At 43.0% G+C, this 143,697-nt stretch overlaps 7 protein-coding genes and 2 long non-coding RNA genes across 11 annotated transcripts in view; 7 read left to right on the forward strand and 2 right to left on the reverse strand.

Annotated features, from left to right (window-relative positions):
* Positions 1–4,524: 4,524 nt before the first annotated feature.
* Positions 4,525–15,480, reverse strand: tdg.1 (thymine DNA glycosylase, tandem duplicate 1). Its single transcript, XM_064930412.1, has 10 exons — positions 15,350–15,480; positions 9,281–9,450; positions 8,748–9,052; positions 8,505–8,574; positions 8,105–8,240; positions 7,866–7,948; positions 7,685–7,779; positions 7,228–7,399; positions 6,829–6,973; positions 4,525–4,612 (listed from the first exon to the last, which is right to left on the reverse strand). Exons 2-9 carry the CDS (start codon positions 9,342–9,344, stop codon positions 6,852–6,854), a joined length of 1,047 nt encoding a protein of 348 aa, XP_064786484.1. The 5' UTR covers positions 9,345–9,450; positions 15,350–15,480; the 3' UTR covers positions 4,525–4,612; positions 6,829–6,851.
* A 10,257-nt stretch (positions 15,481–25,737) lies between these two features.
* On the forward strand, positions 25,738–37,120 carry LOC135509618 (uncharacterized). The gene is made up of 3 exons (XR_010450952.1): positions 25,738–25,929; positions 26,156–26,218; positions 37,046–37,120. It is a non-coding gene; the product is annotated as an uncharacterized LOC135509618 (long non-coding RNA).
* On the reverse strand, positions 27,625–38,516 carry LOC135509617 (G/T mismatch-specific thymine DNA glycosylase-like). Of its 2 annotated transcripts, XM_064930414.1 has the most exons (11): positions 38,388–38,516; positions 38,035–38,105; positions 37,028–37,251; positions 36,437–36,636; positions 36,116–36,185; positions 35,687–35,822; positions 35,418–35,500; positions 35,212–35,306; positions 34,792–34,966; positions 28,319–28,444; positions 27,625–28,090 (listed from the first exon to the last, which is right to left on the reverse strand). In XM_064930414.1, exons 2-11 carry the CDS (start codon positions 38,088–38,090, stop codon positions 27,945–27,947), a joined length of 1,311 nt encoding a protein of 436 aa, XP_064786486.1. In that variant the 5' UTR covers positions 38,091–38,105; positions 38,388–38,516; the 3' UTR covers positions 27,625–27,944. The 2 variants fall into 2 exon arrangements, with proteins under 2 accessions (XP_064786486.1, XP_064786487.1); XM_064930415.1 differs by lacking the exon at positions 38,035–38,105.
* A 239-nt stretch (positions 38,517–38,755) lies between these two features.
* LOC135509619 (ubiquinol-cytochrome-c reductase complex assembly factor 6) lies at positions 38,756–40,396 on the forward strand. The gene is made up of 3 exons (XM_064930416.1): positions 38,756–38,907; positions 39,341–39,480; positions 39,671–40,396. The coding sequence occupies exons 2-3, from the start codon at positions 39,373–39,375 to the stop codon at positions 39,767–39,769; spliced, it is 207 nt and encodes a 68-aa protein (XP_064786488.1). The 5' UTR covers positions 38,756–38,907; positions 39,341–39,372; the 3' UTR covers positions 39,770–40,396.
* A 148-nt stretch (positions 40,397–40,544) lies between these two features.
* si:dkey-42p14.3 (EF-hand calcium-binding domain-containing protein 10) lies at positions 40,545–42,018 on the forward strand. Its single transcript, XM_064928978.1, has 4 exons — positions 40,545–40,675; positions 41,325–41,489; positions 41,755–41,845; positions 41,953–42,018. Exons 1-4 carry the CDS (start codon positions 40,573–40,575, stop codon positions 41,993–41,995), a joined length of 402 nt encoding a protein of 133 aa, XP_064785050.1. The 5' UTR covers positions 40,545–40,572; the 3' UTR covers positions 41,996–42,018.
* A 397-nt stretch (positions 42,019–42,415) lies between these two features.
* LOC135509621 (sorting and assembly machinery component 50 homolog A-like) lies at positions 42,416–55,369 on the forward strand. The gene is made up of 15 exons (XM_064930418.1): positions 42,416–42,570; positions 45,221–45,331; positions 45,494–45,595; positions 45,699–45,786; positions 45,925–46,031; positions 46,294–46,424; positions 46,563–46,650; positions 46,905–47,033; positions 47,556–47,627; positions 47,738–47,824; positions 48,047–48,117; positions 51,060–51,127; positions 51,210–51,356; positions 54,611–54,752; positions 55,006–55,369. The coding sequence occupies exons 1-15, from the start codon at positions 42,487–42,489 to the stop codon at positions 55,049–55,051; spliced, it is 1,473 nt and encodes a 490-aa protein (XP_064786490.1). The 5' UTR covers positions 42,416–42,486; the 3' UTR covers positions 55,052–55,369.
* Positions 55,370–55,760: 391 nt separating this feature from the next.
* LOC135509620 (apoptosis inhibitor 5-like) lies at positions 55,761–70,324 on the forward strand. The gene is given in 15 exon segments (XM_064930417.1): positions 55,761–56,086; positions 56,951–57,112; positions 57,324–57,417; positions 58,082–58,147; positions 58,544–58,695; positions 59,121–59,327; positions 59,858–59,962; positions 60,073–60,162; positions 60,573–60,757; positions 62,883–62,976; positions 63,156–63,212; positions 63,312–63,391; positions 63,825–63,928; positions 63,931–63,969; positions 69,752–70,324. Coding segments are annotated over 15 exon segments (1,590 nt in total). The 5' UTR covers positions 55,761–56,011; the 3' UTR covers positions 69,832–70,324.
* Positions 70,325–90,642: 20,318 nt separating this feature from the next.
* LOC135509622 (uncharacterized) lies at positions 90,643–121,374 on the forward strand. Of its 2 annotated transcripts, XR_010450954.1 has the most exons (6): positions 90,643–91,127; positions 92,679–92,753; positions 94,885–94,902; positions 103,207–103,390; positions 109,583–109,682; positions 120,691–121,374. It is a non-coding gene; the product is annotated as an uncharacterized LOC135509622 (long non-coding RNA). The 2 variants fall into 2 exon arrangements; XR_010450953.1 differs by lacking the exon at positions 90,643–91,127 and having other exon boundaries at positions 92,513–92,753.
* A 1,823-nt stretch (positions 121,375–123,197) lies between these two features.
* Positions 123,198–143,697, forward strand: part of LOC135509623 (very-long-chain 3-oxoacyl-CoA reductase-A-like) — a 23,743-nt gene continuing 3,243 nt past the window's right edge. Inside the window, exons 1-8 of the mRNA XM_064930419.1 lie at positions 123,198–123,509; positions 135,211–135,257; positions 135,867–135,942; positions 137,671–137,778; positions 139,033–139,097; positions 139,415–139,459; positions 140,112–140,146; positions 140,954–141,035. Coding sequence (XP_064786491.1) covers positions 123,332–123,509; positions 135,211–135,257; positions 135,867–135,942; positions 137,671–137,778; positions 139,033–139,097; positions 139,415–139,459; positions 140,112–140,146; positions 140,954–141,035 — 636 coding nt within the window. The 5' untranslated portion in view covers positions 123,198–123,331. The remainder of the gene's footprint in view (positions 123,510–135,210; positions 135,258–135,866; positions 135,943–137,670; positions 137,779–139,032; positions 139,098–139,414; positions 139,460–140,111; positions 140,147–140,953; positions 141,036–143,697) is intronic.

Consider the following 143,697-nt stretch of genomic DNA (forward strand, 5'->3'; position numbering starts at 1 on the left):
CTTCCTCACCATTTTAGATAAGCATGCTCCGTTCAAAAAATGCAGAACTAAGAACAGATACAGCCCTTGGTTCACTCCAGACCTGACTGCCCTCGACCAGCACAAAAACATCCTGTGGCGGACTGCAATAGCATCGAACAGTCCCCGCGATATGCAACTGTTCAGGGAAGTCAGGAACCAATACACGCAGTCAGTCAGGAAAGCTAAGGCCAGCTTCTTCAGGCAGAAGTTTGCATCCTGTAGCTCCAACTCCAAAAGTTCTGGGACACTGTGAAGTCCATGGAGAACAAGAGCACCTCCTCCCAGCTGCCCACTGCACTGAGGCTAGGGAACACGGTCACCACCGACAAATCCATGATTATTGAAAACTTCAACAAGCATTTCTCAACGGCTGGCCATGCCTTCCGCCTGGCTACTCCAACCTCGGCCAACAGCTCCGGCCCCCCCCGCAGCTCCTCGCCCAAGCCTCTCCAGGTTCTCCTTTACCCAAATCCAGATAGCAGATGTTCTGAAAGAGCTGCAAAACCTGGACCCGTATAAATCAGCTGGGCTTGACAATCTGGACCCTCTATTTTTGAAACTATCCGCCGCCATTGTCGCAACCCCTATTACCAGCCTGTTCAACCTCTCTTTCATATCGTCTGAGATCCCCAAGGATTGGAAAGCTGCCGCAGTCATCCCCCTCTTCAAAGGGGGAGACACCCTGGACCCAAACTGTTACAGACCTATATCCATTCTGCCTTGCCTATCTAAGGTCTTCGAAAGCCAAGTCAACAAACAGGTCACTGACCATCTCGAATCCCACCGTACCTTCTCCGCTATGCAATCTGGTTTCCGAGCCGGTCACGGGTGCACCTCAGCTACACTCAAGGTACTAAACGACATCATAACCGCCATCGATAAAAGACAGTACTGTGCAGCCGTCTTCATCGACCTTGCCAAGGCTTTCGACTCTGTCAATCACCATATTCTTATCGGCAGACTCAGTAGCCTCGGTTTTTCGGATGACTGCCTTGCCTGGTTCACCAATTACTTTGCAGACAGAGTTCAGTGTGTCAAATCGGAGGGCATGCTGTCCGGTCCTCTGGCAGTCTCTATGGGGGTGCCACAGGGTTCAATTCTCGGGCCGACTCTTTTCTCTGTATATATCAATGATGTTGCTCTTGCTGCGGGCGATTCCCTGATCCACCTCTACGCAGACGACACCATTCTATATACTTTCGGCCCGTCATTGGACACTGTGCTATCTAACCTCCAAACGAGCTTCAATGCCATACAACACTCCTTCCGTGGCCTCCAACTGCTCTTAAACGCTAGTAAAACCAAATGCATGCTTTTCAACAGATCGCTGCCTGCACCCGCATGCCCGACTAGCACCACCACACTGGATGGTTCCGACCTTGAATATGTGGACACCTATAAGTACCTAGGTGTCTGGCTAGACTGCAAACTCTCCTTCCAGACCCATATCAAACATCTCCAATCGAAAATCAAATCAAGAGTCGGCTTTCTATTCCGTAACAAAGCCTCCTTCACTCACGCTGCCAAGCTTACCCTAGTAAAACTGACTATCCTACCGATCCTCGACTTCGGCGATGTCATCTACAAAATTGCTTCCAACACTCTTCTCAGCAAACTGGATGCAGTTTATCACAGTGCCATCCGTTTTGTCACTAAAGCACCTTATACCACTATGACTTGTATGCTCTAGTCGGCTGGCCCTCGCTACATATTCGTCGCAAGACCCACTGGCTCCAGGTCAACTACAAGGCCATGTTAGGTAAAGCTACGCCTTATCTCAGTTCACTGGTCACGATGGCAACACCCATCCGTAGCACGCGCTCCAGCAGGTGTATCTCACTGATCATCCCTAAAGCCAACACCTCATTCGGCCGCCTTTCGTTCCAGTACTCTGCTGCCTGTGACTGGAACGAATTGCAAAAATCGCTGAAGTTGGAGACCTTTATCTCCCTCACCAACTTCAAACATCAGCTATCTGAGCAGCTAACCGATCGCTGCAGCTGTACATAATCTATTGGTAAATAGCCCACCCATTTTCACCTACCTCATCCCCAGTTTTTATTTATTTACTTTTCTGCTCTTTTGCACACCAATATCTCTACCTGTACATGATCATCTGATCATTTATCACTCCAGTGTTAATCTGCAATATTGTAATTATTCGCCTACCTCCTCATGCCTTTTGTATATAGACTCCCCTTTTTTTTTACTGTGTTATTGACTTGTTAATTGTTTACTCCATGTGTAACTCTGTGTTGTCTGTTCACACTGCTATGCTTTATCTTGGCCAGGTCGCAGTTGTAAATGAGAACTTGTTCTCAACTAGCCTACCTGGTAAATAAAGGTGAAATAAAAAAATAAAAAAATAATCTTTCCTCGATGCTGACTAGTCTCCCAGTCCATTCCGATGAAAAGCATCCCCACAGCATGATGCTGCTACCATCATGCTTCACCATAGGGATGGTGCCAGGTTTCCTCCAGACATGACAACGCTTGGCATTCAGGCCAAAGAGTTCAATCTTGGTTTCATCAGACCAGAGTATCTTGTTTCTCATGGTCAGAGTCTTTAGGTGCCTTTTGGCAAACTCCACGTGGGCTGTCATGTGCCTTTTACTGAGGAGTGGCTTCTGTCTGGCCCCTCTAACATAAAGGCCTGATTGGTGGAGTGCTGCAGAGATGGTTGTCCTTCTGGAAGGTTCTCCCATCTCCACAGAGAAACCCTTGGGTTCATGGTCACCTCCCTGACGAAGGCCCTTCTCCCCTGATTTCCCAGTTTGGCTGGGCGGCCAGCTCTAGGAAGAGTCTTGGTGGTTTCAAACTTCTTCCATTTAAGAATTATGGAGGCCACTGTGTTCTTGGGGACCTTCAATGTTGCAGAAATGTTTTGGTACCCATCCCCAGATCTGTGTCTTGACACAATCCCGTCTCGGAGATATACGGACAATTCCTTCGACCTCATGGCTTGTTTTTTGCCCTGACATTCACTGTCAACTGTGGGACCTTATATTAGACAGGTGTGTGCCTTTTCAATCAATTGAATTTACAAAAGGTGGACTCCAATCAATAGTCTGAATACTTAAGTAAATAAGGTAATTCTGTTTATAAAAAACATTTTTTTCTTCACCATTATGGGGTGTTGTGTGTAGATTGATGAGGAAAAACATGTATTTAATCAATTTTAGAATAAGGCTGTAACGTAACAAAATGTGGGAAAAGTGAAGGGGTCCGAATACTTTCCGAATGAACTGTACACATAAAAAAGGTACTATGACAACACTTCTCAGCGTGCATCCATACATTTGCCCAGAGGGATCATGAGTAGTATCTCAGAAGTAAGAACGTGTGCAAAGAGTATATTGTAATGTACAGCATGAAACGATTTTAAGAAAGAACAGGGTCGTGTTCATTAGGCACCAAATGGGAAAAAACTGGTTGAAACCCGGAAGGGATATTCTGTCTGAAACTCAGTTTTTGTATCCGTTTCAAATAATTGAAAAACGTTTATTTTTATGAACACGTCCCAGAAGACAATTTCTTGGTATGCTAACAGAACGAAGACTAGAGGCAAGGTTTTCAACAAACACACCTTCAGAACTCTTATAAAAACAATATTACAAACACAGCTACCTGATGTTTCTTTTAAGGCTGCAAAGTAAAAAAAAAAAAAAACAAAATGCCAAGTAAAATAGAAAATCCCCATAATTTTATAAACAACATTTTCAGAAACATACTAAACATAAGAAAGTAAAAGAAAAAATATATAGCACCCATCTTGAGTATTGCAACTCCATGATAAAAGGCTTGTAAAGACATTACTAAAACATCCCTCAGTGGAATTACTTTTTGACCTTGTGTCTAGTTCATTCTCCTCAAGGTATAGAACTTATATAAAAGTAGAGTACTAGCTCATCTTAAACTTCACCATCTATTACTTACAGTGTCATCTTACTGTATGTGTTTTGTCACATGTTTATTTGGGACTCTCTGACACGTGTGAAAAGCATGATTTAGAACCATGTGTACTGTCAGAGCAGTAACCAATACAGTATTCATGCTTTGCTTACACCTACTGTGGCCGCCTGTGGCAAAGTACGGTATTAAAACAAAGTGTCAAGTCCCTGATTTCACATATTTAAAAAGGACTGCCTTGTGGGCAATCAAACACACACACAGTATGACAAATACCAGATTTTTAAAAAAAAGCTCATATTCCACAAATCCTTTAAAAATGATAAATTTAGACAATTCCATCTATCAACTAGTCATGTGTATATTCCAAAATGGCAAAAAAATAAAAATACAAAACACTAAAAACTATCATTTCTGTCTTCAAACAGAGGTGCAGCTTCTTGTTGAAGGGAGAGTAAAGGATGTGCGGCTTTGAGGTCTGTGCACGAATAGATAGGGCTCGTTAGGAGCCATTTACCCTTTCTTATACGTTTGCCACCCATGCCTGTGGTTCTTTAGAGCCACCCATGTCTAATCTGATCAGTGAACGATTGCCTCATCCACTGTCTGTCTGGGAGTTGTCCTTCTGTGGTGGTGGTGGCAGCTGTAGGAGGTTGGTAAGTGTTTGCCTTCTCAGCAGCGTCTGAAATTAGAACAAAAGGCCTTTAAAGCTCTGAGGTGAGGAAATTTGGGCACGCTACCTCGAGCCCATTGTTAGGTGGGGCAGGTAGCCTCGTGGTTAGAGCGTTCGACTTGTAACCGGAAGGTTGCTAGATCGAATCCCCCAAGCTGACAAGGTACAAATCTGTTGTTCTGCCCCTGAGCAAGGCAGTTTACCCACTGTTCCTAGGCCGTCATTGTAAATAAGAATTTGTTCTTAAATGACATGCCTAGATAAATAAAGGATAAATAAGAAAAATTGGAACAGGTGTGTTTTAGGCATGGAGGTCAAAAGATCGGGCTTCTTTGTATCCGTGCTATTATGGCTTCTGTGACAGCATGGGCAGCACCAATTTAGGGCTTTCCATTTCTTCTTCTTCTTCTACTTCTGAGTCTAAACAAACTGAATAGGTGCATACTGCCACCTGGAGTGTGTTGTCTGAACATGTGTAAAGCCAAAGTTGGTGATTTACTCACTACCACCTGCGGTTATGGAATGTTTGCTCATTGGCTGATTTCTCCTGATGACCTGGATGGAATTATGTGATCCTTCCTTAACCCATAGGAAAAATTGTAAAAGTCCTCAATGGCGCTGCCCATGCTAAAACAGGATTTGGGGCACAATTCTTTTAAATATATTTAACCTTTATTTATCTAGGCAAGTCGGTTAAGAACAAATTCTTATTTACAAAACCATAAACGTGCACTCCTTGGGGTCCCCAGGACAGAGTTTGGCAAACGCTGAACTACAGCCAGAGGATGGGTACATGACGGACACATTGTTGTTTTGCAGTTCTCATATATTGTTCATATGGTAAGTACGTATTTGTTGCATGAGAAATAGAAGGAAAACTATTACTGCCACCAGTTGAGGCATTGTCAAAAACACAAGGCTCGACATCAATGAGTTGCGTCGTAGACTATCCTTTGGCCACTTCCGCTGTTCACAAGTGATTTCCCATTTCATAGGGTTATTTCTCTCCCTACCACTGGTTGCTCTGTTTTGAAGGACACTCGAGGGGGAGGGCTAAGTGGTGGTTATTGGGATTGAGCTTATGGGTTTAGGCCATAGCTAGACAGTACACATCCCATCCATAGGGGACAGCAGCAACCGGGCCTGGTACTGACTGTGCCAGCAAGGCATGATAAGTTAGTGATCAGCAGGTGAGAGGTGTACGGAGTAGGACTTTAGTTTTGGCATGCCTTCTTGATTCTTTTTCTGTATATTAGAATTATTTTTGTCACAATTGAACAACTATGACCTGCTTGGGCTGACTGACTACAGAGTCCAGACAGAGCTCACCCTGGAAAGTACGTGTGTCCTAATTACAACACCGGTCAGCTTAAAAATCGCTTACTTTCATGCTTAATGCACACATTAATTTCAGGTTATGGCCCAGTTAGTTAGCTAGGACCCCTAAACATAGCTTTGGTAAAAATATTCTATAGTCTAGGTAATTGGTTTCAAAACCCCATTCAGTCTCCTACATTTTTGGCTATGCCATCAGCAATAGAGTACCACAGTATGAGTCATAATACCCATAAAACCTAGTGGTCAAACTGGGATATGGTTCCAATCATTTACCCACCATTCATTTTTCCCATAGGGGTTTTTAGAAACACAAATAATGGCTGTTTCGTGTAGGCTTACCCTGGTGTGATGTTTTGATAACCGTGTAAATCTCTATGAGAACTGCAAAACAACAATGTGTCCGTCATGTACCCATCCTCTGGCTGTAGTTCGGCATTTCCCAAACTCTGTCCTGGGGAACCCAAGGGGTGCATTTTCCCCCCTCAAAAATCCCCTATGGGGAAAATGAATGGTGGAATAACGATTGGAACCATTTCCCTGTTTGACCGCTAGGTTATATGACACACCCTGCATTCCAAACCGACCCCTAGCCACTCCCGTAGATCTGGAGGGATTGGTTAGGAATACGCAAAATATGCCTTTTGATAGGCTGGATGTAATTTACGCCATATTATTCCCACCTATCCAGACCCTTTAAATCTGTAGCAGTGTCAGGAGACGAGGAATTCGAGGCCATACAAATCCAGTGCTTGGATCACGATACCTCGTGGCGCCTAGACTCACTACAAGGTGAGGATGCGGAAGTACTTTTGTAATTTGGGTTAACTACCACTTTTTAAGACCACAGTTGATATAGTTACTGCTCATTCTATTTGTATGGTGCTGACCTGTGTTTCCAGCCAACGAGAAGTTAGTGACCGTTGCTCTGGCCCTCCACAGGCCCGGGCCCGTCCTCTCCATACGCTCCGCCGAAGGCGGCCTCGTAGCCTGGGTCGTACGCCTCTTCCTTGATCGCCATCCTCTTAGCGTCCTCTGCAACGGGGAGAAAAACACACAATTCAATTCATGACTTTTTTTTTGTCGTTTTGAAATCAGCTCCTTCAGGTGACTATGACTACCTTGAGACCATGAGATGGGACAGGACCGTGATGGGTTTTCATTTCATTCTTCAAAATGAAATGTCATATTGTACCTTATCATAATAAATGTACATTTTATATTAATTAGGTCAATGATGTTCCTGTTTGAATAGTCATTATAGCGCTGCCTGCAGCACGTTCTCTTACCTTTGGCCAGTCCCAGGTCAAAGCTGTACTCCAACTCCTGAATCTCCTCAGATCGGGCCACGCCCCTGAGCTGGTCCCTCAATTCCCTCAGCTTGATGTAGAAGTGCACTTTGTCCTGGGCACGGGGAAACTGGGCGCAGCGGGCACTCGACGAGGGCATCAGATATAATGCCTGTGTGGGCGAGGGCAGGGTTACATGTAATTTCAAAGGGGAAATGGCACGGTACTGCCACCGTATGCTCAATGATCATAGTTAAATGTGAACTATTTCAAAGACTGTTTTGTTCGATTTGAATCTTTAGTCAAAACGGTGACATTTGGATCAGTTATTGTGAGAAAGCGGTTGGTCTAGGAAGTACATCTTCTTTCAACTCTTCCATTTCTTTATCCTCCATTCATCATGAAATACAGTATCTGGAGCACAACAACATACACTACCAGGTAGCAGAGCCCTTACCACTTCACAGTCCGGTATCTTGTGTGGCTGCAGACCAAAGTCAAGCTTCTTGGGCTTTTTACCAAACATCTCTCTGCAGAACATTTCATAGATACCTGAAAATAAACAGAATGTCAATGGTTAATATCGAATTTCAATGGAAAGTTCTGGCCACTGGAATTTCTCCTATGTAGCTACTTACATTTTCCATTGAAAACAGCTATGAGGGGCTTGTACTTTTTCAGCTTCTCAACAAGAATTAAGGCGCCCTCGCGTAGCTCTTTGCTGTGGAGAAACAGAAGATTTGAGTCAAACATTGTATTCCATCTATGTTAATTCAGCTTGCTATGTGGCCACTGTTCGAGACAAATGGCTCTGCAACCTCCCACAGCACATTGCAGACTGACTTTAGGTATTTTATCATGTTCTTCCTAAGCTTACGTTGACAGGTCCTTGCTTCCAGGCGTTGTCCTTGCCACCATGTTGGTGAAGCCGATCTTATATTTCTCTGGCAGGCTGGTGTCGCTCATGTGGTTAAGCTGCTCATCAGTGAATCCGGACAAGAACAGGCACTTCCCTGAAGAGGATAACTACTCATTAAATTCATTGTACCATTATTTTTCTGAAATTGGGGTGAAAATCTGAATTCTCTGCGCACTAAGCGTACAACTGCATCATCCTGTTTGGCATGAGTAACATAACATTGACTTAAATGTAAAGTTTAGCCATTTATTTGATTCATAAATGGTGTTAGGGTAATGAAGAGCAGACAAAACAAATACTGAGAAGGAAGATTATGTTTTCAAAGTAAGAGACTGAATAAATACGCAAAGCAACTTACAGAAATGGTTTCCATGGCCAGGGAACCATCGTCCAACATAGGCTGCCACGAGACCTGGGTTGATTCCAATCTAGAACAAAAAAGTTGCATATTATACTACTGTTTTTTTCTCTCATTAGAGCACGCAAGACAGAACATTTTGCAGCTGAAAACGAAAATAAGCATTTCTCAAATTGGACAAATCAAGTATCTCCATTGTCTGGCACACATCAAAAAATGTCTGCCACAAAGCGACAAACTCACGATAACATAGTCCAGGTTGTAGTCAAGGATGTCGGTCAGAGTTCTACTCATGACCTCATCCTCAGTCATGCCTTTGAAGCGGTCCCTTTTCTTCTTGACTTTCTTGAAGGTCTTGTCTATTTTCTCCTGCGTGCCGTCTGCCTCTTGACCCTCCTTGCCTTTCTTGGGCTTGGGTCCCGGTTTGGCCTTGGGTCCTGGTTTGGCCTTGGGTCCTGGTTTGGCCTTGGGTCCTGGTTTGGCCTTGGGCATTTTGGGTGGCTTGGGTTCCTTTGGTTGTGCCGTTCTCCCACGCTTTTTTGCTGGAGCTGCAAGAGGGAGAGATCTTCCAATCACCTTGCTGTGAACCTTCACACTAGCCTCGACTGTCACAGGAACACTGATTTGTTCGATGAAGCATTTGTTTTAAAATCTGTGGGGAAATGCATCAAAGAACACTTCGCCCACAAATTAATCAACTTTAAATCCATCAGAAATACATTAAGGCTCATGTCCGTTATTGAATACAGCTCGGCGGGAATAAAGAACCAGGGTACCTTTCGCTATGTTGGCGGGCTCTTGCAGTGCCATGGGCTCATGACTGACAACCATATGAGCCATGACCCTCTGTCTTGGTCCCTCTGTGTAGTGAGGGTGAGGACTGTGATGGTGGCTGATGCCCAGCTACTGCCCCTGCAGAGCTTGAAGCTGTTGAGTAGACTGAATCCTGAAAAAAGGAAGACAAAAAAAAAGACCCACATTGTTAATTATATAACTGAAATACACTGACTATGCCAAACATTAGGAACACCTTCCTAGTATTGCGTTGAAACCCCCCCACCTCTCTCTCAGAACTGCCTCAATAAGTCGGCATGGACTCTACAAGGTGTTGAAAGTGTTCCACAGGAATTATGGCCCATGTTGACTCCAATGCTTCCCACAGTTGTGTCAAGTTCGCTGGATGTCCTTTGGGTGGTGGACCATTCTTGATACACGCGGGAAACTGTTGAGCGTGGAAAAACCCAGCAGTGTTGCAGTTCTTGACACAAACCAGTGCGCCTGGCACCTACTACCATACCCCGTTCAAAAGGCACTTAATTCACCCTCTGAATGGTACACACAACCAATGTCTCAACTGTCTCAAGACTTAAAAATCCTCCCCTTCATCTACACTGGGTTGAAGTGGATTTAACAAGTGACATCAATAAGGGATCATAGCTTTCACTTGGATTCACCTGATTGGTCTGTAATGTTTTGTATACTCAAGTGTATATTCTAGTACAGGATTTCCTGTAGTCGGTCCTCGGGACCCACGTTTTGGTTTTTGCCCAAGTACTACACAGCTGATTCAAATAGGCAACTAATCATTAACCTTTGATCATTTGAATCAACCGTGAATTGTTAGGGCAAAACACTAAACGTACAACCCTTGGTGAAAAAATATATTAGTATATATTTGTACTTTAGATTTTTTGTTTTAAGTAGCCACCCTTTGCCTTGATGACTGAGTTTGGGGAAAGCTGTAGTGACACCTGTAAAACAAGTACATCATACCCTCCAGGACAGATTCAGAAACTTCAAAAGGTACCAGAATGTCCATTGCTCGTGTTTCTTGGCCCAAGCAAGTCTCTTGTTCTTATCCTTTAGTAGTGGTTTCCTTGCAGCAATTTGACCATGAAGTCCCGATTCACGCAGTCTCCTCTGAACAGTTGATGTTGAGGTGTGTCTGTTACTTGAACTCTGTGAAGCATTTATTTGGGCTGCAATTTCTGAGGCAGGTAACTCTAATGAACTTATCCTCTGCAGCAGAGGTAACTCTGGGTCTTCCTTTCCTGTGGCGGTCCTCATGAGAGCCAGTTTCATCATAGCACTTGATGGTTGAAAACTTCTTCAGGATTGGTGGGTCCCCTGCCCTGACAGTTGAGCTAACGTAGGCTAATGCGATTAGCATGAGGTTGTAAGTAACAAGAACGTTTCTGAGGACATAGACATATCTGATATTGGCAGAAAGCTTAAATTCTTGTTAATCTAACGGCACTGTCCAATTTACAGTAGATATTACAGTGAAAGAATACCATGCTATAGTTTGAGGAGAGTGCACAATTTTGAACATAAAAAGTTATTAATAAACAAATTAGGCACATTTGGGCAGTCTTGATACACATTTTTGAACAGAAATGCAATGGTGCAAGATGGGACAAAAACATCCCTGACGGCCAAACCCTCCTCTAACCCGGACGATGCTGGGCCAATTGTGCGCCACCCAATGGGTCTCCCTGTCGCGGCCGGCTGCGACAGAGCCTGGACTCGAACCAGGGTCTCTAGTGGCACAGCTAGCAATGCAATGCAATGCCTTAGACCACTAGGCCACTCGGGAGGCAACAGAGAGATCCTTGATGAAAACCTGCTCCAGAGCGCACAGGACCTCAGACTGGGGCGAAGGTTCACCTTCCAACAGAACAACGACCCTAAGCACACAGCCAAGACAACGCAGAAGTGGCTTCGGGACAAGTCTCTGAATGTCCTTGAGCGGCCCAGCCAGGGCATTGACTTTAACCTGGTCCAACATCTCAAGAGACCTGAAAATAGCTGTGCAGCGACACTTCCCATCCAACCTGAAAGAGCTTGAGAGGATCTGCAAATGGGGAAAAACTCCCTGAATACAGGTGTGCCAAGTTTGTAACGTCATACCCAAGAAAACGCGAGGCTATAATGGCTGCCAATGGTGCTTCAACAAAGTACTGAGTAAAGGGCCTGAATACAGTTGACATGTTTTATTATCTAAAATCCTGTTTTTGCGTCTGTCATTATGGGGTATTGTGTGTAGATTGAGTAAAAAAATCTAGAATAAAGCTGTATCATAGCAAAATGTGGAAAAGTCAAGGGGTCTGAATACTTTCCAAATGCATTGTGTGTACACAGACACACACACGACCAAAAGTATGTGGACACCTGCTCATCAAACATCTCATTCTGGGAAGGCTTTCCACCGGATGTTGGAATATTGCTGCGGGGACTATTGAGATCAGGCACTGATGTTGGGTGATTGGGCCTGCCTCGTGGTCGGGATTCCAATTCATCCCAAAGGTGTTCGATGGAGTTGTCCACCATTCTATATACTTTCGGCCCGTCATTGGACACTGTGCAATCTAACCTCCAAACGAGCTTCAATGCCATACTACACTCCTTCCGTGGCCTCCAACTGCTCTTAAACGCTAGTAAAACCAAATGCATGCTTTTCAACCGATCGCTGCCTGCACCCGCATGCCCGACTAGCATCACCACACTGGATGGTTCCGACCTTGAATATGTGGACACCTATAAGTACCTAGGTGTCTGGCTAGACTGCAAACTCTCCTTCCAGACCCATATCAAACATCTCCAATCGAAAATCAAATCAAGAGTCGGCTTTCTATTCCGCAACAAAGCCTCCTTCACTCACGCTGCCAAGCTTACCCTAGTAAAACTGACTATCCTACCGATCCTCGACTTCGGCGATGTCATCTACAAAATTGCTTCCAACACTCTACTCAGCAAACTGGATGCAGTTTATCACAGTGCCATCCGTTTTGTCACTAAAGCACCTTATACCACCCACCACTGCGTCTTGTATGCTCTAGTCGGCTGGCCCTCGCTACATATTCGTCGCCAGACCCACTGGCTCCAGGTCATCTACAAGGCCATGCTAGGTAAAGCTCCGCCTTATCTCAGTTCACTGGTCACGATGGCAACACCCATCCGTAGCACGCGCTCCAGCAGGTGTATCTCACTGATCATCCCTAAAGCCAACACCTCATTCGGCCGCCTTTCGTTCCAGTACTCTGCTGCCTGTGACTGGAACGAATTGCAAAAATCGCTGAAGTTGGAGACTTTTATCTCCCTCACCAACTTCAAACATCAGCTATCTGAGCAGCTAACCGATCGATTGGTAAATAGCCCACCCATTTTCACCTACCTCATCCCCACAGTTTTTATTTATTTACTTTTTCTGCTCTTTTGCACACCAATATCTCTACCTGTACATGATAATCTGATCATTTATCACTCCAGTGTTAATCTGCAATATTGTAATTATTTGCCAAATGAGAACTTGTTCTCAACTAGCCTACCTGGTTAAATAAAGGTGAAATAAAATAAAAAAAGGTCAGGGCTCTGAACAGGCCAGTCAATTTCTTCACACAGGCCGTCAAACCATCTGTATGTACCAGCTTAACCGTATGTGCACAGGGGCATTGTCATGCTGAAACAGGAAAGGGCATTCCCCAAACTGCTGCCACAAAGTTGGAATCACAAAATAGTCAAGAATGTCATTGTATGCAGCAGCGTTAAGATTCCCTTCCCTGGAACTAAGGGGCCTAACCCGAAACATGAAAAACTGCCCCAGACCATTATTCCTCCTCCACCAAAATGTCCAGTTGGCACTGTGCATTCGGGCAGGTAGAGTTCTCCTGGCATTCACCAAACCCAGATTTGTCCATCGGACTGCCAGATGGTGAAACGGGATTAATCACTCCAGAGAACACGTTACCACTGCTCCAGAGTCCAATGGAGGCGAGCATTACACCACTCCAGTCAACGTGCATGGTGATCTTAGGCTTGTGTGCGGCTGCTTGGCCATGGAAACCCATTTCAAGAAGTTCCCGATGAACAGTTCTTGTGCTGACGTTGCTTACAGAGGCAGTTTGGAACTCAGCAGTGAGTGTTGCAACCGAGTACAGACGCTTCAGCATTCAGTTGTCCCATTCTGTGAGCTTGAATGGCCTACCACTTCGTGTCCGAGCTGATGTTGCTCCCTGATGTTTCCCCTTCACAATAACAGCACTTACAGTTGACCGGAGCAGCTCTAGCAGGGCAGAAGTTTGACGAACTGAATTGTTGGAAAGATGGCATCCTATGACGGTGCAACGTAAAAAAAAGGCCATTCTACTGCCAATGGAGATTGCATGGCTGTGTGCTCAATTGTATACACCTGTCAGCAATGGGTGTGGCTGCAATAGCCAAAATCCACTAATTTGAAGGGGTGTCCACATACTTGTGTGTATGTATTTGCATGTATGTATGTCCAGTTGAAGTCGGAAGTTTACACACACCTTAGCCAAATACATTTAAACTCAGGTTTTACAATTTCTGACATTTAATCCTAGTAGAAATTCCCTGTCTTAGGTCAGTTTATTTTAAGAATGTAAAATGTCAGAATAATAGTAAAGAATGATTTATTTTAGCTTTTATTTATTTCATCACATTCCCAGTGGGTCAGAAGTTTACATGCACTCAATTAGTATTTGGTAGCATTGCCTTTAAATTGTTTAACTTGGGTCAAATGTTTCTGGTAGCCTTCCACGAGCTTCCCACAATAAGTTGGGTGAAATTTGGCCCATTCCTCCTGACAGAGCTGGTGTATCTGAGTCAGGTTTGTAGGCCTCCTTGCTTGCACATGCCTTTTCAGTTCTGCCCACAAATGTTCTATAGGTTTGAGGTCAGGGCTTTGTGATGGCCACTCCAATACCTTGACTTTCTTGTCCTTAAGCCATTTTGACACAACTTTGGAAGTATGCTTGGGGTGATTGTCCATTTGGAAGACCCATTTGCAACCAAGCTATAACTTCCTGACTGATGTCTTGAGATGTTGCTTCAATATATCCACATAATTTTCCATCCTCATGATGCCATCTATTTTGTGAAGTGCACCAGTCTCTCCTGCAGCAAAGCACCCCCACAACATGATGCTGCCACCCCTGTGCTTCACGGTTGGGATGATGTTCTTCAGCTTGCAAGCCTCCCCTTTTTCCTCTAAACATAATGATGGTCATTGTGGCCAAACAGTTCTATTTCATGTCCTCTGGTCTGATTTCTCCAAAAAGTACAATCTTTGTCCCAATGTGCAGTTTCAAACCATAGCCTGGCTTTTTTATGGCGGTTTTTGAGCAGTGGCTTCTTCCTTGCTGAGCGGCCTTTCAGGTTATGTCGATATAGGACTCGTTTTACTGTGGATATAAATATTTTGCACCTGTTTCCTCCAGCACATTCACAAAGTCCTTTGCTGTTGTTCTGGGATTGATTTGCACTTTTCGCACCAAAGTATGTTCATCTCTAGAAAACAGAACGCATCTCCTTCCTGAGCGGTATGAGAACTCAACACTGTTGAAAATATTTTGAGGGGACAAGCAGTCATCAACACAGCTTTTATTTTCTTTATGGTGTATTTACTTTGTTAGTCTGATCAATATTCATATTGACATTATTATTATTCTGATTTGGATATAGCACATTTCCTGGTCATTGTCAATGTCTGGCATTGTAGGATGAATACGTCAGCTAGCAAGTGTCAGGGAGAAAAGTCAAAAGGATAAATGTTGTGCTAGACTAGTGTCGCTTTAGTAACTTGTTTGTCAACAAATTAAACAATCACACATTCTACCCCTACTTCGTCTATAGTGTACTTTCAATCAAAATCTAAGCCATTATGGATACCGAACGTAAGCTGGCGAATATAGCTATGCTAACTAGCTTGGTTAGCTTTTCCGCAAAATAGCATGGATGAATGACTTGCTAACTAGCAATGAGCCGGTTCGCTGTCCATTGAATACAAATCGTATGTAACGTTAATTGACCAAATGCATACATACCTCTTACAGATATGGTTGAATGTGTTTATTATTTTTCTTGAAAACGATTGTACTCTATCAATTTCCTTTTGGACTTGCTAGCAAGCAACAAAGAAAGAGATGCACGTCAACTTTGACATGGGACTATACCAACATTATTAATAGGGAAACAAAGTAAAAACGTTCTTCTCCTGAAATAATACGTCAACTTTTAGTGCATGTATAACGAACATTTATATTGACATCAGGGATTCATGCTAATTATAATAAGAACTGAAAAAAATATACATAACCCAAGCCACATATCCCCCCCTTATCAGCGTTGGTTTGCTCTACGGACTTTTAAACTCGCGAGGTGGTTTTCCATTGGCTTCCAACCCTCTGACCACATGCAAGCAGGCAAGGTCGCGGTTTAATATGAATTAGCGCCATGAGAATATGCTTTTAGATTTTCTTGTATTGCTGTTTCGTGAGCGAATTCAAGCAGATGGTGGTAACAAATTTATAAGCCTTTCTGGTGGGCCTATTTTGTCCTGCTTTTAGTGGCACGCGCCTTTGAGTGTTGGCCACATGAGAAAATAAATGACCGAGGTATTTTTGGCGTTACTTATAGGCCTACTATGCTACAGTAGGCATATATGCTATTCGGTTCTGTTTAATATGAATTAATCATTGTGATATTGCAAGACATTGATTTGATTGAGATTTGATCTAACTTTACTAAATGAACACCATTGTGAGAAGTTATAATCTTCCTATTTGTAAAAATAATAACAATAAGTGATGAAAAGGCATTAGGCGTAGGCAACAGATGGGTTATTTTAAGTGATTTGAGCGCCATTCAAATCGTGGTGCTGAAAGGACGGCACCATGGTCACATACTGTATAAGAGTTATATGAACATCAAGGCATACACGTGGTGAATTTGGATCCTAGATCTCTTTGGTGTGATAAGGTTCATGTGATGGATCAGTTTATCTGCATATGCAATAGTGGTACGTTTCCATAAGCTAAGCACTCGGAACAGTAGGGTGAGTTCAAGTGCATCTTACACGAGCCCCAAATCCATAAGAAACTGTTTTGAGGACAGCAGTTTTAGCAACCCCTGGAGTTCTGTCTAGCAGTTCTTATGTCAGATTTGGCCCGCTCAAAGTGGTGAATCATCCAACCTGCATTGGGGAGAAGATAGGGAAGAAACCACCATTTACCTACATATAGGCTGCTATTGCCAGCATATTTATTTACTTAGTCATTCTATAATTTTCATGCAATTTATGTGGGAATTAAATAGAATTTGAGAATTTATAATTATTGTTATCAAATTGAAATTTGTGAGGTAGCGCCCCTCACCTGCACTATGGCAAGACGACATCCCTGCTGATATGTGCAATAAATTTGGGAATGTAAAACTCTGGTTACTATCTCTCTAGTTGCTGACCATTCAAATGAACGTTGCATGTTATTTATTCACAAAACTAACACACCGAGTCATAGTATTCAACCTAACAATTTTAGCCTATATTTAAGCAATAAGCAATGAGGGTATGGTATAGGCTGTTCTTAGTGCCTGGATACAGCCCTTAGCCGTGATCAATTGGCCATATACCACAAACCCGGAGGTGCCTTATTGCTATTATAAACTGGTTACTAACGTAATTAGAACAGTAAATAGTACTTTCTTTGTCATACCCATGGTATGTGGTCTGATATAAAACGACTTTCAGCCATTCAGAGTACTAAGCACAGTTTATAATATTAAATTAATAGGCTCTTTCGGCGCATTATGACACTGTACTTAAGCATTCTACAAAGCCAGCCGGTCAATTGCCCTTGCTATGTCAACGACATCAACATCAAGCTGTTTGCCAAAACCTGTTTGGCACTTTACAACTGCTGCCTGCAAGATCTCCTTCAAATGACAGTGAATGATGTTAATCAAATTAAGTAATTTTCTGTTACCTTTATGTGGAATAAACATTACTGTTTTAAAAATGTGTGTCGAACCACATTGACAATGTTAAGGTGGGTAGCTAGCTAACGTACCTAGCATGCTACCTTGCATTGCAAACAGGATAATTTCATATACAACTTTGTAATATTTAAGCTTCTGTGCCCGGTGCTGGTCGAAGGCTCAATCAAGTCCTCAGCCAAGAAAGGACAGCTGCAGACCCTGATGAACTTGTCATGTCGAAGATTTACAATCAATCTCTTCCGTTCTCTTCTAATATGGGGAACGTGTGGGAAGCTCAACACAAAGTTGAAATTCGTCATTGCCTCACATTGTGTCACACGGCAATGTTCCAATGAGGTGTGTTACCTTTGTGTCGCTGAAATCTTAAAGATTTTATTTGACTGAAATCATGCAGATTTTGGATTCGAATACCAGCCTTGATCTTCCTCTCATCTCCCACCTCTTGGACCAAATTAAAGGGATAATTCACCCAAATTACAAAATAACACGTTTGTTACCTTACCCAGTAAGCAGTTTATGGCCAAAGTATGACAATCCATGTGTTGGTTTTATTTCCCTGGCACTGTTTCCAAATGCTAACATATTTCAATTTGTGGCACAAATCCCATTCCCATTCAAATCCCATAATTTTTCTCGCATATCATTGTCCAAATCACCTGAAAGTATCTAAAATTCATTGTGAAGCACAACAAATTCACTTCTACAGTGCCTTCAGAAAATATTCATACCCCTTGACTTTTTGTTGTTAGTCTGAATTCAAAATAGATTAAATATTTCTCATCCATCTACACACAATATCCCATAATGACAAAGTAAAAACATTTGTTGAAAATGAAATACAGAAATATCTCTTTTACTCTTTTACTGGGTCCTGTGTGGCTCAGTCGGTAGAGCATGGCGCTTGCAACGCCAAGCGTCGTGGGTTCGATTCCCGCTGGGGCCACCCATATGTAAAAGTAGTGGCCCCAGCCGACTTGTAAGTCGCTTTGGACAAAAGCGTCTGCTAAATGGGATATATTATTATTATATTATTTATTATTATACTCACCCCTGAGTCAATATTTTGTGGATGCACCTTTGGCAGCGATGTAAAGCTGTGAGTATTTCTGGTTAAATCTCTTAAGAGCTTTCATTTGCCCATTTATTCTTCAAGCTCTGTCAAATTAGTTGTTGATCATTGCTAGACAAACATTTTCAGCTCTTGCTATAGATTTGAATGTAGACTTAAGTCAAAACTGTAACTCGGCCACTAAGGAACATTCACTGACTTCTTGGTAAGCAACTCCACTGTAGATTTGGCCTTGTATTTTAGGATTATTGTCCTGATGAAAGGTGAATTCATCTCCCAGTGTCTGGTGGAAAGCAGACTGGCTGTCAAACGTTGGGTATTAAATTTTTGCATCTGAGCTCCAAGAGTGTGCGGCTCTCTTTTATTTTTATTTTCAAGTTTCTTCTCCGCTAGCCAGCACCTCGTCTTTATAGGTGTGCGTTTCTCTTTCTTTTTCTTCTAGAAAGCAGACCGAACCAGGTTTTCCTCTCGGATTTTGCCTGTGCTTAGCTCCATTCCATTGTTTTTTTTACACAAAAAAGCTACCCAGTCCTTAACGATTAAAAGCATACCGATAGCATAATGCAGCCACCACTATGCTTGAAAATATTGAGAGTGCTACTCACTAATGTGTTGTATTGGATATGCACATAACACTTTGTATTCAGGACAAAAGGTGTTTGTTTTTTTACTTTAGGCCTTGTTGCAAACTGAATGCATGTTTTATGATTATTATTGTCCTGTACAGGCTTCCTTCTTTTCACTCTGTCATTTAGGTTATTATTGTGGAGTAACGACAATGTTGTTAATCCATCCTCAGGTATCTCCTATAACAGCCAGTTACAGCCTGTAACTGTTTTAAAGTCACCATTGGATTCATGGTGAAATCCCTGAGCGGTTTCCTTCCTCTCCTGCAGCTGAGTTAGGAAGGACACTTGTATCTTTGTAGTGACTGGGTGTATTGATACACCACCCAAAGTGTAATTATAACTTCACCATGCTCAAAGGGATATTCATTGTCTGCTTTTTTTTACCCATCTACCAATAGGTGCCCCTCTTTGCGAGGCATTGGAAAACCTCCCTGGTCTTTGTGGTTGAATCTGTGTTTGAAATTCACTGCTCGGCTGAGGGACCTTACAGATAATTATATGTGTCGGCTACAGAGAGGAGTTAGTCATGTTTTTTTAATGTTAAACACTATTATTGCATACAGTGTATACATGCAACTTATTATGTGACATAAGTAGATTTTTACTCCAGAATTTATTTAGGCTTGCCATATCAAAGGGGTTGAATACTTATTGACATTTCAGCTTTTCATTTTTAATTCATTTGTCAAACTTTCTAATACTAGAATTCCACTTTGACTTTATGGGGTGTGTAGGCCAGTGACCAAAAAAAATCTAAAGTAAGTCCCTTTTAAATTAAGGCTGTAACACAACATGTGGTAAGTCAAGGGGTATGAATACTTTCTGAAGGCACTGTAGATGATTTGAAAAATACTCATATCGATCTTGAATGGGATTTGTAACACAGATGCATTTGGAAACTTTGCAAGGGAAACTAAACTGAAGCATGGATTGCTGGCATACCTTGTCCATAGACTGCTTACAAGGTAAGGAAACAAATGTGTGATTTGGGTGAAATAGGCCCTTTAAGGCAGGACCAACAATTTAGAAATGACAGCAACGTTCTTCCACGACACAAGGATTCCTCCGAAGTTTCGAACAGATTGAAACAACCCTGTGTAAGGAGCACAGGGATGGCCTTCAATACAGGATCCCACAGAAAACATACGGATGGCGAGGAGGTAGGAAATAAATTAACAAATTAAGGTATATTGTGTGCACTCGCAATGTAAGCAGTACAACATCCGCACCGGAGTTGGACAATAAAGGACACTTGCCAGTTCTGCAGGCTGACCCTCAGGCAATTGACGTCACCCACTCCACAGCCGCGATGGAGGTCTTCAACCTTTATTTTACTGGATTTTATTTTCCAGTTAAATGTAAACACAAAAACAAAGCTGTCAGACATATACACTGTAAAGTGGAATATTGCTTAAGGCATACAACGATAATAGGACAACAATGTAATCATGAAAACAACACAAGTAGTCAGGTAGGCGTCTACAATCCGTTTACAATTAGTTTACAATCAGGCTTTATCCAGAAGATCAAGAAATGGACCCCAAATCTTTAGTAATCTTTTGTAGGTTGTAGTTGGTGCTGTATCAGTGTACCCCCCCCCCCCCCCCCCCCATGGTTATGGTGTTGATCATTTCGGCTAACCATCCCTGGAGACGAGGGGAAGTGGGTGATTTCCATTCTGTGAGGATTTTTCTTTTTTTTTCCAGCAGCAACCATCCTGAACATCAAAGCTTGTTGCTCTTCAGAAAATTATTTAAAATGAGATTCTGAACAACTGAGAGTAAGTTCTGGATCAGGTTCAATGGCCCTCACATACATTTACATTTACATTTAAGTCATTTAGCAGACGCTCTTATCCAGAGCGACTTACAAATTGGTGAATTCACCTTCTGACATCCAGTGGAAACATACACATTTGAATACTATTCAAAAATAATATGAATTCAACCAGAAGTCATTTAGAAGTGGGCTTAGCCAAAAAAAGATGAGTCAATTATAATTATAATATAATTATATATGGACATACTATAAAGTATTAAAATGTTTATTAATTTGCATTTATTTTATCATACCATCATATTTGTATATGTATTATTATACTTTTATTGTGTACTAGATCATATAGGTTGGAAAGTGTTTTGTTGTTGCTGTCATAAATAAACAATTCTTGGTGAAAGCCAAAGGTCCTAGGTTTCTGGTGGGGGTGAGCTCTGTCAGCTCATTAAGCTACACTAAAGCTACCTTTTTAAAAGAATATAGTTTACCTAACTAAAGTTACTTTGAAAAGGTAGTTCACTACAAAACTACTTTGTGATACATTATATCTAAATCTAAAATGTCATAGACTACCAATTGTCATAGACTGCATAGACTGGTAGCAGAATGTGTCATTCAGCCTATTTAAAACAAAAAGTGTTTCAAGTGAGAATTAGGCAGGACTGATGCTGAAAAAACATATTGCCTACTTCACACATTTTCTTTTCTTTTTTGCAAAAAAAGTACTGTGTCTAGTTCCAGTAGTTAATTACACTGCTACATGGTAACAAAGTGCATTGAGTTCAACTACCACCAAGCTGATGCAACATGTAGTTCAATTACTGGTTGAACTACATGTAGTTCACTACTCCCCAACAGTCTAGTATAGGTCTTCAATTGTGGCCAGCCCTTTCTTCCATTCAACAAACACCTTATGATCCTGAGATGGAACCAAATAATGATTAAAGCATATCGGGGTGTATACAGAGATATCAGGCACATTATAAACATGCTTAATCTGGTTTAGAATTCTTAAAGAATATTTTCAAAACAAAGTTGTTGCCTGTTAATTTGTTTGGGCACTCTGCTTTGGAGAAAAACATGGCCTTAAGTAAAGTGAAATAAAGGTTAAATATATATATATATTTTTTTAATAAGATAGGTATTTATTGTGGTATAGACTTCCATACTTAGCCACAGGATGGCATCAGCGTTTAACACATCAAGGAAACCCAAATCGCCAGTGAGTTAACGCCTTGGCATTCGCAGCCCAGTAAGGGCTTTTGCAGGTGAGCTTTACAAAAACTATGGCCTTCGTAAATCCCAGATAAATGGCATGATTGTTGAGTAGAGGCTTCTAACTACTACATAAGTATCATTACAGATTCAGTGTTGGCAATACAGTTCTGCATGATGAATACAACAGAACAGATTACCTGGAATGACATTCACTCTGGGCCGTGGCTAAAAAGAACAAATTGAAAGCCACGCCCCAAATAAACCACACCTCATCTTCTGATCGCCTGCCACCTCTACACACGGTATACTGTATTATTGACTGTAGTGTTTTTGCGGACTGTGCTATGGTATACTGTAGTATTTACTGTAGTGTTTTTGTGGACAGTAATATTCACTAAAGTGTTTTTGTTTTATTATCTTTTCCATAACCTTTAGATAAGTAGGACTAGGTTCTGAGTGGAGAGTTCAGAGCTTCTGCTCTTTTCTATAACCTGTAGAGACGGCTGTGAGGTGGCTGGGGCGAGATGCAGGATCCAACAGGCTGCCACGAGCTTCGCTTTTGCACGCCACACTTCTGCCGCATGGCATCGACGGTGGACCCGAACAACTCCTTGGGCTTCACTGGGGCATCCAGGAGGTACACTTGTTCTTTGTCTGTTAGGCTTGATAAGCTTAGCCCTTTCTCCCACCACCGCTAGGCTCATGATACGACCACAGCCTTGGATGGCACTACGGGAGTGTTGGCAGTTGATGTTATTCTTTAATAACACAGACCCCAAAGCAAATCAGGGGGAGGAAAATTGGTTTATTCAAAGAGGATGAATCATAGATGTTATGCTGAGCGGTAGATGGTCGTTCCTTCCCTGTCCTCAGTGATTCTCCACAGTGAAGAAAGGGACAGGATGTAGTTATAATTCCTTGCAATAAAACTGGGCCAATGGCCAAATAACCTCCCAAGCATCTGGGTCTAGGGTGTCTTGAATCCAGTTGCTAAGCCTGACATGCTAACAATAAAAAGGTCTCATTAGAAGCTCTTGCTTGGGCTGAGGGCTTGTAAGTCCTCTGAAAAAACGGAGGCAGTAAAGTGTTCCGCCTTCCCAGGGAGTGAGGCGCTGGTGTCGATAGTAACATGTCGTGAGAGGCTGAGGTGGTGAGCCAGTGAGAGGGTTGCCAAACCCGGATTCCTCCTTATTGCGCATTTCCAGGCTGGGGTCATCCCCATTACCTGCGCTATCTCAAGGATATCCATAACATTAATTCCATTGTCATCCTCATCTTCCTTTTTATTTAACCTTTATTTAACTAGGCAAGTCGGTTCTTACGTCGTCAGACAGTGAGGAGGGGGGAGTTCAGGTTATCCATGACCTCGGCCCAACTGGGCTCTGATGCGGAGAGCTGAGCCTCAGCTATCGCTGTTGGCTCGGAGATAGAAGCCCATTTAAGCCTCCTTTTCAGACCTGCTCTCTTGACTCCGCGTCCTTGAGCACCTCTTGGGCGTGTTCCTAATCCAAGGAATTGATGCATAGAGGGTGGGAATCTTTCCCGCAATCATGGAACTGCAAGCACTTGAACGTGGGGGGTTTGAGTAATGGGCTAGGTTCGTCCTGGGACGGGATAGCACTGGCCATTGTGAGGAACACAATGGTTAGTACCAAACCTCTCGACATAATCCTAAGACCTACGCCCTGCAGCGATATTTTTCATGGTGCACTTGTGAGCCGTTAAGCCAGAAACCAGGGATCCAATATGAGCGCTAGAGTAGAGATGCTCTTCGCGAGGAAGAGAAGCGAGAATAAACAGGGGCTCATTAGCATACTTGGGCGCATGTTCTAAAATATGTTATACTTTTGGTCACCTACTCGTCGAACATCTCATTCCAAAATCATGGGCATTAATATGGAGTTGGTCCCCCTTTGCTGCTATAACAGCTTCTGGGAAGGCTTTCCACCAGATGTTGGAACATTGCTGTGGGGACTTGCTTCTATTCAGCCATGAGCATTAGTGAGGTCGTGCTCTGATGTTGGGCAATTAGGCCTGGCTCGCAGTCGGTGTTCCAATTCATCCCAAAGGTGTTCGATAGGGTTGAGGTCGGGGCTCTGTGCGGGCCAGTCAATATTTCCCTTCACTGGAACTAAGGGGCCAAGCCCGAACCATGAAAAACAGCCCCAGACCATTATTCCTCCACCAAAATGTACAGTTGGCACTATGCATTGCTGCAGGTAGCGTTCTCCTGGCATCTGCCAAACCCAGATTTGTCCGTTGGACTGCCAGACGGTGAAGCGTGATTCATTACTCCAGAGAACGTGTTTCCACTGCTTCAGAGTTCAATGGCGGTCAGCATTACACCCCTCCAGCCAATGCTTGGCATTGCACATGGTGATCTTAGGCTTGTGTACGACTGCTCGGCCATGGAAACCCATTTCATGATGCTCCCGACGAACAGTTCTTGTGCTGACGTTGCTTCCTGAAGCAGTTTGGAACTCGGTATTGAGTGTTGAAAATGAGGACAGACGATTTTTACACGCTGCGTGTTTCAGCACTTGGCGGTCCCATTCTGTGAGCTTGTGTGGCCTACCACTTCGCGGCTGAGCCGTTGTTAGACTCCTTTTCCATGTCACAATAACAGCACTTACAGTTGACGGGGCAGCTCTAGCAGGGCAGAAATGTGACGAACTGACTTGTTGGAAAGGTGGCATCCTATGACTGTACCAATTTGAAAGTCACTGAGCTCTTCAGTAAGGCCATTTTACTGCCAATGTTTGTCTATGGAGTTTGCATGGCTGTATGCTAGATTTTATACACCTGTCAGCAACAGGTGTGGCTGAATTAGCCAAATCCACTAATTCGAAGGGGTGTCCAAACACTTGTGTATATATAGTGTATTTGTGGCAACCGTTAGTGGTAGTGTGTACCAGTTTAAGTGGTTTTATTGTTATGATGATGAAGGTTGAGCACCTCCTTCGTCCACTCCCAGTTCTACAAGCATTGTAAGAGCCTGTGACAATCAAGAGCTACACTTTAAAGAGGTTACTGTGCATTTTCTGATAACTTAATGGGAGTTGGTCACCAAGAAGTTCATGTTTATTTTTCAATAAATTACTGTCAGCTTGCTGCAAGTAGTTATTGTAAAATTCACAGTAACTTACTGTGGCTGATCCCTGTCATGCTCACTGACTTGTTGATGTGACAGGAAGGTCAGTTGGCTCTCAACTAAAATGTTGAGGTCTGGTGAGGGAGGCTGAGTCTCAAGTGTACTCACCACAAAGAATGATTAGTAGTTGTCAGCTAATGTTAAGCTATCTTGTAATCAGCAAAGTTCAGTGAAAGTACAGTAAGTTAATGGCAGCTAGTTGCAGATAAGTTACTAGCAGTTACTGGTTATTAAGTTACTGTGAATTTGGATAGCTTTTTGACACTGATAGCTAGGGCTGGGCGATAAATCAATAATTGTAAACCATAAACCATTTAAGCACCCTACCTGAAAAATGGTTACACATCACCCTCAAAGAACCCCTCAACATTTGTGTGTGTGTAGTAACAACATTGCATTCACATTTTTCTTTACTACTTGTTTTGCCATGTTTTGCATTGGGTTGAAAGATTTGTTACACAATAGAGCCCCACAATGGTGTCATAAAACCCCCAAAATCCTAGTGGTCAAACAGGGAAATGGTTCCAATCGTTTTTTCCACCATTCATTTTTCCCATAGGGAATTTTAGCACTTCAAATAAGGGCTGTGTTTCGTGTAGCCTTCCTCTGGCGTGACGTTTTGAAAACCAATGTAAATTTCTCTCGGACAAGGTGATTTTTATCAATATGTTCATCTCTATTTAATTTGATTCAAAAATGCTAATTAGCATCAAAGTAGACATCATGCAAGACTACAAATCCCCAAAGCTCCTGCATGTCATCTCCAGCTGACACCTTTGCTAACAGGTATTGTGTTAATTTAAAACTTGCACAAGACATTTCACAGAATTGTCCATTCCAAGAAATTTAGCCAATTTATGAATTACTCAATTTAGCTAACATTACATCGTAATCCAGAAATTCTTACCTTTGCCTCAATTCGGCAGTCTCATCTCAATCATGGCATTTGTAGTTCTTTATGATAGCCACATTAACAGCTAATTAGCGTTTCATTTTTTGGGGGTAAATACAGGCGTCTATTGATGTCACCTGGTGGTCCAAGAGAGATTTCCACTTATCAAAATGTCACACCAGGGTAAGCCTACACAAAACACATCCCTTATTTTAAGTGTTTCTAAAATCCGCCATTGGGAAAAATGAATAGTGGAAAAACGATTAGAACCCTTTCCTTGTTTGACCGCTAGGTTTTATGGGTATTATGAATATGGACAATCCCTATTCCACTTGTGGCTGTGAAATAAAAACTATGCAATTACAACAGTACGACAATATCGTATTAGTGTCAGAACAACTGAACTTACCCATGTCTACCATTTCTGTTTGTTATTGAAGATTTTAAACCCAACGTCATCATCACCACCAGATAAGTCCAGCACTCATTCAGGCCAGGCTTTTAGGTTTGAATGGGATAATCTATATTTTCTTTAGGGTCAATATAAATCCTCAATTACACAACAAAGTGTAGCCTCAAAACAAGACTGAGTTACAGGGAGCAAGATTTCTTCCTCAAAAAGATACAACCCAGTAAGTAAATTGAAACACACTCATAATCCATGAGTAGAATTCAGCCACTCGCATACACTTTATAGACTGATTGACATGATGTAGCCAGAATGTTTTTCACAGGTGTGTCAGGAAAGCTTGACTCAGCTTCAGGTAGCCTTGCGGTTAGAGCGTTGGGCCAGTAACCAAAAGGTTGCTGGATCAAATCCCCGAGCTGACAAGGTAAAAATCTGTAGTTCTGTACTCTGAACAAGGCAGTTAACCCACTGTTCCCCAGTAGGCCATCATTGTAAATGAGAATTTGTTCTTAACTGACTTGCCTAGTCACATACAAAAATAAAGCTTACTACAATCCATGTAAATTATAAACACCTCCACCTAACCATTTTGGTTACGGTTTGACATGCTTATTTCTGATTAATGAAAGGCGTGATGCAATTCTGGGTGCATTAACACTTTCGCATGTGAAATTGTAAGTCGCCGGTCTCATTTATTTGGCAATTACTTTGCAGCTCTGCTGAAGTGAAATATATGGGTCAGTATTAAAATGAGTGATACAAAACGCCATAAACATCCGTCACAAGGAGGAAACTGGGGCTGCCTTCACCTGATCTTGAGCAACTGAAACTGTGTGCAAAAAGGCCTTGAGAGACCTGCTGGAACTGCTGACAAGGTGGCCGTGAATCCAGAAGATGGAAATTAGGATCATGGTCATTTGGGCACACGTTACGGTTAAAAATAAAATAAATAAAAAACGCTTAACATTTCAGTTCACCTCCGTTCTGTTTTCTTCAAACCTTTTCAGCAGTCGAAGTCACTGAACAGAAAACGGAAGCAAACGGGGAGGTAACTATCTGAATATTTCAACAAAAGAAACGCTTGTTTTCGTGTCCCGTTGCCATAGGTTTTGATACGGTGTGCCCTAATGAGTCATGAACAATGTACATCAATAAGTTCTGTGATCACACAAAATTACTGTCAGTTTTACAACTGATTTAATATCTCGGTAATAACAAACTTGAAAATTCCAGAGCACAATTACACTTCCACAAGTGAGATATACGACAAAATTCCCATTCTTTAAAAATATAAAAATAAGACACTAGACACATGCTGTATGAAATGCAATAAATAGTTACAAAATTAAAAAAAAAAAAATGGCCTGTGTTTTAAAGAGGATTTGAAAATGGGAGTCCAGTCAAGATGGGCCATTTCCCCTCCGTCTTCCTTCTAGTGTGACGCATGCATTATGATGCCTCAAACGGTATGACCCAATGACTCTTCTTGTGGGACCTTCTTCAAAAGGTTTCTGCTCCCAACTGAGGTTGAGGTACATTGCTACTGTTACAGCTAATGTCTGGTATCTGGTCCGCAAACGACTGTGTCATCCACTGGTCGTATGGCATGTGGCTCATTGCTGTAGCTTGGTCCTTACTGGGCATTCCTGAAAGAAGCAAAAAAAAAAACAAAAAAAAGAGAATATATTCATTACATATGTCATTTTAGATTAACAAACTTAAAACCTGTATGACTAGTGATGCTAACTTGTCTCATCTTTCGGGTCTACTTTTCGATCAGCCTCAAATGGCCCAGGTTAACTAACGAAAGCTTTTTAAAAATTTAAAAACACAAGCACTCTGGTCTTAAGAAACCGACAGAAACCTACTCTCACCAGTCTCTTTGGTGGAGGAAATGTTGCAGTAGCTGGTGCTTTGCTTTGCATCCTGGGACGCCCCACCGCAGTTCTCGTACTCCGGATCCACCTGCTCTTCCTTGATGGCCATCCTCTTAGCATCTTCTGTAGCGCAGCGATACAGGAAATACAAGGTTACTCATCTTCAACACTCTGAACTGCCTTGACAAACAGATGACATTTGTTTCTCCTTTGCGTGTACACCAAACGACTGAATATAATTTGCCTAACATGAAGGGTATGATTATCATCATATCAGTCATATTCATTATGCAAGGGTGTCCACCCACTGTGCCCAGAGTGGGTGAAAACGCACATTGGTGATGAAATTTCACTTCCTTATGTTATTAAAAATACATTTTAGCAAGACAAATGATTATTCATGTTCTGAATAGTTCAGTGGGATCTTTCTCTAACATAATAATGTTTATTATATCTAAAAAAGTTGGACTTCGTAAGATAATAGATCCAATAATAAATACAGAGCTCTGACATAGCCATGCAGGTTTTAAAGAACTTTTGAGGATTTTACAAATTTGTGGTCGTTGTCTTAAGTAGTTTCCGTGGGTCGCAGAAAGTAAAATTAGCATGACATGAGCTGAATTAATGTAAAAGGCTTTTGAAAATGAGCTTGGTATTCGCTCAATGCTCCATTGACATTTCGCAAAGATACGCTTGTTTCTGTGAGAACTCCTTGAAAAAGAACAGGAATTTCTAATTAAATATGAAATGTATACTAAAATACTACATGTCATGACTCAAAATCCTATCTCTATATTGTTTTATGTCCTGCGGATTCAAGAAGAAACATGAGTTCAATGGGAAAGTGAGCCTGTCTCGTAGCCAGTCGCCTTAATTCTTGCACAGAATTCAGCGTAGCTGACGCGATGCAACTTTCCAGATTTGATTTTTAACCACTTTTCCCACTGCCATGGATTTTGTCACCCTAATTCTGACCATATTACAAGGGTAAACACTCCAACAACTTTTAAACCGTTTATGATAGAGACCTGATGTTTGGACCATTTGTTTTTCTTTGAGGGTTATCTACAAAATTAACATATGTTACCCATTGTTCAAAATATGTGTTTTTGATTGGACACCCTACTTATCAATGACATTATATTCAGTGTATATAGGGCCTTCAGAAAGTATTCACACCCCTTGACTTTCCCCACATTTTGTTGTGTTACAGCCTGAATTTAACATGGATTGAATTGAGATTGTGTCACTGGCCTACACACAATGCCCCCTAATGTCAGTGGAATTATGTTTTTAGAATTCTAATTTTTTTTTTTTTAAATGAATAGATTATGTCTTGAGTCCATAAGTATTCAACCCCTTTTATGGCAAGCCTAAATACATTCAGGAGTAAAAATTGGCTTAACAAGTCACATAGGTTGCATGGACTCACTGTGTGCAATAATAGTGTTTAACATTACTTTTAATTGACTACCTCATCTTCATTGTAAATAAGAATTTGTCCTTAACTGACTTGATGACAAGATGGCGCTGACAGATATGGCAGCTCTGCTTCTAGCTCCTAAGCAACTTTACAGAATTTCGTTTTTTTGTGTGTTATTTCTTACATTATTTGCCCAAGAAGTTTGTATTGTTACATACAGCCGGAAATAACTTTTGGATATCAGAGCGACGGTAACTCCCCAGCATTACAAGGAATATGACTTTCCCGAATTGGATCCTTAGTTTGTACCCCCCCCAGGGCAATTTAACTTATCCCAGAGGCTGCTCCAAGACAACGCCGGCAGAGAAGAGGTATTTGGAGTGGACTTCTAATCAGACTCTGGAGACATGCACACCATCCACCGCTTCCGAGTATATTACTCGCTAATCTTCAGTCTCTGGACAATAAAGTAGACGAGAATCAGGGCGAGAATCTCCTTCCAGAGAGACATCAGGGACTGTAACATACTCTGTTTCACAGAATCATGGCTCTCTCCGGATATACTGTCCCCATCCATACAGACAGCTGGATTCTCAGTACATTGCGCAGACAGTAATAAATAACTCTCCGGAGTTGAGTCTATTTTGCTCCTCCCTTCCTATAGGCAGAAACTCAAACAGGACGTGCCCATGCTAAGGTATATTCAACGCTGGTCTGACCAATCGGAATCCATGCTTCAAGATTGTTTTGATAACGTGGACTGGGATATGTTCAGAGAAGAACATCGATGCATACACTGACACGTGAATAGCAGATGTTGTTCTCACTGTGACTATTAAAACCTACCCAAACCAGAAACCGTGGATAGTTGGCAGCATTCACGCAAAACTGAAAGTGCAAACCACTGCATTTAACCATGGCAAGGTGACTGGGAATTTATTTTATCTTTATTTAACTAGGCAAGTCAATAAAGCTGAATAAAAAGTGTAGTTATTCCCTCCGTAAAACAATTAAACAGGCAAAACGTCAGTACAGAGACAAAGTGGAGTCGCAATTCAACAGCTCTGACACGAAACGTATGTGGCAGGGTCTACAGCCAATCACGGACGACAGAGGGAACATCAGCCACGTCGCGGACACAGACGTCTTGCTCCCGGACAAGCTAAACACCTCCTTCGACCCGCTTTGACGATAACACAGTGTCCCCGACGCGGACCGCTCCCAAGGACTGCGGGCTCTCGTTCTCCGAGGCCAACGTGAGTAAGACATTTAAACATGTTAACCCTCGCAAGGTTGCCAGCCCAGACGGCATCCCGAGCAGCGTCCTCAGAGACAGCGCAGACCAGCTGGCTGGAGTGTTTACGGACATATTCAATCTCACCCTATCCCAGTCTGCTGTCCCCACGTGCTTCAATATGGCCACCATTGTTCCAGTACCCAAGAAAGTTAAGGTAACTGAACTAAATGAATATCACCCCGTAGCACTCACTTTTGTCATCACGAAGTAATTTGAAAGGCTAGTTAAAGATCATGTCACCTCTACCTTACACTATAGACCAACTTATATTTGCATACAACCCCAATAGATCCACAAACTATGCAATTGCCATTGCACTGCATACCTCCCTATCCCATGTGGATAAGAGTAATACCTATGTAAGAATACTGTTCATTGACTATTGCTCATCATTCAGCACCATACTACCCTCCAAGCTCTTTAAGCTCAGGGCCCTGGGTCTGAACCCCACCCTGTGCAACTGGGTCCTGGACTTCCTGACGGGCCGCCCCCAGGTGATGAAGCTAGGAAACAACACCTTCACTTTGCTGATCCTCAACACACGGGCCCCACAAGGGTGAATGCGCAGCCCCCTCCTGTACTCCCTGTTCACCCATGACTGCGTGGCCACGCATGCCTCCAACTCAATCATCAAGTTTGCAGACGACACTGCAGTGGTAGGCTTGATTACCATCAATGACGAGAAAGCCTACAGGGAGGAGGTGAGGGCCCTGGCGGAGTGGTGCCAGGAAAATAACCTCTCTCTCAACACAAAGGAGATGATCATGGACTTTAGGAAACAGCAGAGGGAGCACGCCCTTATCCACATCGACGGGACCTCAGTGGAGAAGGTGAAAAGCTTCAAGTTCCTTTGCGTACACATCATTGACAATCTGAAATGGTCCACCCACACAGACAGTGTGGTGAAGAAGGCGCAACGGCGTCTCTTCAACCTCAGGAGGCTAAAGAAATTTGGCTTGGCCACTAAGACCCTCACAAACTTTTACAGATGAACAATTGAGAGCCTGTTGGGCTATATCACCGCCTGGTACGGCAACTGCGCCGACCTCAACCGCAGGGCTCTCCAGAGGGTGGTGCAGTCTGCCAAATGCATCACCGAGGGCACACTGCCTGCCCTCCAAGACAACTACAGCGCCCAATGTCACAGGAAGGCCAAAAAAGATCATCAAGGACATCAACCACACGATCCACGGCCTGTTCACCCCACTACCATACAGAAGGCGAGGTCAGTACAGCTACATCAAAGCTGGGATCGAGAGTCTGAAAAACAGCTTCTATCTCAAAGCCATCAGACTGTTAAATAGCCGTCTACCACCCGGCACCTTAGTCTGCTAGGGTATATACATAGAATCACTGGTCAAATGTTTACATAACGCTTTACTCATTTCATATGTACATGCTGTATTCTAATCTACTGTATTTTAGTTAATGCCACTGACTTTGCTCGTCCTAATATTTATGTATTTCTTAACTCCATTCTTTTACTTTAGATGTGCGTATTGTTGTGAATTGTTAGACATTGCTAAACTGTTAAACTGTTGGGGCATATACAACACATCACTGAGTACCACTCTTCATATTTTCAAGCATGGTGGTGGGTGCATCATGCTATGGGTATGCTTGTAATCGTTAAGGACTGGGGAGTTTTTCAGGATTAAAAAAAAAAGAGACAGAATGGAGCAAAGCACAGGCAAAATCCTAGAGGAAAACCTGGTTCAGTCGGATTTCCAACAGACACCGGGAAACATATTCACGTTTCAGCAGGACAATAACCTAAAACACAAGATCAAATATTCACTGGAGTTGCTTACCAAGACCGCATTGAATGTTCCTGAGTGGCTTAGTTGCAGTTTTGACTTAAATCTGCTTGAAAATCTATGGTAAGACTTGAAAATGGCTGTCTAGCAATGGTCAACAACCAACTTGACAGAGCTTGAGAAATGTTTAAAAGAATGTGCAAATAATTGTACAATCCAGATGTGCAAAGCTCTTAAGAGACTTACTCAGAAAGACTGGCCAAAGTTAATTCTAACATGTATTGACTCAGGGGTGTAAATATTTACGGAAATCAAATTCTGCATTTAATTTTCAATAAAAATGTCTAAACATGTTTTCACTTTGTCATTAGGGGTATTGTGTGAAGATAATGTATATATACACACACAGCACCAATTAAAATGTTGTACTCATTCCAGGGTTTTACTTTATTTTTACATTGTAGAATAATAGTGAAGACATCGAAACTATGAAATAACACATACGGAATCATGTAGTAACCAATCAACATATTTTATATTTGAGATTCTTCAATGTAGCCACCCTCTGCCTTGATGACAGCTTTGCACACTAGGCATTCTCTCAACCAGCTTCATGAGGTAGTCACCTGGAATGCATTTCAATTAACAGGTGTGCCTTGTTAAAAGTACATTTGTGGAATTTATTTCCTTCTTAATGCATTTGAACCAATCAGGGGTGTTGTGACAAGGTAGGGGTGGTATACAGAAGATAGACCTATTTGGTAAAAGACCAAGTCCATATTAGAGCAAGAACAGCTCAAATAAGCAAAGAGAAATGACAGTCCATCATTACTTTAAGACATGAAGGTCAGTCAATCCACAAAATGTCAAGAACTTTGAAAGTTTCTTCAAGGGAACCAGAGTTTATTAGAGTTAACTGCACTTCAGATTGTAGCCCAAATAAATGCTTCTGAGTTCAAAGAACAGACACCATCTCAACATCAATTGTTCAGAGGAGACTGCGTAAATCAGGCCTTCATGGTCGAATTGCTTCAAAGAAACCACTACTAAACTTGCTTGGGCCAAGAAACACGATCAATGGACATTAGACCGGAGGAAATCTGTCCTTTGGTCTGATGAGTCCAAATTTGAGATTTTGGGTTCCAACCGCTGTCTTTGAGATGCAGAGTAGATTAACGGATGATGTCTGCATATGTGGTTCCCACTGTTAAGCATGGAGGGGGAGGTGTGATGGTGTTTTGCTGGTGACACTGTTGGTGATTCATTTAGCATTCAAGGTACACTTAACCAGCATGGCTACCACAGCATTCTGCAGCGATACGCCATTCCATCTGGTTTGCACTTAGTGGGACAATCATTTGTTTTTCAACAGGACAATGACGCAACTCAACTCCAGACTGTGTAAGGGCTATTTGACCAAGGAGAGTGATGGTGTGCTGCATCAAATGACCTGGCCTCCACAATTACCCGACCTTAACCCAATTGAGATTGAAGTCCAACTCATCCCAAACAAAGTGAAGGAAAAGCAGCCAACAAGTGCTCAGCATATGTGGGAACTTCTTCAAGACTGTTGGAAAAGCATTCCAGGTGAAGCTGGTTTTGAGAATGCCAAGAGTGTGCAAAGCTGTCATCAAGGCAAAGGGTGGCTATATTTTGATTTGTCTTAACACTTTTTTGGTTACTACATTCAAACATCCATGTGTTTTTTCATAGTTTTGATGTCTTCACTATTATTGTACATCGTAGAAAATAGTAAAAATTAAGAAAAACCCTGGAATGAGGTGGTGTGTCCAAACTTTTGACTGGTACTGTATACATATAAATCCATTGTGATTTCTGCCTGTAACAACAAAAATGTGGAATAACTCAAGGGGTTTGAATACTTTCTGATGCACTGTATAAGAGATTCAGTATCCGGCTTTCACACGTTCGTTCTGAAATAGCCAAATGAACGAGACTTTGAAGTGTGGCAAAGGGAGACTAATTCAGTTACCTTTGGCAAGTCCCAAGTCGAAGTGGTACTCTGTCTCTTGCACCTCACGGGCGACTGGGGCCACACCCTTGATCTTGTCCCGTAGCTCCTTCAGCTTGATGTAGAAGTGAACCTTGTCCTGAGCGCGGGGGAACTGGGCACAGCGGGGGCTTGACGAGGGCATCAAGTAGCACACCTGGGTTGTATTTAATGAGTGAAAACGTTCGCAACATTGCAGGTAGGAATGTAATGTGTAGAGCCGACATGACTCACAAACACTAAACTTGATCGACACACAATATATTTCTGAATATTCTATAACGCTGCACCCTCTTGAACAGACCCCAAAAGAACAGTAGGAAGAGCCAATTAGAGGAACAGCCAATGAGAGAATGGCTACAAACATTTGCGACTTCTTTCTATTTTGGTAAAACTACTTACCGTTTCGGTGTCTGGGATTGTGTACGGCTGTAAGCCGAACTCGAGTTTCTTTGCCTTCACTCCAAAGATCTCTTTGCTGAAAATTTCGTAAATACCTGCCAAAGAAGAGCAATGCAATGAATATCATTTTTAATAGTAAGTTAAGTGTAAAAGACAGCATTAAAAAAAATACAATTCTAATTACTGATATCCTCAAATGTTCTCACATTTTCCATTGAAAGCTGCAATTAGTGGCTTGTATTTCTTCAGCTTCTCTACCAATTGATGGCCTCCTTCACGAAACTCTTTGCTGTAGAAATAGCAACAGTTAGCCAAGACAATGAACAGCCAATTTACCATGATGGCAATTCTAAACTGAAGAGAAAACACATCATGCAAGGTAGTTTTATTACTATAAATATTACTGTGATGGCACGTTAAATAACATACATTTGACAATAAATATACATTTGGGAAAAAAAGGGGGGTTTGACACCTTGAGAGGTCTTTGCTTCCTGGCGTTGTCCTCTCCACCATGTTGGTAAAGCCAATGCCATACTTCTCCGGTAAGTTTTGATCGTGCATGTGGTTGAGTTGCTCATCAGTAAGACCAGAGAGGAACAGGCATTTCCCTAAGTTCCGAAACAAGAACAAACTCAATCACTTTCATCGTAATGCTACTAATAACGTGGGTCGTGCTCAGTTAGGTACAAAATGGAAGAAAGCTGTCTCAAATGAGTTAAGCAGGGAGGTACTATCTGAACTTGTCCAACAAGAACAGCGAACTTTTGTTTTCCATTGCACACCGTTTTGCTACGGTGTGCCCCAATAAACATGACCCTGATCAAGCGGTCAGAGTGTCATATTACAGTATTCTGGATATATGGAAATAGAAGTGAAAAAAAGAATACTGAGTGAAACGTACAAAAATGATTTCCTGGGTTTGGGTAATGTCGTCCCTTGTAGGCTGACAATAGTCCTGGATTGATACCAATCTGAGAAAGGGATAATACAATACCTTATTATTGCAACATGCTAGAGATTTTTTTTTGTTTTTATATAAAGTAATTTTTGAGATTTACACAATTCATAGCTTTAATCTAATTAACATTTGCCTTTGATCCACGGGCTATCATTAGGGGAAAATGGTACACACAAAGCAAAATGTAGCCAAACTTCACATCAAAAGTCCTACTCGACATTCCCACTCCGAATATGTCACTCGTTAAATGACGTTAAAACTCACTATCAAAATGTCGAGTTTGTGGTCAATAATGTCTGGCAGGGTTTTGGCCATGACCTCATCCACTGACATGCCATTGAAGCGGTTAAGGGTCCTTTTGGCTTTCTTCAGAGCTTCTGCCTGATCGTGTTCCTCCTGCGGTTGGCCCTCCCCCGGCTTCTGTTTGGGAGGCCTACCTCTCTTTCTCTTCCCTGGCATTGGAGCTAAAAGAAAGAAAATGAACACGTTTGAGGTGAATCTGTTTCAGGCCAGGTGCAGAATCACTTATCTTGATCACATAATGAGTGCCTATCTGGGAAGCAAGGTGATTTCTAGATCAGTGATCCTGTGCAGTCCGACTGCAATGTAGTCTCAAACATGCCCGCTAGTTTTGCAAATGGTGCGAGACAAATATAATTGAATTGATTGACCAATTGATTACAGGAACAGCACTGCACGAGGATGGGTAAATTCATGTTAATACCAGGGAGATGGGGACTGGTGGAAATGTGTTTACGGTATGTGGAGGAAAGAGAGCCCGGAGTGTACAAATATTTACCAAGCAAACATGGTAGATTGCATGGCTGAGTAGGGGGAGGGGCAGTAATCACATACCTTGTGATGTATCCACAGGCTGATGATGTTGGACAATTGGCTCTTGATGGCCGAGGAAGTCATGATGGAAGTCCAGCTCTTGGTGGACTGGGAGCTCCTGGTGGACCGACAGCTCTGTCATGACCCGGTCCTCTCTGGATCCCTCCATGTAATGGCCCATATGACCTGTGTTATGGTACTGCATCACATGTTGAGCTTGGGGATGCTGCTGGGTGGACTGGTACCTACAGGTCGAGAAGACAACAGGACAAGAGGCAGACTGGGGTGACACTATCTTCTTTTGTCTTCAGAGGATTTTTCCCGACACGAGACGAAACTGATGACAAACAAATGGCACACCAACGATGGAAGGGCCCATAGAGAAATTGTTCATGCTCCTAGGATCTGAGAATGAGTTTACATCAATGATAGCGGCCTTCAAAGAATACATGTTTCACACACACATTGGTTTGACATGTCGTTTCCTGGTCAAAAAAAAACAACTTATGGCCCTACTTATGGGCCAATCATTTTATATGGATGTGTGCCATTAATGACCATGTTTTAATGAAGCATATTTTTTAAGGTCTAGGACTACTTTAGTTAAATGTAAATGGCCTATCAATGACACGTTGCCTCATACTCTACATCAGAGTAACTTTGCATATACACTTTCAATTTCCGTTTTTTTTTCATTGCAAATCTTACATTTGATCATGTAACATGTAGAGAGATGTCTTTGTTTTGTCGGTCTGTTTTTCTGAATTCCTGCCTCTGTCCGTCTATACAGGACCATTATTGCTTCTTCATTTTAAAAGTAGTGTTGCAATAAGAAGCATGCTTTTTTTCTGAATGTGTTTGTGATGACAATTAAGCATTGCCTAGTGTAGGCCTCGACAATAGTAACTGTTTTGTCAGTTGTTACAAAATGCTATTTATTTCATCATGATATAGACTGCACTGACACTCCACAACAATTTTATTTTAAGCAAACCCTCCAACACCAATACATTTGGAGGACAACTCACCACTGTTGGAGATAATCCGTAGGAACCGTCAGTGACGTATACTGCTTTTCTTCCATCTTTACGAGGATTTACTTAAATAAATTAATATTCATGTTGCTGTTAGCTACAATGATATGTCTTTACGCTCTAAGTTACCACAGTAGGAGTATTGACAAGCTGTAGGTCTTTAGATTTGGCAAACGGATTGTTATCATAGCACCACAAAGACGTCTGGTGGTAGGAAGGGCTACGGACAACCAACATTCATTCTAGCTACACAGTCTACTATACTAAAAAAAGCTTTCTGGAAAATTGTGAGGAGGGTATATAAACGTGCTACCGTAACTAATAAAATATGTTGTGTATAGACATACCTGTTATACATATGTTTACAATTCCCTTTTCAGCAAATGCACCGAATGAGGGCGATCAATGCACCCAAAACAAAGACCATTTAGGAACATTGGGGGGATCTGTCTTCAGTTTGTTGGCTTGTTCTTAGCAAAAGTATTTGCATTGTCGCCACCTACTGGGTTGGAGTATGGATCTGGGCTCACATCAACTTGACTTTTTGTGCCATTAACCCATTATATTTAAATGTAGCTTATCTACACACTGTAGGTACATTACGCTTTTTACCAGAATGGAAAAAGTAGTTTCATAATTTCACAACTAAAGATTCCATCTCTCGAAAACGTAACGAGATAGGTGGCAGTAGCGCGCAAATATTACCCGCAGCGGTAACATAACATTCTAAAAAAAAGAAGAAGAAGGCTGTGTTAGCAGTGCTGTTACGTTAAGTGACCTGCCGATGTGCTTCAATGATAAATAGATTTCTGTTGGAAAACGACCGTTTTTCAAACTCACCTTTTGTCTGTTTCAGAATAGAGCAAGGTAATGTCAATAGCTGAGTGCGTGTGTTTATTTTGGGTGGTATGACTATGGAGCAAAGACAAAATATCTACTGCTCGCTGGCTAGCTACTTGGCTAGCTAGGTAACGTTACATATGCTAAGTGACATAGCTAGCTAAGGATTGAGAGATTTTGGAGACCTAGAACTACTGTAGCAGTATGGCAATGGATCCCTGATGACGTGCCATGTAATGTCAGAAAATCTGTGTTTAACATGTAAACTGTGTTTCCTGTGGCTGTGATTATTGAAAGTCATGAATGTACCCTACTACAACGCCTTAGCATGTTGTGTTGATTATTCGATACAACGGTGAATTTGGGGAACTGGGTTAGGGTTAGCACAACGCCCACCCACCTGGAACCAATACAAATCTTTCTGCTAATGACTACCACTGTCTGTCTCTCCCCTGTATAGGTAACTGATCGGTCCTCTTGGCTGATGTGAAGATGCCTGCTGGTGTGTCATGGCCTCGGTACCTGAGGATGTTTGGTGCCAGTGTACTATCTATGTTTGTCGGAGCAGAGGTTGTCCATCAGTACTACAGACCCGATCTGGTAACATGGAAACAAACTCCTATCCTTCCCCCATTTTGCTTTTTCATTATATGACCACGTGTATCGTAAAATGAAGGGTCCACATGGTCTTGTGTTTTGTGTACTTGCTCATAAGATCATAAATGCATTGCTTGTAATGTTGCTGATACTCCAATGTAATGCATGCACCTTATCTATTTCCCTTTGCCAGACTATTCCAGAAATCCCTCCCAAACCTGGTGAATTGAGGACTGAAGTGCTGGGATTTAAAGCCAGAGAAGAGGCTGCTGCCGTTGCCCAAAGACAGTGACCCTTTCCGTTGACTGATTAAATTTTTGTACAGTATAACTCTAGAGCAATCCTTGTACATATTGCACATGTTTAATAACCACAAAGGGGCAAAAATGTGAATAAGAAAAATTGGATGGACATGTGCGTATCACATTTGTTATGAAACGAATGTGGTATAAATTGACGTGTGCCAATTCTATTCAAAGTTACTCCAGGCAATGATGTGTTCACATGGCTGGATGGCACTTCAGGCTCCTCAGACTATAAAAAGAAATGGAACATTTATTTAACTAGGCAAGTTAGTTAATAACAAGTTCTTATTTACATTTAGGTCAGGAGCCTACAATTGCGTTTATCGAACCTATTGTCATGGAGAACTCATGAGGTTTTGAATATGGGACAACTTGCAGAGCAGACACCCTTTTGCTGTTCTTGATGCGAGAGCCATAGCAAAGTGAGCTCAAGTTTTAACCATGTTGTCTGATGGATCACTCATGTAACTTCTGCGCAGACTCGTATGAGTATGTCAGATACTGTATGTATGTAACTGTTCATTGGGTTTTTAATCAACAGATGTGAATCAAATGTTTGTGTTTATGCTTTTAATAAACTTATGTTGGGTCCACACGCAACAACAAAAAATATAGATATATCCAAATCTGAATTATTTATTAATTAATAAACTTTTCAATTATCCTGATAGGTATCATTCTGATTTTGATCATTCAGAGCGCTAGACGAGGAGGAGCGTCAGACGATTTGGCGTATCCATAGCAACCACAGATAGCAACCAATGTAGCTAGCAACATACTTTTCGGAAGAATGGCGACACCAAGAGAGCAAGAGGCTGCAGATTATCTTAGAAAACACAAAATTATCGAACTCATGGATAATTTAACAAGCATGCTCTTCTTTTACAGACCAGGTTAGACTTATTTTTCATCATTTGTTAACATTTTCTTCCCATCTTGTGTGGTGGCTGAAGTAAAAGGTAAGCTAGCCTGCTGTGCTGACGCTAACTGCACTGACTGCTTGACTAACGTTAGGAAAGAGGGTCGTCATTATAATCTCATCACTAGCATCATCTTTGGCAACATTAGTTATTTACCCCCCCCCCCCCCCCCCCCCAAATCTCGTGTTTTGTATTCTTTCTTATACTATAGTGTTGTTTTTCATGATCTGTTTCACACTAGTTTGCAAAAGAGAATGGTTGAGATAAGGTCAGGTTAAAGTCAAATCAAATTGTATTTGTCACATGCGCCAAATACAACAGGTGTAGTAGACCTTACAGTGAAATGCTTACTTACAAGCCCTTAACCAACAATGCTTTGAGAAGTAAAAAAAACAAAAACAGAATAAAGCGTTAAGTAAAAAATAATTTAACAGCAGCAGTAAAATAACTATAGCGAGGCCATATACAGGAGGTACCGGTACAGAGACGATGTGTGATCTACTGCAAAACAGGAGGATCATTCCTATGACATAGCCTCCCTAGTAGGGCAGGCAACGCATTGTGGACTATTGACACATGACATAGGTCTTTTTCCCCACCATCTGTGCTGTTTCTACTACAGAGAGACCAAACGAGTTCCTGATCACACAGCTTGAACAACTGAGAGTATCCAAAATGCGGTCACTGGATTGCCCAAGCCTGTTCAACGACACAAACCTGGATGCCGTTTTGGGCATCTTGGACCCTACCAACCAAGGGCACATCACTTTTGTTCAGTACAAGGAGGGTGAGTCAGAAATGGGCCATTTGATCATTTGCGAGGCAATGGCCGAGAAATAATTTGGAGGAGATAGGACAGTGAGGTACCTACTGTATAAGATATGTGTATCAAAAACAAGTAGGGGGCATACCAAGGGAATACCGAGGACTCCGCCTATATAAGTCTTAGCCTATAAGTCTAATAATACTATACCACAACCCAATGTTTATGCCTCTCCATCACTCCCAAGGAAACACTCATTCAACATACTATGTATGATTCTGTTTCGCAGCACTAACCACTTTGGGGATTGAGAAGTTTAATGCGTGTCCTGAAGGTGTGGCCAAGGACAAGATATCTCACGAGACCTTCAAGAGAGAGGCGTAAGATCTATGGATCTCTTTTAAGTCTAACATAAGACAAATATTCATTCAGTGGATAAAATGTTTGTTATTTTGAGACACTGTGTGATGTGATTATCTTTTTACAGGAAGGAGGGCTTACAGAGAAGCTCAGCAACGTTTATATCTTAATAAAATTGGAGATCTCTATCGCATCACTGAGTGTGTGATATTGTGAATGATATGTCTATGATGGCTATACAAACTCTTCATAATAATGAAAGTAATGGTCAAATTGGATTAGTTATACAGTCAGATGTGTGTTGTCTGAACCCAGTATGGTCACAGTCTTGAATGCAAGTTGTCTCGGCTTGTCCACCATTACATCAATGGGCATGCACCCGTTCCAAAAGTCCTACACAAATCCAAGTACATGTTATTATATGTTAACTCAGCAATGCTTCAGTTTTGAAAATATTCATTTTACTGACTATCAAAAGGTTTTATGTGTACACTATTGTTTTGTGTTTACAGTAAGCAACTGTTTGCAATTTTTCTTTAGTTCTGCAATATATTGTGAAACGTTGAAATCTTGAACACCCCAGGGTGGATGAGGGGGTGTGGTGTTGGTGGTGTCATGGCGTCCACGAAGCTACATTTCTCTTGAGCCGAGTGTGAATTAAATGTCCCTTCATTTCTTAAAATTAACACCAACATTTGAAGTACGGTACATTCTCGACGTAATCATGGAAACCGTCCACGCGAGGGTAAGGATAACTGCTTAAAATGCAAAGGGTGAACGCATGACCTCTGTACAGTAACCGGAGTAGCTAGCGTAGTCAGCACGCAAAGCGAAAGGGGTCCAGTTGGACAGCTTGCCAACTAGCTAAACTCCTGAAACACGAACTGTCCATACCTTGTCAGGAAGTGAAGGAAATTAACATGATCAAATGCTGCATAGTTATAACAACAGCATTGGTGAACGTTGCTCGTGTATTGTGCGCACTACAGCCACTGATCTGAAATAGTGAGGACACAGATCATATGCATGGGGGTGCATTAGTCATTTGCATTATTAGATACTTTAAACAACAAGCTGAAATTTCCAGTGAATTCAACTAATGACATTTTGAAGAATGTGACTTGTAAATACCAGTCTTGTGGTCAGGTGCCACAAAGAGGGAAGGAAAGAACAGGTCAGCACGACTGGTCCTTACATATGAACACGGAGAGCTGACGTTGATATGCATGTCAATCTATCCAGGCTCAAAGTAGAGATTGACTTCATCAATACTTGTTTATGTCAGAAGTATTGACATGTTGAATGCACTGTGCTGTCTATTTAAACAATTAGCACACCGCTCAGACACCCATGTAATGCATACCCCACAAGACATTCCACCAGAGGTCTCTTCACAGTCCCCAAATCCAGAACAGACTATGGGAGGCGCACAGTACTACATAGAGCTATGACTACATGGAACTCTATTCCACATCAAATAACACATGCAAGCAGTAAAATCTGATTTAAAAAACGGATACAAATACACTTTATGGAACAGCAGGCACTGTGAAGAGACACACACACATGATAACATACCCACTATACACATGGATTTTGTGTTGTAGATACAGTTGAAGTCGGAAGTTTACATAGTCATTAAAACTCATTTTTCAAACACTCCACAAATGTCTTGTTAACAAACTATAGTTTTGTCAAGTTGGTGAGGACATCTTTGTGCATGACACAAGTAATCTTTCCAACAATTGTTTACAGACAGATTATTTAACTTATAATTCACTGTATCACAATTCCAGTGGGTCAGAAGTTTACATACACTAAGGTGACTGTACCATTAAAAAGCTTGGAAAATTCCAGAAAATGATGTCATGGCTTTAGAAGCTTCTGATAGGCTAATTGACATCATTTGAGTCAATTGGAGGTGTACCTGTGGATGTATTTCAAGGCCTACCTTCAAACTCAGTGCCTCTTTGCTTGACATCATGGGAAAATCAAAAGAAATCAGCTAAGACCTCATAAAAAAAATTGGGAGCAATTTCCAAATGCTTGAAGGAACCATGTTCATCTGTACAAACAATAGTACGCATGTATAAACACCATTGGACCACGCAGTCGTCATACCGCTCAGGAAGGAGACATGTTCTGTCTCCTCGAGATGAACGTACTTTGGTGCGAAAAGTGCAAATCTATCCCAGAACAACAGCAAAGGACCTTGTGAAGATGCTGGAGGAAACAGGTAGAAAAGTATCTATATCCACAGTAAAACGAGTCCTATATCGACATAACCTGAAAGGCCACTCAGCAAGGAAGAAGCCACTGCTCCAAAACTACCATTAAAAAAAAACACTACGGTTTGCAACTGCACTGCACATGGGGACTTTTTGGAGAAATATCCTCTGGTCTGATGAAACACAAATAGAACTGTTTAGCCATAAGGACCATTGTTATGGTTGGAGGAAAAAGGGGTACGCTTGCAAGCTGAAGAGCACCATCCCAACCGTGAAGCATGGGGGTGGCAGCATCATGTTGTGGAGGTGCTTTGCTGCAGGAGGGACTGGTGCACTTCACAAAATAGATGGAATCATGAGGGAGGAAAATGATGTGGCTATATTGAAGCAACATCTCAAGACGTCAGTCAGGAAGTTATAGCTTGGTCACAAATGGGTCTTCCAAATGGACAATGACCCCAAGCATACTTCCAAAGTTGTGGCAAAATGGCTTAAGGACAACATAGTAAAGGTTTTGGAGTGGCCATCACAAAGCCCTGACCTCAATCCTATAGAACATTTGTGGGCAGAACTGAAAAAGTGTGTGTGAGCAAGGAGGCCTACAAACCTGACTCCGTTACACCAGCTCTGTCAGGAGGAATGGGCCAAAATTCACCCAACTTATTGTGGGAAGCTTGTGGAAGGCTAACCGAAACATTTGACCCAAGTTAAACAATTTAAAGGCAATGCTACAAAATACTAATTGAGTGTATGTAAACCTCTGATCCACTGGGAATATAATGAAAGAAATAAAAGCTGAAATAAATAATTATCTTTGCTATTATTCTGACGTTTCACATTCTTAAAATAAAGTGGTGATCCTAACTGACCTAAGACAGGGAATTTTTACTCCGATTAAATGTCAGGAATGGTGAAAAACTGAGTTTAAATGTATTTGGCTAAGGTGTATGTAAACTTCCGACTTCAACTGTATATGGTAGTATAGTAGTGGCTTGAGGGCCACTACCCCATAATAAAAATATTGAGATGAACTCTTTTTCATAATGACCAAAACACAACATCCACCCAACTACCTGTTCAGCGAATGCGTTTTGTACAGATAGCTTTAATATTGAAGATATAGCCTGATAAGTCATCGTGTTCATCACTAAATCTGTTGTGTTGCAGAGTCTTGATCCTCTACCAATGCAGGGACCTGAGCTGGGGTTTCATGCAGATGACATTGAGAGGCCAGATATGGAGCAGGAGTCAAAACAAGAGGTCCTTGAAAACAAAGATGTATGTTTTTTTCATTTTTTTCACTCAGTCCTGAATGAAAACCGCATTGACTCAAGTTGTGACTTAATCCATAAGAATTTCTGTGTGGTTGATTGTAAAAGTTACCTTTTACATTGTTGGCTGTCACTGCTGATTATAACATTTGATGTATTTTCCCTGTAGGTCATAGTCCAGCGTGTACACATAGATGGTCTCGGAAGAACCAAGGAGGATTGCTTAACATACGAGATTGCTGATGTCTTCCGTGCCAAGAACTTGATTGATGTGAGTGAATCTATCAGTACAGTACAGACCATGTTTATTCATGTGGAGTCTGTATAGAGACTATAGCAAAAGTAGGATCGACTTTGTTTACTGTTTGTTCTAGGTCATGAGGAGAGCCCACGAAGCCAGACAGAAGCTCCTGCGTCTCGGTATCTTCAGACAAGTGGATGTTGTCATCGATACCTCACAAGGTACTGTGGTTAGAAAGGGGATCTATTCTGATCACAGTGTCTGTTCAAAATGTTGTATTTTACTTTGGAAGGGACTAAAATCAATGGGAAAGTAGGTAAAGCATTCAAAACAACAACAAAAACAATTCTTCCTTTCAGGGGTGGATGCTCTGCCTAATGGACTAGATGTGACGTTTGATGTGACTGAGCTGAGACGCATGACTGGTAGCTATAACACCATGGTTGGAAATAACGAAGGCTGCATGGTGAGGACTCCTGAGTGATGGGCTCTATTCAATGCATCGTTTTAATTCATTCCTCAAATCCTATCGCCTTGCCTCCTTCTCAACTGTATTGGAGAAGGTCCAAGATCCCTCCCCTAGGACATTCTCCTTTTGAGAAGGAAGCGAGGAGAGCGGATACCAGAAATTGAGGAAAGATTCATTTAGGTTGAGCCATGGTGGTGATTACAAGTGCAATTGAGGTTCCATCCTCTGTTTTTACTAGTTTACCTGCCTCCTACTTTAGGTTCTTGGTCTCAAGCTGCCCAATGTCTTCGGTTCTGCAGAAAAGCTCACCTTCCAGGTCTCCTACGGCACAAAAGAGACTTCCTACGGGCTGTCGTTCTTCAAGCCCCAACCTGGCCACTTTGAGCGCAGGTATGAGACAAAACAAAGCTGCAAATTCCATCATTAGCAATGCTTCAAAAACAGTGAATTGTGTTGTTGTTTATGCTGTATTTCCCTGAGCTCTTTCTGTTTGGGATCAATCTAATTGACTTTCTCTCGCTGTTGCAGTTTCGCTGTCAACTTGTACAAAGTTGCAGGCCAATTTCCATGGAGCTCGCTGAGAGAGACTGATCGCGGTGTCTCCACAGAGTTCAGTGTAAGATAATTTTCCATTAATCCATCATTATTGTACAAGTTCTCATTTGGCATATTCCTGTGCTCTGTGTTTACCTCTGGACTCTGTGTGAAACAACCAAGGTGATTGTTTTAGTTTTGCTGCTGTTACGCTAACTAATAGGAGTAGAATGGAATTTCTCAGCTATTTTTCTATTCAATTTCATCCTGCCGGTAATGCTTTTGCAAATGCTTGATCCTCTCTGGTTTCTCCCTTTCTGTTTTGCAAACAAACAGTTCCCTCTCTGGAAGACCAACCACACGCTGAAGTGGGAGGGGGTGTGGCGAGAGCTGGGCTGTCTGGAGCGTACCGCGTCGTTTGCAGTCCGGGAGGAGAGCGGCCACTCACTCAAGTCATCACTCTCGGTACCGGGACTTCAGTTCCGCTTCACAATCCTCACACAACTACCTTTAGTAGATAAAACACTAAAAATATATATATTTAACCAGGAAAAGCCCATTGAGACCCAGTGTCTCTTTTTCAAGGGAGACCTGGCCAAGAAGGCAGCAACAATCAATACATTACAGGATTAAAAACATACAACAATACAAACAATTCAACAACATGATTCAGCCTTTAAAAAAGCATTTACCCTCCTCTGAAACAGAGTCTCCCATCAAAATGTTTCATTCATTCAGTGGCACTAACATATCTAGATGAAGCATGGATTGTAAGACCATTCCATGCCTCTGGTGCACAAGATGAGAAGGCATTCTTGCCTAATCGTGATAATACATTTGGACTCATCCTATTTTGAGATCTGTACACTAAATGTGGGTTTTTGTGTATATCTTGCATTGGTGTTGTCAAAATCTCAAGTTAGGATTCGAACCACTGAGACATTTGAGACAATACTTTTCATCAACATGTCTCCTCTCCGATCACAGCACTCCATGGTCATCGACACCAGAAACTCGGCAATCCTTCCCAGGAGGGGGGCCTTGCTGAAGATCAACCAGGTGTGTGGGTTGACATTACCTGACCCGGTGTTGCAGCCAGTAATGATTTCCTATTTAAACCATTTTGAACCGACAACACATTCAGCCGATGCATCGCTGTGGTTTTGCAGGAGTTGGCAGGATACACTGGAGGAGATGCCAGCTTCCTGAAGGAGGACTTTGAGATCCAGTTTAACAGACGTCTCTTCTGGGACTCGGTGAGAACCTGAATTGTTTTTATTGATCAGGGAGAAATTTGCGTGTGAACTTGAGTTACACACATGGATCTCTAGTTGGAATAGTAATAGTCACCTTTACAGTAAACCCAAGTTATAACCAACAGCTTGTTGATGGAGGGTTGAAAAATGGTTGTGGACAGGTTGGGATAAAAGAGCAAGTGGGAGAGCACTTTTGTTGAGACCTCTTCCTCCATCTTCCAGGTCCTGTCTGCATCTCTCTGGGGGGGATGCCTCCTGCCCATTGGAGATAAGCCAACTTGCATTGCTGACAGGTAAGACAATACTCTCTATTCCACAATGCCGTCAATGAAAAACCAGGGGTGTGTGAGAAAAATGATGTGTTTACCTGATTTGTTGGATATTAATAGTTAGCAATGAATACGTAATGAATGGGAAGACATTTCTGTCCTGCTAATGCTGTGTTTTTATGGTCTCCGCTCTAGTTCCCTGCCGCTAATCTGGGCGTATGGTTACTAGAGATGGCTTGAGCTGACAAATGAGTTAAGACTGCATTGCATAGACAAGAATGTGTTTTACTAGGGATAGCTTAGGAGTAGAACAATCCCTCATTGTCTCAAAATCATTCTTGCGTCTGGGAAACTAAGCCAGGGTGGGGTTAAGACAACCACCCTGTGCAGATGACGACCGGATGAACCCAGAGTGGCTTATGATGCCCCCAATCTGCATGAAGGGGGTGGAACCAACCGTGACTGAGCATTGTTAGTGTCACTTTTTCACAGCACTGTATATAGCTTCTTGCCCCCTCCGTGATTTCTTGTACATTTGTCACACTTAAATGTTTCAGATCATCAAACTAATTTAAATATTACATAAAGATAACCCAAGTAAACACAAAATTCAGTTTTTAAGCAATGATTTAATTTATTAAGGGGGAAAAAAGCTATCTGAATCTTCATGGCCCTATGTGACAAAGTAATTGCCCCCTAAACCTAATAACTGGTTGTGCCACCCTCAGCAGCAACAACTGCAATCAAAGCATTTGCGATAACTGGCAATGAGTTTTTCACATCGCTGTGGAGGAATTTTGGCCCACCCTTCTTTTCAGAATTGTTTTAATTCAGCCGCATTGGAGGGTTTTCGAGCATGAACCACCTTTTTAAGGTCACGCCACAGTATCTCAATCGGATTCAAGTCTGAACTTTGACTAGGCCATTCCAAAACCTTCATTTTTTTTTTTTTAAGCCAATTCAGTGGTGGACTTGCTGGTGTGTTTTGGGATTGTTGTCCTGCTGCAGAACCCAAATCCGCTTCAGCTTGAGGTCATGAACTGAAGGTCGGACATTCTCCTTCAGGATTTTTTGGAAGAGAGCAGAATCCATGGTTCCATCAATCACAGCAAGTCGTCCAGGTCCTGAATCAGCCCCAGACCATCACACTACCACCACCATATTTGACTGTTGGTATGATGCTCTTTTTCTGAAATGCTGTGTTATTTTTATCCCAGATGTAACGGGACGCACACCTTATAAAAAGTTCAACTTTTGTCTCGTCAGTCCACAGAATATTTTCTCAAAAATGTTGGGGATCATCAAGATGTTTTTTGCCGAAAGTGAGATGAGCCTTTATGTTCTTTTTGGTCAGCAGTGGTTTTTGCCTTAACTTTTGCATGGATGCCATTTTTGCCCAGTGTCTTTCTTATGGTTGAGTCATGAACACTGACCTTAACTGAGGCAAGTGAGGCCTGCAGTTCTTTAGATGTTGTTGTTGGTTCTATTGTGACCTCTTGGATGTGTCGTCGCTGCGCTCTTGGGGTAATTTTGGTAGGCCGGCCACTCCTGTGAAGGTTTACCACTGTTCCAAATTTTCTCCATTTGTGGATAATGGCTCTCACCGTGGTTCACTGGAGTCCCAAAGCTTTAGAAATGGCTTTGTAACCCTTTCCAGACTGGAGAAACAAAGTAATTGACATCTACATCTATTCCGGAATTTCTTTGGATCGCGGCATGAGGTCTTGCTTTATGAGATCTTTTGGCTACTTCACCTTGTCAGACAGGTTCTATTTAAGTGATTTCTTGATTCAACAGGTCTGGCAGTAATCAGGCCTGGGTGTGACTAGTGAAATTGAACTCAGCTTTCCAAAAAATGTGATCAACCACAGTAAATTCATGTTTTAACAAGGGGGGACAATTACTTTGTCACATAGGGCCATGAAGGTTCGGATAGCTTTTTTTCCCTTAATAAATAAAATCATCACTAAACTGCATTTTGTGTTTAACTTGGGTTATCTTTGTGTAATATTTATATTTGTTTGATGATCTGAAACATTTAAGTGTGACAAATGTGCAAAAAAACAAGAAATCGGCAAGGGGGCAAATAATTTTTCACAGCACTTTATAGTACTCTGCATTTGCTCAAAAGTTAGGCTACTCGGTTGACTACTTTCATTATTGCAATAATTAATCGATATTAAATATAGACGATTGTTTGAGGAAATGACAAAGTCTCTGTCAGTATGAATATCCACGGCAGGTGTCAAACTTGGCCCGCGAGACAGTTTTAATGTGGCCTGCCACGTTATCTGTATACCATGCTGTTTCTTGACCCTTAAATGGTTTTCTACCTGCAACTGCTCTGCACCCGACCAAGGCGCTACAGAGAGTAGTGCGTACGGCCTAGTTCATCACTGGGGCCGGGCTCCCTGCCATCCAGGACCTCTATACTAAGCAGTGTCAGTCTCCAGCCACCCAAGTCATAGACTGTTCTCTCTTCTAGCGCCCAGCAAGCGGCACCGATGCACCAAGTCTTGGAACCAACAGGACCCTGAACAGCTTCTACCCCCAAGCCATAAGACTGCTAAATAGTTTGTCCAAGTAGCTATTGGTTAACTATTTAACTATCTGCATTGACCCGTTTTGCACAAACTCTTTTGACTCATCACATACGCTGCTGTTACTGTTTCTTATCTATCCTGTTGCCTAGTCATTTTATCCCTACCTATATATACGGTATCTACCTCAATTACCTCATACCCCTGCACATCAACTCGGTACTGGTACCCCGTGTATGTAGCCAAGTTATCATTACTCATTGTTTATTTATTTTTTGGGTTATTGTCTTTCTATTATTTCTCGTTTTTCCCCTCTTTGCATTGTGGGAAGGGCCCGTAAGCATTTCACTGTTCGTCTCCACCTGTTGTTGACGATGCATGTGACAAATACAATTTGATTCGATTTTTGACCTATTCGTCTCTTAGGTTCTATCTCGGTGGTCCTACTAGCGTCAGGGGCTTCAGTATGTACAGCATCGGCCCTCAGAGTGAAGGTGAGATGTTATCCATTTCAATAAAGTCCGATTTAGGTTACATTCTCACATCTCATGTGTGGTTTTATTGTTGGCATGACAGGTGACTACCTGGGAGGTGAGGTGTATTGGGCTGGAGCCGTCCACCTGTATGCTCCGCTGCCCTTCCATTCAGGCAAAGGGGGATTCGGAGACCTCTTCAGGATCCACTTCTTCCTCAATGCCGGGAACCTGTGTAACCTCAACTATGGTGGGTGTTTAAAGATGTAATTCACCCCACAATCAATGTTGTTCAAATTCATCCATATTAGAAATCTGCAGGACTCAATCAGCATTATATTGGAAGGAGTGGCACCATCTATTAATAAGCAGCATTTTTTTAATAAGCAAATCAAATGTTATTTGTCACGTGCCAAATACAACAAGTGTGAAATTATTACTTACAAGCCCTTAACCAACAATGCAGTTCAAGATATAGGGTTAATAAAATATTTCCTAAAAATAAAAAAAATACACTGCTCAAAAAAATAAAGGGAACACTAAAACAACACAATGTAACTCCAAGTCAATCACACTTCTGTGAAATCAAACTGTCCACTTAGGAAGCAACACTGATTGACAATAAATGTCAAATGCTGTTGTGCAAATGGAATAGACAACAGGTGGAAATGATAGGCAATTAGCAAGACACCCCCAATAAAGGAGTGGTTCTGCAGGTGGTGACCACAGACCACTTCTCAGTTCCTATACTTCCTGGCTGATGTTCTGGTCACTTTTGAATGCTGGCGGTGCTTTCAGTCTAGTAGTAGCATGAGACGGAGTCTACAACCCACACAAGTGGCTCAGGTAGTGCAGCTCATCCAGGATGGACATCAATGTGAGCTGTGGCAAGAAGGTTTGCTGTGTCTGTCAGCGTAGTGTCCAGAGCATGGAGGCGCTACCAGGAGACAGGCCAGTACATCAGGAGACGTGGAGGAGGCCGTAGGAGGGCAACAACCCAGCAGCAGGACCACTACCTCCGCCTTTGTGCAAGGAGGAGCAGGATGAGCACTGCCAGAGCCCTGCAAAATTACCTCCAGCAGGCCACAAATGTGCATGTGTCTGCTGAAACGGTCTGCAACATCCTCCAGCATGACTGGTTTGTCGGTGGGTCAGCCATGGTGTGGGGTGGCATTTCTTTGTGGGGGCCGCACAGCCCTCCATGTGCTTGCCAGAGGTAGCCTGACTGCCATTAGGTACCGAGATGAGATCCACAGACCCCTTGTGTGACCATATGCTGGTGCGGTTGGCCCTGGGTTCCTCCTAATGCAAGACAATGCTAGACCTCATTTGGCTGGAGTGTGTCAGCAGTTCCTGCAAGAGGAAGGCATTGTTGCTATGGACTGGCCCGCCCGTTCCCCAGACCTGAAGCCAATTGAGCACATCTGGGACATCATGTCTCGCTCCATCCACCAACGCCATGTTGCACCACAGACTGTCCAGGAGTTGGCGGATGCTTTAGTCCAGGTCTGGGAGGAGATCCCTCAGGAGACCATCTGCCACCTCATCAGGAGCATGCCCAGGCATTGTCGGGAGGTCATACAGGCACGTGGAGGCCACACACACTACTGAGCCTCATTTTGACTTGTTTTAAGGACATTACATCAAAGTTGGATCAGCCTGTAGTGTGGTTTTCCACTTTAATTTTGAAATTTTTCCAAATCCAGATTTCTATTGATAAATTTGTGTGATTTTGTTGTCAGCACATTCAACTATGTAAAGAAAAAAGTATTTAATAAGAATATTTTATTCATTCAGATCGAGGATGTGTTATTTTTATTTTTTTGAGCAGTGTATATAAAAAAGTAACAAGAAATGTACATAGCAATAACGAGGCATTATTCAGGGGGTACTGAGTCAATGTGCAGGGGTACAGGTTAATCAAGGTCATTTGTAAAGTGACTATGCATAGATAGTAAACATTGAGTAGCTGTAAATAGTCCGGCTGGTCATTTGATTAGTTGTTCAGCAGTCTTATGGCTTGGGGATGTAGAAGCTGTTAAGGAACCTTTTGGTCCTAGACTTGGCGCTCTGGTACCGCTTTCCTTCCTCTGGTACCACCTAGTATATAGGTCCTGGATGTCAGGAAGCTTGGCCCCAGTGATGTACTGGGCGTAAGCACTACCCTCTGTGGCGCCTTCCGGTCAGAGGCCGAGCAGTTGCCATACCAGGCGGTGATGCAACCGGTCAGGATGCTCTTGATGGTGCAGCTGTAGAACTTTTTGAGGATCTGGGGACCCATGCCAAATTTTTTCAGTCAACTGAGGGGGAAAAGGTGTTGTTGTGCCCTCTTTTTTTTCGACTGTGTGTTTTGACCGATAGTTGGTTGGTGATGTGGACACCAAGGAAATTTAAACTCTCGACCTGCTCCACTTCAGTCCCATCAATGTTAATAGTGGCCTGTTTGGCCCTCCTTTTCCTATAGTCCACGATCAGCTACTTTCTCTTGCTCACATTGAGAGGTTGCTGTCCTGGCAGTCTCTGACCTCCTCCCTGTAGACTGTCTCATAGTTGTCGGTGATCAGGCCTACCACTGTTGTGTCGTCAGCAAACATAATGATGGTGTTGGAGTCGTGCTTGGTCACACAGTCGTGGGTGAACAGGGAGTACAGGAGGGGACTAAGCACGCACCCGAGGGGCCCCAGTGTTGAGGATCAGCGTGGCAGATGTGTTGTTGCCTACCCTTACCACCTGGGGGCGGCCCGTCAGGAAGTCCAGGATCCAGTTGCAGAGGAAGGTGTATAGTCGCAGGATCCTTAGCTTAGTGATGAGCTCTAAGGTCACAATGGTGATAGCTAACTTCCCTGCTTGCTAGAAATTAAAGTTGATTGCACAATGGTCTGTTCTGTGACTTTATACAGGGAAAGAGAATCCTCTGCACTTTTCAGTCCTCCAGCTGAGTGATTCCCATACTGTGGGGCGCCGCTCCCTAGGGCAACTCAGTTCGGCTTTCAACCTACTCTTAAAAGTTGTCGCAGTAGAATGCACAATGTGCAATTTCGAGATTGGGTAGTGCATCATCAGTTGTTCTCTGGTCATGTCAGTCATTGCATACCTTAGAGAGCTACTTATAACTTGTCAGAAATGTCCAGATCAAAATGTTGTTGTTTTTTCAGCTATGTTTTCCTAGCCCGTAGATTGTGTAGTAATGTTTGAGTCACTCATATCACATGAATACACATTAGACATAAATAGACCTGCAAAACGATTCACTTTAAAACCGCAAAATATTACCTGCACCCCATGACAAAATGTGTAGAATTGTGTGAAGTGAGCTTTAAACCTGCAAAATGTTCTCTCCGCCAACAAGAGGGATGTGAACAGGCTGTGTCATGAACTATGCTTGTGCCCATAGAAATAGACGTGGCGCAGGGGCGGGATGTTCCTCAATGCTGGAAGGGGAGCCTGTGGGGGAAAGTTTGGGAACCACTGCTCTAGGTTTACTCAGGCTGTGTTTTCCTGTAGGTGACGGGCCTCAAGCACACCTGAGGAAACTGGCAGAGTGTATCCGCAGGTCTTACGGAGCGGGAATTGTGCTGCGACTCGGAAACATCGCCCGGCTGGAGCTCAACTATTGCATTCCCACGGGCGTCCAGAGTGGAGACAGGTAGCCTAATATCTGCCCATTCTGTTGTCAAACCATGGCATGATAGTATATAGATGAGCAGTACACTTTTATGCCTGATTCAAACTATAAGGCCGACTCGAAACGTGGTGTGCTTTCCAGCATGGTTTCAGCAACGACGGTGGATGCATAACCAGGCCAGCCCAGTATAGCTCGGCTTTGATCAGTTTGGCTCAATATTGTGGAAAGGGTATTGAGTTGCTGTTAAAAATAACACTTAAATCTTTTTGTTTAGGATATGCGACGGGTTTCAGTTTGGAGCTGGAGTCCGATTCCTGTGATGTCTTGCTGAATTGAGTTGAGGACGACAGGAGTTTGTTTAATTGGTTTTAGTAAGTGAGACGCCGGGACCCTTGCAGCACACCGAAGGTTGCTGGGAATGCAATGGATACCACAACCAAACTATTGTATAATGGACGAGGCAACAATGGAGGTTTTCCTCCAGTACTAATGAATGACTGGAGCCACCAGTGCTCCAAGATGTGGAAGACAAAAGTGACATATCAGCCATGAGTGCCTTTTATCATGAGTCAAATAATGTGGTCTGGAATATTATGTTCGGTAATAAATTATCATCCCCTCTACAGGCATTCAAAAACCACACTAGTATGCGTCTTTCTATGGCATTGACCTACCTTCTGCTTGATTTTGCATGGCATTTGTTAGATCGAATCCCCGAACTGACAAGTAAAAACAAATCTGTCGTTCTACCCTGAACAAGGCAGCTAACCCACTGTCCCTAGGCCGTCATTGTAAATAAGAATTTATTCTTAACTGACTTGCCTGGTTAATAAAATAAAAAGGAGCTGTGCCAATAAATAATTATGTAAATGAACGGGCCAGTATCCCTACTTTATGTATAGGATATGTGTTTGCCATCACTGCTTTCAAGTTGATTACTTCACTCGGCACTCGTAAAATGAAAACAACAGTATTTTAAGGTATATGATGAAGATTAACATTGCAGAACGTTGATGTTGTTTGAAGCGGGCCCATGCGCATTAACGTTCTTCCTGATGTTAATTTTGGAAGCAAAGGAACGGACAGCGGGGTTTCGTTCACAGCGAGCTTACTAGAAATTTCCTCTCCCCATCCCCTTTTCCGACACACCGTACTACTAGAACGTAGTGTTGTTTACGTTTGGAGAAATTCTGTACGAAAGGTGACGAATTGAAAGTCATATCTGTGGAATATTGTTGGTGACGTTCTCATCTTGACAACAAGCAGTCCGACGCACGCTGATGGCGGTCACTATCGAGGAGCTGTATCGTAACTATGGGATCCTTGCCGATGCTAAACCAGAGGACCTGGGCCAGGTAAGCATCAGATGACTGGCTAGCTAATTGAAATATCTTCCAGAATATGTACCTTTTCATATCCGGTATATCAGCAGTGGAAGCTAAATGTGAAAGTTAGGCCAACGTATTGGCTACATAGCCCGCATTGTCTGGACATGCTAACTAGCGTTAGCTTGCTAACTAGCTAAAAGGGGCCTAGCTAGCTTGGTAACGTTAGCTAACGTTAATCCTGCTTCATTTCAGTGAACGTTTCCCGGCGTTTTTAGTTTAGCTTGTCAGCTATCTCGGCCATGGAACTACGCTAGCTACAGTAGTTAGTTCTGTGCGAACAACTAACGACGGTTTTAGGTGGTAGCTAACTGAGTACTGTAGCTGGCCAATATGGTTAAATAAAGGTTAAATACAATATGCGTTGATTCCCACGCACAGCTACTGCCGAAAACGTACTTATGCCATGACTCTGGCCACTTGTCACGTTGGTAAGATTTACAATGTAAAACTCAAAGGCTAACTGGCTCAGGAGGCAGCTGAGGGGAGGACGGCATATAATAATTGCCGGAGCGAATGGCATGGCCTCAAACGCATGGAAACCATGTGTTTTCGATGTATTTGATACCATTTCGCTCCAGCCATTACCACGAGTTCGTCCCTCTCAATTAAGATGCCGCCAACATCCAGCGCTAGTTACTACTGCTGGAAACTAGTTAACTATTATGCCAATGGCGTCAAAGATTGCATGCTTCTTTGGCAGAACTCTGTTTTCTAGTCCTCTACTGAACACTTTTGACCAAATCACTGGAAGCTTTTGAAATTCATGCTGTACAGTGATGTCATGTATTACAAGCATGTGAATGTATCAATTTGTTTCCATCTCTTCTCTAGCACAAATATGCCTATCAGGTGATCCTTGATGGCGTGAAAGGGGGTCCCAAGGAGAAGCGCTTGGCTGCACAGTTCATTCCCAAATTCTTCAGCAGTTTCCCAGAGCTGGCAGATGCGGCAATCAATGCTCAGCTTGACCTTTGTGAGGATGAAGATGTCTCTGTAAGGATTTTATCAGTGGGACTATCATTTCCATTTGGAAAATACCATTGTGCACAATGGAGTTGACAAAACATAACATGCATATACCACTATACACACTTGAATCATAAACAAAGTTAGATTTGAGAAATCAATCGATGTAGAAGTGCCTGGTCGGAGTGGTCACACTATTTTTTTACCTGTTAGTTTTTCTTCTTCCTTCCTCCTGTAGATTCGGAGGCAGGCCATCAAAGAGCTCCCCCGTTTTGCAGCCGGGGAGAACATCGTCAGGGTAGCAGATATCCTGACCCAGCTTCTCCAGACCGGTACAGTACTCTTGAGCTAACCCACCTAGACTACTAAATCTTGTACGTTTCCCGGGAAAGGCGCTGGGTTACGTATTGCTGCCTTTCTCAGGTTGGCGTTCAAATGACACATTCCATTATCTAGTAGTCTCACACCCGTAGGTGCAGGCCAATGGAATGGAGAAACCACAACGTCCTTGGTATTTCACTCTGCCTGTCATTTGAACCCAAAGTTGTTACAAGCTAAAATTTCATTCTGCCCAACTTGGCCAGCTCACAGAAAAAAGTCTTCCTATCCTCAGTAATGTAACAGGACATGCTTCACATTCTCTACCTCTCCACATTCCTCACGATTCCCACCTGGGTGTTTCCCCACTAGCAATAACACACTTCCCAATCCACAATGGGCCAACCTCCAGCTTCACAACAGAACCCCATCCCCCTGTTACTCCACAAATGCCTACTGACGTTCCTCGCAGACTTCTGGATAGAGAGACACTGCCTCCCTCTCTCCCACTCACGTTGACACTCCTGGGTCAACCCCTCTGCTTTGATGCTCCTACATTCCATCCCTCTAATGGGACATTATGTATGCTACAGTGTAGTTTGTGTCAATAGAAGATATGTGCTCTCTGTGACAGTGATGGACCAATTGTTATACTCTCTTATACGTTGGTGCTTACAGATGATTCAGCCGAATTCAGTCAAGTGAACACAGCGCTGGTCTCGATCTTCAAGATGGACGCAAAAGGTAAGCGTCCATCTTTTCTCTCATGCTTGAATTGGCTTTCAATTGTGAGAAGACGGACAACTTAACAAGTGAACAGGCAGGATAATGTGGCTCATTTTCATGTATTCGTGCAAGACTCTACGAAGAAAACTGTTTTTCAGATGTTTTCATACCTGATGCTGGCTTTACTCCACGTGATCTGTTGTGTAGAACCTCGCATAACGCTTTAAGAGAGATTTGGCAGGCCTCAATCCCAAATGAAGGGGGAAAATGGGCATTGGATTAGAGTTAGATGTAGTTTGTTGATGTGAGCATAACATGCTTCTTATTTGGCTCAAGAGCCCCCTCCCAAGGCACAAGGTCTGTATAGCCTCTAAGTACTTTGTCTAGCCAACCTGTATCTCCGCTTTGCCTCAGCTACCCTGCGAGGCCTCTTCTCTCAGATCCTGCAGGGGGAGGACATAGTGAGGGAGAGAGCCATCAAGTTCCTCTCCATCAAGCTGAAGACACTGCCTGAGGACACCATGACCAAGGAGGTGGAGGACTATGTGTTCACCGAGACAAAGAAGGTCTGTTCCATATCTCTCTGCTTTTGTACAGCTATCAAAGTGAATCACCTGGAGTGATACACTCCATTCTGGGGGCTGGTTAGTAGAGCACTTTGTGAAAGGGCTGAAGTAGGATGAAGTAGAATGTTTTTATTACTATTATTGGCCAACTGAATACAAGATCTCCATAGGAAGGATCTGTAATCTAGTTGTGTGTTGGATGTATTTGTAACTGGTCAGCCTAACATTGACTCCTTGATCATGTTCATTAGGGCACAACGTAGAAAATATCTTGCAAGAGAGAATTACTTTCTTATAGGATGATTCCATATAGTCCCTCCCCGTTTTAGTTGTTTTTGTTTTTGCCCACTGAACTTCTCAGCCCTTTGTCCCACGTTGACCTCTGACCCACATTGACCTCTGAGCCCTTCCCCCTCCAACCCCAGGTGCTGGAGGATGTGACAGGGGAGGAGTTTGTGCTGCTGATGCGCATCCTGATGGCGCTGAAGGGCCTGCAGACGGTGAACGGGCGGCAGCAGCTGGTGGAGCTGGTGGTGGAGCAGGCCTTCCTGGAGCAGGCGCTGAACCCCGCCGACCCCGACACCGTGGACCGCTTGCTGCAGTGCACGCGCCAGGCCCTGCCCCTCTTCTCCGTGAGTGATGCATACACAAGCTGACGGGTCAGGCCAGGCCCCTCTTTGCTGTGAGTGATCCGTACACTCCCAAAACACACGCATTATAACACACGTGCCAGGCCCTGCCTGTCTTTTCTGTGTGTGTTATAACACACACACACAGGCCAAGTCATAATAATATACTTCACTTAGGGACTTATAGAGAGTGCATACAATTTTTGTGTGTCCCTGTGGGACTTGAACCCACAACCTTGGCATTGCTAGCTCCACACTTTTACCAACTGAGAACTGCAATCTCACAACACACACACGTTATCACCAAACACACGTACTGTCAATTGTTTTCCAATATCTAATTACTCTCGTAATGAGAACGCTGCGTTTCAGTGTTTGTGCCTTTACCTCCCATTGTTAATTCCTTCCTATTTCTGCATGTTTGTTGGTCGAGGTTCTGAACTGATTTGACCAACCACATCAAGTAGACAATCCCTACCTACCTCTTAGAACTCGTTTTCTTCTGAGACTTCAACTTTTTTTTACCCTTCCAGAAAAATGTCCATTCTTCCCGCTTTGTGACCTACTTCTGTGACCACGTCCTGCCCAACCTCAGTACCCTGACAAGTCCCGTGGCAGAGCTGGACATTCAGCAGGAGGTCAGTACCGCCCACCCCTGTGCCGACCATAGAGTGTTCAGGCAACTAGTCCTCCATGTTGGCTCCAACATGCCAGGATAATCGCATTGACATGTGTTGTGTGTGTGTAGGTGCTAAAGCTGCTTGCTGAGATGAGTCCGTTCTGTGGGGACATGGAGAAGGTGGAGGCCAACCTCCTCATGCTGTTTGAGAAGCTGCTGGTAAGTAACAGCCTAGCTCAGCCTTCTAAGGGACTTCAATGTGCTTTCACCGTACTGCATACCCCTCTAGTACCTTCAGATGTGTCACTATTGAGGGATAGTGGTTAGGAATTGACCAGGACACGTTAATCTGGTTTGTTTAGACTGGTAAAAGGCAAATGGCCAAAACGGACCGTGCCAACGACTGCTAAAAGCAACGAGTAGCCGTCCTATCGCCTCTTAGCACAGAACATTGGGCATCATTTTCTTTTTTGTTTACTGAAGATCCTACATGTTGAATCGCCACCGTTCGTCAACACCCACGAGGTGCTCTGGTGTGCCCGGGCATTGTTTGCTGTGGTCGGTGTTGTCCTTGACTGGTCTTGGCTGGTATAAGACAAACTGATCAACCCCTTCCGCCCTGTGTCTAGGAGTTCATGCCGCTTCCCCCAGAGGCGGAGGGTGAGAACGGCGAGAACACGATGAGCGAGGAACCCAAGCTGCAGTTCAGCTATGTGGAGTGTCTCCTCTTCAGCTTCCACCAGCTGGGCAAGAAGCTTCCCGACTTCCTCATCGACAAGATAAATGCAGAGCGCCTCAAAGACTTCAAGATCAGGTAGAGGGAGGCTCCAGATCATCAGTGCTTATTGTGCTGTCTGCCTGGCTGAATCTGCAACATATTTACAGCCATTTCTGACGTAAAAGTTATTTTACTGAAATCCATAATTTGTTTAGGAGAAACATTCCCTATTCCCTCAACTCTTGCTCTTGCTCTCTTTACGTGATGCATGTATGCATCACATGCCCGGGACTAGTATTACTCAGAGAGGGTTAGTTATGTAATTCACTCCAGAATGACCGTCGTTCCAGAAGGACGATTTGGATGGGATTATTTTTTTTCTCCACACTGCCCCCTGTAATTATACATTTCCCAATAAATTGACTTATGACTGAAGCCTGGAGGTTTTTATTTTAGGCGTGACAATAGTATATCAACATGTCCGTGTGGTGGGGTCACACTGATAACTCGAGCTTGGTTCCCAAGTTTCTAAACCTTTCTTTCCTATAGTGTCGCCATAATGTTTGAGTCAAGGAAGTGTGATCATAATCGTTAAGATATTTTAGCGATCCACAGTACGTCCTAAATACCCCCCCCCCCCCAGCTTTCAGATGTGCGCTGAACAGTGCAATTGCACTTGAGATGCATTTGAATGCTATGGATGAGAGTTATCATTTCCAATCGTTTGGGTCAGTTGTATGCATCTATTAACAGCAAGGGTTGCATTAAATAGGGTCAGTATAACATGTTTTTTTTTTAATCAATAATACCTTTTGAGGCTGTTCTAACAAAAGTGTAAAGTCTTTATTACAGCAAAGCAAATATGAAAAAGAATTGTTTAGTTCACAAGTTGCGCGAGGCTTGGTGGTCACGGAATCAGTAGGCTATTAAACAAACACTCAAACAGGCAACGGATGCAGGATCTGTCTTCTTTCTGAAGACATATTGATGATTTACGAAGCCAGGCCTGTTTAACAGTTAGGCTATTAATGATAGACCTAGTTACGTTGGTTTCTCTCCTCACTTAAGCAAGGCAAGGGCTGTTTTCTCACCTCATTCTGCTGCTTCCTCCGTGGCATTGTGCTCAACACCAATATGCTGGTTTAACTTTTCTGTTATGAACGTAGCAACATAATCTAGGAAAAGGTGGCAATTCAGCAGCACACTGATGTTATTCAGGACCCACGGACAGCGACCGCAGTCCAACGAGGGAGAAAGCGCATTTGTTAAATAGAATTTTGATGGGTGTTGCACCATTGTTCTTATGTAATATAACTATATACAATTTTCAGTAGCACATGTCTTAGCCTCCACAGTGGATCTGTCCACTCAGACAGGTGCGAATCAGACAGGTGACTTATACACCATGCGATTTAAATGTATTTATAGATTATAAAAATGTTTTTCCTACCGCTCGACTGAAGAAATCTCGGCCGACCAACAGCTTGTCAACTAAATGGGGTCAGCCATACAGTAAAGTGACTTTGTCTTTCTGTTTCTTGGCAATTTAACTTTTTGTTCACAAGCTGCTGTTTTTCAACATTAGCTTGATTCTGCTGCTTCAACTGATGGCGAATAGACGGCCTAGCCTATTCAGATGGGGCGGCAAGGTAGCCTAGTGGTTAGAGCGGTAGACTAGCAACCGGAAGGTTGCAAGTTCAAACCCCCGAGCTGACAAGGTACAAATCTGTCGTTCTGCCCCTGAACAGGCAGTTAACCCACTGTTCCTAGGCCGTCATTGAAAATAAGAATTTGTTCTTAACTGACTTGCCTAGTTAAATAAAGGTAAAAATAAAAAAGATCCCAAATCTCAGCCCGTTACCACGGTAACCTCCAGCCCTTCAAGGGGTAGCTGAACGGTTTCTCTATTTTGACTAAAACTCAGGTCACAAAAAAGGAAATGAAATTGAGCTATATTCCGCATTACTACTTACTAATACATTTCTTCTTTTAGAAACATTACAAAGCACGATCATGTTTTTTAGTTTTTTTAATGTAAATATGGGGGTAAAATATTTTGGCTGGTAATTGTATTTAATCTACCTGCCACGGTGTCTGGTGGACCACAAAGTATATTTTAGGCCCTGGTCTCCACTGTAGAGTCTGGATGCCAGTAATGTTAGTCATCTTGTTTCGTTCTTCAGTCACTTTAACCCTACTTCGTCTTCTCTCCCACCTTCAGGTTACAGTACTTTGCCAGAGGGCTGCAGGTATACATTCGCCAGCTGCGAGTAGCCCTTCAAGGCAAGACGGGAGATGCACTGAAGACCGACGAGGTATGTATCGTCTCACCGGCTGTTTTGGCTCTCTGAACGAGAACTTGCCATGTTTCCTCTTGACGGTATCTCACGAGCCACAAAGAATCGCGCAGATTCAATCAGGAGGTCTCTGTAGACCTTGTTAACCGTGCGTTCCTTCTGTTCTAGTGTAATAGTTGTGTTGTTGTCCCTCTTAGAACAAGATCAAAGTGGTGGCTCTGAAGATCACTAACAACATCAATGTTCTGATCAAGGTGAGACGTTCATATTCGATGTATTAAAACACTTGGTTCCGGCCCTATGTAGCTAGTTGCGTCTCTTACATTCTCATTACTGTTCCCCTTTCTCTGCAGGATCTCTTCCACAACCCACCGTCGTACAAGAGCACGGTCACTCTGTCCTGGAGGCCTGTCCAGAAGGCTGAGACTGTAGCGTAAGCCTCTCTCATGTTGTCACGGGTTATCTGGTGACCGAGAACACCTGGTTTCTGATGGAGTGTTATTAACCTTACACTCTAAAATCCAGAATGTTCAGACCTCAAAAGTAGTCTTGAGTTCACATCCCAGACCATCTTATGTAAATCCATCTCTTTTCCGCAATCTAAAAGAAATGAAAGTTATGAGTACCATGTAGTGTCCAGATTTTGTGGATGGTGTGGGGAAACATCTGACAAAAGTTGATGTTTGAGTACAATGTCCATTTTAATGTTAATTCATGGTTGAACTGACCCGCCCACATCAATGTAAGGAAACTACCAACTTCTCAGTACAAGCACCTCGTCAGACAAGACTGCAAATGCAACAGTAGTGTTAGCGTTATAACCCCCAACTGACCTCTGTGACCTTTGCCCTTTGTGCCCATCACAGTCTGAAGCGCCCATCCGGGGAGGAGATGGGCACGGGCAGTACCATGAAAAAGCTTCTGTCCCCCCCGCTGCCCCGAAGGAACGCGCGACAGATATACAACCCCCCAGCGGCAAGTACAGCGCCACCATTGGCAACTTCACCAACGGTGAGGGTGGCACTTGGGTAGCATGTTAATTAAACAGTAGAACGTTGCACGGACATTGGATCTGTGTTTTCTCGTTTGGTATCACTTACCTTCGTCGAGTGCACTTGGTGTAACTTAATCACTCTGGGTATGAGTCATTTACTGAACTATAAACATGTTTGGTGCCTACTTTTTCTATCCATTGTGTGTGTGTGTGTGGTGGATATTGTTCACTTCCACCTTGCATTGTGCCTAGGGTTGCAAGGGGGGGGTATATTACTGGAAACTTTCAAAGTTGACCAGTAAATGACTAGAATTTTGGTGACTTTCAAGTTTCTTTTAAGTTTACCAGAGGACATATTTTGGGGAACTCCAATGATCACAGATGTCTAATTATCTCTGGCCCGCTGTGTGGGGCGTATCACATGGAAAACATGATCAAATAAGGTGATTTTTAGAATGACAATAGAATGGCGTAGCTGTAAAACGTTCTATTTTACTAAAGTGTTACAGATTTAATTGGAAATAATGCCGTTGTTGATAAGAGGCTTTTTTCCCCCTTCATTTAATTAGGCAATGTTCTCTTGAACCATGTGATTTATCCACTAGAAACTCCTAAACAACCCGGATACAGATGGAAAACATTTTTTTAAATGAATGCTACATATGGTGTTAGGTTCGTAATACCAGAGTAAGAACTCGACGGGCACTATGAAAGCTTAAACTAAGTTTATTCATCCCAAAGGGTTGAACAGCTGAACAGACACATTTCCATTAGTGGTGTATGTATATGTATGTATGTATGTATGTATGTATGGTTGTATGGTTGGGTTGTATGGTTGTATGTATGGTTGTATGTATGTATGTTGACTCCAAGAAGAGTGGAGTCCAGATTGGACAGAGAAATCACCTGAGCCCCCTGGACATATCACGCCTTAACAAACTCTATCAATGTGAATAACAATGCACAGTTTAGCATTTATTACACCATCGAAGAAGTATGTATGTGTGTATGTCTAAACGTACGTACGTACGTACGTACTTGGGGTGGGTGCGTGCGTGCGTACGTATGTACGTACTTGGGGTGGGTGGGTGCGTGCGTGCGTGCGTATGTATGTATGTATGTACGTACGCACCCACCCACCCACCCCAAGTTGGGGTGGAATCTCCTCCTCTCTAAACACCACATCTCTGTTGCTCGGCAGGAAATTAAGTGATGCGGGTAATAAACTGTTCCTTATGACCTGATCTCTACCCCCTTCATCACTAATCCACGGTTCTTTACCCATATCAGTGCCTGCCACGTGATCGTTTTCCCTACACTCAGTACATTCCAAGCTTAATTGCACACACCATGTACCTTCCTCCTACAGATAACCATTAACTTCTGGTATAGACACTATACCAGTGGTTCCCAAACTTTTTATAGTCCCATACCACTTCAAACATTCAACCTTCCTGCTGCGTACCCCCTATAGCACCGGGGTCAGCGCACTCTCAAATGTTGTTTTTTGCCATCATTGTAAGCCTACCATACATTTATTAAACATAAGAATGTGAGTTTTTGTCACAACTCGGCTCATGGGAAGTGACAAAGAGCTCTTATAGGACCAGTGCACAAATAATAATAATCAATAATTTTGCTCTTTATTTAGCCATATTACATATAAAACTTTATTTGTTCATCAAATTGTGAATAACTCACCACAGGTTAATGAGAAGGGTGTGCTTGAAAGGATGCACATAACTCTGCAGTGTTGGGTTGTATTGGAGAGAGTCTGCCATTTTCCACACACAATCTGTGCCTGTATTACAGTTTCATGCTAGGTAGGGCCGAGAATCCACTCTCACATAGGTACGTGGTTGCAAAGGGCATCCGTGTCTTAATCCTGCCTTGGCAAATCGAGCTGTTATCTGAGCACAGCTCAATCCAGAAATCTGGCGGTTTCTGATTTTAAATTCAATTTTCACAGAACCGTTTGTTGCAATTTTGATGAGGCTCTCTCTTGTTCAGATATCGGTAAGTGGGCTGGAGGCAGGGCATGAAAGGGATAACGAATCCAGTTGTTTGTGTCATCCATTTCGGGAAAGTACTTGCGTAATTGCGCAACCAACTCACTCAGGTGCTTCGCTATATCACATTTGACATTGTCCGTAAGCTTGAGTTAATTTACACAACAAAAAAATCATTCAATGATGGAAATAACTGTTGTCCTTGTTAATGCAGACAGAGAAGAGCTCCAACTTCTTAATAATAGCCTCAATTTTGTCCCGCACATTGAATATGGTTGAGGAGAGTCCATGTAATCTTAGATTCAGATCATTCAAGCGAGAATTAACATCGCCCAGATAGGCCTGTCATGTGAGAAACTCGTCATCATGCAAGTGGTCAGACAAGTGAAAATTTTGGTCAGTAAAGAACCTTTAAGCTTGTCTCATTTATTTTTTTTTTTTTTACGTGTCAGTACTTTGCCCCTTGATAACCAGCACCCTTCTGTATGTTGTAAAAGCCTTACATGGTCGTTGCCCATATCATTGCATAGTGCAGAAAATACACGAGTTCAGGGGCCTTTCTTTAACAAAGTTAACCAATTTTCACTCTACTGTAAAAAACGTCTTTCAAGCTTTCAGGCATTCCCAAGCAGCAAGAACCTCTGGGTGGATGCTGCAGTTTACCCAAGTGGTGTTGGGAGCAACTGCTTGCATGCGCGTTACCACTCCACTATGTCTCCCTGTCATGGCTTTTGCGCCATCAGTACAGACACCAACACATCTTGACCACCAAAGTCCATTTGATGTCACAAAGCTGTCCAGTACTTTAAAAAATATCGGTTAAAAATGTTATTAATTATTTATTTATTTGAAATGTAATCACATTTTATTTGGCGTACCCCAGTTCGGGAATAGCTGCTCTAGCCCATAGCACTCAATATTTCAATAGGATACCTGATAATGAATCCTATTCCAAGTTCTAGGAGTCAGAACCCAGAATCCATCAATAGATAAGTTATTCAAGTATAAATCACCCAAGTTACCGCTCTATTTGTTATTGGATTGAGTAGTTCCAAATTTAGGATTTAGAGTTCCAAAACTAGCCATTTTATTGGCAGAGATTTCAGGTTACACATCCCTCCCATTAGGTCCCTCAAGCAGACCACTCCCAGACAGTGAAGGGATTGGATTATCTGGCCTGGATTTACCCTGGTGGGAGGAGTTTGCACCATGTTAAGTGATAGCATTTGTTTTGGAACGGAGCCAGGTGCTCCATTCAAAGGCACCAGTAAAGCTGTCTCAACAAGTGATGTGGACGAGATTGAGCACGTGTGGTAATGAGTAGGATTCGCATGCAAAAGTGATTGCCTTTGATCGATGGCCTTCACTATTAAAACTAGTTTGAAAATTCAAACATGTATTTTATGGAGAAGAGATGTGCAGTACCATTCAAACGTTTGGACACGCCTACTCCAGGGTTTTTATTTATTTGACTTTTTTCTACATTGTAGAGTAGTGAAGTGTGAATAGTAGTGAAGTAGTAATGAATAGTGAAGACATCAAAACAATGAAATAACACCCATGGAATCATGTAGTAACCAAAAAAGTGTGAAACAAATCAAAATATATTTTATATTTGAGATTATTCTTAGTAGCCGCCCTTTGCCTTGATGACAGCTCTGCACAGTCTTGGCATTCTCTCAACCAGCTTCATGAGGTAGTCACCTGGAATGCATTTCAATTAACAGGTGTGTCAAGTTATTTTATGGAATTTCTTTCCTCAATGTGTTTGAGCCAGTCAGTTCTGGTGGTATACAGAAGATGGCCCTATTTGGTAAAAGACCAAGTCCATATTATGGCAAGAACAGCTCAAATAAGCAAAGCGAGATGACAATCCATCATTACTTTAAGACATGAAGGTCAGTTAATCCGGAACATTTCAAGAACTTAGGATGTGCAGTCTCAAAAACCAAGCTCTATGATGAAACTGGCTCTCATGAGGACCGCCACAGGAAAAGAAAAACCCAGAGTTACCTCTGCTGCAGAGGATAAGTTCATTTGGAGTTACCTGACTCAGGAATTGCAGCCCAAATAAATGCTTCACAGAGTTCAAGTAACAGAGACATATCAACTGTTAATAGGAGACTGAATCAGGCCTTCATTGTCGAATTGTTGCATAGAAACCACTACTAAAGGACACCAATAAGAAGGAAATACTTGCTTGGGCCAAGAAACATGAGTAATGGACATTAGACTGGTGGAAATCTCTCCTTTTGGTTTGAGTCCAATTTTGATATATTTAGTTCCAACCGATGTGTCTTTGTGAGACACGAGTAGTGAAGCATGTTCCCTTCGTGGAGGAGGTGTGATGGTGTGGGGGTGCTTTGCTGGTGACACTGTCTGTGATTTATTAAGAATTCAAGTCACACATAACCAGCATGGCTACTACAGCATTCTGCAGCGATACACCATCCCGTCTGGGCTTTGTGGGACTATCATTTGTTTGTCAACAGGACAATGACCCAACACACATCCAAGCTGTGTAAGGGCTATTTTACGAAGGAGAGTGCTGCGGTGCTGAATCAAATGACCTGGCCTCCACAATCACCTGACCTCAACCCAATTGAGATGGTTTGGGATGAGTTGGACCGCGGAGTGAAGGAAAAGCAGCCAACAAGTTCTCAGCATATGTGGGAACTCCTTCAAGACTGTTTGAAAAGCATTCCAGGTGAAGCTGGTTGAGAGAATGCCAAGAGTGTTCAAAGCTGTCAAGGCAAAGGGTGGCTATTTGAAGAAACTCAAATATAAAATATATTTTCATTTAACACTTTTTTTTGGTTACTGATTCCATAGGTGTTATTTAATAGTTGATGTCTTCACTATTATTCTACAGTGTAGAAAATTGTAAAATATAAAAAAAAACACTTGATTAAGTTATGTGTCCAAACTCATGACTGCTACTGTATGTTTCTGGATGATCCACCATGCTGCCTTGTTGACAATATGACTGAACGGTGCAGATTCCTGTTTGATTTGAGAAGGGCGCTCCTCCCTCATGCAGCGTTTAGACTAGGGATGCAAACAAAAAAAACTCATACCAGTCGGCATAGTGGATTAGAACGTTGATGCCGGCAAAAGCAAGCCAGTGTGATGGTATCCATTGCTATGGTGATTTCAGTAAACAAAACCGTGCAAATCAACATCAGTTGAAATATTTAAACTCGGGCGGGCGAGTCCCGTCTACCTTGGCAGCTGATGGCATTCACTGCCAGCCTCAACGGCATTTACCGTCGTGCTCTCATTGAAAACAATGACATCCGGTTTCCCCTCGACCTCGTACCATGAAAACGCAGCGTCACTACTTTTGCCCATTCATGTCACGGCCCATAGACGGTGCACCGCACCTCAGGTTAATAGAACTCCCTCGGTCCGAGCAAAATTCTTGCTTGAGAAAGTTTTCTTTTTGACTAGTTGAGTGGAGAACTATTACAGTAAGGTATTTAATTGTTACCCAGAAAGGATTTGATATTGAGATAAATGCCTGCGCTGTGCCATTTAGCTTCAATACATTGATTCTGGGCGGTAGTGTTTTTTTTTTTTTCCTAACCATGTAACCCAATTTATTTCTTACTTTTAATAGGCTGTTTGAGATATACCACATTGCCATCGTGTTTTCTCCCCTCAAACATGCTAAATTACTCAAACTAGGGCCCAGTCTTTCCTGGCCAGGTCAAGCAGTGTGGAAAAACTCCTGGCCCTAATGAGTCCTCATACTGACCTCTTGTCTGTTGTCCTTCTGTTGTGATTCCAGAACAGCGAGGAGGCTTCAGGGGAGGCCGGGGACGAGGCTTCGGAGGCAGGGGAGGCAGGAGCCGAGGCCGAATCTACTGAGTCCACCGTCTCACATACACACTGAACTGCAGCACATCAGAATCCCTGCCGTAACTGAGGTGGTCTCCACGACCACTGCTCCTCAACTTGTGTCCACTTGTTATATTTTTCTCTGGCTCCAAACGCCTGTGGTAAAGGAAGTTATTTTTTTGTTTGCTGTTTTTTCCCTTCAAAGTAAATCTACTTAAAGACGACCGGGCTTCAGACTTTTCTACCTGGCGTTTCTACTCCCGACACTGTTCCCTGACGAAGCGGTTGTTCAAGTAGATAAGCGTGTTTTTTTTTATCATTGTGAATGTATTTTTGTGGAACCAGAGACTGCCAAGTTGTACCTGATTTGATATTTTAGTCATGTCGGAAAATTTTTCTTTGTTTTACAAAATGGTGACGAATGCATTCTTTCATTTGGATTGGCCTACTCTCTTCCCTACTTTGTATTGATCGATAATGAAGTTTATCAGAATTTTATCATAAACTTGTATTGAAGTCTCAACACCTTGACCCTTTTGTTTGTGTAACACCTTGTTAAAATAAGACCGTTACATTGGTTTTCGATGTATTCTGACTTTCTTGTAAAACTAGATTATTTCCTCCACAAAATAGGTTGTGTGATGCCCAATAGTACAGATGGTTATTAATTGCACATAGGTTGTCATTCAAACCAGGCATGGCAGATTGAGGACATGGGGGCGGCCATACTTGCCCCCATGAACATAAGCAACCATTTTAAAGTTTCTCCGGATCAATGCATTTCAGCCAATTAAAATCGCAGATTTACTTGGACTTCCAATACTTGTTCATACCTCAGTCCAACTGCACGTTCACTATCACGTGTATTTGACTGACTGGTCAAATTGCTCTCTGTAAAGTGTCCTAGGAAAGTAATTGACAGAGATTGTGGCAAGGGTTCGAATCGCACGTTTTTTCCCTCCCCTTTTGAAATGTGGATTTGCGTATGTTGTGTCAGTGTGTAGGAATAGGGACGTAGCCTACAGAAGACTAAATACATTTACCTCTTTCAGCCTTGGTACACAAACACTGCTGTTGCAGTTAATAATCATATTGCATCGGCTATATTACATGGACGGGCACTTCTAAATGTAGGATTACAATGCTTTATATGCAATCTTATCACCTGTCACATGCGTTATGCCTTGAGAATAAGCGTTACAAAGTGCCCGGTAGTAGTATAGGTTGCACTCACATCATCCTACAGATGGCAGTATTAATCTAACTGATCCTTTACTTTAGGTTACTATCGCAACTCCAATCAACAATATAACCATTCATTCATAGTGTCTGCGTTAACCTGCAAATACATATGGGACACCTCAATTCATGATGAACCCAATTGACCCCCTTAATTCCATATGTAGCCTCGGCTTCCAGGGGAGGCGAAAGCATGGTGGAGCCTACCCATAAGGTGATTATGCCCTCTCCTGGCGAGGAGACTGTAGGCTAGTAGTAGACTACTTTATGGGGTTTCATCCACTTCGTCACATGCGTTTTGAATTGAGCAGTGTTCGTTATTTTTTCCTCAAGAAAAAAAAAAAAGCTTGAGAGGCCGAGGCTCAAAAACATGGTTAGTGTCCCGACTTGAAGTCGAACTTGGCATGTCAGTTTAGAACAAATTCTTATGACGGCCTAGTAACAGTGGGTTAACTGCCTTGTTCAGGGGAAAACATTTTTATCTTGTCAGCTCGGGGACTCGATCTAGCGACCTTGCAGTTACTGACCCAACGCTCTAACCACTAGGCTACCTGCCGCCCCACTGCCTTAGCAGTGTGCGCCACCTAGAATGATAATGGTAGCCCACATTATGACAAATCCATAAGCCTCTGGGTTAAAAATGTACCATTAACTTACATGTTTGGACCTCATTTTTCCATTAAACCACACGGATGTGTGTGAAACATTCAAAATTGTGGGATTTTGTCATGTAGGTACAAAACATGAACATGTCTAACGTTTGAGGAGCTAGTTGCCAAGGCAGGTGTCTCATGACATGCGGCACTTTGGGGTGGACGCCCACCTGTCTCAATGTGAGAAGACTTAAAAGACAAGATGGCGGTGTACACATTGAGCAAGAAATGTATTTTATTTAAAGGAGCATTTTCCAAATTCAAAGGGACCTTCAACTTGACAGACATTTTGAGGATATTTTTCCACGAATCGAGGACAGTATTGCTAAGGTTAGTCAAAGATTGTGTTACACCAAACACTACCTAACCTGGAATTCCCAGTAATGTTTACACCAGATGGGATTTAGCCAATCTAGCTAACCTCCAAGTTCCTGGTATTTGCATCATTTCGGGAAAACATGTTTGGTATGTACTGTTGTAAAATGTAGCAACACATTTTTTTTCAACTGAACACACGCCTTATTTTCTTTTCTTCAGATGAGCTTCACTTGCTAGGATTCGTTTAGTGAATGAGTGAACCAAAATACTTTGCTGTCAACAGAGGATGAAAGTATCATGACCACTGTTTGCTGTAGATCTGAGAAGATTGAACAGATACCTTTTTTTTTACATATCAAATTGGTAGTTACAGTCTTGTCCCATCACTGCAGCTACGCTACGGACTCGGGAGAGGGGAAGTTCTGAGCCATGCGTCCTCTGAAACAACTCTGCCAAGCCAAACTGCTCGCTTAACCCCGTAAGCCAGCCACACCAAAGGATCGGAGGAAACACTGTCCAGCTGGCGACCGAAGTCAGCTTGCAGGTGCCCGGTCTGCTACAAGACGTCGCTAGAGCTCAATGAGACAAGGAAACCCTGACTGGTCAAACCCTTCCTTGACCCGGATGACACGGCCAATTGTGCGACGCCTCATGGGTTTCCAAACCGTGTCTAGTGATCCCTCAAGCACCACGATTCAGTGCCTTAGACCTGTGCCACTCAGGAGCAAATAGACAATATTACGGTGATTCTTTATCCTGCCTTCAAATTCACTATGTGGAAATATTGCTTCCACATAACCAATCCTCAGGTCTACAGCAAACAGTGGAATTTTGCAGTTATGAGGTGAAATTGTCCCTTACATCATAGCACCACGGTGAGGAATGGGTATACGTATAGTTTGTTACACACGCCTCTAGGAAGAGGGAACGCAACACCCCGCTACAACTCAACTCCCCATGGTGTGAAAGAGGTATGGGACTGTAGGTGCGAGTAAGGATGACAAAAGGCAGAGAATTTACCGTTTACTAGGAATGTATTCCTTCACATGGTAATATGGGGGAAAGGGGGTTGGACAGATCCAAAGCAAAGAAAGTAAATGTCAAAGCCCCCTCTCCTATCTTACCTGCCTCCCCACTACTTAACTTAGCACCACCTGGTGTCCTAACCAAACTACAGGGAGTGGTCCACCGAGGTCTTACCTAGTGTGCCTAGACAGTGAATATACTACGGGTATATGTATGCCCGCGGGCCTCTTGCCTCAGCACTCCCTAGGTCCCTTCCTCCCTGGGAACAAATGAAACAGAATATTAAACCATTTAAAAAAGAGAAACACAGGATATCAAATAAGCGCCATCTGAATGAGCAACAAACTAACACAGAACATACCAAAGCTGCTCCCAGCAACAACTAACCCAGTTCATACCAAATCTCTCAGCAACATTATATAGTCATCAGCCTCCTCTCTCTCAGCAATCATCAACAGAACACTGGTTTATATAGCTTCAGCAGGATTTGGTAATTGAAGACAGCTGCGTCCTGACGAGGGGGTGGGGTCAGCTCTCCAATCATGAATGGGGCTGACCAATCAGCTGCTTGGGGAGAATTTCAGAAAGCCATTTCCTGCAACACACTCACAAATACACAAACTACAACACAGAAACTGGGGAACGTAGCACGCCCACCACAACAAATGCAAACATAGTTTGCAATAACAAAAAAAACCACAGAGATGAATAGTATTGTTCAGTTACATGAATTTAATTTCCTACCTAAAATACACTACATGAACAAAAGTTTGTGCTCGTCGAATATCTCCTTTGAAAATCATGGGCACTAATATGGAGTTGGTCCCCCCTTTGCTGCTATAATAGCCTCCACTCTTCTGGGTTGCTTTCCACTAGATGTTGGAACAATGCTGCGGGGACTTGCTTCCATTCAGCCACAAGAGCCTTAGTGAGGTCGGGCTCGCAGTTCATCCCAAAGGTATTTGATGGGGTTGAGGTCAGGGCTCTGTGCCGGCCAGTCAAGTTCTTACACTCCAATCTGGATAAACCATTTCTGTGCCTAGGTGCTTTGTCATGACAAGGAAGGGCCTTCCCCAAACTCTTGCCACAAAGTTGGAAGGGCGGAATCATCTAGAATGCAATTGTGTACTATAGCGTTAAGATTTTCCTTCACTGGAACTAAGGGTTCTAGCCCGATCCATGAAAAACAGCCCCAGGCTGTTATTCCTCCTCCACCAAACTTTACAGTTTGCACTATGCATTCAGGCAGGTAGCGTTCTCCCGGCATCCGTCAAACCCAGATTTGTCCATCGGACTGCCAGTTGGTGATTCATCACTCTAGAAAACGCGTTTCCACTGCTCCAGTCCAATAACGATAAGCTTTACACCATTACAGATGGCGCTTGGCATTGCACATGGCGATCTTAGGCTTGTGTGCGACTGCTCGGCCATGGAAACCCATTTCATGAAGCTCCAGACGAACAGTTATTGTGCTGACTTTGCTTCCAGAGACAGTTTGGAACTGTTGCAACCGAGGACAAACGATTTTTACACGCTACACGTTTCAGCACTCGGCAGTCCCGTTCTGTGTGCTTGTGTGGCCAACCACTTTGCGGCTGAGCTGTTGTTGCTCCTAGACGTTTCCACTTCACAATAACAGCACTTACAGTTGACCGGGGCAGCTTTAGCAGGGCAGACATTTGACGAACTGACTTGTTGCAAAGGTGGTATCCTATGATGGTGCCACATTGAAAGTCCCTGAGCTCTAAAGTAATTTCAAGATTTTCAATAAGCATTTCTCTACGGCAGGCCATGCTTTCCTCCTGGCTACCCCAACCCCGGCCAACAGCTCCGCACCCCCCGCAGCTACTTGCCCAAGCCTCCCAGATTCTCCTTCACCCAAATCCAGATAGCAGATGTTCTGAAAGAACTGCAAAACCTGGACCCGTACAAATCAGCTGGGCTAGACAATCTGGACCTTCTCTTTCTAAAATTATCCGCTTCCATTTTGCAACCCCTATTAGTAGCCTGTTTTTGATACCATCGATCACCACATTCTTCTGGAGAGATTGGAAACCCAAATTGGTCTACATGGACAAGTTCTGGCCTGGTTTAGATCTTATCTGTCGGAAAGATATCAGTTTGTCTCTGTGTATGGTTTGTTCTCTGACAAATCAACTTTAAATTTCAGTGTTCCTCAAGACTCTGTTTCGGACCACTATTTTTTCACTATATACACTGCTCAAAAAATAAAGGGAACACTAAAATAACACATCCTAGATCTGAATGAATTAAATATTTTGATTAAATAATTTTTTCTTTACATAGTTGAATGTGCTGACAACAAAATCACACAAAAATTATCAATGGAAATCAAATTTATCAACACATGGAGGTCTGGATTTAGAGTCACACTCAAAATTAAAGTGGAAAACCACACTACAGGCTTATCCAACTTTGATGTAATGTCCTTAAAACAAGTCGAAATGAGGCTCAGTAGTGTGTGTGGCCTCCACGTGCCTGTATGACCTCCCTACAACGCCTGGGCATGCTCCTGATGAGGTGGCGGATGGTCTCCTGAGGGATCTCCTCCCAGACCTGGATTAAAGCATCCGCCAACTCCTGGACAGTCTGTGGTGCAACGTGGCGTTGGTGGATGGAGCGAGACATGATGTCCCAGATGTGCTCAATTGGATTCAGGTCTGGGAACGGGCGGGCCAGTCCATAGCATCAATGCCTTCCTCTTGCAGGAACTGCTGACACACTCCAGCCACATGAGGTCTAGCATTGTCTTGCATTAGGAGGAACCCAGGGCCAACCGCACCAGCATATGGTCTCACAAGGGGTCTGAGGATCTCATCTCGGTACCTAATGGCAGTCAGGCTACCTTTGGCGAGCACATGGAGGGCTGTGCGGCCCCCCAAAGAAATGCCACCCCACACCATGACTGACCCACCGCCAAACCGGTCATGCTGGAGGATGTTGCAGGCAGCAGAACGTTCTCCACGGCGTCTCCAGACTCTGTCACGTCTGTCACATGTGCTCAGTGTGAACCTGCTTTCATCTGTGAAGAGCACAGGGCGCCAGTGGCGAATTTGCCAATCTTGGTGTTCTCTGGTAAATGCCAAACGTCCTGCACGGTGTTAGGCTGTAAGCACAACCCCCATGGAGTCTGTTTCTGACCGTTTGAGCAGACACATGCACATTTGTGGCCTGCTGGAGGTCATTTTGCAGAGCTCTGGCAGTGCTCCTCCTGCTCCTCCTTGCACAAAGGCGGAGGTAGCGGTCCTGCTGCTGGGTTGTTGCCCTCCTACGGCCTCCTCCACGTCTCCTGATGTACTGGCCTGTCTCCTGGTAGTGCCTCCATGCTCTGGACACTATGCTGACAGACACAGCAAACCTTCTTGCCACAGCTCGCATTGATGTGCCATCTGGACGAGCTGCACTACCTGAGCCACTTGTGTGGGTTGTAGACTCCGTCTCATGCTACCACTAGAGTGAAAGCCTCTCCAGCATTCAAAAGTGACCCAAAACCTCTCTTTTTACCTCTTCGTGATGTAATTCGGAAACATGATGTTAACTTTCACTGCTTTGTGGATGACACACAGCTGTACATTTCGATGAAACATGGTGAAGCCCCAAAATTGCCCTCCCTGTGAAAGCCTGTGTTTCAGACATATGGAAGGGGATGGCTGCAATACTTTTAAACTCAGACAAAACAGAGATCCTTGTTCTAGGTCCCAAGAAACAAAGAGATCCTCTGTTGGATCTGACAAATCATCTTGATGGTTGTACAGTCGTCTCAAATAACACTGTGAATGACCTCGGCGTTACTCCTGTCCCTGATCTCTCTTTTGACAAACATATCAATACTGTTTCAAGGACAGCTTTTTTCCATCTACATAACATTGCAAAAATGTGAAACTTTCTGTCCAAAAATGATGCCGAAAAATGTATCCATGCTTTTGTCACTTCTAGGTTAGACTACTGCAATGCTCTACTTTCTGGATAAAGCACTAAATCAACTTCAGTTAGTGCTAAACACGGCTGCAAGAATCTTGACTAGAACCCAAAAATGTGATCATATTACTCCAGTGCTAGCCTCTCTACACTGGCTTCCTGTTAAGGCAAGGGCTGATTTCAAGGTTTTACTGCTAACCTACAAAGCATTACATGGGCTTGCTCCTACCTATCTTTCCGATTTGGTCCTGCCATACAAACAGTTGAAGTTGGAAGTTTACATACACTTAGGTTGGAGTCATTAAAACTTGTTTTTCAACCACTCCACAAATTTCTTGTTATTAAACTATAGTTTTGGGAAGTCGGTTAGGACGTCTAATGTGTGCATGACACAAGTAATTTTTCCAACAATTGTTTACAGACAGATTATTTCACTTTAAATTCACTGTATCACAATTCCAGTGGGTCAGAAGTTTACATATACTAAGTTGACTGTGCCTTTAAACAGCTTGGAAAATTCCAGAAAATTATGTCATGGCTTTTGAAGGTTCTGATAGGCTAATTGACATCATTTGAGTCAATTGGAGGTGTACCTATGGATGTATTTCAAGGCCTACTTTCAAACTCAGTGCTTCTTTGCTTGACATCATGGGAAAATCAAAAGATATTAGCCAAGACCTCAGAAAAATAATTGTAGACCTCCACAAGTCTGGTTCATCCTTGGGAGCAATTTCCAAACGCCTGAAGGCACCACGTTCATCTGTACAAACAATAGTACGCAAGTATAAACACCATGGGATCACACAGCCGTCATACCCCTCAGGAAGGAGATGTGTTCTGTCTCCTAGAGATGAACGTACTTTGGTTCCGAAAAGTGCAAATCTATCCCAGAACAACAGGACCTTGTGAAGATGCTGTAGGAAACAGGAACAAAAGTATCTATAGCCACAGTAAAATGAGTTGTATATTTTTTAAATTTATTTTACCTTTATTTAACTAGGCAAGTCAGTTAAGAACAAATTTTTATTTTCAATGACGGCCTAGGAACAGTGGATTAACTCCCTGTTCAGGGGCAGAACGACAGATTTGTACCTTATCAACTTAACCTGAAAGTCCGCTCAGCATGGAAGAAGCCACTGCTCCAAAAACCGCCATAAACAAGCCAGACTACAGTTTGCAACTGCACATGGGGACAAAGATTGTACTTTTTGGAGAAATGTCCTCTGGTCTGATGAAACAAAAATAGAACTGTTTGGCCATAATGACCATTGTTATGTTTGGAGGCAAAAGGGGGTCGCTTGCAAGCCGAAGAACACCATCCCAACTGTGAAGCACGGGCATGGCAGCATCATGTTGTGGGGGTGCTTTGCTGCAGGAGGGACTGGTGCACTTCACAAAATAGATGGCATCATGATTAGGGACAATTATGTGGATATATTGAAGCAACATCTCAAGACATCAGTCAGGTAGTTAAAGCTTGGTCGCAAATGGGTCTTCCAAATGGACAATGACCCCAAGTATACTTCCAAAGTTGTGCCAAAATGGCTTAAAGACAACAAAGTCAAGGTATTGGAGTGGCCACCACAAAGCCCTGACCTCAATTCTATAGAAAAGTTGTCGGCAGAACTGAAAAAGCATGTGCGAGCAAGGAGGCCTACCAACCAGCTTTGTCAGGAGGAATGGGCCCAAAATTCACCCAACTTATTGTGGGAAGCTTGTGGAAGGCTACCTGAAACATTTGACCCAAGTTAAACATTTTAAAGGCAATGCTACCAAATACTAATTGAGTGTATGTAAACTTCTGACCCACTGAGAATGTGATTAAAGAATTAAAGGTTTAAATAAATCATTATCTCTACTATTATTCTGAGATTTCACATTCTTAAAATAAAGTGGTGATCTTAGCTGCCCTAAGACAGGGAATTTTTACTCTGATTAACTGTCAGGAATTATTTGGCTAAGGTGTATGTAAACTTCTGACTTCAACTGTACCTACACGTACGCTACAGTCACAAGACGCATGCCTCCTTACTGTCCCTATAATTTCTAAGCAAACAGCTGAGGCAGGGCTTTCTCCTATAGAGCTCCATTTTAATGGAATGGTCTGCCTATCCATGTGAGAGACGCAGACTTGGTCTCAACCTTTAAGTCTTTATTAAAGACTCATCTCTTCAGTAGGTCCTATGATTGAGTGAAGTGTGGCCCAGGAGTGTGAAGGTGAACGGAAAGGCACTGGAGCAACGAACCGCCCTTGCTGTCTCTGCCTGTTCGGTTCCCCTCTCTCCACTGGGATTCTCTGCCTCTGACCCTATTACAGGGGTTGGGTCACTGGCTTACTGGAGCTCTTCCATTGGATGGGTGTGTCACTTGAGAGGGTTGAGTCACTGACGTGATCTTCCTGTACGGCTTGGCGCCCCCCCTTGGGTTGTGTTGTGGCGGAGATGGGGCTATACTCGGCCTTGTCTCAGGATGGTAAGTTGGTGGTTGAAGATACCCCTCAGTGGTGTGGGGGCTGTGCTTTGGCAAAGTGGGTGGGGTTATATCCTGCCTGTTTGGCCCTGTCCGGGGGTGTCATCGGATGGGGCCAAAGTGTCTCCCGACCCCTCCTGTCTCAGCCTCCAGTATTTATGCTGCAGTAGTTTATGTGTCGGGGGGCTGTTATATCTGGAGTATTTCTCCTGTCTTTTCCGGTGTCCTGTGTGAATTTAAGTATGCTCTCTCTAATTCTCTCTTTCTCTCTTTCTTTCTCTCTTTCTTTCTTACTTTCTTTCTTTCTCTTGGAGGATCTGAGCCCTAGGACCATGCCTCAGGACTACCTGGCCTGATGACTTCTTGCTGTCCCCAGTCCACCTGGCTGTGCTGCTGCTCCAGTTTCAACTGTTCTGCCTGCGGCTATGGAATCCTGACCTGTTCACCGGATGTGCTACCTGTCCCAGACCTGCTGTTTTCAACTCTCTAGAGTCAGCATGAGCGGTAAAGATACTCTGAATGATAGGCTATGTTATGCCAACTGACATTTACTCCTGAGGTGCTGACCTGTTGCACCCTCAACAACCACTCTGATTATCATTATTTGACCCTGCTGGTTATCTATGAACATTTGAACATCTTGGCCATGTTCTGTTATAATCTCCACCCGGCACAGCCAGAAGGGGACTGTCCACCCCTCATAGCCTGGTTCCTCTCTAGGTTTCTTCCTATGTTCTGGCCTTTCTAGGGAGTTTTTCCCCGTGCTTCTAAACCTGCATTGCTTGCTGTTTGGGGTTTTAGGCTGGGTTTCTGTACAGCACTTTGTGACATCAGCTGATGTAAGAAGGACTTTCGTGTCTGCGATTCCTAAGGATTGGAAAGCTGCTGCGGTCATCCCCCTCTTCAAAGGTGGTGACACTCTAGACCCAAACTGTTACAGACCTATATCCATCCTGCCCTGCCTTTCTAATGTCTTCAAAAGCCATGTTAACAAACAGATCACTGACCATTTAGAATCCCGCTGTACCTTCTCCGCTGTGCAGTCCGGTTACCGAGCTGGTCACGGGTGCACCTCAGCCACGCTCAAGGTACTAAATGATATCATAACCGCCATCGATAAAAGACAGTACTGTGCAGCCGTCTTCATCGACCTGGCCAAGGCTTTCGACTCTGTCAATCACCGTATTCTTATCGGCAGACTCAACAGCCCTGGTTTCTCAAATGAATGCCTCACCAGGTTCACCAACTACTTCTCAGATAGAGTTCAGTGTGTCAAATCGGAGGGCTTGTTGTGCGGGCCTCTGGCAGTCTCTATGGGGGTACCACAGGGTTCAATTCTCGGGCTGACTCTTTTCTCTGTATATATCAATGATGATTCATTAATCAAGAAAATGTGTTTCTTGCTGCGGGTGATTCCTTGATCCACCTCTACGCAGACAACTCTCCTTCCGTGGCCTCCAACTGCTTTTGAATGCTAGTAAAACTAAATGCATGCTCTTCAACCGATGGCTGCCCGCACCTGCCCGCCCGCCTAGCATCACCACTCTGAACGGTTCTGAATTAGAATATGTGGACAACTACAAATACCTAGGTGTCTGGCTAGACTGTAAACTCTCCTTCCAGACTCATATCAAGCATCTCCAATCCAAAATGAATTCTAGAATCGGCTTCCTATTTCACAACAAAGCCTCCTTCACTCACAGGGCCAAACATACCCTCGTAAAACTGACTATCCTATCAATCCTCAACTTCGGCATTGTCATTTACAAAATAGCCTCCAACACTCTAATCAGTAATTTGGATGTAGTCTATCACAGTGCAATCCGTTTTGTAACCAAAGCCCCATATACTGTACCAGCCACCACTGTGACCTGTATGCTCTCGTCGGCTGGCCCTCGCTACATATTCTTCGCCAGACCCACTGGCTCCAGGTCATCTATAAGTCTTTGCTCGGTACAGCTCCCCCTTATCTCAGCTCACTGGTCACCATAACAACACCCACCCATAGCACGCGCTCCAGCAGGTATATCTCACTGGTCATCCCCAAAGCCAACTCCTCCTTTGGTCGCCTGTCCTTCCAGTTCTCTGCTGCCAATGACTGGAACAAATTGCAAAAATCACTGAAGTTGGAAACATATATCTCCCTCACTAACTTTAAGCATCAGCTATCTGAGCAGTTTACCGATCGCTGCAGCTGTACACAGCCCGTCTGTAAATAGCCCATCCAACTACCTACCTCGTCCCCATATTGTTTTTATTTACTTTTTTTCTGTTTTTCACACCAGTATTTCTACTTGCACATCATCATCTGCACATCTATCACTACAGTGTTAATTTGATAAATTGTAATTACTTCGCTATTATGGCCTATTTACTGCCTAACCTCCTTACTCCATTTGCACACATTGTATATAGATTTTTCTATTTTGTTATTGACTGTACTTTTGTTTATCCCCACGTGTAACTCTGTGTTGTTGTTTATTGTCACAATGCTTTGCTTTATCTTGGCCAGGTGGCAGTTGTAAATGAGAACTTGTTCTCAACTGGCCTACCTGTTTAAATAAAGATGAAATTAAAAAAGTCCATTCTACTGCCAATGTTTGTCTATGGAGACTGCATGGCTGTGTGCTCAATTTTATACACCTGTCACCAACGGGTGCGGCTGGAATAGACACATTCACTACTGTGAAGGGGTGTCCACTTACTTTTGTGTATATGTAGTGTATTACTGTGACCCCTATCTAAAGGTGGGAACAAACATTGTGCTTTGATTGCTGATAATCCTGAAGACCTCCGCCTCACAAGCGGCATTTAATCCTTATCTTCAGCACCTTGGACACTGGCTAGGAGAGAACGGACACACGCGGAGGGTGAGATGAAATGGCTGTTGTCAAGGGCTCAACTGAACCACACCACATGGCAGGGCCTCTCCGAGGACTTGTTGAGTAGAGTGAACAGAATCATATGGCGTCACACACACTGACAGAATGCATTACAGTTCAGTATTCAATGCCATGTCTTGTCCCACAGCATGGATGTTTCTAAGCACAGGCAGGCAAGACTGCTAGATCGTAAGTAAATGTATGCGTTTCGGTGTGTGGTCGGAAAGAGAAATGTCTGTGTAAGATGTCTTTTGGAAACCCTAGGTGATTGAAGGACAAGTGGAAAAAGACAGCATAGACATCTGTATGCTCCTGTCCTCGACACTCCCCCGTTTCCCTCTCTGTCTGTCCCCTCCTCCACGTTTCACCTTCACTCATTTTCTCTCCCTGACACCCCCTGCTATCTCTTTTCCCCTTACCTGCTGAGTCTGCTCCCAGGTTTGCTTGGACGCTCTTCTGTTTTTTTCTTTCTCCCTCCTCTTTTTGCCTCCCAAATGGCAACCTAATCCCTATATAGTGCACTACTTTGGACCAGAGCACCATGGGCCCATTCTCACCCCTGCCTTGGGAACCCCTCCCATTTTTCTCTCTCTCTTTCCCTCCTCCCTCCTTCCCTCCAGCTCCCCCAGCTTTAGGACTGGGGGGGGGGGCTGCTTTGAAGTAGGGAGTGTAGAATCGGCACTCAATAATTGAAGGAGATAAAAATAGCACCCGCCTTGTTTAGAAAGCTTTTTATTTTACACACCCAGATGGAGTGCCAACTCGCTCTCTCCCTCACTCACTCATCGCAAAACATGCTGGCTTGGCTCGACACGCACAGACACACACACACAGGCTCACAGTGGGAGCTACAGGTCTACATGTAGGGATGTGTGTGTGTGTGTGTGTGTGTGTGTGTGTGTGTGTGTGTGTGTGTGTGTGTGTGTGTGTGTGTGTGTGTGTGTGTGTGTGTGTGTGTGTGTGTGTGTGTGTGTGTGTGTGTGTGTGTGTGTGTGTATCTGAATCGGATGATAGTTTCACTTCATCTCTTTATATTAATAGATTGTTTGCAAGCAGTATCATTAATAGTCTCCTGAATAAAGACCCTTCTTGTTTCTTTTGATTGAGAACAAACTGGGCTCTCTCTGTTACATGCGTGAGCAAATGACAGTGATGATGATATCAATGTGAAAGTAAACACAGTACATACCATACTGTTTTTAAAGTAACTTTTCTGTGTTTCCAGATTTCTATTAAATATAACCTAGAATTAATTACAATATGAGTGATGTAAATGTACTTTTTAAAATATTTAATTTCAATATTTTCAAAGCAGATTTTCTGTGTTGGAATTGTGTGGGTGTACCTACCTATTCTGGTCATTAAAAATATAAATCTAACTAGACCGCTGATTGGCCAGCTCAGCCAATGAGCCAACATGACCGTCATGTTCTATGAGGAAATATCAAGCATTTTTAAGTTTAAGTTTTGGCCACAAATATTAGTATAAGATGAGTAAATCACATTATTTGGGCATGAGTTAACAGAGTATGAACTTTTAAAATTGAGCTTTTAGCTGGACAGTTTAAGCTTTTGGGATTTCTAGTCTGCGGTTATTTCTCATTGAGGAATCTTTAATAGACGGGCGAGGCTGTGTTCCAAATTACGTCCAATTTCTTATTAAGTGCACTATTTTTGTCCAGGGCTTAGATCCCAAATGGCACCCTATAACCTATTTAGTGCACTACTTTTGAGTAGGTAAGTACACTATAAAGGGAATAAGGGCCCATTTGGGATGCAGCAAAGAACATCCTTTAAGCAATAAGGCACGGAGGGGTGTGGTATATAGCCAATATAACTGTTCTTATGCGCAACGCAGAGGGCCTGGATACAGACCTTAGCTGTGGTATGTTGGCCATATTCCACAAACCCTGAGGTGCCTTATTGCTATTATAAACTGGTTGCCAATGTAATTAGAATAGTAAATAGTATTATACCCATGGTTTACAGTCTGATATACCATGGCTGTCAGCCATTCAGAATTCAGGGCTCGAACCACCCAGTTTATAATTGAGTTTGAACAATTGGGACAATATTCATAAAGCATCTCAAAGTTGGAGTGCTGATCTAGGATCAGGTACACCCTAATTATATCCATTATGACCTAAAATGACAAACTGATCCTAAATCAGAACTACAGTACAAACTAGTATTTAAGCTTCATGATGTCTTTCTGTTTCTCTTTGCGTCACAACGCTCTTCAACTCGTCATTCAGAACAACCCAATTAAATGTTGCGCAACGTTGTGCCCTGTTGAACACGGCCCTGGTAGTCTGGCAGAGAGAATCCCTATTTGTCAAGTGGAGACAGAACATCATGACCTTCTTGGCTGACATTGTCATGCATTGGTGTAGGTGTCAGTAAATGCAGATCTATGGCGGGGGAGACTCATCCTGAAGAATCACTTAAGGGCAATATGACTATGTCATGACATGGGTTGGACCAATACAAAGAAGAGTCCTCTGATTGGATGTGTTCACTCAGTCTATTAGTCTCGGGCCGTTTGAGTTGCACAAGTTACCGCTGCCATATTCTTGGCAATACTGAGTTCACCAAATAGGGAATAGGGTGCTACTTGGGATGCAACCATTGTCTCCCGGGTTCTCTTGTCTTACAAGCCGCTTTGACTTCATGGATTGTTTATGTGTGCCATTCAGAGGGTGAATGGTCAAGACCAAAGTGCCTTTGAACTAGATATTGTAGTAGGTTCCAGGCGCACCGTTTTGTGTCAAGAACTGCAGCGCTGGTGAGTTTTTCACGCTCAACAGTTTCCCATTTGTATCAGGAATGGTCCACCACCCAAAGGACGTCCAGCCAACTTGACACAACTTTGGGAAGCATTGGAGTCATCATGGGCCAGCATCTTGTGGAGTCCATAACCCAACGAACTGAAGCTGTTCTGAGGGCGAAAGGGGGTGTTTTGTATATTGTGTGTCAGTGGAGGCTGCTGAGGGGGAGGACGGCTCATTTTAATGGCTGGAACGGAGTAAATGGAATGGCACCAAACACACAGAAACCATGTGTTTGATGTATTTGATACCATTCCACTAATTCCATTCCAGTCATTACCACGAGCCCATCCTCCCCAATTGATAAGGAGTCACCAACCTCCTGCGATGTGTGTTTGCGTTGACGTACTGTATGCACCGACAAAACTACCATCTGTGTATGCATGCAATTCTCTTTTCCAGGCAGTAGGGGGAGACATGCTCTTAGCTAAACCTTCCCCTGATTGATCGTGACCCAGGTATTTCCCAACCCAGCCATCCGGAGCCTGGCGCGCGCACGCGCACAAACACACAGCCGAAAATAACCAGGAGGTGGGGAAGGAGTGGGTGGCAGCAACACCAGGAGTGGAAGACAAAAGCAGAGGATGAGAAAGACTGAGCGCTGATACGGTTCCTCAGTAAGTAGTCAACATGAGGAGAGAGCAGGAGAACCAGGTGAGTCCTAAAGACGTAGAGAAACTCAATGATCATTCTCAAATGGTGACACGTATCTGGCCTCTATTGGTGGACTTGCCTGTATTGATGGTGGTAGACAATATGATGTCGAACCCCAACAGAGCTCTATTGCTCCCAAAAACTCTACGTCACGTACCTGGGGCCGTATGTAAATCCAGCGTCTCAGAGTAGGAGTGCTGATCTAGGATCAGTTTTGTCTTTTAGATCACAATGAATAAGATTACATGGACAAGGTGGATCTGATCCTAGATCAGCAGTCCTACTCTGATAGGTTTTTATGGAAACGGCCCTGAATAACAACAGTACATCCTGCCTCTAAAGCCTCAGATCATAAAGGCATTCAATCCCAAAACGCAACTTCTTATCGAATCCCAGTCTTTATCCTTAGAGGACCCGTGTGCCACAAGGATACCTTGAATATCCTTATGTTTGTAGGCTGCGTGACCTGTCCAGATAAATGCATTGTTTTCGCAAGATCTCGCCATAGTTTTACAAGTTCTGAGAGGGGCCTTGTACAGTTCACCACCATGGGCAGATTCTGGTGATTGATGCGGAAGTGATTAACGTAGCTATGCAGCAGTTTGCAAATGCAGACAAGACACCAGGGCAGGGACTTACCAACACGCAGAAATAAATACATCAATTGTGAACAAAAACTTTTTTTATTCTTCCCTTTCATAAAAGAACACAGCCCGCCCCCGCATGTACAATGCTGGGAATAGTAACAGCACTGCTGGGCATGCTAAATATAGCAGCCAGTGAGCGCCAGCATTGTCAACTTCAGCAGGAGTGCTGCTACACGTGTGACTGTAGTGAATATACACAGCTTGCTATAAATATCAACCTAGCCATGCGTTGAACACGATTCGTGGTTATGACCCCGTAGATGTCCCATCGCATGTGAACACATCAATGTTCGAATTATAACCGAGATTGAGCACAAAACAAAAACACGCAACATTGCGTAAATACTGCAACGATATGCGTAAATACTGCGACCATATGCGTATCTAGAAGGGATTTACTCTCCTTATGTTAAGTATTTCTGACAAAGGTCTCGGTTAAATCATCAATGTTTTGTTGTAGTGTTGGTGCTCTAGCTGATCAACGATGGATATAGGCTACTGTATGATATTGATATATATATATATATATATATATATATATATATATATATATATATATATATATATATATATATATGTATGTATGTGTGTGTATATATATATATATATATCTCACACAAAGGATTTGTGTTTGAAAGCTCTGTGGGGCTTCTAGTATATTTTTATTACCTGACACATTGCAGAAATACAAAGCCAATAAAAATAGACTTCAGTTCTCAATCGAAGACGCTTGTGCAGTAAACCGTGACTTTATTTGTGATGGGAGGGAGACTTAAAGCCTCGTTATGTAACATAGCATGTGAACGGCGAGAGACGGAAACCGGTTGGAGGGGGTTAGGGGGAGTGATAAGAGAAGAAGCACCATGCTTTGTGGTCTATGCATAAAGGGATCCAAACACTCATAACGAGGGAACACTGTGTACTTTGTGTCCTCGAAGATGCGGGTGTTTGATTTATATATTTTTTTAAACAACCAGCGCTATACTGCAAACTATACTCATCAGAAGAACAAGTGCATTCCCAAATTCATGAATCTATTCATTCGGGGAACTCGGGGGAAATTATGTGAATGACTGGGTGAAGGGATGAATGAATTAACCCAATGTGAGAGTGTGTGTGCATTCCCTGTCAATGAGTGCGAGTTGCAGGCAGCTAGCTAGCTACACGTTTGCGGGGGCGATATTGCACATAAAGGTTTCGGGTAAATTAAGAAAGAAACACCCACCCACTCGCAAAAACACCCACGCACTTTAAAAAAACGGGTGTTGCGCAGCGGGTAAATGTGACAATGGCAGGGCACCCGTCCGTTGATAAATATCCACCGCCTCTATTCATGCAGACTCTTCCCTTGAGGTGGTTATTGTGCAGCAGCTCTGAACCACGTGATAGTGGGGGGGGGGGGGGTTCTATAAATAGCTCCTATAGCTCAGCTTCCATTGACATCATTTAGGCAGGAGAGATGGAAAAATAAACAGGCAGGAATCGGGGAGGGGGGGAAAGGGATCCTTAATCTGAGCTTGAAATTCAAACAACCCCCCCCCCCACCCCCCACCCCCCACCCCCCACCCCCTGGTAAAAAAAAAAAAAAAAAAAAAAAAACATTGTCAGTTTCCTAGAACGACTATGCGTCTCCCAATACGAGATGGAATGGAAACCCGAAGGCAGATGGGAGGGACAGCAAACAAATGAAAAGCAGCCGTGTATACACACCGTCACATGTGGGAGACGCGGGGGCCACCCATAAGGCAAATGTTTTGGATAGCTTTTTTTTATAATGTCAATGGAAACCATGTATTATTGACATACTTTAAAATCCAACCGTTTTTAGATGGCGGCCGTATTTACATTTATTTATCAAGTCATGCTTCCGTTATGATGGCGAGAGACTTTAAACGGGAGGTGCGGTGACTGGTTTGTTTATGTTTTCATAGAGGAGGACAGCACTCTGTTTCCATGGTCGGTGGTTCTTCGTCATCTCCTGAATCGTTCTCTCCAGACAGCCTTGGCTCTGAACCCTGAGTGCTGCTGCTGCTTGGCTCCTGATGGTTCCCGATGACGTCTTATGATCCATCTCTGCTCGTTGGCCCCCTATCACACATCAAGTCTTCCCTCGAGCTCTGGAAAGGCAAGGATGACGAAACATTTGCTTTACGCCAAAACACTCATATAGGCCTGTCACCCTTGGTAATGTTCTCTTAGATTTCATGATATAGGCCTAATGCAAGTAAATAAAAACACCGCGTATCATATCTGAAATGTGTTTTTATTACTTCATGTAATTCTCCATGTTTGAGTATTGACCGTTTATCGGCCTTGGCTGTATAGCCTATTAGTTCATATTTTACTTGACAATGTCATACAATGAATCCTTTGCTTTAGGCTAAGGAAAATCTCATTCGCCCCAATGATTTCATCTCAAACAAATTGGTTCCACACAAGTCTTTAAATCGCGGAGCTATCATATCCCATTGAAGTAGGCCAAGTCTGCTCTACCCCTTAGCGTGTCAGCACCGGACCGAGTCGCTCATAGCCTTCCACCCAGATATAAAGTAATGGGTGACCCATAGGCACGATTCTCTTGGCAACTCTACGAAATATGATCCTGTAGGTCACGTCTAAAGGGTGATGTGTAACATTCTGCGGGATCCGAAATGTGCTGATCTCTACTCCCTGCGGGCAGAGGATGAAATGATAAAGGAGCGAAATGAGTGACACTTGGCGGGTACCTCACACTCTTGAAGTGAGATGTATGACTACGTCCCAGAAAGCACCCTGTACCCAAGTGCACTGCACCCAAGTGCACTGCTTTTAACCAGGGCCCACTTGGTGATACTTGAAAGTTTTCAGACACTCCTGAGGTGAGGCGTATGACTACGTCACAATAGCATCACATTCCCTACGTAGTGCATTCATTTTGACCTGGGCCCATAGGGCTCTGGTTAAAAGTAGTCCTCTGTGTAGGGAATAGGATGCCTTTTGGGACGTACAATGTGACTTTCCAATGTTCATATTTCGCTAATATCAGCCTATTTGTAGTTTGGTTAGATCATAATTATTTACAGGTTGTTGTGTAGGGTATGCTCATGTGGCGAATGGTTACGTATTAAAGTGATACAGTAGCCTTACTGGAGCCGGGATTTACCGTTTGTCTCAACACGCACAGGAGCCGAGCGTTGGACAGCGCCACCTCGCCTTTCTAGGGCGCCACCTCAATATAGACGTTAGCGGTCGTGCAGTAAGTAGCCTGTAACAATTTGTCTGTAACAAAACTGTTAAGAACAACATAATAATGGTGCAAATTCTCACTATGATATAATTATTTTAGTTAACAAATTCCCAGGTTTTTCAAAAATCCTGTTTGGAAGATTCCTTGGAAGTTATCGGAATTTTGCAACCCTTGGGCAAACTAAGTCAGAAACGTTGGCAGGTAGGGGGGATGGGGCTTCCAGGTTTTTACTTGACAAGCTGCAGTCTGGATGAGATTAAGAACCCTGCCTCCCCGACACGATCTGAGAGAGAATCACAGAATGACGTCACGTTGGTGAATGAATTGCAGCTAAGTAATATCTATAATGTATATCTATGGTATATAATCTCAACGAAAAGCTATATGCGAATGTGTTTTGTAGTTTGCTTTTAGATTATACATCCCATCAACAAAGGCTCCCCTACTTTATATACAGATGTGACGCCCAGCTCAGCTCTCATAAAGACAGCAGCAACCTGTAGTACGTCAGTCTTTGAGGCGACTTGTTCTTGTGTGTAGGCTGTAGTCTGTCTGGTAAACCCGCCTGCAGGCCTGCCTTGCCTACCTGTCTCCTGGGTCTGAGTTGCCTTGCAGCACGAAGGATTAAAAAGGGTTCAATGGAAACGTAAACCACCCAACATTTACCCCATTTCTCTCACCTTCACCCCTTGCCGCTCATTTCGCCCCTCTCCCCTTGCCAGCTGAATTCATTCGATACTTTTTTTTTGAAAGTCAGTCTTTCTCAGGGATATGCCTACCTAATGACGCAATGACGTCAATGCAGGTCAATAGCACACTGGCGAAGCGGACTGGCGGGCTGAGGCTACCTTGTGGCTGCGTGTGAACTAATTTAGTTGTCTCCCAATACACGGGAACGAGTCTCCGCGGTAAGGTTGCCCATGGTATAGCCATTTTCAGAAAGATTGCCCATTGATAGACTATCATTCCCTTCACACTAAACTTCGTTCTTTGACTCAATTGCTGTGAGAGCTGGTTGGACCTGGTCGTATTAACACTGTGAATGGAGCGGGAGATAAGTCGATCTGCATCACAATATCACATGTTGCACGGATCATTCATACTTCCCTGCTCCCTAGTCATTCACATGTATTGCGGTGCGCATCGCATAGCCTATGATGATGATTAAAATTACCCCGATTTTTGGCGGGCTTCTTTCATCAGTTGGTTTTCGCGCTTTACTCGGTGTTCCCGTCCGCGCTCTGTTCCTGAATAAGAACAACACCAGATATGTTCGCCCCAGATAGAGAACTGAAAGGACGCGCACGGCGTGACCCCCTTTCGCCGTCCTGCTTTGGGCTCCGACCTAGAACTCTTTCCCTTTCTTTGTCTCAAAAAGCATCTCATTCAGACGAAGCCCTTTTTGTAGACTACTCGAGCACAAACAGACAAGACTTCTCACACAGGTAAGCGCTTTCTTTTGTACCAGAGGGAATCGTGACTACCCCAGAGGTGCGGGAAGTTGTCTCTTTTAACCCTGGCAATCAGGGTAGCCTACTACACGCAGTTATGATGAGACTTTAGTTCAGCATAATCTTGAAGCATGCTATTTTATGTAGCCTTTGCACTGATATCCTACATGGACAGATGTTTTAGCCTAGGCTCCAAAGCCTTATATTTGATGCATCTGAACACATGCATGTGCAAAAACGTTATTGTTATCGTTTAGGCTATGATAACTAACACTGTGGCTATATGGACGGTGGATATGTTGTTCAGAGTTACTGTGAGTTCTGCACTTTGGGAGAGATCCGCAATAAACACTGTGAGTCGTAGACCGTGCGGGCTGAGCTAATGCGTAGGCGTATTCACGTGCCGGGGTTCCTCCGCTTAGCCCGCTACTCTGCTGGGATGCCTAGTAACAGAGAGCATGGCACATAGCCTATAGCTGTCCATGGCAGCTCCGCACACGGTGCATAATAGACAAAGCTGTAAAGTTGATTCAGGAGCTAAGAGGTATGCACTTTTTGTAGGCTACGCTACTACACTTTGATAATACGGTCAGTGAGCACTTGTTGTATATCCCGCTGATGCAAGTCATCCAAATTACATAGACGGGGTTATTTGACCGTTTAGTTTACCTTAGAAGTTGCGTAGGTCGGTCACAGATTATTTTGTTGACCCCCTTTGCCTTGTAGCATGTGGAAAAAAAAGTATTCGAGCAATTATTTAGCTAGACTGTATGCGTGTCCTAAAGGCAAATGAAAAGGACGTGTAAGTCTTGTTATGATGACAAAGAAACAACTAACTTGCAATTGGTCAATATAGGCTATAGGTCTACTCGCTTATGGACACGCATGAGATAATGAAGAAGACATACGCAGTAAACTATATGGTGCAGGAGCTCCGTGCAACGCAAAGCCTTTGCGCCGCTTAACTTCTCAGACCCATGGTCAGCGTCACCTTGTTGCTAATAACCACTGTCGGGCAGTACGTTAGTGCGTCCCGCTTAACTTTTCAGAACCACGGTCAGCGCTACGGTGCCGCCATTCTCACATCGGTTCTTGACAAAGTGCTTTGTTTGCGCCGTTTTACCTTTTCAGCACCATGGACAGCGTCACCGTGCTAAGGGAGGTGAATTGAAATAGCTTTTAAAACCCATATAGGAACACAAACTGAAAAGTTGAACAACGTGTTATTAACTAGGCGTCACGTGGCTCCAACTGAAATGAACATTGAGTGTAGATAACTTCAGGAAGAAGGCAGATAAAAAAAACGCCATATGAAATGTCTGGGATAACAATTTTCAACATAGGGCGTTTCCAAGATTTGAAGAAGAATAGCTCAACACACAAAAATGTGATCTTAGGTATTTTAGGCAAACGTTTGACTATACACCTGGGCTGGCGCATTGATAAGATCCTGTAAAAATAGATTTCTATGCAGTATACATCATTCAAAGAGTACAGTTCCTTAAGGGAGGAGCTAGCCTGCATAAATTTGTTTTCTTTCTTCAGGGCTTTGTACCATAACTTTGGTGTCAATTGTGTGAGGAGTAGGGGTGGGAGACTGTATTCTTACAGCTGTCTCAGGTAAGAAAAGTGTGTGTGTGTGTGTGTGTGTGTGTGTGTGTGTGTGTGTGTGTGTGTGTGTGTGTGTGTGTGTGTGTGTGTGTGTGTGTGTGTGTGTGTGTGTGTGTGTGTGTGTGCGTGCTGTGGTCCGTCGTCAGCTGGTTGCTTTGGATAACCAACAAGCAGGACACGTCACGCCCCCACCGTGCATTGTCTGGCATTTGGCGGGTGGCCGGGTCGGGCAGCGCTCAGAGTCAGGGAATCACTGGTTCTTCAAAAACAAATTCTCCAGCTGACATTTTCATTAAACCGAGAGAAAGGTCCATTGCAACTAGTAGAAGTCCATTCTCCAGAGGGGGGATTGGAAGGAGAGGTCTCGGGCTGAGTGTGGCGACATCGTGCGGCGAACTCAGAGCGCTTCACTGATAGACCCGCTCATTGATATTTGTTGCTGGTTCACTGATTGAAAGATTGCAGCTGCAGCAAAGACGGCTGAAAGACAGAGAGATGGAAGAGATGAGGGAAGGTGGAAACTTCAAACAACATTACAGATGGCATAGAGTACTGTTCAACAGTTTAGAGAACAAAGGATAACTGTAATAGTCGTTTATGATCATAATGTTTCTCGTTAGGAATTACATTTCTACAGCTATCCAAAAGCCCCATCTCACCTCACCCCTCGCGCTTAGTGTCAGGGGCTGCCCTAACTTGCACTCCACAGCGGGGTAAAACCTGCAGCATCAAGTGGACATACAGTATTTGCTTGTATTATAATAATACAAGCCAATACGCGATATAAATAGCATCTACAGCTGCGACAGGGGCAACCCTTTTTTAAATCTGAGATGATTTTTTTTGGTCTCGTGACTTTCCACGCGGGATGCTGGCAGGACGTCAGGATGAACCCGGGAGAGGAGAGTAAGGGAAGGAATTATAGGGGATGTAGATTGTAGAGAGAGGTGTGTGTGTGTGTATGGGGGGGGGGGGGGAGATACGAGAGAGACTATTTAGAGCGAGAGTGACTATTTATGTCTAGGGTGTGTGTATAGGTTGTATCCGTCGTATTGGTGTGCTTGTGCTTGCGCTGACGATGCAGTGGGTGAGCGAGTCTGGCGCGTGGGTACGGGCAGCGGCGAACAGAGGAGCCAGTTCACGTAGAGATCGCATTGTTATTCTCACTAGCTCGGCTAGAATGTTTGCCTAGAAAATACACGGATGGGAACCAAGCCTCAAGACTACAGTTCATACCAATCCAGTCGACGAGAAAAGCGCATGATAAACAGTGGAGGGGGAGATTGAGAGAAGGAGATTCCAGAATTGTTCATTCATACTAAGGAGCTATATGAGACGCATAGGCTGTTTCCCCATACCATTTTATTCTCCAAACCAAAAGCAGCGTCTTTAATCAGGCGCTGTAGGCCATATCTGTAAAGTGGGGAGAATCTAAACGTGACGTCAATGCCTAGTAACTGACGCAGCCCCTCACAAAAAAATGACGGCTTTTATTCTCTCTGGTCAGCAAGCTTTTAATTATTCGTTGTTGTTTTTTTTTAAGCAAAAACCACTGGGATAACGTGGGGTTATCCCTGTTATGTGAAGGTACCTATTCCATTTCGTATGTAGACTATTTTGTGAATTGCAAACCAACCAACAGCTGCGTAGGGAATTGTTCAGCGAAAGTTGCATGGAGACACACGAGCGAGAAGGCTTCGAAGAGCTGAGCGAGAGCACGGCGCAGTCAAATATCGAACATAATAATATATGAAAAGAAAGAGTGAGAGAGATATTAGTGGAGTAAAGTACTGTGCTTTGAGATACGGGGAGGGGGCTCTTGTGCAGAGTTGGAGAGGCAAAATAATGTACATTACATGCACTACACGTAACGTCCCTGAGCGATGCCTTTGTGAGTGTTTTTCCCCCTTACTGCCACCTAAAAATAGCAGCAGGGTTTGATCGTGCGCCAGAAATAGACGGAGGGTATCACTTGTATAAAAAGGAAGGCGACCCTGAAAACTTGGACGTGTCATGATTTAGGCTATATTAACCATGGACTGAATATTTGGTCATATCCAATTTAATTTGCCTCTGTTTCTGTAAAACATGTTCATGTATGAATTCTAAATGCATTTGATTTTTCTTTCCCTCGTTTCAGCAAGTGGTCCCTGCTACGGTAAGTGATACTTTGCACGTGCAATGTTTATTAATTCAATGTAGTTTCTCTGTGTGTCATTTTTGCATGTTCCGGTGCGTGTCTGCTGTCGTGTCTTGTCGTGCTTCCCATCACATTTAGCTCACAGTGCAGTAACAGAAAAATGCCACCATTCCTGGTCTTGACTTGGATACATCGGCATGTTTTTGTAGTTTTTTTGACAACATTCAAATTAAACCATCCACCTTTCTCTAAAGAAAGGGAATCGCCGCAATGGTAAATAAGTGAAAACTCCTTTGTTTGTTGGCGCTGTTGAGTCTCTTTTCACATCTCATTCCTCCCGCAAAAACCATACGCTTGCAAGGGAAAACCCTTCTCTAATTAATGACCGCTAAATGGGCACTAATTTGTCCTTATTTTTTTTAAAAAAAAGAGGAGGCATAAAGACAGGAATGGAGAAGGAAGAGGGGAGGGGGGTTGAAAAGGAAGAAAACGAGCACCTAGGAAAGGGGGAGCAGCAGTATCCCGAAACGTTGCACGTACTTGGGGGAAACCCGGTCGCTGTCCAACAGTAATGGTGCTGAAAATACATTGAATGGCACTGGGGAGCGTTCCGTGATTCACCAAACCATAGGCAAGCGCTTTAAGAGAGAAAATTGTCTTGAATATGACAAAAAAACTATGTGATTTCAATGAATGATAGCTCACGGAGCGTTATCGGAGTCTGAGTCCTTTACTTCAGGGGTAATACCTGAAACTACCGATTTCCCGCCTGCGTCGTTTGAACAGTTTTACCAGATGATGTACAGGCACAGACAGGGAGGCTATAGGCAGATAGACTTGGATTACCCTTCTGCCCACGTCATCCATTTATATCGTCAGTGTATTTGGCTATACCGTATGCTATGATCGATTGTATTTATTTCAATGTAAAACCATCATCTGCAGCATCCCCAGTCATTTTGTTCCTTTGCATAAAGCAATGTGAAAGTTTTCATATGGCTTAACTAACTACTGCTGGCCAAACCGCCAATCACCATACGCGTTTCATTGCTGCTGTTCGGCTATGCAGCTTTTGAATCGGATATGGATGACTTCATGACAAGTACAACCTCGTTGGGAAGAGATGGGAGGCAGCGCTCTTCTCTACGTGTACAAAACATTAGGAACACCTTTCTAATATTGAGTGGCACTCCCTTTTGACCTCAGAACATCCTAAATTCGTCGGGGCATGGACTCTACAAGGTTTCGAAAGCGTTCCACAGGGTTGCTGGCCCATGTTGACTACAGTTTTCCCCACAGTTGTGTCAAGTTGGCTGGATGTCCTTTGGGTGGTTGACCATTCTTGATACACATGGGAAACTGTTCAGCGTGAAAAACCCAGCAGCGTTGCAATTCTTGACGCACTCAAATCAGTGCGCCTGGTACCTATTACCATACGTTGTTCAAAGGCACTTAAATATTTTGTCTTGCCCATTCACCTTTTGAATGGCACACATACACAATCCATGTCTCAGTTGTCTCAACGCTTAATAATCATTATTTAACCTGTCTCCTCCCCTTCATCTACACTGATTGAAGTGGATTTAACAAGTGACATCAATAAGGGATCATAGCTTTCACCTGGATTCACCTGGTCAGACTGCCATGGAAAGAACACGTGTTCCTAATGTTTTGTGTGTGTGTGTGTGTGTGTGTGGGATGGTTCCACAACAAGATATTGGGCTGCCAAATGGGAAAGAAATTACCCATCCAATTACGATAGTGTCATCCCTCTGAGCACAGACACCAGTTCGACGTCTAGTTTTGATTTACATTTGGTTGAGTTGTCAACTAACGTGAATTCAACGTCAAATCAACAAACAATTTCATCATGACATTGGATTTAGGTTAGAAGTTGGGTGAAAAAAAGACGAAATGCCCTTACATTGACGATTTATTGAAAATCCAATTACTTTTCCACGTTAATTAAACGTCATCACATAGATTGTCTGTGTTGAAATGACGTGGAAACAACGTTGATTCAACCAGTTTTGCCCAGTGGGATGTCGAGGCAATCAGAGCCAACTTAGTGATAATGTATAAAATAAAGTAAGCAACGACTCGCATGTCAAAATGTCGAATCGAATTCAAACAACGCTCGTATCTGCCTGCAGTTTCGTTCACGCCACACAATAATCATGCTCACTCACTCATAGCTACAGTCCTCGCACGACTTTTGTCCACAAGTCTATATATAGCGTTCTTTTCGCCGCGGGAGAAGAGTTGCAGTACACGACATCCACGTTGTCATAAAAAATAAATCTTCAATGGCTGGCTCGTGTTGTGATAGATTGTGGAACCATTCACCTGCTATATTACCTCCACCTTTCAAAAAAACTCCGCTTTTTAGCCTTCCTTTTGCCAAACGAAGCACCAGATAGGGCCAGATCCCCTTCCTTCAATAATTAAATGCCGGGGCCGTGTAATTTCAGTGGAAACAACACGGATTTTTGAGTCGTGACTGCTAAAGTGAGTAATGCGCGCCTTGGCTGCGTCAGGAGAGGCAGTCACTGTGCAGTGCAGACTGAAGGAGGGGAGGGGTGTGTGTGTGTGTGTGTGGGGGGGGGTTCGTGACTGACTGTAGAGACGGTCGCAAATGAAAAGACCACCCAATAAAAATCCACAACAGGACGACAAATGGGGATTGGGAAACGTTTTTTTTTAAATACATTTGCATTGCTGTCCCCTGAATACTACTTCGTTCCTTTACCTTGCTTTACTGATCCTTGCACCAACTTGAATGCAGGAGAAGAGTTACAAGGATAGTGGGGGTGGAAGGAGAAGGAGGGAAAGAGGAGGAGGAGGGGGGGTGGGGTTGGTTTGGGATAAAAACGAGACACATATTGAGGAGGGAGGATCCAGATATAGCTCGTGAACCCGACCTCCTACTCGGTACAGTAACTTGTCCAGTTCCAGGGGGGAGTAGGTATACCGGGCCTCCTGTGGTATTTCTCTCTCCAAAACAATGATGGGGTCTAAAAACACTGACTAAATAACCTCAAGGGTAAGTAGACTTCTACTATTCTGTAGCTTTTCCCCGATTCATCTTAATTGATGAAGTTTATTAAAGGTTGTTTAACTATTGGTGTGTGCAGAGTTTGATAATTGGGCTGGGTGACTATTGTTCTCATTGACTGTTATCACTATCACTCTAGTGTTTTGTTCCGACTCCTGCTAATGCTACTGTGTAGGTGCCTTTTAATTGTCGTTCTGCATTGCATGTATTGCAATATATTGCGCTGTAATTCGGTATCTTTGACACGTGGCACTTTGACAACAAGTGTGTTCCGAGACCCCCCGTGTCGTCACTATTGGTGGTATCCTCCAGTGAACTCTCGCTGGTCATGCAATAAAATCGCTTCAGATGCTTGTCATGTTGTTGTTATCGCGTGGACGAGGCACCGCGCTTTCCCACGATTGGTTTACATGCGTTCAGGGGGCCGTATTTATATTAGCGTTTCAAAATGGTTCATGTCCAGCCTATAGACAATTGTATTAACATGACGGGTTGTAATGCAGTAAGGATTTAACCAGCGAACCTGTTGTCGTTTATTCTTTCGTCATTTTAATCTCAATATAATTCATTGTGATCTGATATGTGTATCTCCCACATGCATAGCCGTAGCCAAGCTGCAATACATGCACAACTCGAGAATCAATCGATATAATAAATCCACCCAAATGTTCTGTGCACATAACCCTATTCGCTCGCATTTATCAAGTCACTTTTGCCAGCTAGAACACAATTTGGTTTCCCTTTTTTTTTTTTTTTTTTTTTTAAAAGGGGGGCCCCTATATGAGCAAGACACGGATTGGTCGATGACGAGTTTTCGTTTGCTCCAATAAGGTCCCTCGCTGCTCTATATTTATTGCTAGCAGATTACTGCTTGCTCCCGCCTTACCCAGACGGTTCGAGCGGTGAGAGCGAGCTAGTTCTCCAGGAGACTTCATAAACGAGGGGAATATGTTTTTTTGTATATATGTATACATATCTATAGAACCATAATAACAACTAAAACAGTGCTGCTTCCGATGCTCGGAGCCTAAATGACCACACTGTCTTAAACATTTGTGCATTTAGACCAAATTATATTCGAAAGAGAGAGGGAGTGAGAGGGAGTAGGAAGAATTTCGAGGGGAGGTCGGGGATAAATTCAACTCCAGAGAAGCAATGCGATTTAGGACCATGGACAGCGGTAGAAAGCAGTAGCGTTGGCATTCGTATGTAGCTTCGATTGGAAACCCTATTTCTCGCCTCGTAGTGTGTGATTGAGTAGAAGACACACAATTGCCTCGGGTTGCCGATGGCTGAATGGACCCAATCCGGGATTGGCGATGGAAGCGATCTTTCTTGATGTCACTTTCTTAAGCCTCATGGACTCTCGACAGGACGTAGAGGCAGAAGCCGATCAGTCCTTCGCGAATCTTTTTGCGGTCTGGGCTTGCTGTACATAACTAACAAGCTGGGAAGCCCTTACCCCAAAAAGCATTTGCGGAGGGCGCATTCGCCGAGTCATATCGCAAGACGTCTTGCAAGCACGCTTCGTGGATTCAATTTTTATTTTATTTTTCCTCTTGCTTTTTCACATGCTAATTTTACTACAATTATTATTCATACTATTTTCATACTTATTTTTATTCAGATTTTAGTATTGATATAATTGTTAAGTGCTAATTGTAATTTATTTTGTATGTGTTTGTATCGTCAGGCTTAGGTCCCATTTCTAAACTTTGGTATGTCTCCCAACCCCTGGGATACTTAAGATTTCTCAGCTCCAGAGTTTCCGAAAATGTTTTGGACTCAACTTGGAGTAATGTGATACCAATCAGTCCAAATAGCGCCCCACCCCCCAAATCCACACGATCGGTGCATAGTTCCCTCAGCATTACACAGAACGCCCTGCTGATGAATAAATCTGGGACCCAAATGGTACCCTATTCCCTATATAGTGTACTATTATTGCATTATATAGGTAATATGATATAATTTGAGACGCAGAATAAGTCTAAACAAAGGGACACCCTCGGAATGAACAAGTTGCACGTGGGGAAAGAGTGATTCCATTCAGAGACGGTGGGAGGATGGAAGGGGAGGAGGAGGGGTGTGGGAACTTGCACCTCTCTGCCCTGCGTGCACTTGGGAAATACAACATTTATTTAAATGTTCCAATCTCCAAATAGTTAAGTGTGGCGGGAATTGAACACGCACACACGCACACACACTTGAATATATGAGACATGACCATGCAGCGAGAGCGTGTGAATGTGTGAGAGAGAGAACGAGCCGTGCTGTGTGTGCGGCCGTTCTCTAAGACAAGCAGAGAGACTGAAATGCTTTATTCAGCCTGCTGTCTCTTTCTCTCTCTTCCTTTCTCTTTCTCTCTCTCTCTCACCCGCACACACGCACACGTTTTTCTCCCTAATGTTATGATATAGCCTATTCACCCTCGAGCATCGCCCACCATTACCCCTTTCATCAAACTTAAAGCATAGAGCACGTCCTTCTATATTTGGCCCACGTAAGAGGAAAAAAAATGATTCGGAACACTAATTTGATCAGTTGACGAACTCCGACATATTCCTCGAGTTTGTTTCCAAAAGCACGGAGTGTCGTTCGTGTCCATCAGGCTTGTGCACATAAGCAAAACCATGAAAACAGAGCTCCCAGTTTTTGACTCCTTGTCCAGTTCGATAGAATAAAATAGTGCAGTGATGACACAATTAGATTTACACCCGAAAAGAAAAGTTAAAAAGCATAGCTATACCGGTAGCTTAATGATACTATGTTGCCCTATACTACAGTCAGTGAACAGTGGGACAGTGAAGCATTTTGTATTCTTCTGGCTATGAACTCTAGCACTTTTTATTTGAAGCGGTACAATGACTATAAGGATGAAGTATCAGCTATGATTTGAGGGAATTTCTATCCATAAAGGGTGAACCGTTTAGAAATTACAGCACTTTTTGTGCATAGTCCCCCCATTTTAGGGGACCAAAAGTATTTGGACAAATTCACTTAGGCCTACATGTGTATTAAATAATTCAAATGTTTCGTATTTGGTCCAATATTCCTAGGACGCAATGATTACATCAAGCTGTCACTGTACCAATTTGTTGGATGCATTTGCAGTTTTTTTGGTGATTCAGATTATGTTGTGCCCAATAGAAATGAATGGTAAATAATGTATTGTGACATTTTGCAGTCATTTTTATTACAAATAAGAATGGAATATGTTTGTAAACACTATGATGCTACTATTACTGATAGTCACGAATGAATAAAAGTGACTGCAAAATGACACAATACATTATTTACCATTCATTTCTATTGGGCACAAAATAATCTGAAACACCACCAAAACAAACAGCAAATGCATCCAACAAGTGTGTAGAGTCACAAGCTTGGTGTAATCATTACGTGCTAGGAATAAGGGACCAAATACTAAACGTTTGACTACCTTAATACACATACAAGTGAATTTGTCCTAATACTTTTGGTGCCCTATAATGGGGGGCTATGAAAAAAAGTACTATAATTTCGAACTAAAAATACCTTCAAATTAAAGCTGACAGTCTGTACTGTTTGATTTCAAATACAAACTTTTGGAGTATAGAGACAAAATAAGAAAAATGCTTCACTGTCCCAATAATTACGGAGACTACTGTATATTGTCCCTGAGTTTAGGGTATACCCGGCCATTAGCACCAGTGCAACCGTTTCAGGGGCATTTACATGAATGTGGGAATAGTATTTGCTTCTTTAATTAAATACATTTGGCTACTAATCCCTACAGTCAGGTGTTTGCTATAGCATTGCAATCCTGGGCATAACTGCTCACTTACGGTGACCGCTGGCGTAAATGTTGGTCACGTGGACATAGTTGCTATTCAAAGTGAGAAAAATCGATAATCAAAAGAATAAATCAAATGAAAACAAACGATTAAAACCACGATGAGGGCCCTGTTATAAGCTGCCCTTAGAAATATAACGTATCAGTGATTCTGCCAGGAAAGAAAATATAAATATATGTATATGTATGTGTGTGTGTTTTATTGTCACATACACGATTGTAAAGTGACTGTGGTAAAAAATAGTGCGTGCAGTTCGCTTAGGCTACAGAAGTCATTGCGGTCTACTTCTCCTCTCGGGGTGAATGACATATCTCATTGGCTTTATCAATGGACAAGCATCTCTGACCTATAGCGACATGCATACAAACTCAGCTGAAGCTTAGAGTGTAACATTCCAATATATAAGATGTGGGATTTCCACCCTGTGATTATCTCTGGAGGTCAAAGGTTGTTTTGTTTTGTTTTGCTAGGTAAATAAAGGCGGGTTAACTCAAAATAATGATAAAGACAGCAGAATTGTTTCGTGTAGGGGAGTCCCAACTTGCATAACCTTTACACCCGCGTAACTGTTAAGCACCATGGACAGTGTCATTTCGCGGCGATGTTAGCACAGTGCACTCCACTCCGTCCCTTCAACTTTTCAGCACCACGGACAGCGTCACGGGCCTTTGTTATTGATCAGCCCAATTTCAGTGGCGTCACACTCGGTCACTCTGCAGCTCAAGTTAGTCAAGTCTCTAAATAATCATCATCAATTAAGGTTCATGTCACCTTTTGGCACTCAGGTTGAGGAGACAGCTGACAATTCACTAATGCTGTAAAAACCCTCAACACCCCGTGACTAAAGAGTAACAAGTAGTCATAGGTCTATAGTAGAAAGCAGCATACAATGGTTAAAACTTGACAGTGGAGACAAAACCACTGTTTTGCATGGTATTGTATGGGTGCTGTAACGTGCATTTCCGATAAGTAAAGCCACCTATTGCTTGTTTTTGTATTTGGACACAACTGCATGTAATAAATGCCAATGCCATAGCCCAAATATAGATGTCTTGTTCTGTAGATTTTTTGTTGTTGCGTGGTGCAGTATGGATGGACAAAGCCTAGGCCTAACTATGCATACTTTTATTCTCTAACAATTGTTAAAAGGTGTCTCGGAAGAGATTCGAACTAGATGTGGGCAAACGACAAGGCTACGTTTACATGTTTTAAAACCTTTCGAGTCAGTCATTTGAATTAGTGTGATTTGAGGATGTTTCAGTGGGCGTCGGTGACGTAGGGCCGTCATTCCCGCTCCACATCTTTTCGAAGACTCTGTATTTGTTCGCACGGGACGCCCCTCTTCCACCCAATTATGTAGTACACTTTTAATGGCAATGCTCTATCAATCTTACAGACATAATGATGCCTCTGTCTTTTTGTTTTCTGCAGGTGAGGGAAGAAGTAGTTACGATAACTTGACCGTGAAGGGCTCGAGCGCCATGTGACATCCTGGCCAGAAACGTCGACTCGATTGAGATTTCATCATCTCCATTGAGAAAGGGAGCCGGCCTATCACCCGTGGACCACTAAAATCACCACCTCTTGGTCCTTCCTCTCTCGTGTTCAGCGCAAGGTAATTGTTAACCCGAGAGTGTTAACAGAGGCAACTGGAAAGATGACGTCAAACAAAAATCACTTCCCTTTGAAATTGCATTTTCACCGCTGCGCACGTGAGCAGAAGTTGACCACCCATTAATTTGGCATCAAGATGGCCAATCATTGCAGTCCTTTGTTAGAAACATACTTTATAGATTTAACAGACGTCAATGCAACAAAGACACTTGTTTTTGTCGAGGTTTGACCTCTTCCTGTGCATGTGTGAGGGTCGGCAATATATGCCTCATTTGACTGGTCTGTAGGCATGTGTAGGACTATTTATAGCTTCCATATAGGCCTGTCTGACTCTACTTTAAAAAAATAATAATAGTGTTTTGGTGGGTAATGTGTGTTAGTACTGTGTTCTACATCATGGAAACAAAACAAAACATATATTCTATATATCTCTCTGTCTACCACACAACGTTTATGGGTCAATTGCATTACATGTTTATTCAGTTAGTGAATATCACTGAAAATAAGAAGGACATGTATTGAGTCATGAGAAGGAGGGCCAATGAGGGGATGCATGAGAGGTGCAGGGTGAAGTTGCTCCTAGACACTGGTCTTGGGTCAGTCGTGCATTTCCCCCCACGGGCCCTAGATCTTCACCGAGGGGAAACGTCAGTCTCGAAATGATATCTTGGACCTACACACTTGATTGACATGTATGAAAAGTGTATTTCTGAAGAGTTTGCTTTGCAATGTTTTTTTTAAGTGCGTTTCTCTGACGGCTTGCACCATGCCATTAGCATGGTAGGATGTCTGAACCCAGAGATAACGCGAAGGAGAGGAGAGGTGGAACTGTGGGCTTTGTTAAGGAATAGCAAGTCTATAGTGGAGCAACAGTTGCGCCAAAATAATAGTCGTGGGTTTGCCTCCCAAATACCATCATATTCCCTATTACTTTTTGACCAGGGCCTATAGGGCTCTATGAGGAATTGTGCACCATTTGGGATACACCATTTGATAACTGGTTATGATCATAAATCCAGTTTGAAATCTGGTCAAAATGTTGGTCAATCAAGCACTTCTAGCGTCAGACTTATTGACCTGCACGGAGGACTAAATTCAGTAGAATACAGTGTAGTTCACCAAATACAGTGCACATGTAGTTATGTGGAAAGGTGTGGAAAATGGTGACCATGCAACTCCCGTCTTTGTTCAGAGCGTGACAAGCAGAACTCTTCAATGTTCAGACTTCTTTGGGGAATTCGCTTCATTTTGAACACTTGTCTCCAGATGTTTCCCAGAAAGCAAAATTGTTGCTATGACGTCTTTTACGGTCAGTTTCTATGGCTGGTTGTAAAATCATTTTGTAAGTGTATTTTTAACAACCAGAAAAATACACCTTTTTCTGCTTGTATTCTGATTATCTGACTAGATATCAACCCATATATGAAGTCTTTCCCATGAAGCCTTGATTTTGTCATGAAAAGTCTTTACCTGTTTTTTGTAATCTGGTTTATATAACGTCTTCTCCACCAGACAACCAGTTTACAACAAGAAAACAACGTTATCAAGACGTCATGTGTCAAATTATGCTCACTGGGTTTGTTCATTTATGACTACTAAGGTTTAGGTCTCAAAGAGTGTGAGTTTGTGGTAAAACCTCTAGCTGGGCTTATCAAGGTGTGTCCCTCAAAATATACCGGTTAATAGTGAGATTTGTATGACTAGTACAGTATTTGTTATTCAGGATGCATTTTCCTATTGTCTCTGTGAGAGATATGTGACGTTAGGAATCAGTATGTATGGGTTTAGGAAACAGTCAGGTTGAACAATGCCTTCTTGAGCTTCCTGTTATTGCGAAAAGCACAAACCATTCAAGGATATTTAGAACGTTTAACCTTTGTCACTGATTCAGTGTGTTCATTGTGCAAGAGAGATGAATAGGGCCTATCAAATGCAAAAAAAAAAATGAAATGAGCACACAATCAAAAACTTCCAAAAATGATGCCTCCATTTTGTTTTAGCCTAAACTACAATAGACCAGAACTTGTAACAAAACCAATTGCTAAAAATACTCTTGAATGAATCAGTCATTTAATATATTGTTGCATTTTCCATCTAGGACATAAAGGACCTCTTTCTATATTCAATACAACCGTATAGGTCACAACATCTAGAAATACCTGTTTTTGTCCTCCAGATGCCTGATTTGTTAGCCAAAAGGGGTGAGGCGACTGTCTAGCCATCTAAACAGAGATAAGAATGGGGACCTCTCCTCTTGAATGGAAGAACGTCATCACTCAGTTCTGTCGTGACTCGTATCATTACAAAGCTTCTTCTTCTTTTTTTCCCTCATTCCAAATGTCTTTGTTTATTTTTAGGGGAAACGTGTTCTGCTCACATGAACATAAGGTATGCATACGTACATGTAGATGCGCACGCACGCACTCACACACTCACTCACGCACGCACGCACGCACGCACACACTCACACACTCACTCACTCACTCACTCACTCACTCACTCACTCACTCACTCACTCACTCACGCACGCACGCACTCACTCACTCACTCACTCACTCACTCACTCACTCACTCACTCACTCACTCACTCACTCACTCACTCACTCACTCACTCACTCACATACACACATACACATATACACACACACACATACACACATACACACACACACACACACACACACACTGTAGCTGGGCTTTAATACACAAAGGACTACACAGCCTCTGTGCTGTGGGCCACACAGATATTTAGTAGAGTCAAAGGCTTTAGGTCCTGTTCTTTGTGGTTGTAATTATTGAAGTTTAATACCAGTCTCATTAATGGGAAGAACTCAACCCTTGTAAGATGATAGTCACTTGTGTCCATTTATTTGTAAAGGATGTTGTATTGTGTGTGTGTGTGTGTGTGTGTGTGTGTGGGGGGGGGGTCTAGCAAGTGAATGCTTTTTTTTTCAGGAGATGGTTACATATTGCATACTTGTGAAGCCAATCAGCGTTTGAATGGAATGGACCACTTTTGGACAGGAGAGAACAGTGGGGCTTCCTCTTAACACATGATGGAGACCTGTTAACTTCTCAGTTAAGCTATAGTTAAAGTTCCCTTGAATACAAAAGAGCACAGTGGGTTATAGACTGGACAGGAGGGTATTCTACCTCTGAACAGGTACAATCAACAGGTAGTGCCAAGACAAAATTGTCCTCAAACTAGTTTTCTTTCCAAGCCGCAGGACACTGAATGGACATCCATCTACTCATTGATTGTGATTTGGCCAAGGCTTCAAGACGTGATTTTTTTTTAATGTCCATATTAGTCAATGACCCATCTCTTTTGACTTGAGTGGTGTTGAACCTCATAGTTCCTCACTTCCTCTTTAGGCCTTCCTAGATTTATTTCTAGAGATTCTCTCAGTGGGGAGTGGCTGCACCTGAAACAGTCGGTGTCCATCGTCATGTGGTGCTGAACTTTGGGATGCCAATTCCGTTGCTGTCCGTCGCTGTTCTCTCCTTTCCCTTCCTCTCTTCTTTTCTGTACTTGTCTCTCTCTCTCTCTCTCTCTCTCTCTCTCTCTCTCTTCCCCTCTTTCTCTCGCTCTCACCGCTTCTTTCTCCCTTGTTCTCTCTCTCTCTTTCCCTCTTTCTCTCGCTCTCACCGATTCTTGCTCCCTCGTTCTCTCTCTCTCTCAATCTCTTTCTGTCTCTCGCTCTTTCTTTTTCAAGTTCATCAGTCGTATGTACAGTCGTGGCCAAAAGTTTTGAGAATGATACAAGTATTAATTATCACAAAGTCTGCTGCCTCAGTTTGTATGATGGCAATTTGCATATACTCCAGAAAGTTATGAAGAGTGATTAGATGAATTGCAATTAATTGCAAAGTCCGTCTTTGCCATGCAAATGAACTGAATCCCCCCAAAACATTTCCACTGCATTTCAGCCCTGCCATAAAAGGACCAGCTGACATCATGTCAGTTATTCTCTCGTTAACACAGGTGTGAGTGTTGATGAGGACAAGGCTGGAGATCTCTGTCATACTGATTGAGTTCGAATAACATACTGCAAGCTTCAAAAGGAGGGTGGTGCTTGGAATCATTGTTCTTCCTCTGTCAACCATGGTTACCTGCAAGGAAACACGTGCCATCATCATTACTTTGCACAAAAAGGGCTTCACAGGCAAGGATATTACTGCCAGTAAGATTGTACCTAAATCAACCATTTATCGGATTATCAAGAACTTCAAGGAGAGCGGTTCAATTGTTGTGAAGAAGGCTTCAGGGCACCCAAGAAAGTCCAGCAAGCGCTAGGACCGTCTCCTAAAGTTGATTCAGCTGTGGGATCGGGGCACCACCACTACAGGGCTTGCTCAGGAATTGCAGCAGGCATGTGTGAGTGCATCTGCACGCAAAGTGAGGCGAAGACTTTTGGAGGATGGCCTGCTGTCAAGAAGGGCAGCAAAGAAGCTACTTCTCTCCAGGAAAAACATCAGGGACAGACTGATATTCTGCTAAAGGTACAGGGTTTGGACTGCTAAGGACTGGGGTAAAGTCATTTTCTCTGATGAATCCCCTTTTCGATTGTTTGGGGCATCCGGAAAAAAGTCCTGTGTCATGCCAACAGTAAAGCATCCTGAGACTATTCATGTGTGGGGTTGCTTCTCAGCCAAGGGAATGGGCTCACTCACAATTTTGCCTTAGAACACAGCCATGAAGAAAGAATGGTACCAACACATCCTCCGAGAGCAACTTCTCCCAACCATCCAGGAACAGTTTGGTGACAAACAATGCCTTTTCCTTGCCATAAGGCAAAAGTGATAACTAAGTGGCTTGGGGAACAAAACATTGATATTTTGGGTCCATGGCCAGGAAACGTCCCAGACCTTAATCCCATTGAGAACTTGTGGTCAATCCTCAAGAGGCGTGTGGACAAACAAAACCCCACAAATTCTGACAAACTCCAAGCATTGATCATGCAAGAATGGGCTGCAATCAGTCAGAATGTGGCCCAGAAGTTAATTGACAGCATGCCAGGGCGGATTGCATAGGTCTTGAAAAAGAAGGGCAAATATTGACTCTTTGCATCAACTTCATGTAATTGTCAATAAAAGCCTTTGACACTTATGAAATGCTTGTAATTATACTTCACTATTCCACTGACAAAAATATCTAAAGACACTGAAGCAGCAAACTTTCTGGAAATTAATATTTGTGTCATTCTCAAATCTTTTGGCCACGACTATAGAGGATACACATGGTGTACACCGTCCAACGGAATGCTTACATGCAGGTTCCTTTTCAACAATGCAACAATAATAATACATAATAAAAGATAAGAATACTAACATAAAGTAAATGGCTCAGTAGAATATAATAAACATTTTAGCATATGTATAATACAGGAAGAAACCATTTATAGTCCAATATTTACACATGTATCAGGGAAGGGGAGATTGAGGGGCAAGTGTTTAAATTGTGCATTATTAGCAATAATATATATGTCACGAACCTCGCCGAAGATGGTGCCTCTTCCTCTTCGGGCGGTGCTCGGCGGTCGTCGTCGCCGGCCTATTAGCTGCCATCGATTCCCTTTCCGTTTGTTTTGGTTATTGGGTAATTGGGTACACCTGTTTTGTGTTAGGGTTTGTTTGTAGGCTATTTAAGGGCACTAGGCCCGCTGGGTATTTGTGCGGGCTTGTTTCTTGTTACTCTGTTTGGATGGTGTTATTTTGTTTGTGTCTTTATTCTCCGGACTATTTTGTCCTGTTGTTTGGACTGAGAACTTGTACACGCCCTGTGTGTTGGCGTGACCGGATTTGTTGCGCCGGTGAATAAAATTGACAAAACGACTCTGAACCCTGCTCTCTGCGCCTGATTCCACCCACCACTTCTAGTTTATCGTAACAATATAAGAGTCTTGTAGCAGCAGTTGTGATGTTTGTGTGTGTAGCATGAATGTGTGTGTGTGTCCGTGTGGGCGTGAGTGAATGAGTGAGCGCTTGTGTGCTAAGGTGTGGAGAACCAGAGCAGGTGGTCAGTCCAGTTCAAGTGTTCAGCAGTCTGATGGCTTGTAGGTAGAAACTGTCTCTGAGCCTGCTGTTATTCTGTCTTCTTTTCTTCCCCTCTCTCCCCCTTTCTTTCTCCTTCTCATCCTGTCTTCATCTTTCACATTTTCCCCCTCTTTCTCTTTTTCTTCCCTCTTGCCAGGGCCTTCCTGACTGTGTGACAGAGGGAGTCCTGAGTGACGCCGTAAATGACTCTACGATGCCTTACTGCCCCCACCTCTTCCCGACTGCTTCTGATTAAGGTATGATCATTATAGCCACACACACATTTCAAAGACTTACAAAAAGTCCCAAAAAATGAAGCCCTTTCCCTCAAATGTTGCTGTTCTGAAACGGACAAATAGGAGGGTTGTATTTTGCAGAAGGAGAGTTATTTGTACTGTTCCATACCTTGCAACTTAACGTATCTTAGATGATGCCCCAGTGTAGGTTCCAATCATTTTGCAATGCAACTGTGCTCGCTGCCATCAGTGAAAAGGTTCCACCCAAAACAAGATCCCTGTTTCTAGTACTCTTACAATGCAGCACGGCGGCACGGACTATTACTGTTACACTTGCGGTGTTGGCGAAGCTACTGTGAAAATACCATTTACCAAGCTACACTGCTTCTTGGAAAATTATCATATTTGAATCTGAAACGTCATGGAGTAAAAATTGCAAGGGCAGATCACTTTGAGGTCATACGTTAACAGAATGTGCCTATTAAGGGAGAATTGGGAAGGTCTGATGCTGAAAAAGAAAGGAAATGCTTGCCGACATCAGTCCTATTTTCTTTTCTTTTTGCAAAAAAAGTAGTGTGTAGTTCCAGTAGTTCGCTACACTGCTGCGTGGCAAAAAAAAGAGTTAATAACTACTGAAAACAATACCAAAAGTTGAATTTAGTTAATAAACTACCACCAAGCTACTTCAAAATGCAGTTAGTAGTTCACTACTCCTCCACACTGTACACTTGTCACCTGGTTGAGTGAGTGTGAAAGCACTCAATCATGATCCACTTCCTGTGTGTGCCCAGCCTATACTGAACCTGTGTTCATTTGGCACCAAAGGGAAGACAATAGACTGAAAGATGGGAGGGACTACCTGAGGTGTATTAATTAGTCCTACACCGTAGCAAAACGTTTTTTCAACGGGAATGCTTTTGCAATAAAAACAAATGTTTTCAGCTTAGGTTCCATTTGGTTCCTTGTGAATACACCCTTGGATTCTTCCAAATAGCAAAAGCTCATTCTTGTTTTCTGTCGCAGACAGTTATGAGCTAAAATGAAGACGTCACGTCGTTTCACATTATCCATGCATATGCTAGGGTGGTTGATAGTTGGTTTGGTGGAAAGTGAGTCAAACTAAAACACGGGGCACTTTTCTGTACCAGGCTGGCAGCTGCCATCCACCCGGCCTTCCCCTCCATCTCTCCCTTTCTCTCTCACATCTCTGACGGAAGGAGAGGTGCCCGTCGTTGTAAGGCGGTTGTGGAAAATGGGGCAGGCTGAGGGATGACTCAGCCTCCTGGAGGAGGGGGGGTACTTTGGGAGGGGGGTTAGGGGTTAACTCTAACCCTCTATGGAGCCTCTGACATAGATGGATCTGACACACACTCACACGTGGACACAGAAGTGAATGTCTTGACTTTCACACACACACACACGCAGGCTCAGAAACTTACATATGCCGGGCATACGCACATTCATTTGTAAGTTCTCAGTTATGACGACGCCCCTTATGTTCGCACACGATGACTCACTCTATCACTCACACACTTTCTCTCTCTTGGACACACACACACACACACACACACACACACACACACACACACACACACACACACACACACACACACACACACACACACACACACACACACACACACACACACACACACACACACACACACACACACACACACACACACAGAGACACAATGAGGTTCAAAACAGAACATATTTATCCATTCTGATTTGAGTATAGTTTAAGTATTCATTGCTGCAGAAATACATTTATAGCAAAACAAATCACTAAATGATATCTAATCTATAGAGTAATATTTCTAAGAAGACAACTGTATTGAAAATAACCATTTAAGAGAGTGCTTAATTGAAAGAATTACATTGTTCTGTCACCTTTTTGGGGGAAATTTCACTTCAACATAAACAATGTTAGTTATGAATTTGACCAGTGCTACAGAAGATATTGCCCAAATACTTGCCCAAAATATTTCCCAAAATCAAGTATCTTGATTTATACTGTAGATGTGTAATTCCTTTTCAAGTTTGCAGTGTTATGTTTTCATTTTCCAAAACAGAAAGAAAAATACTCATGATCTTTGACTTACTTTTATTACTAAAGGGTTTTGTGGTATTAAAATACAGTTATGTAACCTCAGTTGAGAAGTACTATGTATCACATCACAGTAAATTGAGACGACAAACATGTGTGTGATATGGACTCGTTGAAATCACAAGAAAATGAGCAACCAGCTGTTTCTCGTGCTCTTATAAGGAAATATGTCATAATAAAAAGCGACCTGAAAATGACCAATTATTTCTCAAAGGTTTGAGAGCTTTTATTTAAGTACATCATTTCATTGGATACAATAAATGTACAATTGAATCACAGATTAAATTTTTTTTTTTTTTTTTGGAAACAGGATCAAATTCAAGACTGACCATTGAAGCTGAAATAGTATATCTAGTATATCTAAAATCTATCAAAGACAATTGTTCTGAAAGAATATCTATCGAAGACAATTGTTCTGACAGAAAATAATACATTGTAGAAGTTTAGAAGGGTTTTTAACCATTGCAGTGGTTGTTGAAATTGGTTTCCATTGTATCTTTGTGCTCAACCAATATCAAGAGTGTATTTCTTTATTGCTAGTCTGTATATACAGCATGATAACACAAAGAAATGTGGTCAACATTGTTGCAGTAATAGTCATGTGCAAAACACTGTAGATTACAGCATTATTCAACCTGCAATTAGTCCATAGCTGAAGCTAACAAAGCAAACTGTCCTTTTCCAAAAAAACGCATTTACCTTTTCTCTCGGCCACCAAAAAAAACATGTTACTTTTTCTCTTTCACTGAGCTTGACAAGTTCTGTTGCAGCCGTAGGAATAATCGTTATTACTGGGCAGGTTTGTACACTTGTCCAAACAAGTCGTCTTAGTTACTCCTGGATCCTGTGTGTGTGTGTTAGGCCTGTACAGAACGCATGACACCCCAACAGATGCATCATTTAGAGTGAGTGTATGTGTCTGTCTGTGAAGGTGGTGTCAAAGCAGTATATCAATGCTCTTACCATTCCACCGCGAACAGATCAACGTAGTTTTGTTCAAAAGTCAAGTAAGCGTCTGTTTCTACAAAACCAGCATGTACAGAGGTGCGACGAGATGCAAATAAATGAGATGAGAATAGAGGCAAATATAGAGAGGACAAAACACAACGGAAATGCAAGCGAAAGGAGAAACAAATGAGTTGGGGAAGATTTTAGATTCCGAGAGGCGAGGGAAGAAAAGACAATTGGATGCGAAGGAAGGTTTGGGGGAGGATAAATATTTGACTAAGGTAAACTACCAATGAAGCAAATGATCGCCGTTAGTTTTGTTTTCCCTTCTATAAAAGATAACAGTATAGATGCAAACTCTTAGGGCCGGTTTCCCGGACAGATTAAGCCAAGTCCTGGACTAAACGATATCAATGGAGATTCTTCTAAGAATATTTTTTGCTTTTAATTATCCAGGAATAGGCTTAATCTCAGTCTGGGAAATAGTACATTTGCCTTTTAGTCTCCAGAAACAGAGAAAGAAACGCTGAATGTCAAAGTCCTGTTTTTTTGTTGTTGTACTTTTTTAAAACAAAGACACAGACATGAGTGACAGGTATTCTGACTGGAAGCTGTTTCTGGAAAGTAGCTTGTAAACTAAAAACAAAAGGGGACATACATTTTTTAGGAGGCCAAAGGTAAATTGGAGCTGTAAACAATTTCAATTAACGGTGTGTGTGATGAGTGTGTGATGAGTGTGTGATGAGTGTGATGAGTGTGATGAGTGTGTGATGAGTGTGTGTGTGTGATGTGTGTGATGAGTGTGTGTGCGTGTGTGTGTGTTATGTGTGTGATGAGTGTGTGTGTGTGTGATGAGTGTGTGATGAGTGTGTGTGTGTGTGTGATGTGTGTGTGTGTGTGATGTGTGTGTGTGTGTGATGAGTGTGTGTGTGTGATGTGTGTGTGTGATGAGTGTGTGTGTGTGTGTGTGTGATGTGTGTGTGTGTGTGTGAGTGTGTGTGATGAGTGTGTGTGTGTGTGTGTGATGAGTGTGTGTGTGTGATGAGTGTGTGATGAGTGTGTGTGATGAGTGTGTGTGTGTGTGTGATGAGTGTGTGTGTGTGTGATGATGTGTGTGTGTGTGATGAGTGTGTGTGATGAGTGTGTGTGTGTGTGTGTGATGAGTGTGTGTGTGTGATGAGTGTGTGTGTGATGTGTGTGATGAGTGTGTGTGCGTGTGTGTGTGTTATGTGTGTGATGAGTGTGTGTGTGATGTGTGTGTGATGAGTGTGTGTGTGTGTGTGTGAGTGTGTGTGTGTGTGTGTGTGATGAGTGTGTGTGTGTGTGTGTGATGAGTGTGTGTGACGAGTGTGTGTGTGTGTGTGTGTGTGTGTGTGTGTGTGTGTGTGTGTGTGTGTGTGTGTGTGTGTGTGTGTGTGTGTGTGTGTGTGTGTGTGTGTGATGAGTGTGTGTGTGTGTGTGTGATGAGTGTGTGTGTGTGTGATGAGTGTGTGTGTGTGTGATGAGTGTGTGTGTGTGATGAGTGTGTGTGTGTGATGAGTGTGTGTGTGATGTGTGTGATGAGTGTGTGTGCGTGTGTGTGTGTTATGTGTGTGATGAGTGTGTGTATGTGTGTGTGATGAGTGTGTGTGTGTGACGTGTGTGTGTGATGTGTGTGTGATGAGTGTGTGTGTGTGTGTGTGTGTGTGACGTGTGTGTGTGTGTGTGTGTGTGTGTGTGTGTGTGTGTGTGTGTGTGTGTGTGTGTGTGATGTGTGTGTGTGTGTGTGTGTGTGTGTGTGTGTGTGTGTGTGTGTGTGTGTGTGTGTGATGAGTGTGTCTGTGTGATGAGTGTGTGTGATGAGTGTGTGTGTGTGTGTGTGTGTGATGAGTGTGTGTGTGTGTGTGTGTGATGAGTGTGTGTGTGTGATGAGTGTGTGTGTGTGATGAGTGTGTGTGTGTGTGATGAGTGTGTGTGTGTGATGAGTGTGTGTGTGATGTGTGTGATGAGTGTGTGTGCTTGGACTGGCCCGAAGGTGTCTGCTCTCACCAGATGGATGTGGTCGCCCGTAAACTATACCAGAGTGTGTCTGTGCAGTCACCGGGTTATTCTACACTTGCAAACTTGTTAGAGGAACTAATCACGGCCACCTGGTCAGGTTAGCATAGGGCTAAATGTGCCAGGTTACGTAATAGGAATCGCTACCATGTCGCATTTTATCACGTCCAACTATGTCAACAAACAATAATACTTTTGACAAACTTAAAGCCTTGTTACTTTGGTTTGAAGAATGACAAACTTCTTGGAACGTGGAAAGTACAGTGTGTTAAAAAGAGGGGCGTTCCTTTTTAAAGCTGTTGGTATAGTGAAACAAATAGCAATAATTTCACTGATATAGAACGTTTTATCCAGTCTCACTGTACCTTATATTGTGGTATGGGGACTCGTTTCCACAGCACCCGTCTTGATGGAACATGGCAGCCATTTTGTGTGTTTGTGTGTGTGTATGCTTGTGTTTATGCATTTGAGTGTGTGTGTCCTCCCCACCGAAGTAACAAAGCCGATCTTGCCAACACATTCAGGAACAGTAAACAGCCTGTCCAGAGATGTCTGGGGGCTGTTAAGACTGTGACACCCACAGTCAGAGTCCTGCACCGAAGAGGAGCACCACTCCCCCTACCTGGACACGAACAGAATGGTGCTCCGTTAATTACTGTACCCCCATGTAACATGTGCTCCGCTCGGGGCGATGACACAGTTCCTTGTAAGTAATGTCAAACAGAGTGTGACACAGCACCACATGTAGGGCATTTCTAGGGTTGCAAAACTGGTAACTTTCCTGTTTTCCCTTGAATTCAGGCAACCATCCTCATTACTCTAAAGTATCTCCATTTCACAGGGTATTTTGAATGAAAATGTAACGATAGGCACAGAAGAGTGCTTTAAGACAGCATGTCATGCACAAATGGTTCAGGAGAAATAGTGTTCACCAATCTGGAACTTGTGTGTATATCAGTTTCTTGAGATAGGAGACGTTAAAAAATGCTTGGAGGGCCAGACGGCACACGCTTGTCTCTGGATTGTTTTGACACGTGTGTGTGTGTGTGTGTCCTTTGCACTGTATTTGTCCACAAAAAAAGGTGCATTACTCCCATACTCCCAAACACACTCACACACTCCACAATCATGAACACACTGATCCGTGCACTGACGACACCCCTGAGATGAATGTCCTCTGCCAGACCTGTGTGTGTATGAACCTCATTCGAACACCCTTCTACCCGTCTCTCCGTACAAACTGTCCTCTTCAGCATACACACCGAAACCATACTTTGTCACCCCACTCTCATACATACATACACACACGCACACACACACACACACACAGGTCTGGCAGAGAGCATTCATCTCAGGGGTGTCGTCAGTGCACGGATCAGTGTGTTCATGATTGTGGAGTGTGTGAGTGTGTTTCCTAGTGCTGAAAGTGACGCATACGCCTGAAAAACAGGGAAGGGATTCTTATGATATGTGAACTTTCATTATATATTTACATAAAGAGTAAATGTTTCTTTTATCACCGAGTTGATGTGCTAAAATCTTCCCTTTTTTTACCTTTCATATATGCTGGGTGTGTCGGTGTCAACCAGGGTGGTATAAAACATGGCAAAAAGGAGCGTCTTTCCCAACATGCATGAAAACACAGGTAATAAATCCCCGGTGTACATTCCGTGGGGCTCTGGTTAAAAGTCGTTCACGAATAAAGGGAATAGGGTGCCGTTTGGGACACGACCGTTGTCTATGCTATAACCACGGGATGAAACAAAATTGTACAATTTGATTGTCCGTAAACGTACAGACAACATTCTGAATGTTAATACTGTAACTCCATGTCTTTTGACATATGAGTATACTTCTTTTCTTTTAAATATACAGTACCAGTCAAATGTTTGGACACGCCTACTCATTCAAGGGTTTTTCTTTATTTTGACTATTTTATACATTGTAAAATAATAGTGATGACATCAAAACTATCAAATAACACATATGGAATCATGTAGTAACCAAAAAAGTGTTAAACGAATCAAAATATATGTTATATTTGAGATTCTTCAAAGTACCCACCCTTGATGACAGCGTTGCACACTCCTTGCATTCTCTCAACCAGATTCATGAGGAATTCTTCCAACCAGCTTCATGAGGTATTCACCTGGAATGCATTTCAATGAACAGGTGTGCCTTGTTAAAAGTGGAATTTCTTTCCTTCTTAATGTGTTTGAGCCAATCAGTTGTGTTGTGACAAGGTAGGGGTGGTATACAGAAGATAGCCCAATTTGGTTAAAAACCAAGTCCATATGTTTGGCAAGAACATCTCAAATAAGCAAAGAGAAACGACAGTCCATCATTACTTTAGGACATGAAGTTTAGTCAATGCGGAAAATTTCAAGAACTGTTGGAAAAACATCCCAGGTGAAGCTGGTTGAGAGAATGCCAAGAGTGTGCAAAGCTGTCATCAAGGCAAATGGTGGCTCCTTTGAAGAATCTAAAATATTAAATATATTTAGATTTGTTTAACACTTTTTTGGTTATTACATGATTCCATATGTGTTATTTCATAGTTTTCACATCTTCACTATTATTCTACAATGTGGAAAATAGTAAAAATAAAGAAAACCCTTCAATGAGTAGGTGTGTCCATACTTTTGACTGGTACTGTATATTAGGCTATTAATATATAGGCACATATTTTGATGCAGATAATTTATGATTTGATTACTAGAATACACAAATGTCCTTTGAACTCTCAAATAATATTCAGTGTGAGAGAAACGTGTGTGTGCGTGTGTATGTGTGTGTTTGAAGAGTGTGTGTGTGTTTGAAGAGTGTGTGTGTGACAGTATACAGTGTGTAAGAGGAGTCTGTGAAAGGGAGTGTGTATGTTTGAAGATAGTGTGTGTGTGAGAGTATACAGTGTGCAAGTGGAGTCTGTGAAAGGGAGTGTGTGTGTTTGAAGAGTGTGTGTGTGAGAGTATACAGTGTGTAAGAGGAGTCTGTGAAAGGAAGTGTGTGTGTTTGAAGAGTGTGTATGTGCGAGTATACAGTGTGTAAGCGGAGTCTGTGAAAGGGTGCGTGTGTGTTTGAAGACAGTGTGTGTGTGTTTGAAGAGTGTGTGTGTGACAGTATACATTGTGTAAGAGGAGTCTGTGAAAGGGAGTGTGTGTGTTTGAAGAGAGTGTGTGTGTGACAGTATACAGTGTGTAAGAGAGTGTGAAAGGAAGTGTGTGTGTTTGAAGAGAGTGTGTGTGTGTTTGAAGAGTGTGTGTGTGACAGTATACATTGTGTAAGAGGAGTCTGTGAAAGGAAGTGTGTGTGTTTGAAGAGTGTGTGTGTGACAGTATACAGTGTGTAAGAGGAGTCTGTGAAAGGGTGCGTGTGTTTGAAGAGAGTGTGTGTGTGACAGTATACAGTGTCTAAGAGGAGTCTGTGAAAGGAAGTGCGTGTGTTTGAAGAGTGTGTGTGTGTGACAGTATACAGTGTGTAAGATGATTCTGTGAAAGGGACTGTGTGTGTGACAGTATACAGTGTGTAAGAGGAGTCTGTGAAAGGGAGTGTGTGTGTTTGAAGACAGTGTGTGTGTGACAGTATACAGCGTGTAAGAGGAGTCTGTGAAAGGGTGCGTGTGTGTTTGAAGAGAGTGTGTGTGTGACAGTATACAGCGTGTAAGAGGAGTCTGTGAAAGTGTGTGTGTGACAGTGTGTGTTCTGAAGAGAGTGTGTTTGAAGAGAGTGTGTGTGTGACAGTGTACAGCGTGTAAGAGGAGTCTGTGAAAGGGTGCGTGTGTGTTTGAAGAGAGTGTGTGTGTGACAGTGTACAGTGTGTAAGAGGAGTCTGTGAAAGGGTGCGTGTGTGTTTGAAGAGAGTGTGTGTGTGACAGTGTACAGTGTGTAAGAGGAGTCTGTGAAAGGAACTGTGCATGTAAAGGGGTGTGCATGAATATCTTGCTAGAAAAATATTTGAAGAAATGGAATCGATTTTAGACTTTTTTTTGCTATCAAAATCATGTGGCCTTTATGTAAGACCTTGTGTAGTGATTTGATTTGACCACACAAATATTATCATTGTACTGTCATTTTTCAGATTGACTTTAATTATGTAGTAAAACTAAAAAATAGAAAATGTTTTGAACCTCATAGTGTGTGTGTGTGTGTGTGTGTGTATTATCACCACACTGTAATTTTTAAGAGGATAAAAATATGTTAATTTCACATAAAATGCCATTTGTTCTGTGCAGAAATAGTATGACAATAGTAAATTGCTTCCCACTTGGCACAGACTCTATTCCACTTCATTTAATTGAAATTACGTGAAAACGAATTTGATTCAACCAGTGTGTGCCCAGTAGATTGTTAGTTTCAGAAGTGTTTGATAAAGTTAGAACTGAAATGATTGATACACACAGCAACCTACATGGCAAGAAGACTATGCTTGGGATCTGTAGAGTATTGCTATTCGTCTCAGTTAGAACGCGGTTTACTCGTTTGTGAAGGAGCAGGCGGTTTTGTGGTAGCCTATTTGAAAACCCTGCGTGTGTGGTACTGTGACAGATGTTGCAGACGTTTGTCAGGACACCAGTGTTTTGTTCATTACTCCTACACAAAGGTTGGTGTACAACTACCACTTTAATATTTTGTAAGCCTGTTTCAAAAGTTGTGAAATATTAGAGCAATTCGATAGCCTAAACATGGCAGTTTCATTGTGTGACCAGGTTAGAATTGATCCGATACTTGAAGTGCAGGTCTGTAAATTCAAATAGAATTTTAAAGCACGTGCAGCACGTGGTAGCAGTGAAGAGCTCGAAAAAAATGCAGGCCCTGTGCATATTTTGTGCATACCGGTCTTTGGAACCCCCAAAAAGTTACAGAATTATTTTATAAACAACTGCATTGATATCGAGGAAACGTTTCGAAGTCTGGGAACGTGTGAGTGGCCGAGGTGGGGACTGTTGACCAGTGTCGCTGTCCAATGAACGGTGGTGCTGAAATGTAGCGCTCTTCGTATGACTGTTGGCAGTCATTTTAAACACATACACATCAAGGAAATTATTGATTGCATATAACAAATGTCAAATGTGGACTTTTAGTGCAGAACAGAGATAAACATGCACATGTGATAAAAAAAAATGGGTGCAAAGTTATATGCACTGGACATAAATGAGGGAAAGTTGCAGCCTAGTTTTCATTGTCAGGCACCTCGTCAGCAATTATGTGGATGGGCTATGGGCACACTTGAATGTATCGATACTAGGGGAGTGGCTGTGTGTTTCAGTGGAAAAGTATGCAACACCCAGGAGTTTCAGAATATTGTCAAGATGAGAGTCCAAATATTTTCTATAATTCTGAATGAGTTTGTCCGATTCCAACTGCACAAGACTCTTTTGTTTATATTTCCCCTCAAAGGAGCTATTGCAATTTCAGTAACTTCCATATTTTGTATGTGTTACTGGGAACACTTTCTGTTGATGTATAATCGATGTGTGTGTTTGCCTATAGGCATGTGTGAATACATGCTTGTCTCTAATTTCAGACGTGATGATCCATTGAAAAATGAAATGTTGCCAACATGTTCTCCAAAAGAGAATGTTTTTTTTGCAGGGCATGATAGTATAAAATTGTACCAAAAGAAGCTGTCGGGTGTCTAGAGAAGCTCCACAGTCGTGAAGAATCTTTACAATTTGCTGTTGTTTTTATTTGATTTACAAATTGTCATATTTGAAATCATGGCTGATAATGACAGCTGTGAGTTATGTTGTGTTACAGCTGGTTAAATATGTATAGTTCTTTGCTGGAGATTGAGAAGCTGTCGCATATTTTCAGCATTGAGGTTGTTGCTGTTTTAAATAATTCAGAATATGCGTGTGTGAATTTTTTTTATTTTTAAATCCTCTATTTTTGGCTGCGGTGTCATTAAGTATTACTTTGAATGACTGTTTTTCAGATGTTTGTGGTGGGATCTGAGAGCAATGTGAACAACTACAGGTGCAACTCGTACAGATGGACGTAACGTATGAAATGTGCTGAATATATCCATGTATTTAGATCCTAATATGTACACATGGCATTGCTGTATTCATGTGATGCTTTTGGAACGTCTCTTCATAAAATCTCAAATGCTGAAATATCCTGTCAAAATACATGCTTGGTGTGTTTATTTGGCTCTTCGCTGTCTTTCATTTATAGATGAATTCTGAAGGACCTTTATAAGATAACACTGTAGTTGGCCACGTTAAATTACATCGTATTGATAGGCCTGGTCATCTAAGCAGGATGAAAAGAATAGGCTCCGTTTTAATGAACTACCAATTTTGGATTAATAGCCTATCATGTGAAGAGATATGCATGTAAACAATATATATATGTTTGGTGATATGTCAAATAGGCTATAAAGGGGATTTTGTTGTAAACTGCTGAAAAGCCAGTTCACCCAATCCTATCGGCCCAATCCCATCGGCTCCACAAGCCTCCGGGTATATTCACTTCTGTCAAAGAATGCAAACGATTTCTACAAGTCAATTGATTTTCCCAACATGCACATTTTGATGAGTACACAACACCTGTCAGTTATACTCAGGCATTTCTGGTTGGTCCATACTTTATGTTTTGTTACATTACGGTGTAAGCATTCAGCTAGTATGGCGATAGTGTGTGTGGGGGGGGGGGGGGGGGGTCTTGAAGACAAAAGCAGCCTAGGCTACACTGTTGTGAGACTTTCTGTCTGGATTACAAGCTAATGCATTTAACATAAAAAATGCCCAACTCTCCCGACTCGTGACATCCCGCCAAGGAGACGCATATTCTCTTAACAATCCTGTTCGAGTCGTGTGGTTCACAAATGTACAGTGCGATGGAATAAAGTGTTAAGACATCCACTGACTGTCTCTGTGTTTATGAAAGGGGAAACACTTTCCCACCGTTAATCACACATCCTCCCATCTCTTTCTTCCGTGTTTGGGAAGTGTACTATGGCAAAGAATTTCTATTATATTGACAAGATAATCGAGTGACCGCACTAACAATGGAGATATACATGTCCTGAAGATAGAAGGCAAACTGGAGGCGAGATCATGTGGGACCATTCTATCCATTGAGAGGGCAGATATCGCTTGTGAACAACAGGTATAAAGGCTTTCCCCAAAGTCGCCGAAATGCCACGTATGTCCACTTATATCAGTGCATTCATAACAACCTGTCAATTACAAAACGTATATTCAATCAAATAAGCCTCATGCAGCAAATTAGCAGATATATTGTTTGTTGACCAAATTCGGCACTCTCTCATTGACCTCCATACAAATGTTCCTCACTTCGTGGTCTTTATTTTCGTGTACAGATTTTGGATGGAGTAAACAATCTCGCTTCGTTTCGTCTTCTCTGACTAGGGTAAACGGTCTCGCGAATCGTGAGAATAGAATTAAATGGCCATATGGGGTTTGTAGTTTTTTGGGGGGACAGGCGCTCTTGTGCTCATAAAATGTAAGCAAAAAAAACGGGCGCATGTGTTTGTTCTGTTTTAGGGCGCATATAAGTGTTTATCAGTGTGGTGTGTCCCATCACTTGTTGTAATTGTCAATATAATGGTACCAGGGTGCTTAAAATGGGTGAATGAGTCATGTTTAGAAGTTTTTATTTTATTTAGTTTTTATTTTATTACATTTTTTAATAATAACAAATCATTACATAAAGCACATGAGGGAACACAAGCATACATAGATTACAAACAATAGACAATCGAGCTAGGGGGTACAATATCACATTACAATTACACAAGGACCTTAAGGAACATGCATATACTTACAATTCTAACAGCTTTTTTGTTAGTAGAGCATTTAACCGTCTTAAAATACAGTCCAATGTCTTTTTGTCATGTTTAGAAGGGTGCGAGCTGATTTCGTAATCGAATGACGTCTTTCCCAAAACTCTCCGGGAGGCGGGTGGATAGATTATTGTTCCACCAATCGGAGCATCCTTCCATTCATAAAGTGGTGTGGGCAGTTTTTTTTGGAACACGTGGGTTTGGAGGGTTTCATAATCCTGACTAAACCTGAAAAACCTGTTACAACAGGAACCAATGAAAGGCTCGGAAGAGAAGTTTCCGTATTGTACGCCCAATCGCTCCTCACCTAGGACCACATTTGAGCCACCCTGCTTCATAAAGAACACTGGGCACGTTTGTTTTGCATGGCCCTGTGCCTCAGGGGAATGGAGACCAATGGAGACCAGTGGAATGGTCTATAATGTACATACTCCGTTAACCCGGAGCACTGGGACATGGAAAACGAATGCGCCCAATGCATGAATGGGAATGGAGTCTTGGGGATTGGCATGTAAATTCACCAAAGGGTGGGACGTTTCAATCGTTTCTATTCTATTGACAGCTGTTGTAACCAATCACGAGCAGAGGTGGGTTTGCAGGCAGGCTATAGAGTAGGTGGTGGGTGTGTGTTTAAATCAGGATAGACTTGTGTTGTGGGAGTGTGATGCTACAACCTCCTTATAAAGGGATTCGCACATTGTATCTTGAAATTAGAGCACATTGCCTAAATTTGAGGTCTCCACAGAGTCACTGAAAAGCAGCTGTCATGTATTCGTTGAACGTGGAGGACATGCTTCCTGTGGCCGAGACGCCACTCTTCTGGGTCGGAGCATTCACCGTGGCCTCACTGTCTTTGTGGGTGCTCCACCGACTCCTCCAAGGTTTTCGGATTTGGGTCTGGGGAAATGGCCAGTTGCTCTCGCCGAAACTGGGCAAATGGGCAGGTGAGTTGGTCACATGGATTCCTTACGACAAAAAGTCACGAAGGCTGCTCAAGAAGCCTTGAGCTCGACAAGAACATTTAAAAAATTAGGATATTTACTACAACTTTATTATACATCAACGAAAATACTGCATTCTCATCATATTTGACGTATCACCGACTTTAGAAAGTTAAGTTGTGTATCAGGACTATCGCGTAAACGCCCTAACAGGTTACCAAGATCACGTTTATTGGCAGTGTGCAACAGCCGCACTTCAGCACCCGAAGTTCCAGACCCCGAACCAGCATTGTTTTTTGCCGTCCATTCGAAAGGATGAAGATGTCAAGAACAGATAAAACCAAATTCCGCAGGTTGTGCGCTCATTTAGAGATGAACAGTGAACGAAATTAGCCCATCCACCTGATATATATAAATATGCCCAATTAAGACGTGACCTATATTTGGATTTACCCCAAATATAGATTCCTCTCTGTAATGTTAACATTTCCATAGGTTATTCAACAGTTTATAATATACCCCAGGCTATATTTTGGTCATGCGTGCATTGTTGCCATATGTTTTTTGTTTACGCAATTAATAGGCTACCTAAAATGGGTTATCAAATGGATATCTTAATTTTCGATATTCTTATCTGATTAGCTTGAAATTTGAGTTTCCCACATTCTAAGCAGCTAGCTGTATTTGGTCTAACTCGTATCCTGTTTTTCAAGTTTATTTTTTTGTTCAAACTAGGGGCTTCTGTCGCCGTCCTGGTCAAATAAGAGTATTCGCTGTTAAGACATTTTAGGATCGTGCCTTTGCATAATGTGGAGCCTGGTCTCGTTGAAATAGCCTTGGCCTATCTTGACCCAGTTATCCAGTCTTGTCTTTCGAGAATACTGCTGCGTCTAGAGCAAAAGCTCGTTCTCGTCTTGCTGCGCAATTTGCCGAGCGCCCTCCATACCATCCTCTACGTTCTCTTATCCAAAACGATGACAGTGTACTGTTTTTAAAGCTACGCTTTTATCTCTGCATCACGACGTACGTTTGTCTAAAGTTGCTTTGGGGGTTGGATGGCTTTGTTTATTTGGTTTAAAATGAATGTCATGTGCGTTAGAGGAAGGATTCCAACATGTGTCGCATTGGTGGAATGCTTATTGAATGCGTAATGGCATAGTTTGATGATCTCTTGGTTTATATGCGTCGGGGTACCAGTGTACATCGGCGCTCTAGCTATGTGATCGGTCATTGCCTTGTCATAGATTGCGACACGTTCCCAAAATCATGTCTTGGCGCTCACGTTGAATGGCCGCTTGAATGTAACCATTTATATAACCCTTGCAGCCCATCTCCGAATTTATTGTTGCACATTCTGAGGTTCGGCATGCTGCTAGCCCACATCACTATATACTAATGTTATAATTCATAATTTCTGACTGATAATTGGATTTATTGCATGTTTTTTTGTGGGGGTGTTATTTTTTTTGTTTAAAGTGCCACCTTGGTATTTTTTGTTCTTGTGAAATATGCATGCCTCACCCTGAAACCAACAGTCATAGGAGTACCAGTCTGACTTGTCTCTTCTCACATTAATTTCCAATGTCAGTCCCTAGAGTATGCACAGCGGTTGGAGGTGACAATGCCCCAGGGTATGGAGAAACTGGTTCCTGATCCTGAAGCACAGGTCTGGCAGCCAGGTTTTACCACGCATGCATGCTCGCTCACTCTCAAGTCACTTTACAGCCTGTTCTCTTATAGCCTGATCCCACATCTGTTTGTGCTCTCTTGCCAACTCATATGGTCATTGTTTAAATCTCACCAACAGATCTTGGACCAGGTTTCTCGGACATAAGTCCTGGACTAAAAAGGTGTATGCATACACTTTTGTAAATTGTCTTCACACTTAGGTTAATTATGTGGACACCCCTTCAAATGAGTGGATTTGGCTATTTCAGCCACACCCTCTTCTGACAGGGGTATAAAATTGAGTACACAGCCATGCAATCTCCATAGATAAACATTGGCAGTAGAATAGCCTTACTGAAGAGCTCAGTGACTTTCAACATAGCACTGTCTTAGGATGCCACCTTTCCAACAAGTCAGTTCTTCACATTTCTGCCCTGCTACCCCGGTCAAACTGTAAGGGCTGTTATTGTGAAGTGCAAACGTCTAGGCACAACAACAGCTCAGCCGCGAAGTGGTAGGCCACAGAGCAACAACGGCTCAGTTGCGACGTGGTAGGCCACACAAGCTCACAACGGGACCGTCACATTTTGGATATGCCATGTCTTGCAATATGCAGACAGCTGGCTTAAAAGTACATTCACAAAAAATCTCCATTCTGTTTTATTCCCCCTTTTTCAACCTTCATATGTGTCGTGCTGTAGCCTGCCAGTACATTGGCTAAATCTCTTGTGCACATACTTGATTTACGAGCTATGCAAGAATTTCACTGGCGTTCCTTTGATGCTCCAGCGAGGCTGTTGTGTTCCCTGAGTGGAGGGGACCCCTGGTGGTAGGTTTGGAGTAATACACCCTGCCTGACTCAAGGAGCCATCCCCTCTTGTTCTGCCTTATCCTTTGTCTGTAAAAGACTAAAGCTCTTGCTTAATGATAACATCTTATGTGGTATGCAGTGTCCTCCAATAGTTATGAAATTCAAGTGATCTACGCATATATAAGTAACAGATTTATATCAAAAAATGTGATGTTGTGGTTTGGGGAAAAATTAGTAGTTGAGGCTGTTTTAGAAATGACCAAGAGATTTTGTAGTACGAATATACTTTTCAGAGTTCAGCGATCCCTACTTTAAAAAAAAAAAAATGTAATACGTAAAGAAGTTATTTCTAGACTCGACCGGTCTGTCTGGTAGAAATTCTCCCCACCTCTTCATTAGTTCACAGAGCAGCACATCTTGCACAATGATACCAGTGTGTTGCAGATGTGCATGTGTGAGGGAGGGGGGTACATAAGCTTCTAATTCCTTTTTTAGAGGCATGGATCAAACCAAGGAGTAAGATTTTAGGGGGGGGGGGGTGTTTTTGCCTCTGTAAATCTAACCGAACGGATGACACTACGGTGTAGGAGACTTTGAAAGGTTATTCTTAGGATGTGGCTCCTGAAAAGGTCATTGACATTGGATTCAACATTAGGGCCACTAGGTTCTCTGCGGTGTGTTTCATCCGTTGAGGGGCAGAGACTTCCCTTAGGGCATTTGACATGCAACTTGTCACACAACCTCTAGCTCGTCTTATCCCTTTTTCCTATCGCTGAATTAGTTTATTCAGCGATTGGAACTGTTACATATTATAAGAGATGGGTGTAGCCATTCAGGAGTTAGTGTTGGCGTGACATAGAAGACTGGTCAGTTGTTCCGGAATGTAAAGGACCCTTTTTACTTCGGTTATGACTGTCATGGCAACAGCCTAAGGATGTGCGGAAATTCGTCTTTTGATAAAGGGAAAGTTAAAGGAGAGACAACTATGAAATAACGCATGGAATCATGTAGTAACTAAAAAAAAGTGTTAAACAAATCTAAAAATATTTGAGATTCTTCAATGTAGCCACCCTTTGCCTTGGAACGCTTTACACACTTGGCATACTCTCAACCAGCTTCACCTGGAATGCTTTTCCAACAGTCTTGAAGGCGTTCCCACATGCTGAGCACTTGTTTCTTCTGCTGTTTCTTTACGCTGCAGTCCAACTCATCCCACACCATCTCAATTGGGTTGAGGTCGGGGGATTGTGGAGGCCAGGTCATCTGATAAAGCACTCCATCACTCTCCTTCTTGGTCAAATAGCCCTTAAACAGCCTGGAGTTGTGTTGGGTCATTGTCCTATAGTCCCACTAGGCGTAAATCAGATTGGATGGCATATCGCTGCCTTGAATTCTAAATAAATCACAGACCGTGTCACCGGCAAAGCACTAGGCTTCACGGTGGGAACCACACATGCGGAGATCATCTGTTCACCACCTCTGCGTCTCACAAAGCCATGGCAGATGGAACCAAAAATCTCAAATTTAGACTACTCAGACCAAAGGACATATTTCCACCAGTCTTATGTCCATTGCTTGCATTTCTTGGCCCAAGCAAGTCTCCTTCTTGGTGTCTTGTCACAGTGGGTTCTTTGCAGAAATTTGACCATTTTGGGGTGGCACACTAGTGGTTTGTGTTGGCCTAGTAAACAAAAGGTTGCAAGATCAAATCCCCGAGCTGACAAGGTAATCTGTCTTGCTGCCCCTGAACAAGACAGTTAACACTCTGTTAGACTAGACTGTCATTGTAAATAAGAATTTGTCCTTAACTGACTTGCCTAGTTAAATAAAGGTTTAAAAAAATAAATGAAGGCCTGATTCATGCCTCTTGACAGTTTGTCTGTTACTTGAACTCTGTAAAGCATTTATTTGGGCTGCAATTTCTGAGGCTGGTAACTAATGAACTTATCCTGCTGCAGCAGGATAACTGTGTTCCTTTCCTATGGCGGCCCTCATGAGAGCCAGTTTCATCAAAGCGCTTGCTTGTTTTTGCGCCTGCACTTGAAAACGTTCTTAATTTTCCGGATTGACTAACTTTAATGTCTTGACGTAATGATGGACTGTCGTTTCTCTTTGCTCATTTGCGCTGTTCTTGCCATAATATGGACTTCTGTATACCACCCCTACCTTGTCACAACACAACTGATTGGCTGAAATGCGTTAAGGAAAAATTCAAGGGTGCAAAGCTGTCAAGGCAAAGGATGGCTACTTTTGAAGAATATAAAATATATTTTTATTTGTCTTACACTTTTTCCATATGTTGATGTGCTCACTATTCTACAATGTAAAAAAAATAAAACCCCTTATTGAGTAGGTGTCAACTTTTGGCTGGTACTGTATGTGAATGAAATGTGCCGGTCACTGAGGAAGGGCCAGCAGCTCCATCTATGCTTGTGAATGTGCTTCCCCCCTAGTGTTATAAATGGGAGGGGTGGATGGTTGGAGACGGCGGGAGAGCAGCGTTGCGTTTCATGTGACGAACACGCGCTGTGACACGTGCTGCAGCCGGGGCTGCTGGGAAGAGAAAGCAGTAGCTCTTAATTTCAAGCCCCCGTCACTCCTTCCCGAGCCAGCCTTTCTCATCTCTCTTGTTCTATCCCCCTCTTCCTATCAATTTCTCATTCATGTATTGCCCTCTGCGAGCCCCCCACTTCTCGCTCCGCTGTCACGACTCGTGTTACTTTATTTGTTAGAAAAGGAAGTTCCATTGGTTTCTTTAAAAAATATATTTTTAAATAGCCCATGTTTGCACTTAATCTCAAAAATGCAATCAAACAAATACTGCTATTCCAGTCCACTTGTTCAGACCAGTCGGTACGTGTATGAATGAGACTGGTGTAAACCTGCTGTTTTCAAATTCCTTTTGTTTAATGCCAGTTTTTTAAATATTTTTTTTCCGGCAGGTAGCCTAGTGGTTAGAGCGTTGGACGAGTAACTGGAAGGTTGCAAAATCGAATCCCGGAGCTGACACGGTTCAGGGGCAGAACGACAGATTTTTACAAGGCAGTTAACCCACTTCCTAGGCTGTCATTGAAAATAAGAATTTGACTGACTTGCCTAGTAAAATTAGGCTAAAATAAATTCCACTTTTTTTATTTTATTTTAGTAATGGGTGGTGTTAGTGCTTAAGGGCACAGGTGCATGAAGTACATTTCACCAAGTTAGGAGCCCACCTTAGCAGTATAGTTGTAATGGGGTGAATTGCATACTATTCACTGCATAGAACTGCACAAGGTTCTTGTTGATTTTGGTAGCGCAACATGCCCAGAACTAGAGTCCATCAGTGCATTTGCATGCACAACACAATGTGATCACACCTGTGATTGTATTGCATCATAAATTAACTTCCTTAAAGCCTAGGCTCTTTCAGTTGAGTTCTTGGGTTTTGTAATAGGTACATCCTTAGGCAGTAACTCTGAACCCTAACCCAATTCCTCTTGCAAAGACTTCCTATGATGTCTTGGTTGTCTGAGAAACTTGTGTAGATTTGCTCAGCGTTGACGTTGTGAAACTCTACAGTTGAGTTTGGGTTGTTTACCTCCTTGGCAAAAGTGCTAACTGCAGAGCTTTACACACTGTCGACGAGGAGTATTGCCTCCACTATGTTTGATAACCAAGACCTTATTGGAAGAGTATGTGAGATGGGAATTGGGTTAGGGTTCAACTGAAGCAAGGGTTGTGTCCCAAATGGCACTACATGGGCTCTGATCTCTCGGACTCTGTCTGAGCAGCATAACTCTGTCCTACTGGGTTTTCCTGCTGTCTCCTGTTGAGGCGTCTGAAATCTCTCTAGTGCAATTTGGTACCACTCTGCAGAAAAACCTGCTAAATCCAGACTTTCTAAATTTGTAGTTTGTCTTGCAGATTAATATACATTCATCTGAATCTAGACAACTACAATTTCAAGTCTAGACTTTCATGCAATGTGCCGCCCTAGTTATTTCCAATTGTAGTGCTCTACAGTTATATTACTGCACTGTTGGCGCTACGAACGCAAGCATTTTGCTACACCCGCAATAACATATGCTAAATATATGTGACCAATAAAATTTGATTTGTATGATTGGCAGGTGCCACAGGAGGTAATGTGATGTTGCAATGGACAACTGTTGCAGATGACAGGGATTCATAATGGAGGCTCCTCAGGGAAGGACCATCCTCAGTGACTTTCATACAAATGGGAACACATTGAAGAAGTGAATATATTTAGGATATGTTATCCTTTAGATAAAACTATGACCAAATTGATTAAAGCACACTGTTTTGCAATGGAGGTCTACAGTAGCCTCAACAGCACTCTGTAGTGTAGCATCATGGTGTAGCCGGAGGACAGCTAGCATCCGTCCTCTGGGTACATTGACTAAAATATAAAACGTAGGAGGCTCTTGCGCCTCACCCCCTTCCGTAGACTTACACAGTAATTATGACAGGATGGGGGATGTCCTCCGGAAGTTCAGAGCTCTTGCAGCATGACCTGACATGTCCTCCACCCAATCAAAGGATCAGTGAATTAATCTACTACTGAAAGCGTAAGCTATAGCTAGCTAGCATTGCATAAAATGTGATAAGTAGTTGACTCAAAGACAATAGTTCAACAGTTTCAACAAATAGATTTCTTATAGAGATGCAAGTTTCTTTTTTTCAGATTCACTTAGCTAGCAAATAAATGCAACTGGCTAGTTTAGTGGCTCAAACAGAGGGATGCTATGTTAGCTAGCTGACTATCCAACACAATACTGGAACTCTTCCAAGTCAAGGTAAGCTTTTGGTTGTATTAATTTGTTGCCACCTGGGCGTGCTAGTAACTGCATGATTTGTAGCGTGTTTACTAACGCTTTAGTTCAACAAGCTATGTTGACTAGGACGTTACTTTAGCTAATATGGTGACAACGATCTAGGATGTGTAGCGGTTATTCTATGGTTTTGCTTGGAAAGGCTTTTTTTGCCTGGTCACATACAGCTGATGTGTTGTACATTGAAGTCCACAAACAAAGGGAAAATGTGAGGCTAGAATGAATACAACGTGGCTGCTATGATCAGGGGTGTGTTCATTCTACTAATTTTGTTTTTTTCTTAAATGTAAAATGTAACGGGGATAAAAAAAATACCTGAATTTGTCAAATAGAAACTCTTGTTTGCCACTGGACTAATGATTACAAGCTAGATGCAGGCAAGATTGTGAAAAGCCGTATTGAAGTCAGTCTCGCACAAGGTTAATCTCGACCTGTGTGCACCTACGTTGCAAATTTTCATTAATAGGCTAGGTTATCGCAACCTTATGATGGGTATAGGGAACATTTTGAGTATCATGTAGTAAGTAGCCTAAACCTATCGATGTTACATTGAACTGGGTGACTGGAATATGAATGACAGTCATCCAACATGCTGTAATGGACATAAGGCCATGCACTGACCGCCACTGGGATTCATAGTTACACTGTTAGTCCAGTTAAGCCTGTTCTGGTCATCAAATTCATATCTGCGACAGTTTATTGCCCATTTGAGATGGAAGGAATTAATTTCTTTTTTTTTTTTAGTAAGTTATCGCAACTTCTCACGGGAGATATGAAGGAAAATAACAAGCCTGTGACTGGGAGGCAATTTTTACACACTACTCAAATATAGACGCTATATTTGGTCGTGGGCTGCTCGAAGTAGACTTATTTTTGCTCTCGGCTCATAAAGCAGAAGCTGTCGACTTTTTTTGCCCACGTGACTTGCTACTTTCTGCTATTTAAAGCAACTTGTTTTGAGGTGGGTGAATGCAGGGATGGCGGTCGCGTTGGGTTTTCTACTGCAGCCCGCCTCCCTACCACACACCTTTCTCTGACAGGGGAGGGCTGGCTCGTTGATAGGAGGGACAGGGGTACGACAAATGACTTAACCGCTCCCGAGGAAAGGAGAGGGGCAACACGAGGACCGCATCCTCTTCACGAATGTTAATTGGGGCTTTAGTGAGGGATGGAGATCCACTTTTAGTTTGTCACCCATTTTGATTTGCGCAGTTTTTCTGGAGCTCCAGCGCTATTATATACAGCCATGAACGGTGCTGCAATAGGATGCTGAAATAAGCATGATTGCGCCAATGCCTTTCTATATTTTCTTTTGGGATGCATTGCAGAGTAGACCCCGTTTTTAGCCATAACGGGTGTGTGTGTCGTCCCCCCCCCCCCTGTCCATTTATTCCTTGTTGGTATTCAGGTGCTGCGGCAGGCAGGCGAGAACCAGACGAGGCTGCGCTCGGCTCCTCGCTGCTATTTTTAACTCGTGCTCCTTTTTTTAGCCCTCAATATGAATATTGAGCAGGCGACAGGCAGGGGCTGCTCCACTGTGCCTCTGAGGTGGGAACGTCGATATGCAGCAGCTACGTGATGTGTAGCGCCGAGTGCAATTTACTGAGGACTATTTCTGTCTGCAATAAAGCCCTTTTGTGGGTAGAAATTAAAATTCTGATTGGCTGTGCCTGTCTCCCAAGTGGTCTGTAGCCCTGCCCCAGTCATGTGAAATCCATAGATTAGTGCCTAATTTTAAGTTGCCTGAGTTCATATAAAAAGGAAAATAACTCGGTTAACTTTTAGAATTGGAATAAAACAAATTCAACAGTAAAAAGGTGCCCCCCCCCCGTACCTTTGTTAGGCACGTCAGTCGCTGTGGTGTCACTTGTGTGCCTGCTCGCGTAGCTCCTACCTGTGTGCAGCCATCACTGACTGTAATGCTCCACTCACGTGAGGGTAATTTTAAAATCCTGCTCTGTGTGAATTTAACAATGGAGAAATTTGGACACAAAGTTCATTTCCGGGTGACATGTTGACTGAATGGGTGATTTGTTTAATATTTATCTAAAAAAAATATATATATATATAATTCCAGGATTTTAACAGATTTGAGTTGAATCTATTTTATTTAGTTTCTGTTACATATCAGAGTATTTTGGTTGGCATGAGTAAATGCAAGTCTTAACATTGGTTGTCATTGTAGATGTAGCGCACAACACAATGGGGGTGACGGGATGTCAAGTCTGTGGATGCATATGACATGGCCCCCTGTTCCCTATATAGTACACTACGTTTGAGTCCTATTTTGGGCCCTGGTCGAAAAGTAGTGCACTTCATAGGGAATAATGATCCTGACGTGCCACCTATACAGTGTGGGTGCCATGAATTACGATATCCACTTGCCAAAAAAAAATGTTATCTGTCCTTCTCTCATCCTTGCCAAAATGAGTTTGAGGGCACATGGTTCTCTTCTATGATATGAGGGAGCGGTGTAGCCTTTCAGGAGTTACAGAAGGGAGGCGTGAAGCGGCATTTCATTCTGAGCTTTCTCCTCCCTCCTACTCACCCTGTGTCTTGTGAATACCTCTCTCCCATCCCCCAGTCTCCCTCCTTCTAGTCCCACATGAACACACATTCCGGCGACCATGAGAACCCGCAGTGGCGAAAGTGTAAGCGGTAATGCACTTGAGTGTACAGACACTACTCATCCCCTGACAGGTGGAGAGAAACATGTGCCCTACAGTTCCTGTGAGATTCCATAGGCATTTAACTTCTAGTGAGTTGCATACCCTTTGTTCCACATGTTAATATCTCTGTGGAATGCGGTCGGTGCAGATTCAGAACCTCTCCTACCACCCCTCCCCTCGGCCCATTCCTTTCTCTTTTTCTGTCCATCTGGTTTTGTTGGTTCATCCAACCAATCCATGGGACTGTATGGTCGTTGTTCCCCGAAAGAGAATGTGTTGCTGAGTTGGGTGTATGTGCTCTGAACTTTGGGTCAAGTCTCAGGTGAAGCAGGGCGGGGGAGAAAGTTCAAGGAGTTCTTGAGTGCAGGAACTTCCAGTCCTGACAGCACTGCCCTTGTCATAATGAACCTATGCGGTTACGCTCACAAAACGATGCGCGACCATTTAACAAACCGCAGATGAAATTACATGTGCAATTTGTGTAGGCATCATGCACTCTCCTGGTGTATTCCTAATCCGGCATAGATCTCACGACCAACTGCGTGGTTCACTATCTAGCATACAGCTCCTCTGTCGCTCATGTACAGAAGCTCACTATGGCATTTCTCTTGAGAGATGTGTTGGTATACTGTCATTAGCCTGGCCATACTCTGCATGTAGCCCCTTGTACAGGGGAGTGTACCGTCTCAGCCTGATGCGTCAGTCAGTTGCCCATTGAGGCTTTTCTGCCAAGGAGCGTTTCATTCTTAAAATGGGCGGGGGGGAAAAAAACGATCTGCTTCTCTCTCCACTTTTGACTGCGCTCTCTTCTCCCTCCTTTCACTCACTTGTTATTTTCCTGTTTCTATTTCTCTCGTGCTCCTTGTTCGTCATCACCCCCCCCCTCCTTGTTTCCCCCTCCAGCTTTGTGCCAGAGAATGGCTACTACCTGTGAATCTTTTCATCAACCCTGGGTTGGTTCCTCTGTGCTATTTCATAGTGCACAATGGTTTGTGCTGGGGGAATAGTACGTATTGGTGCCCACTTAGCTTCCCACCCTAAAAATCCTGTATTTGGGTGCTTTGGTTAGTGTTAGCAAGAGGGGTGTGTGAGACTGACGATTGTTCAGGCATGGAATAGGGGTGATGGGCAGAAGGCTGGCTAAAAATAGCTGTACGATGTCTTGACAAAGCGAGCCGAGAATGACACGAACATCCGTCCGGACTCCTTGTACCTCCGAGCCACCTCCTTTACCTCCACTGTCTAGTCTCTTGCAACCACTTTGAATGGAACTCTCTTCAGCCAACAGTAAAAGAGCATTGTCGAGAGGCCTTGTTTTAAAATGTAGTTTTAGCTTAATGGTTACATTTAGACTTACGTTTTTATTCGGTACCACATGATAATGGACAAACAAGGTTGCTGTGGGTGCTCTACTTTAGACAGATGGAGATGTTGTCACTTGCTAGCAAAGTTTGTCAAAAATAGCTAGCAATGCTAAATCTGGTGGCCTCCCCTCAATCTTAGCTAGCTAACGTTATCTGGTGACATCAAAATGTTTTTCCTACTCATTTTGTTTTCCTCCTTTTTTGAATGGCATTGTATTTCCAATGCCCTTTGGACCATCTTCATCAGCTCTCATTGACGATGTATGTTGAATGCTCAGTCGAGGCATCGGTCCAAAACGACTGTACGAAACATGCAACCATGAGTACTGATTTTTTTTTAAAATTCTTTTTCTTCTGCAGTTGTGACGGGAGCCACAGACGGCATCGGTAAAGTCTATGCGGAGGAGGTGAGTTTCCTGCATGACCCCTTTATTTAATTTCCTCCATTGGAAAAGCTTAGTGACGCACAGGCCATGGTAGGGAGGGCTCTTCCAGGTCTATTGTTTTAAAAGGATTCTTGCACGCACCCCCACTTGTTTTTTTCTGTCCTTGTGGGGAACTAAAATTTCCAGTCCAAATCCTATTTTTCCCTTACACCTGACCTTAATTGTAACCCTCACGCTAAACCTAACCCCTAAGCTAAAAATAGCCTTTGTCCTTCTGGAAAATGTTCCCCCCGGAAGAATTTCTTGTTTTACTATACTTGTGGGGACGTTGGGGGATTTCCTGTCTCGAGGATGGAAGAACAAGAGCGGTGGTAACAAGGCTACCACTCAGCTCCTCACGCCGTTCCATGTTGAGTTGGAGCACCCTTGTCAATGGGCCATGCATGTGTTTAGAGCAGTAGTGAAGGCTCGGTAGTTGGCCGAGACAACCGTGACATGGTTCAATAGGAATCTAGTTAGTCTCTCCATTTTTAAAGAACCGTAGAGTTCCCTGGTTCAATATCGTCTTCAGTGATTGTGGTGTACTGTTCCAGTCTTACTCATCCCATCTTTCTTGCTCCCCTTTCTCAGCTCGCCCGTAAAGGGTTCGCCATGATTCTCATCAGTCGCTCCCAGGACAAGCTGGATGATGTCGCCAGGCAGCTTGGTAAGTGGGCAGCAGGTAGCCTAGTGGTTAGCGCGTGGGAACAAGTATACGAAAGGTTGCAAGTTCAAACCCCCGAGCTGACAAGGTACAAATCTGTGCTTCTGCCCCTGAACAAGGCAGTTAACCCACTGTTCCTAGACAGTCATTGAAAATGTTTTTTTTTTCTTAACGGACTTGCCTAGTTAAATAAAGGTGTTACCCTTTCTGTCTGTCGGACATGCTAATTGGTGGAGTATAGTGTGTGCCTCGTCAGCCAACTCTCTACTACGTCTACTGATGTACAAAATATGGCCGCTGTAAAAAGCTTTCCCAGCCCTCTCTAAAAGGCTAGCCTGTATGTCATTACAGGACACTGGGATGCACACACGCACCTCCAGGAATGCCTGGAAGTTGAGGATGTCCAAATGGGCAGGCCTGCCTTGACGCACATCTGTCCCCGTTCCCTTAGCCCTTCACTCATCCATCAATCAAATGTATTTATAAAGCCCTTCTTACATCAGCTGATATCTCAAAGTGCTGTACAGAAACCCAGCCGAAAACCCCAAACAGCAAGCAATGCAGGTGTAGAAGCACGGCGGCTAGGAAAAACTCCCAAGAAAGGACGAAACCTAGAGAGGAACCAGGCTATGAGGGGTGGCCAGTCCTCTTCTGGTTGTGCTGGGTGGAGCCCTTATCTTCCCTTTTGGGGTGTGGAGTTGGCTGTATATTTAGTTGATCTGAAGACCCTGAAATTCTCAGTGCTGTGCAATTTTGGTCCTCAGGTGCCGTATGTATAAAGGATAACGGCACACTGACTAAAGGGGAGTTTTCATTTTAAATGGCCAAAATTGTTTGGTTGCGTAAGTCAGTGGTCTCGTTTCCTCACTGCGTTTGAATGAATGGTCCTTTATTTTGGAAAATGGCACCCTTATCTTAGACATTCTGGCCTTCCGATAATGCAACCGTAAAAGTGACTGGATTCTGGTCTCCTAAGCCTTCACCTTGGGTGCAATGTCCACTGTCATGCTGACGATTCAGAGTGGGCTGATGGGTTGTCACGTGCAGGGCTCAAGGTACCAAACCGCTGGCACTCCTCCCCCTCAATCAGCCTGGCAACTCAACGCTTCCCCCTCAATCTGGCATCCCCAATCACTGTGCCAACAAACAATCCCTTTTCTGTACCTCTAGTCACCTTTTTTCTTCAATTGGCTCACGATGAACCTGGTAACCCAAACCTATTTAATCTGACTAATTCCAACTCTTTCCCCACCTCAGTCTTGGACGCTTTGAGGATATGAAAAAAAAAGAATTTGTCACAAGCTAAATATAGCTTCATGAATAGGGTGTGTCGGTTCATGGGGATATTCCAGCCCAGCCTTGTATTTCTCCACTAGACTTCTCTACTCTCTTGTGGAAATTTCAACCCTATCCAGCAGTGGTAATGCTTGCCTGCGTATCCCTCTGAGTGGCACATCCTGGGATTTTTTTTTCCCCCTCTTGGAACTTACTGGGTTGCCCATCAGACAAACAAGTTTTGTACATGCTAATTGCAGCAGGCATATTGATGGAAGGAGAGCGTCAGGCGTTTTCAGGTTTTATTAGTGGGTACGCGGCGCCCTCTCCTGTTTGAGAAGTTGTCTTTTTACTGCTTATTTTCAATGCAATATTTGGTGTTGAAAAGGGTACCATCTGTTTTTATGGGGTGACTGCTGAGTGTGATAATCTTCTTTATTTGCCTCCTGTCCACAGAGACTCAGTACAAGGTGGAGACCAAGACCATCGCCGTGGACTTTGGCCTGTCGGACATCTACCCCAAGATCGAGGCTGGACTGGCTGGACTGGAGATCGGAGTCCTGGGTAGGTGTTCCTTTGGTCTGGCCTGGGTAGGTGTTCCTTTGGTCTGGCCTTCGTCACCGTGTGGCTGTGTATACCACTTGTCCCCACACTACACTATCCTCTCTTTACACTTGAGTGTACAAAACGTTAGGAACACCATCCTAGTATTCAGTTGCACTCCCTTTTGCCCTCGGAACAGCCTCAATTTGTCCGTGTATGGCCTCTACAAGGTGTCTCAAGCTTTCCGTAGGCATGCTGGCCCATGTTGACTCCAATGCTTCCAACAGTTGAAGAAACTGAGCGTGAAAAACGAAGCGGAGTTCTAACCAGTGTGCATGGCACCTACTACCATACCCCATTCAAAGGCAAAATATTTTGTCATGCATGTTCACCCTCTGAATGGCAGACATACACAATCCATGTCTCAAGGCTTTGAAATCCTTATTTAACCAGTCTCCTCCCCTTTATCTACACTGAAGTGGATTTAACAGGTGACATCAATTAGGGATCATGGCTTTCACCTGGTCAGTCTGTCATGGAAAGAGCAGGTGTTCCTAATGTTTTGTACATTTCACCCACAAACAAATTATTTATTTAACTAGTCAAGTCTTCAGAACATTCTTATTTACAACGACATCCTTCCCCTGCCAAGGCCATACTGTCATCGGTCTTATAATCAACACTGAGAAACTACTCTTGCTTGCACACATTATTGCCATTGAGATTTTATTTGTCCAAATCGTGCAGAAGTGTAAAAATCTGTCATTATTTATTTTTTTAAAGTACATTTCCAGAACACTGACAACGTGTTGTGGAATGCATGTTAGCGTTTTGCTTAACACCAACACATGCCACAGTCAGTCTTGAGTTCTAACCCTGGAGTTACCTGGGAGACACGAAGCCAAAGCAATATGAGTGGTATGCTATTGGGGCAGCGTCGTCATTTACAATTAGCCGCCTACTACTGTCATTTTAATTACCTCAGGCGTTTTTATTAGGATGTGTTCGTACAGAAAGTGATGCCTGTCCACATTCTTGAAGTGTGACTCACATTCAGGTAATTCTTTGAGGGCATATAAGTTCATGTGCTGCTTGGCTTGCTCTTCCAGTTAAGGTGTGGTTATATGCCCTGTTAAAATAAAATATTTCTTTAAATGGAATGCCTGGCTCTCTGAGGTCCTGTTGCCTCCTGGTGGTTCGGAAGTGTAACGCCATCAGTTAGAATTCTTATTTGCAGTAACAATGGCCTCGTTGGCTTCTATTTTTATTCTACAGTGAATAATGTGGGGATATCCTATCCCTACCCTGAGTACTTCCTGCATATTCCTGACCTGGACAATGTGAGTTTTTCTGGAGTTAATTCTGTAGTTGAGGGACATGTCACTTGAGACTTCTTCGAAACCAAATGAGTGTCAATTAGGCTGTTTTACACAGGCAGCCAAATTCAGTAATAAATACAATTACTAATTGTTCTTTTGAACAATCAGATCATTGTTTTACATATTTTTAACCAGTAATTGGGCAAAATATCAATATTGAACAGGGCTGCATGTTTAACATTGCCAAAGTTCCTAGCTGTAATTTGTGTAGCAAGCACTTGCATTTGGAGTTAAGAGAGGAGAGTAGGTGTCAAAGATCCTTGTTCTTTTTCTTTTAGTTCATCACCAACATGATCAATGTCAACATGACCTCTGTTTGCCAGGTAAGAGTTCTCTTGCTTCTGTAGCAGTTCTATGTGTATAAATCTATACCATAGATAATCATCTAGTTTTTCAGCTATTTTATTTTTATTGCACAGGTTGTGTGCACTTTGTCGGTCTGCGGCAAAGTTCAGGGAGTTTAGTGTTAACATGTGTCAACCGTACAGTGGCGCAGGTGGCATGTCGATGGGCGTCCATCTTTCACGCTTCCTCTTTCCTCTCCGCCACTGTTGCTGCCGTGCTACCTGTGGTTCCCAGAGCAATGGTGAACTACACCAACGCTGTCTGTGTTCACCACCCACGCACCACCATTTCTTCCCCCGATTTCTCTCGTTCCTTCTCTCGCTCGCCCTTGCCTCCTACGCGGCTGAAATGTACCGGTGTGCTATACATCTCCCCATAATGCCGCTGGGTGGAATCTGTAGCGGTAATGTGAACTTCCTCGCTGGTCCTGTATGACTTCATTCCCTTGCCATTTTAGTATTTTATTTTTTAAAAATGAAACTATGTATAGGTGTTGGCATCCGTTGAATATTTACATATAATGGTGTCCTGTTTGACTTATTTCATGTGTGATTCCTGACCATGCTGTTTTGTCAGGTAATCGAACTGTTTGCTCAGGAGTTAACCTTTCTTTCCCTGCTCCCTTTTCAGATGACTCGTCTAGTTCTACCCAGAATGGTGGAGAGGTGAGTTTGTTTTTCTTTAAGTGCTATTGCCACATTATAAATGAACAATAACTTTTTATTTTGATGCTATTGATAGTGTCTGACTGGTCAAAAAAGGTTGTCTCGGATGTAAATCATAAAAAAAAAAAGGTTTTACACGCTCATCCACATGACAAAGCTGTGCTGCACTGTAAAACTACAAACACTAAATCAAATCCTTTGTAGACCAAATTTTATTTTGGGTACCAGTCTGTTCAGCTATCATCCCACTGCTTGCTGTTCCTTTTTCATAAAGGAACATGCCGGCACCAAGGCTGTCCTAACGCTGGAGCTTACATCAGAAAAGCCTAAATGTTCTCAATTTTTTTTTATTTTTTAGAATGACCATGAAATGAAGACATGGGCTTCAAATGTTCAGGACATGAGTTCAACAGTGTTATACAGAGGATGCCTTTCTACCCTGCTTCTTTCTATCCCTTTGTTCCCCGTTCTGACCAGCTGCTTTTCAATTCACACAAAGTGCACCCTCTTCCGATTGGCTCTGACGAATCACATGGGCTCTCTGCGCCAATGGGAAGACGGGGCACATTTGGTGCCGTGAGGGGCAAACCAACCCCTTTTTCACTACATCACTGCAGCAACCGGAGTGCTAAATGCGTAAGCAAGCCGCTGCCATGGCAACCCGCACAGCGACTATGATTAGTGTGTGTGTGTGGCAGTCTACAGTGGCACTAGGCTGCTTGTACTCTTGTGATGGACAGGAGGCTCTTGGCACTCCGTGGCAGGAAATAACAACTTCTAATTCCCTTTTGGTTTTTGTGGTTTCAGGTCCAAAGGTGTGGTCCTCAACATCTCCTCTGCCAGTGGCATGTACCCTGTCCCTCTTTTGACTGTGTACTCCTCTTCCAAGGCAAGTGCCAGTCTTAGACCTCCACACACGTTTACACCTTAAATGCACACACTTTGTATACATTGCATCGTTTAACTGCACAACTGCTAGTCAATGTCTATGCCTTTCTGTCCCCTACCACTGATTTCAGTTTGTCTTCACACTGATTTGGTGGAACAGCTTCAGTAACATGTCTGCTGACTTCAGACTCTGTGGCAGCAGATATGGTACAGCACTGATGAAGGCAAAGCTGAAACTTAAGCTTTAAAGATATTTTTTACATAGCAGTTTGCTCTTTCGAGGATGGATTTAGTTCCTGTTATTGTATCTCGGGCCTCGTTAGGTTATTCCTTTTTTTAAATGGTTTTGAGTGCCCATACTTTTTGAACTCTACAGATTCTCTCTCCCATGCGCTGGCTGCCTTCCATTCTAGCCTGACCTCAAACTCTAATACTAGCTATCTAGGCACCAGATATAACCCCCCCCCCCCTAAAAAAAATTGTCTGCCTGTGGCTCACCCTGGTTAAATGGCCACGCTCGTGCTTTAAAAAGTAACTCGGAAACGCTGAATGTAAATAAATGGAAGACCTGCTAACTTCCAAGTATTCTGAGATAATTAAGGATCTGAGAAGTGACGTTGTTGCTGTTGAAGAGGCAAGGGTGAACTACTTCGCTGCCCTGATCTGAGTACTTCCACAATCCAATTCTGTGGAAGACTATTGTGTCTTACACACAATGACATGCCTGCATCCCCTGATCTCTTCAAACTGTGTCTTTACAGAAAAGATAAGATCCTATATTGACAGTAGCTGGGCCCCATAGTGTTTCTGGTCAGGAGGCACTTGAGACCCTGACTGTCTACTGCTTCCTTTGTGCTCCTTTGCGCAGATCCTTTGCGTCCCTCCTTGATACTGAAGACCTGCCTCTTGGGTGTGATCACTACTCGACCACTAGTGGTTATGACTTTTGGCCCCAGCATTCTGTCTATTGTAAATAGATCCCTGACCTCTGGCTCCTTTCCAGACTATTTTAGAACTGCTCTGGTCTGACCTCTCCTCAATTAAAATGCCCAGTCTAGACCCCCTTCCCCCCCCTCTTCCCTGAATAATTAGACTCCTCTCTTAGCTTCCTTATTTATCCAAGATGTTAGTTGTTTTTCAAACAATTTGAGTATGAAGTTAGGCTTCCGCTCACGTCCTAGCATGGAAACGGCTTTATTGGAAGTCCGTAATAATGACCCGTCTCTGCCGGTAGACGCTCTCTTCTAGTTCTTTCGGGTCTCTGTGCTGTGTTTGACATTATTGATCATAACGTCCTTGTTGACCAGCTGGAGAGGTGGGTGTGACTCTCGTGTTGCTCTAGACTGGTCCGGTCCTGCCTTTTAACGTCTAATCTAAGTAGGTCAAGTCTGACTGATTTTGGAGGAAGTTATGCATGGTTTTTATTTCCTCACGCCTAGATTACTGTAAATCTTTGTGTACCCATCTGTCAAATCACTCCACCCAGTTATTTCACAATGTTGCAGTACTGCTTTTACCTGGCACCAGGAAATGTGACATCACACTAACAACTTTTTTTTTTTTTAGCTGCTCTACACTGGCTGCTAGTCACTTTCTCTTTTTTTGTTGTTTTAAACTTAATTTTTATAAGGCTAGATTTGGTTTAGCCCCAACCTACATTGCAGAACTTCTCTCCTGTAGGAGCCAAAACATAGCCTGACGTTCCAAAGTCTAGGTTGAAAACAAAGGTGACCGGGCATTTTCCATTTGGGTCCCTAGACTTTGGAATGGTCTCCCAGAGGTGGTCAGGCTTGCACATTTAGTGGAAATCTGCCCTGGAAACACCCTGTTTTCTATAGATTTGAATTGGTACTTCTTTTTAAAATATTTTTATTTAATGACGTGAAGCACGTTGTTGCTTGTATAGAAAAGCACAATACAAATGGTGTTATTGGTGCCCATCACAGGAGGCTGCTGAGGGGAGGACGGCTTATAATGTCCAGAACTGAGCGAATGGCATCAATCACGGGAGCATTGTGTTTTGACGCTCCAGCTGTTACCACAAGCCTGTCCCCAAATAAGGTGCCACCGGCCTCCCGGGTGGCGCAGTGGTTAAGGGCGCTGTACTGCAGCGCCAGCTGTGCCATCAGACTCTGGGTTCGCGCCCAGGCCCTGTCGTAACCGGGGCGACGCACAACCAGCCTAGCGTCGTCCGGGTTAGGGAGGGCTTGGTCGGTAGGGATGTCCTTGTGTCATCGCGCACCAGTGACTCCTTTGGTGGGACGGGTGCAGTGTGCGCTAACCAAGGTTGCCAGGTACACGGTGTTTCCTCCGGCACATTGGTGCAGCTGGCTTCCGGGTTGGATGTGCACTGTGTTAAGAAGCAGTGCGGCTGGTTGGTTTGTGTATGAGTCAGGACTTTCAACCGTTGTTTCTCCCGAGCCCGTATGGGACTTGTAGCGATGAGACAAGATAGTAGCTACTACAACAATTGGATACCACAAAATTGGGGAGGAAAAAGGGCAAAAAAAAAAACACAAAAAAAAAAGGTGCCACCAACCTCCTGTGGTGCCTATTTTCCATAGTAGGATTTGTTACATATAGAAACGATGGCAAAGCTATTTTAATTTTTTGGTTATCCCAGTCTTACAGTTCAGTAGGGGAAGCACTTTCTCTCGTAGGTG

The sequence above is a fragment of the Oncorhynchus masou genome, chromosome 22 (genome assembly GCF_036934945.1).
Source record: "Oncorhynchus masou masou isolate Uvic2021 chromosome 22, UVic_Omas_1.1, whole genome shotgun sequence".
In the NCBI taxonomy this organism is placed as follows: Eukaryota; Metazoa; Chordata; class Actinopteri; order Salmoniformes; family Salmonidae; genus Oncorhynchus; species Oncorhynchus masou.

Coding starts and splice junctions, on each gene's coding strand:
- LOC135509619 (XM_064930416.1), top strand. CDS start 39,373: ATGCCTGCTGGTGTGTCATGGCCTCGGTACCTGAGGATGTTTGGTGCC. Junction 39,481..39,670: donor AGTACTACAGACCCGATCTG/GTAACATGGAAA, acceptor TCCCTTTGCCAG/ACTATTCCAGAAATCCCTCC.
- LOC135509621 (XM_064930418.1), top strand. CDS start 42,487: ATGTCCCTTCATTTCTTAAAATTAACACCAACATTTGAAGTACGGTAC. Junction 46,651..46,904: donor GTGTCTCCACAGAGTTCAGT/GTAAGATAATTT, acceptor GCAAACAAACAG/TTCCCTCTCTGGAAGACCAA. Junction 51,128..51,209: donor CATCGGCCCTCAGAGTGAAG/GTGAGATGTTAT, acceptor TTGGCATGACAG/GTGACTACCTGGGAGGTGAG.
- tdg.1 (XM_064930412.1), bottom strand. CDS start 9,344: ATGGCTCATATGGTTGTCAGTCATGAGCCCATGGCACTGCAAGAGCCC. Junction 8,575..8,747: donor ACAACCTGGACTATGTTATC/GTGAGTTTGTCG, acceptor TTTTTGTTCTAG/ATTGGAATCAACCCAGGTCT. Junction 7,400..7,684: donor AGATACCGGACTGTGAAGTG/GTAAGGGCTCTG, acceptor TCGCCCACACAG/GCATTATATCTGATGCCCTC.
- si:dkey-42p14.3 (XM_064928978.1), top strand. CDS start 40,573: ATGGCGACACCAAGAGAGCAAGAGGCTGCAGATTATCTTAGAAAACAC. Junction 41,490..41,754: donor TTTTGTTCAGTACAAGGAGG/GTGAGTCAGAAA, acceptor TCTGTTTCGCAG/CACTAACCACTTTGGGGATT. Junction 41,846..41,952: donor GAGACCTTCAAGAGAGAGGC/GTAAGATCTATG, acceptor ATCTTTTTACAG/GAAGGAGGGCTTACAGAGAA.
- LOC135509617 (XM_064930414.1), bottom strand. CDS start 38,090: ATGGAAGAAAAGCAGTATACGTCACTGACGGTTCCTACGGATTATCTC. Junction 36,186..36,436: donor ACAAACTCGACATTTTGATA/GTGAGTTTTAAC, acceptor TCCCTTTCTCAG/ATTGGTATCAATCCAGGACT. Junction 28,445..34,791: donor CGACTTGGGACTTGCCAAAG/GTAACTGAATTA, acceptor GCTGCGCTACAG/AAGATGCTAAGAGGATGGCC.